Source organism: Gossypium hirsutum, chromosome A03 (genome assembly GCF_007990345.1).
Source record: "Gossypium hirsutum isolate 1008001.06 chromosome A03, Gossypium_hirsutum_v2.1, whole genome shotgun sequence".
NCBI classification, from domain to species: Eukaryota; Viridiplantae; Streptophyta; class Magnoliopsida; order Malvales; family Malvaceae; genus Gossypium; species Gossypium hirsutum.
The window spans coordinates 3,685,223-3,808,477 of NC_053426.1; the positions used below are offsets into that span (position 1 = coordinate 3,685,223).

Consider the following 123,255-nt stretch of genomic DNA (forward strand, 5'->3'; position numbering starts at 1 on the left):
GCTTATTGGCCGAACTTTTAAAAAAATATTTAAGAATTGAAATGAAAATTTTTAAATTGTCCAATGATTATTTTGTAATTTTAAAAATTAAGTGACCAAAATATAAATTTACTAATAGTTTAATAACCTTGAGTGTAATTTTTTCCTTTTTTCAATGTTCGTTTTATAATTCATGTTACCCCTCCTAATAATATGTTTTCGATTAAAAATGCAATACACCTTACTAAAATTATATATTAAATTTCATAAGTGGATAAATAAAATAGAATATGTATTATATATTTAAAATATTGAAATATATATGTTTGTTTTTGAATAATGTACTTAAATACGCTCACACTCATATATTCTTAATTGTCACAAAAATAATAATAATAATTGTACTAAAAAATCAATTAAAAAAAATTTGTACTCGTATCAAAATAAGTTCTAATAAATTTGAAATTTAAAAAGTAATTTCAAAAATAAAGTATACATACTTATTAGGTCTTATTATTTATACCAAAACAATCATCATATCTGCTCTTTTTTATATAATATTTAGAACTACCCATAACCCTTCCTCAGCCCTTAAATAGGAGGATACTGCACTTCAGTGCACTCAAACCCACATCTTCATTAATTGATAACAATACTGATTCCAATCGAGTTAAGACTCAATCCACTACTACATGATTAATTAATTATTCATTAGATTAATTAATTATTCATTAGATTTTCTACTACTAATAAATATAAAATATGATGAACATCTTTACACGACTCTAGAATATTAGGATTAAATTCGAAGCAATCGTTTGTCTCCTCATAATAATATGAGTTCATAAAATCATAATGCCTTTGCAAAGCAATTGTATCCGAAAATAGCTAAAAAATTAGTAAACACGACTTTTTTTTTGGAAAAAAAATAAATTAAACAAGCTGGTTAAATTTTAGCTCGATTGATATTAATATTGTTGTCAGTGTAGAAATATATGGGTTTGAGTGCACTGAAGTGCATTATCCTTCTATTTAAAAGTTGAGAAAAAGCTATAAATAATTCTAGATATTATATAAAAAAGAAGAGATAAAAATTTATAATGAAATTAATATTAAAAAATTAAACACAATTGAATTATATATATTTTTAATGCATTTAACTCAATATTATTGGTACTAAAATAGATGGTCAAAATTTTTCATAACTCCTTTTTTGTCTTGTAAATTTAAAATTTAATCCATATACTTTTATTTTTAAGAATTTAATCTTCCACATTTTAGATTTCAAAATTCAGGTTAACATCATCTTTTTATTTCAAAATACCATCAATAATTTTGACAATGTTAACAATTGGGCCTAAATTTTGAAATATAAAAAATAGAAAGACTAAATTCTAAATTTATGTAGAGTATAAGGACTTAGGACATATTTTGACCAAAATAGATATATAATTAATCCTAAAAAATTATTTTAAAAGCAAAATTAATATTAGTTGGGAAAGGCCGGCCGCAAATCAATGGCCAACTAACTGACATTTGGTCCACCATTACGACAGAAAATAAACTTAAAACATTAGTTCGATGTCATGTCAACTTCCTCCCATTTTCATTAGGTACAAATTTCTCTAATTATATCAAATTGGGTCCACAAAATTACCCCTTTTTGGGGTTAATTCAAAAAGTATAAAAATAGTAAGGTTTAATATATAATTTAGTATTTGAGTTTAACATTTTTTTAATGTGGTGTCTTTTAAGATTGACTTAATGAAAGTTAATTGTTAATATTATTATATTTATTTTTTATGATTTTACTAATAAAATAAACTTACTATTAATAGTGAATTTATTTAATTTTACATTTGATTTGTCAAATACAATTCGATAGATATGAGTTAATTCGGGTTTTAGGGTTGCTACTATTACTAACTAATTATGAATTTTAATCAAATCAACTCTAATACCCGAATTAAACACTGAAAATTTTAACATTGTTATCTTCAAGTACCAAAATGTAAAACTTTTGTTAAATACAGGTGTAGCGACGTAAAAATTTTAGCTTGGCTTGGTCGCTAATTGTGGCGATCTATTGAAAACTCAAAAACTAAATTTTTATTTTAAAATAAACAATGAGTCGCCACCGATCGTTTTTTATAGGTGTGATCGGACACCTATTAGATCTATTTTTTTTAAACAAATGAAGCCTGAGTTTGGGTCTACGTCGAAATCCAGAGAAAAAGTAGGGCTCGGGAGTCGGTTACGTGCGAGGAAGGTATTAGCACCCTCGCAACGCCCAAAATTGGTATCTCATAAACATGTATTGTCTGGATTTTCAAAAAAACGAGTTCAATGTAATATTTAGTCATGATTCAATCGAAAAGACAAGAAACTTTAGTTTTTTCGGTTTTTTGAGAAGGATATACCTTTTAAACACGAGCCTAAAAATTCCATCCAACATAGCGATGAAACTTACGGCCTAATGTTAAATTGATACATTGCCTCACTTATTAAAAAACAAGAATAAGATTTTCGAAATAATGCTAAGCAAATTGATGTGAAATAAAAATAAATAAAGGAACCAGAAATACATTGAAGCAAATAACGAGTATGACAGTAATATAAGAAAACAATAACAATACATGCAAGATTAAATGTAATAATAGTATCAAATACGAGAAAACGATGAATATAAATATGTAAAATGACATTAAGAGCATGTACATAATATATACTTATACATACATAAATATAATTAGTAATAATGTTAGAAATATGTAACACCCCTCGCCCGCATCCGACGCCTAGACGGGGTTCGAGGTGCTACCTGACTTTTACTAACACTTCCATACTAAACAGGGTCATGAAATCTCAAATAATTAAAAACTTTTCTTTTCACATGCAATCTGTCCTTTATGCGAGCTTACGAGGCCCAATATATGCATTCGGGGTGGTTCGGGACCCAACCGAGAACTCATGAAAAACTTAGGAAATCTCTTGTATCAAGGCTCCACACGCCCGGGTGCTAAGGACACGCCCGTGTCCCGAACTCATGTCCAAAACCTGGACAAATACAAGGCTATTTTCCAAGCCATTTTGTCACTCTCACAACATATGCACGCATACTTATACAATAGCATACAACATGGCAAAATTAGGCACTTAAACCTTCCTAACATGACATGACCATGGTAATTTCACATGCAACCATTACAATAAGTTTTTCTTTCATCTTTACCATATTAATGCTATAGCTATCAACATGTCATCAAACCTCATGTCCATCACAAAGCATGCATAATCATATCCACAAACCATTCATGAAGCATTATTAACTATTTACCAATCACTTAATCCTGCATTAGTTATTAGCTCATCAATGAATCTCAATTCAATCTCTAGGCATACATGTTGTACGCCACATCATAAGAGATAATAACATACATGCATAAGAATAATCATATGGGCCCATAACGATATTAGCCGACATAGGCCAATTTACATGACTAATACTACCTTAATAACAAGCCAATGCCTTTGGCTAAATCATAATGTTACATACTCACATTAAAACCCTATACATGTTATAGACTAGAATCACTTGAGTTTACTTACGCCGATAGCGTTAACTCGACAGTGTGATAATATCTCTGACGGCCTCCAACCCGAGCTAATCTGGAAACTCTAGAAAACATGGGAAAGAAGAGGGGGGTAAGCTTTCGCTTAGTAAGTTCATATGAAAACAATAAGCAACTCATTAACTTGTTTTTATCAATGTTTACAACATATTCTCAAGTTCACTACAAGCCGTCTTTCTGAGCAACGGTCACTAAATTATTTATATCTGGAGCTACGAAACTCTGAATTAAGTTCTGTTAATTTTTCCTGAAACTAGACTTATTTTCCTTTCTTCCATAAAATTTCTAGAATTTTTGGTTAAGCCAAATAGTACAGTTTATTCCTCAAAGTTACCCCTGATTCACTGTCTGACAGTTCCGACCTCAATTATCTCATTGTACAAGACTCGAATAATGTTCTCGTCTATTTCTCTTGAAACTAGACTCATATTTCTACTTAATAATTTTTTTCTAGAATTTTTGGTTGGGCCAATTAGTACAGTTTATTAATTAAAGTCTCCCCTATTTCAGGGTATGACCACTCTGACCCCTGTGCACTACAAACCGAATTTCTCCCTGTACAAAATTCCAACGACCATACCATTTATTTCTCCTAAAAATAGACTCAATAAGGAATCCATGCATGTAAGGTATGACTCTTAATAATTTTTGTACAATTTTTGGTGAATTTCTAAAGTCAGAAAAGGGGATCTCGAATTTATTCAGACCCTGTTTCACAAGAATTCAAATATCACACAATATGGAATTCTTTTTCTTCCCCTGTTTCTTTCATGTGAAAATAGACTCATTAAGCTTTAATCCCATATTTTATTCTGCCTCTAACTCATTTTCCACTATTTTTAGTGTATTTTAAAAGTTACACTACTGCAGTAACTCAAATCTGTCAAGGCTAAATTACTCATTCATGATCATTGTTCACAAAATTAATACAACATTGTTTGTATAATCATCACCGAGACATTCATATCACATTTTCATTTACCATCTTATCATATTGTTGTTATGTCGAGTTTTCAACCCGAGGGTTAAGTACATACCTATTCAAAGTATCAATTTCACAACATTTACCAATACGTCCCTTTCATCTCGAGTATTCCTCCATTTGAGTAGAATTTTACCCGTTGAACACATCGGAATATAATTCGGATACATGGAAAGTTTGCACATAAGTGCCACATATGAAGCCAAGCTACCATGTAACCCGCCCATAAGTGAACTCGGACTCAACTCAACGAGCTCGGGCGTTCGCATCCATAAGTGAACTCTGACTCAACTCAACGAGCTCGGATGCCTAGTTACATCTCACGAACTCGGACTCAACTCAACGAGTTCGAACATTCGCATCCATAAGTGAACTCGGACTCAACTCAACGAGTTCGGATGCTCAACCATCCTAGTGACATTTCACTTGTATCCTAATCTATTCCTAAGGTTCAAACGGGATTTTCCTCGAACACATATCCTTGCCATCTTCCGTAAAATACCGAAACCAATACTCGGTAGCACTTTATATTTAACAGATAATACACATAACTTGCATTTTATTCGAAAATAACCACAAAGCATATATTTCATGATAAAAATCAACATATCATATATTTAACATCAATAACTTAAAAATAACAATTATGCTACATTATTTACACATGAACTTACCTCGATACCACAAAGGTGAAAAAAAAAAGACGTAATTATCCCTTAATCGATTTCTTTCCGTTCTAGGTCCAAATCTCGATTTTCATCATCTAAAATATCACATTCAACTTATTAAAACAATGTACTGATCAAATTAGTCCATTGACACACTTGGACAATTTTTTACAATTTTTCCCTTATATTTTGCCAAAATTACCAAATTAACCCTAGGCTCGTAAAATAATTTTTATCACATTTCTTTACTCCTTGAGTCTAAATGAACCGTTTTCATAACTATAGCAACTCATAATTTCAACTAGTTCACACATTTACAACTCATTTTACAACTTAGCAATCTAGCCCTTTTTAAGGTGTTTTCATGTAATTTCTTTCACAAAAGTTGTTTATTAGACAACTAGGACTCATAATCTTCCATAAAAACACAGCAAACAACACATTTACTCTCATGGCAAAACCCTAGACTCTTCATCATTTTGCAAAATAGTCCCCTCTTATGAAAGCTCATGCTTTAGGGGTTCCAAATATGTAAAAATCATCAAGCAAAGACATTAAAATCACTTACAAGCAAGGGAAATATGTTGCTGAAATTTTCCAGCTTCAAAGCCCTTTCTTTGCTGCATATTTTGGTGAAGGAGAAGAGAAAAATGATAGCTTTTTCTTTTTGATTTGTTAATAATAAAACTAGTCAAAATTGGTGACCAAATTTCACCTAATTTTGACTTTTCAACAATTTTGTCTCCCATGGCCGGCCATCACACTTTCAATGGCCTAATTTCACTTTAAATACCCCCAATTTAAGATACAAGTCAATTTAACACCTTTAGGTATTAAAACACAACTTTTACCTTTTACGCGATTTAGTCCTTTTTCAAAATTGGACTAGAAATTGCTAAAATTAACTTTCCAAAATTTACATGCACTTATAAAATTATATTATAACACATAAAATAATACTAAAATAATTTTCTCTAGCCTCGAAATAGTAGTCCCGAAACCACTGTTTCGACTAGGCCCAAAATCGGGCTGTTACAAGAAATATACTATATATATACTATTTAAAATATACATGAAGTGATAAAAACATATATAAGTAACTAGTAATGTTAAAGTATATACATAATATATACATATATATGTATAAAATGAATATTGAAAATGTATGTACATAGCATATATGAAAAATACAATATAATATTTGTATGAAATGTAGAAATACAATATTAAAAAGTAAGCACACGTAATACATAAAAAATACATATATAATATGTCACTAAAATATTTACATAACATATATATATTGGAAATAATGACGTTGAAGAAAACTATTACAATATTGCATGAATATATACTTATATATATTAAAGATATATAATAAGACATATACTAAGGTTAATGATAATAACAAGGATGATATAAAAATATATACACATATAATTACAATGTTAAAAAAAACATATTAATATTAATAATAATACTAATATTACATAAAAATATACTTATATATATATTGAAGATATATGCATATATGATATAATACATGAATAATACGATATATATACATAATATATATAATAAAAGAATAATATACATAATATATAAAATATATACGTATATAACAAAACATATATAAATATTAGTAATAATAATGATAATAATAATATTGAAATATAAAAGCAAGTATAGCATTAAAAATATTAAAATAAAATAAATAAAATAATAAAAAAAACTAAATACAAATAGATATATGTATATGCATATAACAAGAGTACATACTAATATACATAATAATAATAATAGTAATAGTAATATCAATAATATAAAAAATAACAAGGATATTTAATAAAAAATGAAAATAAACGAAAAAATGATTAAAATTAAACTAAAAACAAAGTTGTGGGGCAGATTTGAAAAGAAAATAAGAAGAGAGGACCAGATTGCAATATGCGCGCAACATGGGAGGATCAAAACAGCAATATCCCCAGTCATTAAAACGCACTGCTTGGTACGGTGCTAAATTGAAAACCTCAGAGAATTAGGTGGCCAAATTGCAAAATTGTAGGAACTTAATTGCGAACTCTCAGAAAATCGGAAGGGCCAAATGCGAAAATTGCCCTTCCGCTAAAAAAAAGCGGATCCTGACCTGGAGCGGGTCGGGTCGACCCGACCCGGCGCCCCGGCCACCGTACACGGTGGCCGGAAATCGCCTCAGGTAGTTTTTTTTTCTTTTTTTTTTGTTTTTTATATATATTTCTTATATTTTTAATATATGTGTATGTATGAGAATAAACTCAAAACTAAGAAGGAAGAAAAGAAGTAAAAATCATCTTGAACTTCTCGTTTGTTTGACTTTTGGTGTTTTAGTTTGCTTTGTTCTTCTATTTTTCGATGTTGCAAGGATCTATATTTTTTGTTTCAAATGTCTATGCTTTATTTCCATAGAAAGAAAAAATTTCCAAAAAAAAAAAGTCCTCTTTTAGTTTCGGTTTTGGCTTTTTAAAGCCAAGTTGCAAATTTTTTCCTTCTCTAACTTGCTTGTTGCCTCTGTCTTTGCAGCGTATGGCCGGTGGAGCAGGTGACCGATGGTTGGTGTCAAGGGCAAGTGGGGAGTAGGTTTGGCGCCAAAAGGGAATAGGGGTTAGGGTTGTTTTGTGTTGGGAATAGGCTAGGGTTTAGTTAGGTAGTGATGTAATTGGGCTTTGGGGTTATGAAATGGGCTGAGGTTTAAGTGGGTTAATGGTATTAGGTAGGGGTTTAATGGGTTTAGATTATTGGGTCCGGGTATTGTAATGTAAATGGGTTAAGGGGTAAGGGTTGGTTTAAGTGGGTCTGGGTAGTTAGTTGGGTTTGGGTAGTAAATGGGTTTTGGATTATAATGTAAATGGGCTGAGGTTTAAATGGGTTAATGGTTTTGTAAGGCTAGTGGGTAAGGTTGGGTATTGGGTCTGACATGGGATTCGGGTGTGGCTTTTGGTTTATTGGGTAGATTTAGTTGTTCTGTTTTTTGGGGTTTGGGTTGTAAAAGGGGTAAACGGGTAATTGTTGAATGGCCCAAAATTGGCCTATAACAACAGGCACCAGGTTAAAATAAAAAAACATACAAATACCTTATTAAAAAATGACGATAAACTCAAGTACTAAATTATGTATTAAGCAAAATTGAATAGTCAACATTCTTATTTTCTAGACAAAATAGTTTATTTTCTTTTCTTTTCTTTTTTTCTCAAAGGAAGACATTGTCACTTTATAATATCTTTTCAACACAAAAGGGTTTGCTTAACCTTTATGTTTGTACTTATATATAACCAACTTAAATAAACAAATGAAGGCCAATTTAACTATTATTAATGGGTAAATTACACTAATAGTTCTTAAGTTTTATTTAAAATTACATTTTAATTACTTTCAACTTTCAAAAGTTATATAATTGTTACTAATGTTATCGAGTTTTTACATTTTTGTCATTCATTTGTTAACTTCTATTAAGGGAATGATGTGATATGTTAATTCAAATAGTTAATAATTAATTTGTCCCTTAAACCATAACTAAAATATCATTTTGATACTTTTAACCAATGTTTTTAGAACTGGGTCAGTGGTTGAACTAGTCAAGCCACCAGTTTGTTGGTCTAATCGGTCCAGACGAATCGATTAAAGAAATCATTAAAATTTTAAAAATATTCAGCGAGATTTTTCCCCTGATTCAATTGATTCATACCAGTTCGTAGCTCAACTGGTCTAAAGCCTTTCTCCAAACTGGTTTCTCAATTGATTCCTAATCCAATCGGTTCAATCGGCATGTCTGATCCTATTGAAATAAACTTACTTTTAACTTTTTTTCTTAACAATAATTCTAAAAAATTTAAAATTATTCAAAAATAAAAATTATAAAAATAATTAAATTTTTAAAAAAATCATTTTTAATTAATTTTTTATATTTTATTTTATTAAAATTTTTAAATTTGTCTAGAATTATTGTTGAGACGAGTGTTGAAAGTGTTAAATTTATGCTTTAGTTATAGTTTGAAGGTTAAATTAATTATTAACCCTTTGAATTAATAATGAAAGTTAATGAACGAGTGATCAAAATGTAATAATTTTATAATATTAATAACTATTACATAATTTTGGAAAATTAAATTATTGAAACGTAATTTTAAACAAATTTTAAGAAAATTAAAAGGTGATCACTAGCATTTTAATAAATAGGAAAAAAATAGTTTGAATATAAATATATGCTTCCTAGTTTGGACCTAGTGGTTTTTCGAAACCTTTCATCAAAGGTAATGATGGAGGGAGGATGTTGGAAAAGAAAAGGTAGACAAACGGTAGTAAAGTCTGATGGTCATCATCATAATTTTTTTTTAAAGGTAAATTTATGGTTTTCATTCTTGTATTATATTACTAACATAAAAGGTAATTAATAAATTTAAAGACTATTGCTTGTGTAAAGATTAAAATTTCAAATTTCAAAATGTATTTGAACTAAAAATGATTAAATTAGATAATATGGATTAAATCTATAACTTTGCTGATAATATAGGACTAATAACAAAATTTAAGATATATTATAAACAATTAAAAAAAATCTCGTCATATTTTCGAACCCTGTAGGTGGAAACCCTTCCCTTGCGCTGAAGTAGAGTTGGGGGGTGCTTATGAGGGATTATCATAGGCATTTTCGAACCCTGTGGGTGAAAACCCTTCCCTTGCGTTGAAACAGAGTTGTGGGGTGCTATTCGCTTGCGTTGAAACAAAGTTGTAGGGTGCTTACGAGGGATTATCATTGACATGGGAGAGAGGTATTCAAAAAGTGCACTTAGAAGTTGACAGTCTAAATGTAATAAATTTAATGTCGGAAGAGTCTGTGGATCAATGAGCCATCAAACGTGTATCCTTATGTTGCTGGCGACACTTTGGGAAGTTAAAGTCTCACACATATTCGAATATTTTGGGAGGGAAACCAAGTTGTTGATGCATTGGGTCGATTGATAGATTTGGATATATGGAGTATTCAAATCAAAGCAATAATATTAGGGTGGGCGCTAGGGGCTTTAAAATGAAAATAATGATAAAATTGAAGTTTGTACGCCCTTTAAAATTTTATAAAGATATTAGTTAGTATAATGGTAAAATTACATTTTAACTCTTATCAAAATATGTAACTTATGTGACAGCCCTAATTTGGCTCTAGTCGGAAAGCAATTTCGGGACCACGAAACCGAGTCACAAAAAAATAATTAAATGTTATATTCTGTGATTATTACATGTGAAAGTGCATGTGTGAAAATTTCATGCTTTGGTTTTGCCATTTGTGAGTGAAATTATGAAATAGGACCTATGTGAAAATTTTTAAAAATGCTATAGGCTAATTTGTAGTGGCCAAATAACTTATAGTATGAAATAGGTGGGTTTGCATGTCAAATTTCCCACCTTAAGGTATAGTGGCCGGCCATGATGGGTATGATAAGCATTATGGGCATTTTTTTTATTTGAAAAGTTATGGCATGAGTATGGCACAAATATTATATGTCCTTTTGTGTCATGAAATGTTGGGGGAAAAAAATAACAAAAGGGTAGAAGGGACAAAGTTTTTCCATCTTTTTTGTTCTTCATAGCCGAAATTGAGAGAGCAAATAGGGAAGAAAACCCTTGAGTATTTAGTCACTAGGGGGAGAGTGTTTTCACGGTAAGAAAAATAGTAAAGGAAAATAAATAAATAAATTGTTGAGTTCTGCCCATTTCTGGGCTGTTCGAATGGAGAGGGAAGAAGAGGGCTGCTGCATGTTTAATTTTTTAGCTCATTTAGGAGCTGGTTCCTTAAGAAACTCGCTGAAGGTGGCAGCAAGAAGGGGAAAGAAACTGCTCAAGAGTAGGTTCGGCTGCTGTTCAGTAAGTCCTTGCAATGAAACTTTGAAAAATTTCCATGTTTATACTGTGTTTAATACATGTAGGTAAAACGCAGATTCAAGGACTGTTAAGCAAAGTTAATAGTTAAAATACATGTTAGTTGTTACCAAAATACTGGTGTTAGAAGTGAAGAAGAGTTGATAAATAAATGTATAAGTTGGTGTTGAAACCTGCTGCTGAATGTTGATAGTTTCAGCATGTAATTGTTGTAGTTTATCGTGCAATAAATCTTGGTGTAATTGATCTGTTGCTGCTCTAATTAAGGTAAAATGTTGGTTAATAAATGTCCTGTTTTGTGGTAATAAGCAAAATATAAAGATGGTTGAAATTAACATGCATTACTGTTCGGTTTATGTTTGAAGAGTTATTAACTTTTGGAGCTTAAAACAGTTTAATTTGGGATTTACATTTTCAAATTTCAGTTTTAGTAATGTCCCATTATTATTGGTTGAAGCTAAGGAAATAAGCATTTGTTGAAAGGATGTAGGGAACTGAATTGTCTGAAAATTATTTGCTGTCAGCTAGTGAAATTTTAATGTTCGAATGTATGCTGATTTTTTAAGTGTCCGAATGCATGCCAGAATTCAACATGTTCAAATGCACGCTGGAGTGTTTTGTTTAGGTAGGTTAAATGTGTTTGATATTCAAACCGTCTATACACTAGAGTCGTTGTACCGTTTCAAATTGGACAAGAACTCATGTACTTAAAATTGAGCTATCATGTTGCATGATCTTGTATGGTAAATTAAATGAAAATCGGCGACATTGATATCAAATTTTAATACAAAATATATGTGAGTACTGGATATATGAAATTATGTAAATATTTAAATTATGATGCATGATTTATGAGTATAGAAATGAAATGTCTTTAGTGAGAACTCGATGATGTGTATTTGTGAGCATGCATGTGCATTAGATGCTAAGTGGGAAAATCGGTTAACATGTTGTGTGTATTATGGCCGAATGTAAATTTGGATAATATTGAGTAATGTTTGCGCTTTAAAATGATGAAATGAAGTTTATGCTTAAGTGAAATTATAGGTATGTGATGATTGATTCGTGATATGCATGTTTAAATAACATGCATGCAAGGTATGTGTGAAAGAGTGAATTGGTAATAAATCTGCTTGGGACAGTGGCAGTAACGTGATTTTGGAAAATCACCATAAATTGTGGGAGATGAGTTAGAAATTGAATAAATTATGTAATTAAATCTTAATGAGTCTAGTTTCTTATAAAAGAAACCGTGTAAGCAAAAGAATTGCCGATAATGAGATATTTGAAGTGATGTGGGACAAGATCAAAATGACTTCTAGATCCTCTGTTCTGTTTTTATAAAATCATTATAAATTGTACAAAAATGGTAATAAGATGAAATTTATATTCTTAGACTCCTTAATGAGTCTAGTTTCAAATGAAATAAACGAGAACATATTTTGAATTCTATACAATGAGAAATTTGATTCGTAGTGAAGAGTGGTCAGATTAGCCAAACAGTGAAACATGGGAAACTTTAAGAAAAATCTGGTATTGATTGGCCAAACCAAAAATTCTTAAAATTTTATAGATAGAATATATATGAGTCTATTTTCAGGGAAAATTAACAGCAATTGATTTGGAGTTTCGTAGCTCCAGTTATAAATGATTTAGTGACTGTTGCTCAGGAAGATAGCTTACAGTGAAATTTTGATTATGTGGTAAACATTGACAAAAATTTGTTAATGAGTTGCTTATTGATCTCTTATAAGCTTACTATGATCTGTAGGTGTGGAAGTCGAATATATATATATTATATTTTGAAAGTGATGCTTGAATAGTCGAATAATGACTAGTTTAAAATTGTTGAATTTAAGCTCAAGAGCATAGAGGGGCAAATTCGGATTAGAGAAAAGAGAAAGTAATCGAATAGCCGTTGTAATCGTTCGACAACATTCGAGGTAAGTTCTTAAGTGTTTAAGCTTGATTCCTTTTTATATGCCTAAGAGTTAAATTAATATGGCAAAGAGAATGTAAATTTTATTTAGTTAATGTGTCGAATATGTAATGATTTAAGGCTATAAGCCGATTATGGCTATTATGCTTAAGTTGAATTGGATTTGGAAATTTGATGCACTAAATGAGTGTTACAATGAATAAACTATGCCGTATATGTGCTGGTAGAGATATCACGATTTGTGATGATTAAATATCTAAAGGAAACCATGATGTGTATAAAATTATTATTATTAGTCATTTGTGGTAGCCGAATGTGGCTTGGTACTAAAGTGATTAAATGTGAACTTCGATGAGGTAACTGTTAGTGATTGATGATATAAGTTATACATGATTGAAGTATAAGTTATGAAAGTGGGAAAGAACAGGTGAATTGTTTATCAAAATGATATCGGGCTTCGGGCCTAGCAGGCTATGATGCCGGTGAAATACTATTCGGGCCTTTGAGCCTAGCAGGCTATGATGCCGGTGAGATATCATTCGGGCCTTTGAGCCTAGCAGGCTATGATGCCGGTGAGATATTATTCGGGCCTTTGAGCCTAGCAGGCTATAATGCCGGTGAGATACTATTCGGGCTTTCGAGCCTAGCAGGTTATAATGCCGGTGAAATGATATCGGGCCTCGAGCCTAGCAGGCGAAATGCCGGTGATTAGAGAAAAGTCTAAGACTAAGGTACCTTATGTTAGATTGACAAATGAATATACTCAATACGTTAAGTGGGCCAGGTATGCATTATGTATTCATATGTGAGTTTGATTTGAAGTGAATCATAAGTCTGCAATGTAATACATAGGTGAACAGATGTTATAACTATATCTATGATCATGATACATCTGGTCAAGTTGTGAAAGTATGTGAAGGTATTTGATTTATTTATGTTATACGAATTCAGATTAAGTGTTATAAGAATGCTGAATGTGCATTATGTGCATGTGTATATTCGGCCAGATGGCAATATACCTAGAATATGGCCGCTTGAGAAATTGAATAATCGAAATATAATTGCGTTTATTTGTTTGCATTGCTTAAAACTTACTAAGCTTATGAATGCTTACTCCGTTGTTACATTCCTCTATTTTATAGATTGTTGGCTCCAGTTACTTGCTCAGGTTGGAGTTCGCCGGAGATATTATCACACTGTCGAGCTCACGCTAATGGTGTAAGTAAATCCTAGTATTTCGAGTCTATGGCATGTATAGGGGTTCTAATGTTGAGTATGTGATATTATAATTTAGCAAAAGGTGGCAGCTTGTATTGATGAAGTGTTTTGGCCGTGTAAATTGGCCTATGTTGGCTAGTGATGTTTTGGGCCTCGTAAGCCCATATATGGGACAGATTGCATGTGAAAAGAAAAGTTTTAAATTGATTGAAATTTTTCGGCAAAGTTTTAAATTGATTGAAATTTTTTGGCACGGTTTTTGTGTGATTGACTGAGTTTAAGTCGGGCAACACCTCGAACCCTGTTCCGACGAAGGATATGGGCAATGGGTGTTACAACTTAATGCAAAAAAATATTTTTCCAACTTCGTCCTTAAATAATATCATGCTTCCTTCAAAAAAGAATTGTGGTTGAATCCTCGTACTCTTTTTATTACAATAGCCACAACACCCATTATAGATTCTGATCATATCTGCTCTATTTTTACATAATGTCTAGAACTACCTATAGCTCCTCTTCAACCCATAGATATGAGAATAATGCGCTTCAGCGCACTCAAAGTCACATCCTTTTGTATTGACAACAATACCTATACGAATTGAGCTAAGACTCAATGACAACTCAAATATATAACGCATATTTAATATAGAAATAACAGCTTAAAAAACATTCCCTAAAATGCTACAACATAAACATGCAAGACTACGGAAATAAGAAGAAAATTCAAGTATCATTCATTTTATGCTCAAAGTTTAGATACGAGAAACTTCAAAGTTGAGAGATTGAGATCTAAAATCAACACGAAGAAATATATAAATTCAGATCAAAATCAACAACAGGCAACTTATGGCGACACAATGAGCACATATTACTATTCTCTAACCATTGTATAATACAACCGGCATGGTAAACATGTGCACAATGTAAACGTCTACCATCCGTTTCATTCAAAAACTCTTCCAAGCAAACCGAACATCGTAATGACCCTATTTTGCTTAACTATTCACCATCGTCGGCCTTTACGTTTTCCAATACTTCGATCATTGTTTTACTTGTTGGCCTCACATTCGTGTCGGTACTATCGTCACTAATGTTCCTGTCAAAATCACTACTGAAATCAATAATGGACTCATATTTTGAATCGTCATAGTCTTCATCAGTTTGGTCGAAGAATGTTGACATTGACACAGTTGTCATTGCTTGTCTTGATGTAGTAAATTGTAGATAAATGACCATTTCTCCTTCGTGATTGATACTGATTGTTGCCGTCACTGAAATGTCGTTTGTTGGAGTAATAGGTGTTTAGTCGGACATAGTTTTGATTGAGAAAATATTTTCGAAATTAAAGAGAATTTTTATGCTTTCCAAAGTTGGTATGAATTTATATTTTTAATTTTTTTTTATGAACTACGGCGACTGTTGCTAAAAGAGGTGAAAAGGAAAACAAAAGTGACTAAAACGTAACATTTCAAATATAAGTGACTAAAATGTAATTTGAGGCAAACAAAAGTGATTATTTTAATAGTTTACCTTACAAATTTTGTCTAAACTGAACCCAAGTTAGGTCGGGCCTGATGGGCCACCCGGCCCGTGGATAGGTGTACTTGCAACTGGGTAATTCCAGTTAAATTTTCTTTCTGATCCAATTCCCCCCATAATGTAGCCGCAAAGAAAAGGAGAGGAAAAAAAAAAAAAGCAAACGCCAAAAATTCTCTGGAAAAGCATTGAGTAAATTAACGGGGGAAAAAAACAATGGAAGAATCATCGTCAACAGGAGATCAGAGAGATAAATCAACTGAAGAGGAAGTTATTATCAGGGCAGTGGACACGGGTCAACCGTCCACGTGTCCCGAGAATGAACTGGATGACCGTGAACTCGACGGTAGCGAATCGAAGCCGCCATTGAACAAAAGCGACATCTTGAAAGCAGTGGAGGTAGTTGAAAGAGACTCTCAGGCTATCGCCGATAGCTTCTCTTCCCTCTTCGCTTCGCTTCGTTTGGCTCTCTCTGAGGTCTGTATGGTTCTTGAGAAAACTGTTGTCAATTTACCATAATTGATTAGCTTTTTCATAAGTATTACGCTTTTATTGTTGTTTAAATTCTGGACATTTTAGGCAATTATGATTTTGATCAGTTACGGAATATGGTGGTATTTTTATTTTATTTTCCTTATATTTAGGGTTTTTTAATTTCGAAATTATGCATTACTAGTTTACTACGAAGCGTCGAATGTGATGGTATAAACATCCTTTATTAGATTATTGGTGATGAATTGGAGCATTGTTGAAGTTACTTTCCTTAATCTCACTGAGTTGAATTCAGTTAATTCGTTTCGTGTGGTGAAAAATCGTTTTCTAATAAGCGCATGATGTGTAAATTACTTCAATTGTAGGTCACTAGCGGCTCAGTTGATCATATGCGTTGCTTTGGAGATGCAACTGGGCGTCTTCAAGAATCTGGTAATGAAATATTAAACATGGTACTTCATTGGGGCGAATTTGTTTGTTAAATCCATTATGGGTATTTTTTTCTGTTATCTTTTTGGCATGACCATATGGTTCATTAAGACTAATCCTCGTGACTGCCCCTCACAATAATGTTATCTCTAGGATGTTATCTCTAGGGAGAGAATGGTTCAAAGCTGCGTTAGCTTCCTGTGAGTGCAATGTGCCTTACCACTGCACCCCGTACTTGTTGGTACTTTTTGTGTTTTCTTTATCATTAGCTTCGAAGTTTTAGCAACTGGTCAACCCTAGAGCTTGTTGTTTTCTTATCCTTAGTCATGTTCACTAGTCTTCACTGGATGGATGTACTTTTGAATTTCGACAATTGTGTTGAAATAATGATTGCGTGGACTGAGGACCAATGTGTGTATGTGTAATTAATATTATCACTGTCTTTTTTGGTAATAATATATCACCATTTTTGCTGTTATTTAGAACGTATTGGTCATCTGGCGTGTGATGGGCTATTGTTGTTGTTTATTTTCCCTCCATAGATATTTCATTGTGTCAAATAGATTGATTCTGATGTAAAATGTGAACTTGTTCTTTGGGTTTGCAGCACTTGATGCGGCTACAAAGGGGAACCGGTATATAAATTCATGTCTCAGGTAGTATTCCTTTTCCAGAGACTCATTTTTTGGGGGATATAATGTAACAAACTGAAATATAACCTGTAAATGTATTTAATGTTTTTCTTGTCCTATTTATGGTGATACTGACAAATAGTTTCTTAGATGTGTTTGCGTTGAGCTTGAGAAACTAATGGGAACTAGAAGCAAAATATTTTCGATTTGTTTCTGGTTCATTATTATTACTATATGCATTCTGTTTGATGCCTGTTGAAGCCATCATCAAGCATCTATTCCAGTTATTGTTTTACACATTTAAGCTAAATAATTTATTATAAAACAATCTATGCCAGTATTTTTGCTGAGACTGCTGTAGCTGGTAGTAGGAAAGGGGACATTGTTACTATTTCAGCTAGAAATTGATGATCAATGTGTGTTATTTACAAAAGAATTATCAAGTTTTATAGTACCAGATGAAGAAGAGTTAAATCTTTTTTCGGAACATTTGTTTCTTAGATTCTATGGTAGGATATGTGTTGGGTTTATTAAAAGTTCATGCTTTTTCACATGGATCTTGCGTTTCTTAATGCAGTTTTTTGCTAACCTTCTGCAGGTTAAATGAGGAAATGAAGGGCATGGAAAGTCTAGCTACACAGCTGTATCCTTATCAGTTGTCTTGCCCTGCTTTACCTTTGCATTTTTAGATTGTAGAGTTTTCCTAGTTTTTCTACTTTTTTTGGTATCTTCCATGTTCATTTTATAGCCCATGTTTGGAGTTCATGGCTGTTCCTATTAACAATGTTATCTTTAAGGTTTGCACATGTGTTCTTCTTAAGAGTGCGATGTGCATTACCACTACCCCTAACACTTGTTGGTGACTTCCTTTAAGCTGGTTATAGCAGACCTATGAACTATGCTACTACTTAGAGTTTTCATTATAAATTACCCATGTCCACATAATGGTATCCAAATTTACCCTTGAGCATGGGTAACATAGCCTACGAAGATATTACATCACTTTCTCCCATTAGTACGGAACAGCAAATGGGAAACTTCACGTTTTGTTTGTTTTTTGGTTAGAACAAAGTTCATTATTGGAATGCAGTAAAGGTAAAACAATATGGAACTCAGGTTAGCATGCAGTTTTATTTTGATTTAACCTCATTTATACATGGCATTCATTTCATTGGTTCCTTAATGCTTGTAAAGAAAAGTTCTGAGGAGGAATGTAGATGCCCTAGACACAGCCGTCAACAAGCTCGTACGACTTCCATGAATTATTAGGACAATGAGTACAGCTCAAATTAAGAAGAAAATCGATGTTTTTTTAGTCTTATGCACATTTATGTCAATGCAAAAATTCTGGTACTTGTACATCATATTTTTGCCTCTGCTATTATAAAAGCACAATTGAATCTTCCACTGGTGGAGTTCTTAGAAAGTTGCAAATAACAAGTCTTTCTTAATTATGTCAAAATCATTTGATTATCAAAGATCTTAGTATGCAAAGCACATTTCAATTTAGTTATAGCCCTACTTAACTGAAATCCTTACGAGCCCTTACTTCAAAAGACATGCCCATCATATTCAGCTAAAACTATAAAAGCATTCATCAACAAAAATAATTACAACTGCCAAAAGAAATATAATGTTTAACATTACTAAAAAGTTCCAATAGAAATTTGGTATTTCATTGAGAGAGAGCGAATGTATCTTAAGAAATGCTAGCCTCGGATAAAGACACAAATATATCACCTTTGCTCTACGGCATGGCATCACTCCCATTCGATTGTCGATGGGGGCTTTGATGTAATGTCCAGAGTAACACGATTCACGCCTCGAACATTGTTACAAATCTTTTGAGAAACTTCTTTAAGGAAACTGTTTTCAAAACAGTACCTGGAAATCCAAAATTTCATTAGGAAAAGGAAATGGAATTTCACGGTTTTGGACTTAAGAGAGATGAAAAAGATTAGTTCCTTGGTTCTCAACACATAGGGTATAAGACAAAGGCAAATACGACTTCCTAGACATTAAAAAACTTGTAATATGCAATACATGATTTGCCAACAATATCATTTGAATGATTTCCAAAATAAATTGCATTTTTGTGCTTCTAGTTCAGAAATCCATATCTTTTAGGCCTACCTATTTAAGCAAAATAATTAACGCTTTGTTGATACACAGTTGAGAAAGACGTGGAGATGGGTGGTTCACCTTGATTAGGACAAGGTGGAGAGCTGTTTAGTAAGGTGGCCGGAGTAGGAGATAGCGCGTAGGAGTCATCTGGAACTGTGTTGCATATTTCCCCTTCTACTACCTCACCCCAAGCTCCAAACTTCTCCGCCCTATCCTACTCCGACCACCTTACTAGATGGCTCTCTGCCTTGTCCTAAACAGGGTGAACCACCTATCTCCGCCTCCTACTTGATCATGTATCAACACAATTCTTGCATAGCCATATGATGTGCATAAAATTATTTTTAACTCGGCCCAAAGTTGGAAATACTTTTGAGCTTACGGCTTTATGCGTGTTTACTATACTATTGACTCATGCTGAGCACATAATATGCGCAACCATAAACAGCAAAGCAGTGCAGAACAATGAAAACTTACCAATCTGCTGTCATTCCATCTTGACTTGTAACAGCTCGGAGAGTAACAACATATGAATGTGTCCTTTGATCACCTTGAACTCCAACAGATTTTACAGGCAAAAATACAGCAAAAGCTTGCCAAATTGAATCATAAATACCAGCATCTTTGATGGATTGAATGAAAATTTCATCAACCTGGGCAAAAACAAAGTTCATGAGGAAAAGAAAACAAGCTAAAAGGTAACATGGTTGCACTTCCTTATGTAAGAACTTCATACCTGGCGCACAATGTCCAAGGCATTGCCTTCAGTTACATCACCCAAGACTCGAACTGCAAGGCCAGGCCCAGGAAATGGATGACGCTTCAAAAATGGTTCAGGAACCTTCAATATCCTCCCGAGTTGGCGAACCTTAAAAAAATTAGGCAAAAGAAAAGAGGGAAAAGTAAATTAAAAGATGGAAAAGCCTTCTATAGAAGTAAATGTCATAGGGAACAAACTCAAAACCTCATCCTTGAAGAGAAGTTTAAGTGGCTCAATGAGCTTTAACTTCATGTCTTTGGGAAGTCCTCCAACATTATGATGACTTTTGATTGTGTGTGAATGGGTTCTTCCACTTCCTGGTGGAGGACATGATTCAATCACGTCTGGATACAAGGTTCCTTGAACCAGAAAAGCCGGCTTCTTTCCTAATTTTTGCTCCAATTCATGAGCAAAAGCATCAAAGATGCAGATAAATTCTTTGCCTATTATCTTTCTTTTCATCTCAGGGTCTACAACTCCTTTAAGTTTACTAAGAAACTGCTCACTTGCGTCAACGCAAGTAACCGGTAAATGCAGATCCCTTTCAAAGGTTTCCATCACACGTTCTCTCTCTTTATACCTGCAGGGAAATCAAGCGACAAATTATAGAAGTACGGGGCTTATTAACAAATGCACATTTGGCAAAAAATTATACCTTAACAAACCATTGTCAACAAAAACACAGTGAAGTCGGTCCCCAATTGCTTTGTGAACAAGGGTTGCAGCAACTGTGGAATCAACACCACCGGACAGAGCGCAAATAACATGATCATCAGGAGCCACCGTGTTGTTGATCACTTCAATTTCTTCATCCATAACATCTTCCATTTTCCAACCAGCATTCACACCGCAAACATCAAACAAGAAATATCTCAGCGTTTCCATCCCTTCTGGCGAATGTGTAACCTTAACAAACAAAAATGAGATCATCAATTTACCGCCTTAAAAACCACAACAACAGCCTCCTCACAACCAATCAAAGAACTTTGTTTCAGGATAAGTCTTCAAAGTGCCGTTTCCTGGCCAGCCAACCAGACCCCAACAACCAAAGGTATTGTCCCCAGAGAGAGCTGTCTCCCATGCTCTGCCGAGAGCCAACATGCCGTGAGCGGCTACCCTAAAGGTCTGGTTCACAGAGCCAGGAGTGCCTTCACTCTAGGTGGACATTCGGCCATCCACTAAGGCGACATGAACGTCTTGCCCTTTGTGGGTTCCAACCCCGAGCCTATGGCATATAGGTCAGGGAAGATGGTACCACTCGACAAACTTAAAACCAAACTCACAAAAAAAAAAATTGACCCTGAGCTGTTTGTTACTGAGAATAAACAAATGCTAATGTTCTTTAAAAATATATAGTAAAAAGTATACTTTTTACTATTTTTCTGGAAGAACAGTGCAATATTTTACTTTTATATTATAAAAACAATCACATTCAAAATGCTGTTAAACTTTAAGACGTTTGTCCAGTACTTCATAAAAAAATCGGAAAAATACCAATAACAACGAAGCTTAATAAACAAAAAATAAAACCCAAAATCTCAAATTACCTCAGGATGATACTGCAACCCATAAAACTTTCGGTCTCTGTCCTCAACAGCGGCGACGGCGCCCTGTTGACTCCTAGCCACCACCTCAAACCCATCGGGCAACCTAGCAGCCTCATCACCGTGACTCATCCAAACAACCAGCTTATCCCCAACCTTCTTCCCACCAAAAATACCACAATTTTTCTCAACCGCAATATCCATCCTGCCATACTCCTGCTTCTCCCCAACCCTAACTTCCCCACCAAGTCTCTGAACAAGTAACTGAAGTCCATAGCAGATACCCAGGACAAAAACCCCATTGGACTGAGCCCAATCAACGAACCCATCAGCAAACGAAGGTGAATCATTGGAATGGACAGAGTGAGGTCCACCGGAAAGGATAACAACTTTGGGATTGAGCGAAGTGATGGAAGAAAGAGGGCAAGTACCGGAGATACAAAGCGAGAAGACCGACAGAGCACGAATACGGCGAGTGATGAGATGGGTGTATTGAGAGCCGAAGTCGAGGATAAGGACTAAGTCGGATTTCACGGCTTGTGGGTCCATTATGGCTTTTAGGGAATGGGTGGTGGCGATTGAGGCGGCTGTAGGGTTTAAGGAGGAAGGCGGAGGGGAATTAGGGTTTATAGAATGGCGGGAAATGGGGGCTATAAATTTAGATGCACTGTAACTGCTTTATTTTATTTGTTTTGGACTAAATTGAATTAAAAAATTATTAAATTTGGGAATTTGAAAGCTTTTTGGACCTTTCCCGGAAACTGGGGACACCCCACTAATTAAAAAGATTTATATTAATAATACATGGGGGAAAAAAAGCACTATTTAGCTTATGTGAATCTTGATTTTCGGCAAATTGGTACATTTAAAATAGATTTGTTTTTAAAGGTTAAATTACATTTAAGGACATTAAATTATTAATAAATTCATATTTTGGTGATTCAACTTCAAAAAATTACAAAATAATTATTAAATTATTTAAAAATTTTTATTTAATTCACCGGACTACTAAAATCTATGTTGTATAGCTTTCTTTATTTGCAGTCTATCCACCCATCAAAACCTCTCATTTTCTCTTCTACATAGGGGTGATGCAAAAGGGGCCAAGCCAAATGAAAATTACATTTTAACCCCTTTAAAAAATCATTAAATTATAAATTTATATATGGTAAAATTGCGCTTTGGCCAAAATGAAATAAAATGTTTAGTCATTTTCAAAAATGATATCATCATAAACTAATACATGATAAATCTCAAAAATTTATAATTCATTTTTGGCCCTTCTTAAAAAAAATTATAGATTAGCCTTTGCTTTTACAATTTAAATTTTTTTATAAGAAATAGTTTTGAACGTCACAAATCTATAATTCAAAATTCAAACAAATTTATTCTTCAATCTATGACATTAACCGTTAGATTGACTTGGATCTAAGATATGTTCTTCTATTTGTTGATGGGAGTTGATCCATGGACCATCATATCGAGCGTTGAATCGTCACTTGAAGTTTGTTAGTCGGACTTTTTTTGGAAATAAAAAACAACTCGGTGATTTAAATAAAAGCTTTCAAATAGTTCAATACTTAAATGAATACTTTATAATAGTTTAACGACCATTTTATAACTTTTTAAATATAAGTGGAGGATAACGTTTTAGAAGAAAAAAAAAGATAAGGAAAAAGAAATTTTAGAACACGAGCTCATGATTGTGTCAAAAAATCTTATCTAAGGCACGACTGATTTAAAAAACGAGTTTTATTTTTCGTTTAAGCTCATTTTTTAGGTTTATATTTTTGTCTAAATCTTCTTACATTTTAAACAAGCCTTCATATCTAAGTGAATAACCCGAACTATACAATCATTCAATCAATTTCATCTCTACAATGGTTGTAATTTATCGAAAGTTCTCTAGGCATACAAATTCTATTATGAAGTGTTATAGTTAAATTGTTATTTACTTTCTAATGTTTTCAGAGATATTTACGATCTTCGGCATATTGTTGAGATATTCATGCTTGATTTTCAACTACTATATATATTTACTATGCATTTAGATCCACTTAGTTAATTTAAAATTCTAACAAATTTCATTCGAATATTTTTAATTTAAAGATGTGTTTTGAATAAAATGGATTGAAAACGTGTCCAGTTAAACACATTTTCGATCAACTGTTTTTGATAAATTTTTATCGTTACAATTTTTTTTTCAGGTAATCAAATTTCATCTTTGCCATCATGATTTTGTCATCTATATATTTACTAGTGGATTGTTTTTATTTCAATATCTAATTTGTTGAAGAAAAAATATTATCCCTGTTTTAATTTTTAAATAATATATGTAAAAATCAATTTAAAATTTATACTTAATATAAATAATTATCATTAGTTTAAAATTTTTAATTAAAAATAACTAATAATTATTTAATACAATTTAATTTAAAATTAAAATTTGTATCAATTAAATAGATTATTGTTGTTATGAATATCTTATTTTAAGTGGATATCCATCATGATCAAGATAAAGTTTTAATGTAGTTTAAATTCTAATAGTTCTTATGCCTATAAATACAGACTCTGATAAAGCATTATAATCACCCATTTTGATTAATAAAGTAATTTAGAGGTTTTATCAGATATTCAAATTACGTAATTGTTTTTCATTTAAAATTATCTAAAATAATATAAAATATTATATTAATAAGATTAAATAAGGAGAAATTTTTATTTATTTATTTTGAAAAGATTTTATTTTTTACACAATGTCTAGAGTTACTTATAGTCCCTTCCCAACTCATAAATAGGAGTATAATGTATTTCAGCACACTCAAATCTACGTCTTCTCGTATTGACAATAATACTCATACTAATTAAATTAAATCATAATAGGTTTGCTTTTGTCTCTTCATTAGCTTTAATTTGCTTTTTAGTTGTCATACTAATTATTGCAGGTTAACTTTCAAGACTTTTCTTCTAATAATATTATTGAAAAGTAACTAATCATTATTTAAAGTAAACTGACTTTTTTTTACTAAAATGGCTCTAAAGTTTTAATAAATTATGAAAATGACTTATTTTCTTGATTATGTATCTAAATAACTTGAAATAAATAGTAAAAATTAGTGGACCCAAAGAGATTGAGGCCATAAACAAGTCACGTCAGCCAAATATTGATATTTTTTAATACTTGGGGGGCCAAAAAATAAATAATGGTGGCGGAACCATTCTAAATGGTGTCACCAGCGTAATCTATTACCCATTTTTAATTTAAATTTTAAAAAAAATATTTAAAAAAAATTGGTGATCAATTAAACTAGTGACGTCATGTAGGATGACTCCACCAAATAAAATAATATATTTTTTAAATTAAAAAAACTAAAATAAAATGTAAGCCTAACATAAAGTGTTAGCCCCATTTAAAATGGCTCCACCACCATTATTTATTTTTTGGTCCCTCAATTATAGAGAAATACTAGTATTTCCTTAATATTTATATATGTAGCGTCATTCTCTATGGCTCCATAAAAAAACTTAATTTTTTAATCCCCATGATTGATATTGCATGTTAGTGGCGCTAATCTCTTTGGCTCTACCAACTTTTATTATTCATTTCAAGTCATTTACGTATATAATCAAGAAAGTGAGTGATTTTCATAAATTATTAAATAAAATTAAATAAGGAGAAAATTTTATTTATTTATTTTGAAAAAAAAGATATTTTTTACACAATGTCTAGAGTTATCCATAATTCCTTCTCAACTCATAAATAGGAGGATAATGCGTTTTAGCGCACTCAAACTTACGTCCTCTTCTATTGACAACTATACTCATACAAATTTAATTAAATCACAATAGGTTTGCTTTTGTCTCTTCATTAGCTTTAATTTGCTTTTTAGTTGTCATACTAATTATTGTAGGTTAATTTCCCATGACTTTTCTTCTAATAATATTATTGAAAAGTAAATAATTATTATGTAGAGTAAACAGGCTTTTTTTTATTAAAATGAATCTAAAGTTTTAATAAATTACGAAAATGACAATTACAAAAATAACCTACTTTCTTGATTAGTACTTAAATAACTTAAAATAAATAGTAAAAGTTGGTAGAGCCAAAGAGATTAGCGCCACCAACACGCCATATTAATCATGGGGATTAAAAAATCAAGTTTTTTTTTATGGAGCCATAGAAAATGACGCTGTATATATAAATATTAAGGAAATACTTGTATTTCTCTATAATTGAGGGACCAAAAAATAAATAATGGAGGTGGAGCGATTCTAAATGACGCTACCACTTTATGTTAGGCTTAATTTTTTTTAGTTTTTTTAATTTAAAAAACATATTAATTTATTTGGTGGAGTCCTCCTAAATGACGTCACTAGTTTAATTGATCACCAATTTTTTTAAAATATTTTTGTTTTTAAATTTAAAATTTAAAAATGGTAATAGATTACACTGGTGGCACCATTTAGAATGGTTCCACCACCATTATTTATTTTTTGGCCCCCAGTATTAAAAAATATCAGTATTTAGCTGACATGATATGTTAGTGGCGTTAATCTCATTGGTTCCGCCAACTTTTATTATTCATTTCAAGTTATTTACGTATATAATCAAGAAAGTGAGTGATTTTCATAATTTATTAAAATTTTAGGGTTATTTTAATAAAAAATCTAAGTAAACTCTACCATTCGTCATTAAATCATGCTAAATTATCGTTTGAATTATTTAATTAAAAAAGTTACAATTTAATCATTAAATTATTAAAAAGTTTTTAATTTAATCCTTAAGCTATTAAAGTCAATGTTATATGACTTTCTTTATTTACACCGAGTATACTGATCAAAAGTGCTTTTTCCCTCCTATTTTATAGTTTTAATTTTTTTTAATGAAATAGCTTTAGAGGTCACAAATCTACAAATCAAAATTTAAACAATTTTTTTCTTTTCGATTTCGAATACTGACGGTTAAATCAAGTTAGATTTAAAATATATTTTTTTACTCATTAATAGATACTGATCTACCATATTGTACTTAAAACCTGCAAAATTTTAAAAATAAAACATTTAGTAGACTAATAACTTAAAAAAAAACTTTTCAATAATTTAAATAATAACTGTGAAATAGTTGAACGGGGAAAGGAGAATTTACACAGTTGTAGTTTACTTATAACTCTCTCTCTATATAAAAATCCCACTGTTCGCTGAGTGTCGATACCTGTGAATTGAAGACCTTTGTCCACCCCTTGTCCCCTCCACATTTTCACTAAAGAAACATAAGCCTTCAACAACCACGACCCTGATCTGTCTTCATTAAAACCTCACTGCAACTCCAAGTACTGAAGCTCTTGCAATGGCTTTCAGTTTCACCCTTCTCTCACCCCCCACCCTTCTTTCTCCTCACTACAACCAATTCTCTCTAAAAACGCGCCACCCCCACCACCACCGCCGCCATCTTCTTGGTGAACCTTTTCGCCGGCTTCCGGCGATCGGCGTGGAAAAATTCCAGCAAATCCACTGCCAAGCCGCCCGTGATAGCAAAGTCCAAGAAGAAGATTTTAGAAAAAACGAGTCAGATTTAGAAGAGAGTAATGGTAAGATTAATGAAGATAGATTTGTGGAACCCAAGTTTAAAATGAGTTTAGCTGAGCTTTTAGATGATAGTAAAGTAGTGCCGCTTTCGGTTTATGGTGATTTAGGGGTTCAAATAACAGGGATACAGCATGATTCTACGGTGATTAGTGCTGGGGATTTGTTTGTTTGTTGTGTTGGGTCGAGAACTGATGGGCATTTGTATATAAATGAAGTTGATAAGAGAGGTGCTGTTGCTGTTATAGCAAGTAAAGAGATTAACATTGGAGATACCTTGAGATGCAAGGCATTGGTCATTGTTGAAGATACTGATTTGGTTTTGCCTTTGCTAGCTGCTTCTTTTTACAGGTACCCATCGAAGAATATGGCTGTTATTGGGATCACTGGGACCAATGGTAAAACAACGACGTCTTATTTGATAAAAGGCATGTATGAAGCTATGGGTCTTCGAATTGGGTTGCTAGGCACGGTTGCTTATTATGTATATGGGGACAATAAGTTGGAATCATCATATACGACCCCAGATGCTGTTTTAGTTCAGAATTTGATGGCTAAGATGTTGCATAATGGGTCAAAAGCAGTTGTTATGGAGGTTTCTTCTCAAGGGCTAGCTGTAGGGAGGTGTAATATGGTTGATTTCAATGTAGCTGTGTTTACTAATTTGACTAGGGATCATTTAGATTTTCATGTGACTGAGGAAGAGTATAGGAAAGCTAAAGCAAAATTGTTCCAAATGATGGTGGATCCTGAGAGGCATAGGAAAGTTGTTAACATTGATGATCCAAATGCACATTTTTTTATTGCCCAAGGCAACCCTGACGTTCCTTTGGTGACCTTTGCAATGGATAACAAGAATGCTGATGTTCATCCCTTGGAATTCGAGTTGTCCTTGTTTGAGACTCAGGTCTTGGTTAATACACCACGTGGGGTATTGAAGATTTCATCAGGTTTGCTTGGAAGGCATAATATATATAATATTCTTGCAGCTGTGGCTGTTGGGATTGCAGTAGGGGCAGATTCGTTGGAGGACATTGGTAGAGGGATCGAAAAGGTTGATGCTGTTCCTGGCAGGTGTGAAGTAATAGATGAAGGGCAGGCATTTGGGGTAATTGTGGACTATGCTCACACTCCTGATGCTGTTTATAGACTGCTTGATTTTGTAAGGGAGCTTGCACCAAAGAGGATTATTACTGGTAGGCTTCTCACTTTTGTGTTTTCCTTTTAACTTCTGCTTCAAACGAAAATCACTGATTGACCCAAATACGAAATTGACCCGAACAGATAAAAGTGATTATCTTTTTGTTTTGGTTTTTCCTTTAATTTCTAACTAATTATGTTATTTGGGAGAAAGTTCTTGGTTGTGGAGGGGATAGGGACCAGTGGAAAAGACCAACAATGGCCAAAATATCAACAGATAAAAGTGAAGTGACGATTCTTACATCCGATAATCCGAGGAGTGAAGATCCATGTAAGTATAAGAAAACAGTAAAATCATCATGAGTTATTGAGAAACATTGAGGCTAATTACTTGCTTGTTTCCTTCTTTAATCAGTGGACATCTTGGATGACATGTTAGCCGGTGTAGGACGGACCATGCAGGATTATTTGAAATATGAAGAAAATGATTACTATCCACCTCTGCCAAATGGTCATCAGCTTTTTGTGCATAGTACAAGGCGAGTGGCTATACGTAGTGCTGTCGCAATGGGCAAAGAAGGCGATATGATTGTAAGTTTTCTGAAGCTTGGATGTTCTTTTCTGACCTTGTATAACTGCAGTCCTCATTACAAAAGAGTTGCACATTACCTCTCTCTCTATATAACACTAGTAACACGCTAGAAGGAATTTTAAAAAAAATTGAAGTATAATGAAAATTTTGAAAAGGAAATTAAGAAATTAAAAGGTAAATAGATATGTTCCAAAATAATAATAATAAATAAACTATTACATTTAATATAACAATACTAATAGAATTATGATTTGATATATTGGTGGAGTATTTTGAGTACAAATGATGGTTTCTTAACCTCACTTGTGGAGGTAAAAAACTACACTACTAGTATATCAAATAATTATCCATATTCGTAACTTAAAAATTAATCTTGAAATATCTTCCACATATGTAAGCCTATTTTTCAAGTGTCAGTTGTAAGCTTTTCGGGTTGTATTTTGAGTGTCAAAACATTTTTAATCTTCACTTTGTTATTATAGTGGAATTTATTATTGCCTCTACTTGTAGATGTAGGTTTTAAGTTCGTTGAATCATGTGTTTCCTATTATTTATGGTCATATTTCCTTTTATTTATGTGAAATTTATTATTGCCTCTACTTGTAGATGTAGGTTACTTGCATGATATTTCTTATAGTGTCTTATTTTTTCTTGATAAATTTATTTGTGGTCATATTAACATGCTTTGGTCGATCCATTGGCATTGGAGCTTTGTTTTGATTGCTTTTACTGTATTTGCAAAGTGGTCGTGCTTATGATATTTCTTTTGTTACTTTCATTATCACTTAAGACGCGACTAATGCTGATTCAACAAGAATTGCTTAAGGCATTGTCTGTTAGAGATAATAAAAATATGAGATACTGAAAAAAGTATACTGTGGTATTTTGTTAAGTCTGGGTGATGTACAAAAGGTAGCCAAAGAAACCACCATGTCCAATTTGTGGTTCCTATTAAAGAGTAAGTACATTATGAAGTTATTGATGAACCGACTATACTTTAAGTAGCGACATTATACCCTGAAAATGGAGGAAGGTACGCCTATTTCACTGTACCTTGACACCTTTAATTCTATATCATGGATCTTAACAATATTGATATTAAAATTGATGATGAGGATAAAAAATTGATTGTTTTGTGTTTTTTTATCTTCAAAATATGAGAATTTTGTTGATATTATGTTGTACAGTCATTATGCTATTTCTCTTGAGGAGGTGATATTAGGTTCTAGTGAGTTAAGAAAGAAACTCACTAGTATTGCTGGTGAAAATCATCAAGGTGAAGGTTAGGTTGCTTGAGGGAGATTTAAGTCAATAGGTGGAAATTCAAGCAAAAGTTATTCTAGATCGCTGTTCAAGAAAAAATAGTGTTATTATTGTAAGATGTTTGGGCACATAAAGAAAGATTTCCAAATAATAAAGATAATTTTGGAACCATAGGAGCAGCAAAATAATCATGCAAATGTTTTTGATGTTGAATCTTCAAAGTGATGTTGAGATCATTTTGGTAGTACTCTACTCTTAAGTTGGTAAGAGGTGGATTCTTGATTATTTCAATCTAGGTGCTTATTTCATAATTTAACATGATATTCCCTTAAAGAGTTAGTAAACTAGTGATGGATCAATTGGTCATATATGATAACATGTAATTAAGTTCCTCTTCGTCTATTAATTTTATTGTTATTAGTCTTGGAGTTAAATCACTAGAAGTACCATAATTGATTTCCCAATTCATAAATCATTCAATGTCATTTAGAGAATACATTTAACTTCTAATGCAAGTTATGATTCCACTATCTCTAAGTCAAGCTACATCATGTATCAGTCATTTACCCAATATACCGAATTGGAATTGACTAGTATGAAATGCTTTAGTCACCAATGCATCAAAGTATATAGTCAAACACATGTAGTTATTTACAGAGGATTAAAGTGAATACACAATGAACTTTACGAGTGAATTAATCTTTAAATGATTTTAAGATTAATATATGTTAGGTCTAGTTCAATGTGTTGTCAATGCAAACTAATATATCTTTATCTTTACTTGAGAATTAATGTTTCTCCGATAAACAAAACGAGCTATCTCTACTTTAGACAACATTGTACTTAAATCAATCACTTGCTCACTATGATCCCATTGACTAAGGGCTATATCTTTAGATTACCAATTACATACAAAACAATCTTCCTGATGCAACTTGCAGTTAGCTTAATTTAGCTCATAATTATGTGCTATGTGTATTTGCTAATTTGATCCACTATCGGTTGCAGGTGGTTGCTGGTAAAGGCCATGAAACATATCTAATTCAAGGTGACAAAAAAGAGTTTTTTGATGATCGTGAGGAGTGCCGAGATGCGTTGAAATATGTTAATGTACTTAGCCAAGCTGGATAAACACTTGTGAATTCACATGGCGGTAGGTTCATCTTCGTGTAGAGGGTTCTTAGGTGGAGAGAGAGGTAGCATTGCAAATAAATAAATGGGAGGCATCGGAAGAAAGCGAAGAGGAAGACTGAAGTAGATTTGGTAACACTAAACGTAGCGATAGTTGGTGGTTAGTATGGTGAAGAAAGGGAAATGTGGCTGATAATAAGGTTGAACAAAAAAATTAAGTCGAGAGAATTTTAAGGATAACTTTAAGACTTAGAATGCTAATGTGCCAAAACTCTTTTTACTAGTTGTGAAAAACTCGTATTTATAGTATTTCAAGAATAGGAGTTATAAAGCTAGCAATTAATGAGAATAATAATTAATATTTTTCAATCATGTAGACATTAATGATTTTCTTATTATAAAATGATTCTGTAAGTGATGGTGAATAATGAATAAGAATTCACTAGGTTTCTAAAAGTGAGAAACACTCAATGTTACAAGAAAACATTAAGAGGAAAGTTTTTTAATTACCTTCGTATCTGTTTTGCCAAGTTAAATTTTTCGGATATTTCAAGAGTGAAAATAACTCAAAAAACCCCCAATATATTTTAGGGTTACTTCCACTTGTTGTACTTTGGTGAAGTAATATCATATGAAATATCTTCCGCGGAACATCTCTTGGAGTGTAAGAAGGGGTTGTTTCTGAATAAATATTATTTTAACTTGTTCCAAACATGAGTTGTTTTGAACATAGTTGTTTTTAACAAGAGTTGTTTTATGGTGATGCTTTTCATAATAAAATTTATTTTGAATAATGACTCTTTCGGAAAAATAAAATTATTTTAAATACAAGTTGTTTCAAATAATGATGGTTCTAATTATAGCTATTACTAAAACATCATTATTTGAAACAAGAATTGTTCCAAACTTTAGCTGTTCTTAACAAGAATTGCTTTTTGATAACAGCTACATTGAATGTCAGTTGTTCTAACTAAAATCCAGTTTTAAACATAATTATTCTTGAGCAACGATTATTTGAATAACAACTATTCTAAACAAAAATTATTTTACTGAAAGATATATTAAGTAAAAAACGATCATTGTATTACCTTCTAGAATCTCAATATCAACATCTTACTTCACAGCCTTGGGTGTCTGTATTACCTCTTTACCTCCAAATGAATTCATCAATGTCTCCTTGAACGAGATGTACTCCCCCTCTGAGGAGTCAACGACCACATCTCCACTGCTATCATCTAAGATTCCTCCTCCCTAAATCTAACCTTTTTAAAACATAAATATTTCATGTATAAAAATTATCTACAAAAAATATATATATTAAGAAAAATTAGTTGATGTTTTTAAAAAATAAAATATATTAAACATAATGATAAATATAAAAAGAATACATATTTTTATTATATAATTGTATAATAATTAATTTATTTATATAAATGAAGGAGTTATTAATTAAAAATATTTTAACATAATGGTATATATAAAATATATGTTTTTATTATATAATTACATATTTATTATTTTATTATTTTATTTATATAAATAAAAGAGTTATTAATTAAAAAAAAATGAATTAAAAATAAAAAAAAACTTAGAAATAATATATTTATTAATTAAAAAATTAATTAAAAATAAAAAAAATTGAAACAACATCATATAAAAAATAAAAATGTGCTTAAAAGAGGAACTAAACTTGAGACTTAAGAATGAAATCATTGTTATTTGACAATCTAACTAGATAAGTTGATATGTTAAAAAAAACGCATTTTGTAGAAATCATTTTTTAGAAAGCGTTTTTCCCAAGATACGTTTTCGATTTCTCTCCGTAAAAAAAGGCCTATTTCTCTAAATTTGGAGAAAAATGCCTTATGCCTAATTAAACCAATATATAAATATATATTAAAAAATCTAAAAGTTTAATCATATTTAAATTCTTTAATATAATAAAAGTTCTTGTCCATCAACTTTATTCTTCAGCTCAAAACTTTCATGGCAGCCCAATTTCCTACTCTTTTTGATTTTCCAAGTTTGCTTTTGCACCCAAAAATTAGTAGTTTCTCATTTAAGAATTTATCAAAATTAAGCACAATAAATATGTCAATTTGTCACATTACCAACCATTTACAAGATCTTAATTCTTTTCTTAAAGATGTGTTAAATAGGGGCATTATATATTATCTTGGACAATTTGTTGCAAGGCTCTCAATAGAACTAGTGCCAACCAAATCATAGAATTTAAGGATGTTATTACCAATAATACAAGAAGATACTTGAGGGGTAAACATAAAAAGTACACTGGTTCATGCTTGGCTACTAATCCAATTGATAGGTGTTGGCCATACAAGAAGAATTGGGCCAAGAATTGCAAAAGAGTAGCGAAATGTGTGTTTGGTTTTTGGTCACAAAACTTTTGGTGGAAATAAAGACGAGTACTATTTGGTGACAGATAATACTGACGACGATGTCTTAAACCCTAAACAAGGAACTTTACGTCATGTTGTGATCTAGAAAAGGCCATTATGGATAATTTTTGCTCATAATATGAACATAAAAATTATCACAAAAGCTATTAGTTCAAAGCCACAAGACAATTAATGGTCATAGAGCTAATGTTCATATAGCACATGGATGTGGCATTACACTTCAATTTGTGCACAATGTCATAATTCACAACATTCATGTTCATCACATTGTTGAAAGCCAAAGTGGCTTAATTAGAAACTTTGAAGATCATTATGGTTATCGAATGGTTGGTGATGGAGAAGGGATTTCTATCTTTGGATCGTTAAATGTTTGGCTTGATGATATTTCAATGTTTGGGTGTCAAGTTGGACTTATTGATGCAATACAAGATTCCACTACCATCACCATATCAAACTGTCATTTCACCCATCACAATAAGGTAAGTTTTACCTTAAAATACTGAACAACCACATTTTGTCATCCAATTTCAACTAATCATTTTTGGAATTTTCTTTCAAGTGGTCTTATTGGGTGCAAGTGACATTTACATTAAAGATCAATACATGCAAGTCATAGTTGCCTTCAATCATTTTGGCAAGGAATTGGAACAAAGAATGCCTAGATGTCAATGGGGATTCTTTCCTATCGTCAACAATGACTTTACTTATTGAAAAATATATGTCATTGATGGTAGCACGTATCCCACCATTATTAGCCAAGGAAATAAGTTCATTGCTTCGAATCACCCTCTAGCCAAAGAGGTAAATAAAAAATATAATTAAAGAATTGATAGCTTTCTTTAATTTTGTAATTGCAATAAACATGATCCAACTAGAAATGTATCTTTTGGTTGCACCATTAATTTACTCTTTTTTGTTATAATTTTTGTAGATAACCAATAGGAGCTATGCACTAGAGTTAGAATTGAGGTATTGGGTATGAAGATTAGAAGGAGACTTATTCATGAATGAAGATTTCTTCAAAACTTTTGGACCACTTTCACCTCCTCATTTAAAATTTAAGAAGAAGGATATGATCAAGGGCAATCCTGCAACATTTATTAAAATGCTTACTCATTTTGCGAGGATCTTAACTGCAAAAAAGAAGTCAAACTCTTAGTTCCACTAAAGTCTAACAAAAAAATTCTTCTTTCTTGACATGTAAGAAAGAGAAAATCTCCTCTAAAAACTGTTAATCTAGCATGGGTTAGCATGATATATAAATATAACAAATGTATTATGTTTTACTAAATTTAATAAAATTATTGCATTAAATGTAAAAAAAATTAAAAACTTGATCTTTAAAGTTTTTTTCCAATACAAATTTAGGAAAAGGGAATGGGTGACATATGAAACCTAGTGTATGATGCCAACAAACAACAATTTATCACACCATTTGTGTTTTATCTGCAAAAAGAATAAAAATTAAAATAAATAACTTTCTTAATTTGTGTTTATATGATCTTATTTGTTAGGATTATTTATTTTTTATTGTCCTTGAGATTTTTCTAACCATCGATGCTTGGTCTAACAAAAATGCACTCTCAAACAAATTTCTTACTGAACAAAATATAAGTGCTAGCTCTTGTATCATCTAAATAAACAAGCTTAAAGTAGATTGATTAAATTGAATACAGATGGGGCACGTAATTCTTATTTGGGGCTAGCATCTTCGGCGGTTGTAGCTAGGAATGAATGTGGTAAATGGCTTTGAGGAATCGAAAGAAACATTGGGAGAAGTAATGTTGAGCAAGATGAGTTATGAGCTATTTATGATGGCCTCCAGTTTGCATGGAAGGCAAAATGGAAAAATGTCATTGTAGAAACGAATAGTTGTCTTGCTATTGAATCCATTCAGAATAGTTTTCAAGGTTAACTGAATAGGGATTTAGCTATAAGAATTATTGAACTGTCCGAAGTCAATAGAGGGTAGTGATCCAATATGTCTCAAGGGAGGTTAATACGATTGCACATTGCCGAATTGATGAAGCAATTTCCTATTGATTCACATGTTTTTCAGGATATACCTTTAGTGGTAGCGGATCAATTAGGAAGAGATAATTCTTCCTCTAGCTTAGGGTACTATGGTTGATGTACAATTGTTATTATCTTATAAAAAAACAGGGTAGATTTGTTTGCTAAAATATATATCAATTACAATCAAATTCCCACCAAAATAGTCTTCTAAAAAAGACTACAAATATTCTAATAAAGATAAGATTAGATAACGAGATCTACAAGATATTCTTTAATCAACTCAATCTAATTTCGATAAAAATGAAATTCAAATTATAAGATATACTAACCACGGGTAAACGTGCTGGCCATCCAAAGGAACTTTAGGAGGTAACCAAAGCAAAATTCTTCTTGTTAAGGGAAAAATCCTTACATACTTGGCAGTCAAGTGAAATCATCAGTATGAGTTATCCATTTATTTCACACAAAAAACTGTAAAATGGAATTAATGGGACTATACAGGGAAGCAAATCTTGTAATTCATAACATATCAAAAGACAACAAAAAAGCCAACTATTTTGCTTTGATTACCTTCTAATTATACCTTTCTATTTGTTTTAAATTCTAGGTTTCATCTGTTCTTTGTATTGAGTTCAGTTGTGGACCATTTTGTAAAAGTTCTATTACTTTTGGATCTTCTTGATAAGCATCAATGGGAGAATTGGGATTTCAACAGAGGTGGGAGTTACGGAGGAACGAAGGTGACAGCCTCGATTCTTCGTTCGACGATATGAAATCGATTGGGAATGCCAAGAAATGTAAAACCAGGGAAGGAGTTGATTTAAATAGGAATGAAACAAGTGTTCATGTTGCTGATCCATTGGATGAACTTAAAAACTTGATGGAATCTTTATTGAAGGATCTTAAAGTTACAAAACAAGATTTATTGAAATGGATGTTGGAGGAAATGAAGAAATTGATATCGGATTATACTCGTCCCGAACCGAAGAAACGAAAACAGGGTCACGGAGGAATGAAAAAGGCTAAGAAAGTGGACGATCAACACAAAAAACATCCGAATAACACAGAGAAAAGTATCCAAATCCAACACCGTATGAACTTATCGGGAGATCGAGTCGAGTCCGGACAAGTAAAGGAGTTGCAAGGTCATAAGAGTTTTATATTGGCAATAGAAGCTCAAAAAGGCACTACGAAAGGCAAAAAGGCGGTTGATCGCAACAATTGCCACCATCAAGTAGCCAAAGATCAAGGCAAAATGACCGGTACTAACGGAGACAAGTTCGGATCATCTGTTGCTCGGAATTTCCTACATAGTCTTTCAGGTCAACCAACTGAGCCCATTGTTGCAAATCAAGGGCTTGATGCTTCTTCATTCTATAACTACATGTCACCTAATCAAGGATCATTTCAAGCATTGATGGGGTCCAAAAATATGGGTTCCATTAATCAAACTAGTCCCTCAAGTTCAAGTATTGGAAGTGGATTTGGAGTCCCATTTCATCAAGCCATTGATGTTGTTGGTTCAAGCATGAATCCACAGTGTGTTACAAAGGATAATGGGAAAGCAGCGAGTTTGATGATGAATAATGGAGGAGGAAGCTATAATTTATCACAGCTTATTGCATCAAACAATCACCATTGCTTCATGTCATATCAGATGCAAAACATCAAAGATGGAAATCTTTTCAGACAATAGTTCAACAGCAACAACATTGATTTTCTGGTCTTTTTTTTTCTATAAAAAAAGTATTCCATTAATATAGTTCAATTTGGTTAGATTCTTGAAATGGTACTTTGTAATTGGATGTCAATGGCAAATCCTTAATTTTCAATAATAGTAAAAGATAATGAATAATTTTTGCACATATTCTCATATCTAAAATAGAGTAATTGGTAGGTTTCTCTATTATACGGATTGGATCAAATTAAATAAATGATCAATTTAGTCTTTATACTATTAAAAAGAATAAAATTATATTAAATTAAATTTTAACAGAGTTAATATTTACCGTTAATAATGAGTTATATTTTAAAAACTTCTTATGATCCTGCAAATAGAACATTTTGTTTGAAATTGAACTGTAAAAAAAAAAATTCATGTCATTTTTTTAAAACAATAAATGTTAATTATGTTCCAATTTAACATTATTTAATTTTTTTTTACTGGTAAAGGGATTAAATTGATCTATTTAAGATTAAAGAGATTAATATAATACAGTTCCTATAATAGAGGGATTTCCTAAATACATTCTCCAAACTTTATGTGCTCAAATCTCCGATGGGTACTATTCGTGAGAAGATTAAAAGGAAGAAAATATTCATTTATTAAATTTGTTTGTTCAAAATATATTGTTGATATTTTAAAATGGTAGTTTAATTATTAACATCGTTAATATTTTCTATCAGAATTGATCAATTTAATTTGTTTATATGAAGATGGTTTAATTAATATGAAAAATTGACAAATTTTGCTGAAAAATAATAACGATATTAATGATTGAAGTAAGATTTTTAAATAAAAAAAGATAAGAGGGTATAATTTTAACTTTTTTTAACTATCACGACTAAATTTTAAAAATTTTAAAGCATAAGGATTGACTGTAGAGGTACTCATGGGTTGAGTCGGGCCGGGTCTAAACATGATATTAATATATTTTATGCTTGTCTAAGTTCGGCCTAACCTTAAATCTGAGCTTAAAATTTTTCCCAAACTTGTCCATATTTACAAAAGACTAACCCAAGCCCATTTTAGGCCCGCCCCTATTATTTTTAAAAATTTTTAAAAAACATATTATATTATTTTAATATTTAATAATTGTATACATTTTTTATTTATTGAATTTTTTTATATAATCATCTTAACATTATTTAGAGTAATATTATATATTTAGTATATGTTTATTTTTTTAATGTGTTCTAAATTACATAATATATGAAAATAACATAATATAAAATATTATAAAATTAAAACGGGTCGGGTTGTGCCCAACCCATATTTTAAACAGGCAGAATTTTTTTGCCCAATTTCATTTTTTGGGCTTAATATTTTTGCCAAAATCCTCTCAAATTTTGACAGACCTTTGGGCCTAGGCGGATAACTTGATTCGTGAACAAGTTTAATTGACAGTATATTTTAACATTTTTTTGTCTAAATAACATTAAAACATAATTTTTTAAAAAGACATTTAAGAAAAAATTTTAGTGGAAATTGAAAAGATAGATGACTCCTTTACAAAATATAGGCAAATTTCCTTGTTTGATATGCAATTTGAGAAATGGGCAAAATGTGCAAGAAACACTCATGATGTAAGGTGAGACCACAAAATACTAAAAGACACCCAATTACTCACTACTTTATTTTTTGCAAAAATAGGTTGGACTAAGGGAGGTGATTACAATGGAAGACTTTAAATTTAAGGTAAATTATATTAATTATTTTATTATTTAATTATAAAAAATTATAAAATGGTCATTGAACTATTTAATTTTATCTTTTTGATCCCCTAATTATATTGAATTTTTGGGCGTTTTAATTTTTATATTAACTAGTCAGTGGTCAAAAAAGACAAAATTGAATAGTCGAGTGACTATTTTGTAATTTTTCATAGTTAAGTGATAAAAAATATTAATAATTCGTTGGCTACAAGTGTAATTTTTCCTTAAATATTAAAATTTTTCCATAACTCCTTCCTACCTTTAAATAGGGGTGAAAAGTATGCTCCCACTTATTTCCTATGAGTTAATATTCAATCAGCTTTAAATATTTGATTAAATTGATGTGAGGAATTAATTATAAATTAATTAAATTAACGTCACAAAGTAATTAAATATAAAATATGTTAATAAATAATTTAAAAAAGTATTTTAAAAAATAATAAATATTATTATAATGATATTTTTATTTTTTAAATATTTTTATACAAAATATTTAATTAAAATAACTAAAAATCACTAATTAAAATAAATTATATGTGCAAAGATGGAAGGCTAATAAAGTTTTGTTTATAATTTAATTATCATTTTTTTTATCTCATAAAAAGTTTTATTTTTATTTAAATGGGTTATTAGATTATGAGTGAAAAATAGAATTACGTAGTAAATATATTTTAAATTTTATAAAAAAATTGAGATCTTGACTTAAATTTAACCGGGTTCAAAATTTTAAATATCATTATGATTGAATTTTATTGATTTCATATAAAACTATAAAAATACAAAAAAAGGCCTTGTAATAAATAATTTATTTTACATGTAAAATAATATTTTTAATAAATTTTTAATTGAATTGGGGTAATGATAAGAATGTTAATGTAAGTTTAAGATAAAAATAAAAAAGAAAATATTAATATTAATTTGTCTGTAGGTTGCAAATTGTGCCAATTAGCTTAGTAAACGAAGAACGACGTCGGAGGTATGTTTTCACAAGCTTTCAGTTAGGTGGACCATTTAGCTTTGAGGCTTTGACAGTTGCCTTGCTTATGGCATTCGTTTCATTATTTTAATAATTTTATTGTTTTTTTTTCTTAATTTTTTATGGAACAAATCCCAACAATTCCCAAAGAAACCAAACATTTATGTGATGCACAGAAATAAAGGGCACTTTCAAAAGGGTCCTCTTGAAGTTGAATTATAACAAGTAGAATTAGTAGGAAGAAGAAGAAGAAGAAAAAGAAGAAGATTGAAATCCCCCATTAATGGATTTGCAAAGTCTTTGCAAAGTAATCTTAGTATCAGCTCTAATTTCACTTGTCTGTCACCCATGTTCCGTCACCGCCGGTGATATAGTACACGACGATGATTCAGCTCCCAAGAAGCCTGGTTGTGAGAACGACTTCGTTCTTGTAAGCATCCTTCTTTGTATTTTACCCAATCCTGTTTCTTGATTTTCTCAATTGGGTTTTGCTTAAATTCTTGTTTTTTTTTTCCTTTTTAATTGAGTTTGGTAGTAGTAAACACTTAAATCTTGTTTCTTTAGAACTAATTTAGTTTATTGAAGACTCAAATTTGTCTAGACTGGCTTCAGTTTGATAAATTTGTTGACTGGTATATTGTTTATCTAGATAGATAGTTACTGCTTATCTAAGTGGTTTAGTTTATAAAATTTTCAATTTTTAAGTAAGGAATTGTAATAAATGATAATAGCTATTTACTTGTATGATTCATGGTGATAACATATAGGATTACCTGCCCTTTCTGTCATTTTGTTTTAGGACTCTCCATTGCATCTTGTTGAGTTTAATTGTCAATTAATCATGACTTTTTTAGGTCAAAGTTCAAACTTGGGTTAATGGCATAGAGGATGCGGAGTTTGTTGGTGTTGGTGCTAGATTTGGTACTGCTATAGTGTCAAAGGAGAAAAATGCAAATCAAAGACGCCTCGTTCTTTCTGACCCTCGTGATTGTTGTAGCCACCCGAAGAATAAGGTTTGATTATTTGGCTATTGAAATACTCTTTTACATGTATGTATGATCATGCACAACAAGCAAGTGTGAATGCATAACTTTGATGTTATTAGCTTGATAATGATGTCATTATGGTGGACCGAGGTCACTGCAAATTCACTACCAAGGCAAATAATGCACAGGCAGCTAATGCTTCTGCTCTCCTCATTATAAATAACCAAAAAGGTAATAATGTTTCCTATAGTTACTTGATGCATGTGTTAAGCAGTCGAGGTTTTCAAATGCATTGTTGATAAATAACCTGAGTGTCTTTGTCATTACTCTGAAGTTTACCCTTTTGGGTTCCTGTGAAAAAGTATGAGATTGATGGTAACTTCTTAAATTATTTTTCTATAAATAGTTTGACCTAGAAAGACATTGGAGTACATGTGCATTGCTAAAGGTCAAGCTTGTTTCTTCTCGTGCAGAACTTTATAAGATGGTATGTGATCCCGATGAAACTGATCTAGATATACACATACCTACTGTCATGCTCCCACAAGATGCTGGTGTGAGCTTGGAGAAAATGCTGACAAGTAATTCATCGGGTAAGCTTCTACTCTAATATTTGTTTTATTAAATTTTGTCATCTGCATATATGATTGCCCTACTATGACCTATACATGATATCTTTCTAAATGCTTTGAACTTTTGCAGTGTCTGTACAGCTTTACTCTCCAAAACGACCTCTAGTTGACATAGCCGAAGTGTTTCTATGGTTGATGGCGGTTGGTACCATATTGTGTGCTTCATATTGGTCTGCATGGAGTGCTAGAGAAGCTGCTATTGAACATGACAAACTATTAAAGGTCACATGCAGTTAATTTATTATGTATTTCCCTCCAGCATATTTAGAGTTTTATCTGTTTATTTACAGCTATATTATGCTTTTTAATTTGTGGATTGTAGCTTGTCAATGCAGGATGCTTTAGATGAAATTCCAGATACCAGGCATGTCGGTTCCGGTGGCCTTTTGAATATCAACACCAGATCAGCTGTCTTATTTGTTGTTTTTGCATCTTGCTTCTTGATTATGCTTTACAAACTTATGGCGTATTGGTTTGTGGAGCTCTTGGTGGTTCTTTTCTGCATAGGTGGTGTGGAGGTACAACTTATTTTTATGTGTGATTCCAAGTAATTATTTATTTATACATGCATGTATGCATATGCCGCTTCTCTTAATTCATGTTATAGTTTTGCATACTAAACATGTTTCTATGAACATTACTGGTTCTTTTCCTCAATTGTTCCATATATTTCAATGAAGTAGTAGCATGTAACTCTGAATTTAATTTATGTGCAGGGCCTTCAAACTTGCTTGGTTGCTTTATTGTCAAGGTACTCATGAATTTCTTAGTATGAGTTCAGTATGTTATGAGAAGTTTGCATTTCAACACGTGCCAAGCCTGCATGTAAACTTTTGGGTATTCGTTGACTGATTCTTGTAAATTTATTGCTTAGTGAACAAGTTTTATTCTCTACATGATAACCATCAAAGAATTATGAGAAGTTAAACAAAAGGATCTAATTTAAAACCCCTTTTTTTTCATAATAGTTCCGGCTTTCAGCAATATATGAAAAAAAATGTTCTTACATTTGTTGCCATGGATGCCTAGGAATTTAATTTCCTTTTTGATCCTAGATAAATACCATTCTTTAATTTTATAACCTTCATCAATTAAGGGAATTAATTCATCTTTTCAATGTTGTGAATAAATTTTATTTCTTACAGGTGGTTCAAGCGCATTGCAGAATCATACGTTAAAATTCCTTTGTTTGGAGCTGTCTCATACCTTACATTGGCTGTTTCCCCTTTCTGCATTGCGTTTGCTGTTGTTTGGGCTGTTTACCGCAATGTTTCCTTTGCTTGGATAGGTCAAGATATACTCGTAAGGATGTACTATCTTGTTTACTGTCCTAATACATTTGGGATAATCTAAGTTGCTTTATTGTAAATTACTATGTCCCTTTTTTTTCGCCTAAACTTTTTCGACTTTCACTAGTTGCTACACTAAAGCAATATCTATGTGCTTCAATATTTGAATGTGCCCATCTTAATACAGTCTTTATACCTTATCTTTTTCGGCAACATTTTTCTTTTCCATAAATGGAAAAGAGTGAACTTTGAACAAGCTTCTGTTTCAACTAATGCATGGGTACCTTTTTTCCTTCTGGGTTTTTGATGGAAATCCTTTTTGTTTTCTGTCAAGCCATGTTTTTTGTTAACTGGTCATTGATGGAACTATCTCATTCATCATGTATTAGAATACCGCATTAAGAATTACATTGCGGAGTTCGACTTTATAAATTTTTTTCTTTTCAGGGAATTGCATTGATAATCACAGTTCTGCAAATTGTCCATGTACCTAATCTCAAGGTAGCGTTTCAAATCCTTTTACTCTTCTTGTTATATTTTAGATTCGTACGAACTGTCTCTTAGATTGCTTAACATTTTCTGTCTTGAATGTCCAAAGTAATAAAATATGGCATGGTTTTGACAAATACTACTATTTATCGGGAATACGTTGTTATTATGATATAATCTAGCTGGTTTGCGGATCAGGTGGGAACAGTTCTACTCAGTTGCGCTTTCTTATATGACATCTTCTGGGTTTTTGTTTCAAAGAAGTTGTTCCATGAAAGCGTGATGATCGTGGTAAGTAATCCACCTCATCCAACTTTAGTTCATGTGCTATATCAGAATCCGGGCGTTTTAGTCTTTAGACTATTAAGGATATATAAATATGGAATGGCTAGAAAGCAACACTGACTGCTTGTGTCTATTCCATAGGTTGCTCGTGGTGATAAAAGTGGGCAGGATGGAATTCCGATGTTACTGAAGATCCCACGAATGTTTGATCCATGGGGTGGTTATAGCATAATAGGATTTGGTGATATCCTTTTACCTGGATTGCTGGTAGCATTTTCACTCAGGTTCGAAATTTTGCTGTCTTCACTTACAAAATATGTTATTCCTTTCAACGCTCTGTTAATCAAACCTGTCCCTTAATGTTCATACCTTCCTTTTCGAAGAAATCATCCTTTCCTGCTTCTTCTAACAAAAGCAATTTGATGTATTATCTTGTGTATCGTTTGCCTGCCCAAGGATTATGTGATGACAGAAATGGCAACCTTTTTTATTGTCTGCTAAGTTTCAAATCATATAAGCATACATTTTTGGCCATTGAATTCTCAAATTCTGCTTAGAACTTACTTGAATCAGTTGGGGGTACAGGTATGATTGGCTGGCAAACAAGTCTCTTCGAGCTGGCTACTTCGTGTGGGCAATGATTGCTTATGGCTTAGGTATGAGATGATAAAAGAAAGAAATCATGCTAGTCTCAGAAAACAAAAGGACCGATAATTTTTCGTGTATAGACTGTGAAAACATAGTTCATTTCTCGATAAATGAATGAAAAAATTACTTCTGAAAATTCTCTTCATTTTGTTGCCATAGCTGTTTTTTAATTGGGGTTTGCAAATGACAGTTTTCTAATCCTTTCTCACCCGTGGCAGGTCTTCTTGTTACGTACGTTGCACTAAATTTGATGGATGGACATGGTCAACCAGCACTTCTTTACATTGTCCCTTTTACACTTGGTAACTTTTTGTTACAAAAATCAGTTTTCTTCTTCCTTGGTCCCGGAATCGTGTTATTACCGGCTGAGAAGTAAAGTTAATGCCTCGTTGTTCTTGCAGGAACCTTTTTGACCCTAGGGAGAAAGAGAGGTGATCTAAGAATTCTCTGGACAAGTGGGGAACCAGAAAGACCTTGTCCCCATATCCGACTCGAACACCAAACTATCGAAGAGTTGAACGATGAAAAGTAAGATCCTTGTAATTATATATTGTAGAACTAACTCTTAGCATAAATCTTAATGCCCTTTAATGCTAAACAAGGCATGTTATGAATTTAAAACGTCTCATTCGAAAAAAGAAAAAGGTGTGCTTTTGATAAGCTTCAAAGGATTGCTTCCAAAATAATTTACATCTTTCAGCCCACCACCTGCTTCATTTTGCTTTCAAGTATTTCCATAGTTGAATTTGAAGAAAATAAACTTTATTTCGTGGTTGCAAATATAAGCAATGAAAACGAAAGTTACATTGCATTCTTAAAGAGAGAACACATGTTCGAACTTTGAAGATGACATTATTAGAAGGACAATCATGAACAAATTTTGAACTTTGAATATAGTGTAAAGTGGATATGGAATATACCAAAAATCCTGGAAGGGGTGAGGACAGGGCATTACAGCTCAAGAAGTATATAAAAGAGCCTCCAAAAATGAATGATCATGGACCAACAAAGAATGCATCAATGATTAGGCATTCTGCTGAAATTAATTATTGAATGGAGGAGACATTTAAAAACATATCAAAGCCCAGAGATATTCAAATGAATATTAAATTAGACATGGTCATGCATGCTCGTGAAAGGGAAGGAATCCAATTCAGTTGATAATTTGATAATTGTAATAATCCCAAAACCAGAACACAATATATACATGCATACTTCAACCTAGCGAGTAACTCATTCTCAAGCCATGCAAAACAGTAATCAAAATTTGGCTACAGATAGGGGTGATTTGAATCATAAATTTTGAAAGGACCAAAGTGTAATTTTATAAAATTTTAAAGGATTAAATGATAGATTTATTATTTTTAGGGATCAAAGATCACTACTTACCCCTTTTAACTTCACCACTGACTACAGAAACTTGAAGTCACAAGACACACTCCCATTGCCTCAAAACTGAAGGGTTGGATAATTCTCAAGACATGCAAAACAATCATCAAAGTTTGGCTACAAAGATCCAAGGTCTCGAGTTTCTTGATTCTTCTTGAAGTTATTTTTGTTTGTAATATTGTATAGATGACTAAATTATTTATTTGCTTATAGGATTATTAAATTCAAGTGTGAATTGAATGTATATTATTTGATTGAATCTTTATGATAAGTGTCAATTAATGTAATATTTCGTATTTGAATTAAATAAAATAACATATGAATAATTGACATGTGTCTCACTAACATCCACATGCTACCAAAATGGACATCGGTCATATCAAATATCAAGTGTCAAAGAAAAAGAAAGCTGGTTTGGTTGGGTTTCTAAAACTACTAGAAAGCTCCTAGTTGAAATTTTGAAACACATTTGCTTTATTATATGAAAAATATGGTTTGAGTTGGCAAAGGGCTAAGCTTGGAGGGGAAGGTGGGGGCAAATGCGGCTGCATGTGATGTGAGGGTACCCTATGATGAAATATGAGTTGTCTTAGCATCATAAATTTGGTCTTTTTTCATATAAAGTAAACAAAGAAAAAAGAGTTAAAGCAAATTTAAAATGAGAAGACATGACATTGGCATATGTGATATGTGGTCCAAATTCCAGACCCTCTTTTCTTGTTTTGTTATAATGTATAGGACATAGAAAAATTATATTATAATATATAATATAAAGGTTAAAGCTCTTAATTGATATGAATATTATTATTAATCTAAGAGAATATAAATTTGAGTGCGCTGAAACGTATTATTCACTTATTTATAGGTTAGGAAGTAATGATAGGTAATTTTAATTATTACATTTAAAAGAATAGATATTATCAAAATTTATAACGAAATTATTAAAAAAATTAAAATATGGATAAGGAATAATAATATCCATGACATGTTTTTAGCTAAACAAATTTTAGCTGTGTTTTGGGGACATAGCTTGCAATCTGCGGCATTGAATGACCTATGACGAAATTAATTATTTAAGCTATTCATCATCATTCATGAACCTTCCCTTCCTTTCTAGTCTTGGAAAAAGCCAATATATAGATGGTGAGTTGATATGGTTGTTGATGGTTAATTAAAGAGGGAATTTATATTAGAATTATAGATACGATATTTTTGAGAGTAGGATAGTTATAAATTTTAAATATAGATTGTAAAATAAATATAAAAAAATTGATAATAAATAATTAATAGTAGAAATGTTAAGGTAGTTTTACATTATTATATTTTTTTGTCTGAATTTGTCTCTAAATTTATTAATTATTTCTATATTAGAACTTAAATTAAACACTTGTCCTTAATTTGATAATTATTTTTATATCGAAGTTTGAACTCAGATACATCAGGGATAATTATTAGATTCAAGATTAATTTAAATAAAAAATTAGACAATTTCAAGATTAATTACTAAATTTAAATATTAACTTTAATAGAAAATTATTCAAAAATTAATTTTACCCTTTTTAAAATAATTCAGAATCATGTTAAATGTATTGCCGTTGCGTACTCTAACGTGTCTGTCACTTTCACCGTTTCCCACAACGATAACCCAAACGGTACAATTTCTTCTATCTACCCTTCCGAATTTTCTTTTCCGTTTTTTGATTTTTCTTCCCGTTTTCTCTTCGCTGATCTCTCGTAAATGACAATTTTATCCCTGTTTTTTTATATTATTTCTCCACGATAAAATGCTGTGAAAGTGACGACAATTTCCTCCAACAAATCACGACCGTCCAAAAGGATTGGAAAAGAAAAAGAGTTGCAGTCAGTTAGATAAAATGACTGTTTATTTATTGCGGTGATGTAAGCAAATTAACCGCCCAATCAAATACTACCTTCACAATGATAACAGACAGATCAAACTAGTTTGCAGTATTACTCTTATATTTGCCTTTATTCTGGATTATGATTGTTAGGTGGATATGGGATAATGCTTAGAGTTCTACTATTTAACTGTGTTACGAGTTATTAATAATTTTTTAATATTATTAGATGGCTAGAATTACATATATTTTTAAAGAAGGTAATTAAGTCGTTAATGATATGATAGTAATCATATTATCAAAACCTTGAGACATGTGTATTTATTTATAATCCCTAAATAAAAATTTTTAAATACTATATTAGCGATTATTCTGGAAAGACATGAACTCGAATGGTACAAATTATAACATAAAAATCAATAATTAAAACATGCACAACATTCTTACAAATTATAAATACAAAAAATATTTTATCATGTTGAATATTTTCATACCATTAATACAATAATTAAAACAAGGAGACAAAAGAAACATTAAAAAAAGAAAAGAAAAAGAAATTAAAGACAACCCATTTTTGCTTTGAGCCGAGATAATAATGCACTGTTACCTTGTATCCTATACCATCTATAAAGGCACCATATTCTCTAGCTGTCGCTGGTATGCACTCATTTGGCTTGGGTTTTTTGTGAGGAAAAAGAAGCTTCAATCTTTGGTTGTTAAGTGGGTGAAACAAAAAAAAAAATGGAGGGCAAAGAGGAGGATGTTAAGCTAGGAGCCAACAAGTTCTCTGAGAGACAACCTATTGGGACATCAGCTCAAACAGACAAGGACTACAAGGAGCCACCACCGGCACCATTGTTTGAGCCTGGTGAGCTCAAGTCATGGTCTTTCTACAGAGCCGGAATCGCTGAGTTTGTTGCTACCTTCTTGTTCCTTTACATCACTGTCTTGACTGTCATGGGTGTCTCTCAATCTAAGACCAAATGTACTACTGTTGGTATTCAAGGCATTGCTTGGGCCTTTGGTGGCATGATCTTTGCTCTTGTTTATTGTACCGCTGGCATTTCAGGTCACTTTATTCCTTCAACTTTTTGAGGGGTTGTTTTCAAAATTCGAACCTTTTTTTCTTGAAAGATGCTTAATACCCAGATCTGTGTTTTTTTTTTTTGGGTAACTTTCAGGTGGCCATATTAACCCAGCTGTGACCTTTGGGTTGTTACTGGCAAGGAAGCTGTCCCTTACAAGGGCAGTGTTCTACATGATCATGCAATGCCTTGGTGCTATCTGTGGAGCTGGTGTAGTGAAAGGATTCGAAGGAGACAGTAGATATGAGATGTTGGGTGGTGGAGCCAATGTTGTGAACCATGGCTACACCAAAGGTGATGGTCTTGGTGCTGAAATCGTTGGCACTTTTATTCTTGTCTACACTGTTTTCTCTGCTACTGATGCCAAGAGAAATGCCAGAGACTCTCACGTTCCTGTATGTACTATGTTCTTGTCCTTATTCTCACTTGCCTCTTAACTTTCATTACATAAATTATCTTCTTGGTTTTAATGTTCACAAAGTATATAGCTTGGTTTAGCTCCAAATGAAGTTGTTGAGGGGCTTGAAGTCCTATTGTATGATCCCTAGATGATACACTCACTGCATGAGCTCTCTTAGCTCCTTTTCAGTTTGGATTAGACCTATATATATGTTAGTTTTACGTTTGGTAGATGCAAAATCTAGTATGCATAAATGGCCTTTTAATACACCAAAATCTAGTTTGCTAGATGCATAAATGGCCTTTTGTCATTTTTACTTAGTTGTTAAGGTGTGTCACACATCGCTGAGAGCCCCAAATGGTCTCGCCCGAACAGTCATGCATGACCCTCACTTGAGACTCCCTTGTCTAGCAACTTGCCTGAATAGTGAGCTCACTCATTAACTGTCATATTGGCTTCTAGCCATCTTGTCCCATTCGAGATGACTTGGGACACATCATAATGCCACTCTACTTAAACCTATCCATGACCCGCCAATACTAACTCATCATGTGGCACCTCGAGACGGGAACAATCAATGAATAAAAGGCCTAAGGATACCTTCAATCTCGCCAAAACCTCTACTCCCACCTTCTTTAACTACAGCCATCCTTCTTATTGGCACTCCTCCCTGTCTAAACAGGGCAAACCGACCATTTCTGCTGCCAACTCGTCCATGTATCAACAAGGTGGCTAGCCGCTAGGATTCATTAATTGGAAGTATTAGACTGGTCTAAACCATTCCTCTCTTTTCAAGTATGCAGATTCCACTCCAATTAGGGGAATACCAAATAGTAGTCTGACCTTTTGAAGTACTTGAATTATAGACTCTTTTAATGAACTTTATTTCAATTACATGGCAGATTTTGGCTCCCCTACCTATAGGGTTTGCAGTGTTCTTGGTTCATTTGGCCACCATTCCCATCACTGGAACTGGTATTAACCCAGCAAGGAGTCTTGGAGCTGCCATTATATATAACAAAGACCATGCATGGGATGATCATGTAAGTACATATATATACTTCTGCATTCGGCCATTCTTTCTCAATGTTGATGGCATTTAGAGATTGATTTGAAGTTTTATTTATGTTTTTGCAGTGGATCTTCTGGGTTGGACCCTTCATTGGAGCTGCTCTTGCTGCAATTTACCACCAGATAATCATCAGGGCCATTCCTTTCAAGACCAGAGCTTGAAAATGATATAATCATTATTTTGCATCTTTTCATAGTTTTCTTCTACATGTTGTCCTTTTGTGCATCTACTTCACTGATGTGTCTCTCAACTTTTTGTCTCACTTAATTTGGATTATGTTTTATGGTGTTAATTAATGTGTGTAAATTATCCTAGAGATATATGCTTGTATTTAGTTATCAATGAAGGATTCTTTTTTATCTCCATATGTTCCCCTCTATACTACTTCCATTGCAATTGTTGCAAGCTTTCATTATGGATTTGACTCGGATTTTGATTTATCTTTTTATTTTAGTATTCTTTATGTTCATGTTACAATCTTATCTTTAAAATTCGAACAGGTTACACAGTCAATAAAGCTGGGCTTTGATCAAATCACTAATTGGTGGGTCTAACTAACTAGAGTTGCCTATTGATCTGTATATATCTAGCTACTAGTTGCAGTATAATATTAAATATATTTATAACATTTAAAATTTTCTATAATAATTTGTACTTTAAAAAAATTAAAATTTTAATAAATTTTTAACTTGAATATCTAATTAAGTCCCATAAAATAATAAAAAATTAGAATATTATAAAATAATAATAAAAATCAATTAAATTCTTCACGTTGTCCTTTTTCACATCAATTATCATATAATTATTTTTTTAAATCAATTGCTACATCAACACTTAATGGCCCATTAAACGCTTCACTGGAAAAAAAAAATGAATTCAAGAGACTTAATTATGTACACATTATGACCAGGGAGTTAAATTAGATGTACTTTTCGATATATTCAAAAGGATTATTAGGCATTTTAGTCTAAATTTAAAAGGATTATTAGGCATTTTAGTCTAAATTTAACTATTAATGATGGGGAAAAATAGTCAAATAGATATTTATTTGTATAATTATAATTCTTAATAGAGATGATCATGGGTTGAGTTAGTGCAAAAAATTAAGCTCATTTTCTAATCCAGCTCAAAAAATAGGTCAAAAATTTTGTTCAAGCTCAACCCGCCAGTATTAATTCCTTTTTAGATTATTTTTTATATAAAAATAAATTTTAAAATATAATATATCAAATAAACTAAAAATATTAAAATAAATATTTTTCAGTAAATTCAAAATCAATATAAATACTTAAATATGTAACTTAACAAACAAAATTAATAATAAAATAAGAATTATACAATATTCAAATAATAATAACAACATAAAAACAGTAAACAAAAGCAAATAATAACCTAATTTTTTGTCAAATTTTAGGCTGAATATGGGCAAAAAAATTCTTGCTTAAAGATTGAGTCTAATTTTTTGTACCCAAATTTTGAGTTTATATATATATTTTTTAAATCTTCTCACGAATGAATCTTCGGGCCTAAGCAGAATATTTAATAATTATAATTTATAATACAGAAAAGTTGATAATTTTCTACTTCCAACACGTTTTTATATTTTTGTAAGTCAAAAATCTACAGCCACGTGTATTTCATGGTTTGTCCTTTTACGTATCTTTTTGGTCAATAATGTTTTGTCATGATTTCCACTTCCATTCTTTTCCCATAAGATATTGTTGCTTTGTAAGAACCATATTCATTGGTCAACCACTGTATTATCAAGGATTTGGTAAAGTTTAAGACTTTTGCCCAAAACAAACCCTGCTAAGTTTCTTATATTAAGTGAATCCAGAGTGTAGCTTTTTTAGATTAAACTGCAAAAGAAAACATGTGGTTTTTTGGAAGTAAAGGACCATCAGGATTCTCTTCTTCTTCTACAGCAGAGGAAGTTACTCAAGGGATTGATGGATCTGCCCTCACTGCCATTGTGACAGGTTCGGTTTTTTCTTTTCTGGGTTTTTGTCTTGTCTTTCATTAATCCTTGTAGTTGTCATTTTCTTAAGCTAAACTTTTGTTTGGTTGATCGGATAGTCTTGGGAAAATTTTCTTTTCGTAGAGTACGAGATTGATGCGTCTTCGCCAATCAAATAACCCCGAATATGACAGGATTTTCGGGTCACGTCACTATTAATGTGTTGTAGAGAGCTTGACTTGATGGATTAAATACGCATGCTTGTCACTTTCGATTACTTATATCAGTTCATTTCAGGAGCATCGAGCGGTATTGGTGTAGAGACAACCCGCGTCCTTGCATTGCGCGGTGTCCACGTAGTTATGGCCGTAAGGAATTTGGATGCTGGTCGGAATGTCAAGGAAGCAATATTAAAAGAAGTACCTGGTGCTAAGATTGATGTAATGGAATTAGATCTAAGCTCAATGGCATCAATAAGAAAATTTGCATCACAATATCAATCCTCTAATCTTCCCTTGAATCTACTAATGTAAGAACTTCGTATTCTTGCAAAGTTGAATTATTAAAGTTGCTGTTATACTAACATTTTCTTTCTTGGCTTGCAAGCAACAACGCCGGGGTTGTAACACCGTTCATGTTATCGCACGACGGCATCGAATTGCAATTCGCAACCAACTATTTAGGTTCATATATTTCATATAACGTTATGTCTACATGAATCTCAAATCTAATGAGATGTAGTAAAATTGACATATTTTGCAGGTCCTTTTCTTCTAACCGATCTTCTATCGGAGACTATGAAAAAAGCAGCACGCGAAAGCAACATAGAAGGGAGGATTGTCAATGTATCTTCGATAGGTCATCGGTTTACATATAGCGAGGGAATCCGCTTCGACAAAATCAACGACGAATCAGGGTAAATGAACCAGTTTTTGTTGGTCCAAGATCTTTATAAAATGCTCAACCATTTCTTTCTCGTCATTTGTTGCCAATTAACAGATACTCCTCTTGGTATGCTTATGGACAATCAAAGCTTGCTACCATATTACATGCCAAGGAGCTTTCTAGGCGTCTAAAGGTACGGAATACGGTTAAGACGCCATTAACATGCCAAGTGAGAGATCTGAGAAATCTTATTTTTTGTTGTACATAAACAGGAAGATGGGGTGGAGATTACAGCAAATTCACTTCATCCCGGAGGAATACTGACCAATATTATGCGCCACAATGGTTTCATGAATGGTAATCCTTTCGAGTAAATTCACTTATATCCAAACACCGAGTCCAAAAACACATTGCTTGAAAATACTGATCCAATACATTTCCTCAAAGCAGGCTTTCTCCATTTGATTGGGAAATATTTTTTCAAGAGTATTCCGCAGGTATTATTCTCTACAAATTGTTGTGAGATTCATTAGAAGATAGATACAAGCACAAGTCCATATATTGTTTTTGTTTTGGTATGGTTGTAGGGAGCTGCCACTACATGTTATGTTGCATTACACCCACAAGTTAAAGGTGTTAGTGGAGAATATTTCATGGACAGCAACATAAGTAACCCAAGCTCTATGGCTAACGATGTAGATTTGGCTAAAAAACTATGGGATTTTAGCTTCACCTTGATCAATCCCAAGTAGGTTGGTTCACAAGGCCTTTTCTGAGAGGATTTGCATTGTGTCACTTTGATATATGAAGTCAAAATTGTATGACTAAGCTTGAATATGTTCTATGTTATACAAAATATAATGTTATATTAATCTCTAAAAATGGAAATGCAATTATCTTTGGTATTTCTTACAGCAACTATTACTATTTCCCCTTGGTATTTTTCATGTGTGACCTAATAATGATTAATTTGGTTATTTTTACAATTTCATGGCTACGATTATTTTTACACTGATGCACTATAAATCTAAAGGGGTGTGGGTGTAAGATTAGACAAACGCTAAAGAAGATGCAATTGCCACGTTACAACATAAGCTGGTGGTCGCATTTAAGGTTGATGCGATTGCCACTTTACAACATAAAAGCTGGTGGTCGCTTTTTAAGTGATGGCTAGAATTTACGACGGAAAAATGCAAATACCAAAGAGCAGTATGGCGTTGAGAGGTGCTGCCATGGCTGGTGGTGCTTGCATTGGAAGACAAAGAACCACCCCATTTCTCCTTTCATCTTCTCCATTGTTTTTCAGGGTACGATCCCTTCATTCCCCTTCACATCCTCTCCTAAGATTCACATCTTTTCCTAACCCCAAAACTGGTATGCCTTCATTCCTTTTTGTTTTTGGGTTACATATACATTTTAATTTTCATTCAGGGAGTTTGATTTGTTACCAACTGTTGTACATTTTTTTCCAGGATTTAAGTATCAGATTCGGGCAATACAAGAGGTAACTGCAGATACTGTAAAATCCCAGAAAGGAAAAGAAGATGATGAAAAGAGTTCCCCACAAAATTGGAAGATTAAAATGCTTTATGATGGAGATTGTCCGCTTTGCATGCGTGAGGTACACCGTTTTTCATATATATGGCTTATGATAATATTTGGCGTTCATTATTGTTGAAGGCAGGTCAGAGTCTCACCCCTCAAACAGCGGAGTTATTGTGTGTGAAGTGTCTATGCTCGGTTTTACCAGGTTTTGTCTCCCGATTCCGAAGAGAGCTTAACCGGTATCAAGGACGTTAGGAGTGTCTCGCCACCAAAGAAATATTGAGCATTTGCCTTAGTGGGGTTGGAACCCATACACTTATATGGCATTAGTGGCTAAGAACACTACCACTTGATAGACCTCAAATCCCACCAAGGTCAAATGCTTAATATTTCCTTGGTAGTGAGGCGGTCCCTAAACTCTGTAAACCCGGTTGAGTTCTTCTTGGAATTGGGAGACAAAACCCAGGGATAAAACCGAATGTAAACACCCTAAGCATAATACCGCCACAATTTGAGGGTCTGAGACTCCAACCTACCCCTTAACAATTATCATAATCATTATCGCTCTGTTTAATTATTTATGTTGTCATTAGGTTGATATGCTAAGGGAGAGAAATAAGCAATATGGCACTATCAAGTTTGTTGAGATAAGTTCTGTTGATTATTCTCCTGAAGAAAATCAAGGATTGGACTACAAAACTGTATGTTCATCATCTACATCCTTTTTTTAATCTTTTAGAGAAGTCAGCTATTTTGTGTGGTCTATCTTTCATTTTTTTTTCAAGGTTATTGAACCCCTTGTAAACAGGCCAATTTGCCCGGGTCCACATCAAGACCATATAAAGAATAAAAAAACCCAATTATTAATAGTCCATTAAATGTCCATTTACAGACCTTGACCCAATTACCTAGACCCAAAACCCTAATTTAAAACCCATAGCCCAAACCTAATAAGGGCCCAAACGGCCCAAAAACTTAAACAGTTTCAGAAACCCTAGGTCACCCCCCTTTGTGCCGCAACAGTAACCTCCAGCCTCCAAGCCCCATACGGCCTCCTGGCGCCACAGTCACGCCCGCGCCTCCGTACGCCTCACGCCAAGTGCTAGCACATGCCCTGTACCCCGTACCTGCAAACAAACAAGACAAACAAAGCAGCAAAAAGCAAGAAAAAATATTGTATTTTTATATATTTATTTTTCTTTTAAATTTCGGCTATAAAGCCAAAAAAGAATGTATTGATCTTTTTTATGCGCAATATACGCACACTACACAAACTCAATACAAAGAAAAATCAAAACTTTGAAAGGTGATTTTCGGGTGCTTCATTTACCTTCTTTTTGAATCTATTCTTTTCTTCTTAGTTTTTGCATGTACTCTTGAGCATAAGAAAATAAAACAAAAAGAAGAGTTTACCTTGCGAGCCGGCCATCGTTTCCCTTTCACTTCGATGAAATTGAAGCCTGAATGGGATCTCAAGGTTAAAAACCACCCCTTCAGAGTCCGAAAACGCTGGTCGCCGTTCGTGGTGGCGCATCGGAGCTTAGGGGAGCATTTGGGGTTTGACTGAGCAACAAAAGGGGGGGCTAGGGCTAGTGTGGCTGAACAGCCAAATTGTAGCCCTTTTAAAGGATTGAATACGACGCAGTTTTGAGCCTGATTCAGTGGCTCCAAAAATGGCGTCGTTTCATGGCATGACCCGCGCGCGTGACCGGACCCGGGAAGGATCTGCGTGTTTCCCATCAATGGGAAATTTCTCCATTTAGTCCTTCCTCATTTCCACTGCTATTCAATCTCATTCGATTTTTTTTTAATTTGGACTCTTTTGTTTTACTTTGGTTCGATTTAGTCCCTTGACCTCTTGGAGGTAGGACGTGAGAACGACGTCGTTCTGGCAGAAGTGTGCCCATTTAGTCCTTTTTTTGAGGCACGCGTTTTAATCTGGTCCTTACGCGCTTATTCCTTTATGTTTTTTCAACCCGAATTTTATTTTTGTTTTGATTTGGTCCCTAGTTACTTAGATTTTGATCTTTTCATATTTGACTATTTATTTATCTATTTTAATATTCTATATAGTATTCATTTTAAATCATTGCTCTTTTTTATTTATTTATATTAAAGGTTTTATTATATATTATTTTATTTATCATATATCATCTAGTATATATATGTGTCTATTTAGGTTTTAATTATTTTCAAAATATAAATTAAAAAACTGTAGTATCTTTTACTTCTAAATTATTTTATTATTAATCTATGGTTTTCATATACCATTTATTTTAGATACATGCTATTTATTTTGTGCTATCACATATATGTGTATATGGTCCATTTTAAAACTCGTTATATCATTAAAATTGTTTTATCATTCATTTAAAAATTTTCATATATTTTTATATATACATATTTATATTTTATCCTCATATTCGATCTTTTTTTATATATAGTGTATATGTCATTTAAATTATTTTTCTTTTTTACATGTATATGGTTATCCTTAAGTAGATATTTCTTTTAAAAAATGTTTTGTACATTATTTGACTCAAATTTCCTCTTTTCTAATGACTATTTTTAATAATAAGTTATATATATATACTTAGTTTTTTTTGTATATATAAATTATTTCAAATTTTGTGTAACAACCCAAAATCCGTGGGCACTAGAAAAGTGTGTTATCGGGCCTCCGTCTTAGTGAAATAAGTTCGAAAATAATTATTAAAAATATTTATGAGTCTAGTAGTGTGTTTAATTAGGTTTTAATTAAGTAAATTTAGCTTAATTTAGAGTAATTAGTAAAAAGGATTAAATTGAATAAGAGTAAAAGTTTAATTATAGATTAAAGAAAAATTAGAAGGACTTAAGAGGAAATTAAACCATTTCCTATAGCTGAGGCGGTTTAACATGGAAAATATCAAAGATTTTATTGATTAAAAAAATATATATTTATTTAATAATTAAGTATATTATATTATATTATTGTATATAAAAGAAACAAATAAGTTAAAAGAAACAGAATGAAAGCAAACGAAACAGAGAAGAACAGGGGAGAAAGAAAGGAAAGAAGAAAGAAAAGGGGAAATAAGGTTTATGAAGCTTGGAGTTAATTGCCAACAAAGAACCTGAAGCATCAGCATCGAAAGGACAGGAGAAAGTCATCGAGTACTAAAACGGGAGAATTACGGTGTGTATTACTATAATTCGAATTTTAATTATTATTGATTGCTGAATTTTTTTTTATTGTTATGTATGGTAAGTAAGACTTGAGGTAAGTATGTGAAATTGATATGAATATTGAGTGAAAATGAAAGTGATGCAAATTGAATCAAATTGAATTGAATAAGTGAATTATGGAAGATGTAATTATTTGAAAAGCGTATTGATTGAAAAATGATTGGTGATTTGAATTGTGAATTGAAAGTGATATAGGATTGAGAAAGTGAATTGAATACCCTATTAACTAGTCGGGCTGAGTCGGATATAGTTGGCATGCCATAGGATTGGAAGTGTTTAGGGATACTTCGACCTCGAGTCGATGAGACACTGGGTGTCACTATATTTCTTCGGATAGATTCGATGAGGTACTGGGTACCAACTTTACTTCGGCTAGGCCGATGAGACACTGGGTGTCAACTATTACTTCGAACTATCCGATGAGGCACTGGGTGCCATATTGGTGTGTTTGGTTGGATCCGTGTATCCGCCAAAGTCCGAGTTACGTTAATAGGGTGAAAAATTGAAATGTGAATTTGAGGCATTGAAACGAGAAAAATAAATTGAATTACGAATTGAAATTGGAATTGTGATAATAAGAGAAAAGTATGAAATGTATATTTATAAGTGATATAAATTTAAGTTTGAGAAAATACATTGATTTATGAATTAGTACATATGACATTAATTGTTAGGTATTTTAATATTTATGTTTTTACTATTGTTGATATAATTTGAATTATGGTAATATCACTAAGTATATCCATACTCAGCGTACGGTTGTTTCCGTGCGCAGGTTAGTAGAAGTCAAGTGTCCCGGTTCAGCATCCAGAACATTCCCGACTCCAACACAAATTTGGTGATGTATATTTCTCTTTTGGGTAAAGTGGCATGTACATAGGTGTTATATAGTCACTTGAATATGCATATTACTTTGGGTAGTGAAGGTTGAATTATAAGATTTAGATGGTTAAATGAAATGGTAAGAAAAGTATATGATATTTTGATACATGAACATTAAGTTGTTAAATGAATGAAGTTTTTAATCAATTTTGAATGATGCTATGATAGTTATTAAGTTGAAATTATGTTAATGATATAAATATTAGTTATATGAATGTGAAAAATTGGTGCTGGTTGTTTTAGTTTGAATTTGCAGAAGGTTTTAGGTAAAAATAAGCAGACCGAAATTTTTATATAAAAAAAAATTCAGAATATTCGAACAAGTTTCGTTCTACTTTTAACACGTGCTTGAACTTTGAGAGTTCAAGATAGGGACTCAATTATTATATTATACCATAAAAGTTATATTAATTGTAAATTATTAGTAAGTTGTCTGATATGTCCGGTAATGTCTCATAACCTCGTTCCGGTAACGGTTTGGGGTTAGGAGGTGTTACATTTTGCATGTGTTATTCACTTATGATTTTTTATATATATAGTTTTTATATCGATTTGCCTCATAGTAGCTCTTAATTTCTACATTGTTTTGTATTTTGATTGTTTTTTTTATATATATTATTCCATAGATTGTTGTTACATATCATTTATTCGTTTTTTGTATTATTATGTCAATTATTCTCCATACATGCTTGAACATTGAGTTATAATTTTTAGATTAATTATAGTTAATTGTTTTGTTAGTTGATTAAATAAGTTATATTATCTTCATTCATCCATTATCATATTTTATGCATACATATATTATCCCATGCTTTTTTTTAGTTTACGACATGTTGTTTTATAAGGCCCAAACCCTTTAAAATTAATTATTCCATCTTATTTCAAGTAAATTAATGCGTTTTAAGCTAGTTTTATAACTATTCATTCAAAAATTCTTTAAAACGAAGGAAATGTTCGATGTTTGGCAATTCAGGGAATCGTGCCCTATCGTGCTGGGTTGCAATTTCCCGTTTGTTCAAAATAATCGAATATTCCTTTGGAATTTCACTCATGTCTTTAAAAATTCTTCAAAACGAAGGAAATGTTTGGTGTTTGGCAATTCGGGGAATCGTGCCCTACTGTGCTGGGTTGCAATTTCCCGTTTGCTCAAAATAATCGAATATTCCTTTAAAATTTCACTCATGTTTTCTAAATTCTAAAACAAAGCAATGTTCAATGTTTGGAAATTCGGGGAATCGTGCCCTACCATGCTGGGTTTCGATTTTTTGTTGGACTAAATAATTGAGCATCCTTTTGTAATTTTCAACGTATAAACTTTCAGAAGTCAAAATTTATCGTTGTTTTCAAGGGTATAAAGGATCGTGTCCTATCGTGCTGGATGTGATGCTGCATTCCTCTGAAATAAGAGAATTTTGACAACCAACTTGAGTCATTCAAATGCTTCAAAAGGAACCATATTTCAAAAACAGCTTTAAAACTTAGACATAAGGACAATACTTAATCAATTTGGTACCAATTTTGGGCGTAGTGAGGGTGCTAATCCTTCCTCATACGTAACCGACTCCCAAACCCGTTTTCTCAAATTTACGTAGGCCAAAATCGATTTAAATAAAACAAAGTGTTTTATTGGGTGACCCAATCACACCTAAATAAAAAGATTGGTGGCGACTCCACATTTTCATTTTCAAAGTCGATCCCCTATCTTTAAATTCTACAAAAAATGGTTTCGACAGCTTGGCGACCCCACTGGGGACCGAACAAGAGAGTCAAGCCATAAAATTGATTATTTACCGTCCTTTTGTCAAAAATTAAAAATTTGTTTTAAAAATCATGTTTCTTTCGATTGCATTTGATTGTATGATCGTTATGGTTCGGGTCTTGTAGAATAATATTGCATTGTATTGCATGATCGTTGTGGTCACACCTCTTAAGTGGGAGTAAGAAACTATGCTTTCGTGAGGTTTTCACCTCCGTATAGGCTAGTGGATTGCTTTCGGGGTACATCTGTACCTATGATTTCGTGAGATTTTCATCTCTGCATGGTCATAGGGAAATGTATCCCCCTAAATCGAACTCGATCCATATGAGCCTATAATGGGTGAGGATTGAGGAATCTGCTGGTTCAGGTACCTTCTCTTTAGAACTGAACCACATATAATGAACCTTAAGAGCTATCCTTGGGTAAAGCCGCATCAAGCCTTAGTATTTGCCCATATGTGTATTATAATTATCTTTGTCGCACTTGTATTTTATCACTTATATTTGATACTAACTTGTGTTTTGTTTTGATTGTGTTTTGCATGACATTACATACTAAAGGAGGTGTTGATTCGTATTTGATTACTAAGTTAGAAAGTTTGACATGGAGAATGAATTTCTTAATAAAGTTGAGGATAATGTGGCCGTTCGTGCATGGTCAGAGAAGTTACAATTGGAGAAAGGGGATAGCTTGGCAGAAGGATATATATCAGAGTTGCAAGAATTCACTCGCGTCAATGTAGCACAGAATGAGTTGCAAGAGTTGAGAGATATACGGGCTCGTTGGGACGAAGGAACCAAACAGTTGTTCTATCAAAACTATGGTGATATATCCTACTTGCTAGATATTAGGGTGGACAAGCATCTGTTCCAAGTCGTGGTTCAATTTTGGAATTCTACTTATAAGTGTTTCACTTTTGGGGAAGTAGATTTAGTACCTACCGTGGAGGAATATACTACCCTGCTCAGGTGTCCAAAAGTTCCAGTTAGAAGAGCTTATGCCAAGGTCTTTAATGCTCAAACTTTCATGAAGAAATTGATGAACATTTCAGGGATGAGCAAGCCTTGGTCACTGCTCGGATTCAACAAAAGGGAGACAGTAAATGTATCCCTTAGGAGAATTTGAGAGAGTTGGTTTTAACACATCCGGATGAAAGAAAGAGGGTCAATATCTTCGCCTTAAGCATATATGGATTGGTAATTGTTCCTAAGGCTTTAAGGCACGTGGATGAGGCAGTCACTGACTTATTCGATCGTCTTGAGAAGGGAATCACACTTGTACCGGCAATATTGGCTGAGACGTTCAGATCCTTGAGCTTGTGTTGAAAGACGGGCGATGGGCGGTTTATTGGATGTGCACAGCTGTTGATGGTATGGTTTCATGGGCATTTTTGGAAAGTAAAATAGGTTTCTTATCGGGTCTTTTCTGAAGATTATTCCCCTTTAAAAAATGAGGCAGCCATACAAAGAAGAGAGGATATCTCAGAGGAGTTTTTATTTAAGTTATTTTGGTTATAGTTTACCCTATTATTAATATTATTAGATTCAAACCATATGTTTTATTTATTTTATTTGATTTGTTTTAAACAGGCATGTGTATTTTAAATATATTAGATGCAAATTTGAAAATTAATTTTATAATTTTATAATTAAAAAAAGTATTTGTGAATTAATGGGAAATTTTACAATTATAATTATGAGTTTAATAATTGTATATTATGAAATATTGATTTATGGTAATGGAATTTTAGATTTTTGTCTTGTGGTTGACTTGTTCCATAATATACCGTATAAAACTAAAACTAAATTTGTTGATGTTATAAGGGTAAATTATTAAAATAGTTATTTTTGTTTTACTCATGTTATATTTTATTCATTTATGCTTGAAATGTTATATTTTAGTCATTTACATTAACATGTTGTAACATTTTAGTCATTAAATCGTTAATTATCGTTACTGGTATAATGGTAAGAAAAACGTATCATGTTAAATCATCATTTCAAATAAAATTTTAGGTTAAATTATAGAATTGGTCCCCATATTTTTTTGTTTTGAAAATTTTATTTTTTTTTATTTTATGTTCTTTTAACTTTCTCTTTTCTTTCTTTTTTTCTCGTTCTCTTATGCTTCTCCCTCTGTTTTCTTCTATTCTCCATCTCTTTTAACGTAAAAGCAAAAAAATTAAATTGCTCAAAATGAAAAAAAATCTAAGGACCAATTGTATAATTTAACTTAAATTTTTTATTTGAAATGATGATTTAACGAGTTATGTCAGCTTACTATAAATGACTAAAACAAAGCATTTCAAATATAAATAACTAAAATGTAAACCAAAGGAAACAAAAATGACTATTTTGACAGTTTAATCATTTTATAATTACTAAAAGAAAAAATGAACAAAATAATTGATAAATTTTGATTTTTTTATGTAGTCTACAATTATCATTAATTAATACAAGTGTTAATCAAAATTAAAATCTTTCCAATAATGTTTTTTTGATGTATCGAGTTAATTTTATTAGATTTTTTTTGATGAATTACAAAAAGAGAGTAAAATTTTAATAATAGTACGATTACCACAACTCGAATTTAGGCCACACTTAAAATAGGGAACACATTGACCATCAAGTTGACATACAAAATTCAAGTTGAAATTTATTAGTGGAGTCAACCAAGGACGAAGACTACAGAGTTAGGATTCTCTTCAAATGGTAAATTTTTAATTTAATTTTTTATAATTTATAAAATTTTAAATTTTAAATTAATAATAAAAATGATAAAAATTTGATTGAAGGAGCTATTCCCTAGTTTGTTAGATGCATGAATGGCCTTCTATCATTTTTACTTAGTTGTTGAGGTGTGTCACACATCGCTAAAAGCCCTGAATGGTCACGCCCGAACAGTCATGCATGACCCTCACTTGAGACTCTTTGTCTTGTAACTTGCCTGAATGGTGAGCCCACTCATTAATTGTCATATTGGCTTCTAGCCATCTTGTCCCATTCGAGATGACTTGGGATACATCATAATGCCACTTTAGTTAAATCTATCCATGACCTGCCAATACTAACTCATCATGTGGCACCTCAAGACGGGAACAATCAATGTGTAAAAGGCCTAAGGATACCTTCAATCTCGCCAAAACCACTACTCCCACCTTCTTTAACTACAGCCATCCTTCTTATTGGCACTCCTCCCTGTCTAAACAGGCAAACCGACCATTTGCGCTGCCAACTCGTCCATGTATCAACAAGGTGGCTAGCCGCTAGGATTCATTAATTGGAAGTATTAGACTGGTCTAAACCATTCCTCTCTTTTCAAGTATGCAAATTCCACTCCAATTAGGGGAATACCAAATAGTAGTCTGACCTTTTGAGGTACTTGAATTATAGACTCTTTTAATGAACTTTATTTCAATTACATTGCAGATTTTGGCTCCCCTACCTATAGGGTTTGCAGTGTTCTTGGTTCATTTGGCCACCATTCCCATCATTGGAACTGGTATTAACCCAGCAAGGAGTCTTGGAGCTGCCATTATATATAACAAAGACCATGCATGGGATGATCATGTAAGTACATATATATCCTTCTGCATTTGGCCATTCTTTCTCTATGTTGATGGCATTTAGAGATTGATTTGAAGTTTTATTTATGTTTTTGCAGTGAATCTTCTGGGTTGGACCCTTCATTGGAGCTGCTCTTGCTGCAATTTACCACCAGATAATAATCAGGGCCATTCCTTTCAAGACCAGAGCTTGAAAATGATATAATCATTATTTTGCATCTTTTCATAGTTTTCTTCTACATGTCCTTTTGTGCATCTACTTCACTGATGTATCTCTCAACTCTTTGTTTCACTTAATTTGGATTATGTTTTATGGTGTTAATTAATGTGTGTAAATTATCCTAGAGATATATGCTTGTATTTAGTTATCAATGAAGGATTCTTTTTTATCTCCACATGTTCCCCTCTATACTACTTCCATTGCCATTGTTGCAAGCTTTCATTATGGATTTGACTCGGATTTTGATTTATCTTTTTTTTTTTTAGTATTCTTTATGTTTATGTTACAATCTTATCTTTAAAATTCGAACATGTTACACCCAATAAAGTTGGGCTTTGATCAAATCACAAATTGATGGGTCTAACTAACTGGAGTTGCCTATTGATCTGTATATATATATCTAGCTACTAGTTGCAGTATAATATTAAATATATTTATAACATTTAAAATTTTCTATAATAATTTATACTTTTAAAAAATAAAATTTTAATAAATTTATAACTTATTATTTAATTAAGTCCCATAAAATAATAAAAATAATTAGAATATTATAAAATAATAAATTAAATAAATTAAATCCTTCACGTTGTCATTTTTCACATCAGTTATCATATAATTATTTTTCTAAATCAATTGCTACATCAACACTTAACGGTCCATTAAACGCTTTACCGAAAAAAAATAAATTCAAGAGACTTAATTATGTACACATCATGACCAGAGAGTTAAATTGGATGTACTTTTCCGATATATTCAAAAGGATTATTAGGCATTTTAGTCTAAATTTAACTATTAATGATGGGAAAAATAGTCAAATAGATATTTATTTGTATAATCATAATTCTTAATAGAGATAATCATGGGTTGGGTTAGTGCAAAAAATTAGGCTTGTTTTTTAATCCGGCTCAAAAAATAGGCTAAAAATTTTGTTCAAGCTTAACCCGCCAGCATTAATTCCTTTTTAGATTATTTTTTATATAAAAATAAATTTTAAAATATAATATATCAAATAGACTAAAAATATTAAAATAAATGTTTCTCAACAAATTAAAAATCCATATAAATACTTAAATATGTAACTTAACAAGTAAAATTAACAATAAAACAAAAATTATACAATATTTAAACAATAATAACAACATAACAGCAGTAAACAAAAGCAAATAACAACATAATTTTTTTGTCAAATTTAAGCCAGATATTGGCAAAAAAATCTTGCTTAAAGAATGAGTCTAATTTTTTGTACCCAATTTTCAAGTTTATATATATTTTTTAAATCTTCTCACGAATGAATCTTCAGGCGTAAGCAGAATATTTAATAATTATAATTTATAATCCATAAAAGTTGATAATTTTCTACTTCCAACACGTTTTTATATTTTTGTAAGTCAAAAATCTACAGCCACGTGTATTTCATGGTTTGTGCTTTTATGTTTCTTTTTGGTCAATAATGTTTTGTCATGATTTCCACTTCCATTCTTTTCCCATAAGATATTGTTGCTTTGTAAGAACTATATTCATTGGTCAACCACTGTATTATCAAGGATTTGGTGAAGTTTAAGACTTTTTCCCAAAACAATCCCTGCTAAGTGTCTTAAATTAAGTGAATCCAGAGTGTAGCTTTTTTAGATTAAACTGCAAAAGAAAACATGTGGTTTTTTGGAAGTAAAGGACCATCAGGATTCTCTTCTTCTTCTACAGCAGAGGAAGTTACTCAAGGGATTGATGGATCTGCCCTCACTGCCATTGTGACGGGTTCGGTTTTTTCTTTTCTGGGTTTTTGTCTTGTCTTTCATTAATCCTTGTAGTTGTCATTTTCTTAAGCTAAACTTTTGTTTGGTTGATCAGATAGTTTTGGGAAAATTTTCTTTTCGTAGAGTACCAGGTTGGTGGGTCTTCGACAATCAAATAACCCCGAATATGACAGGATTTTCGGGTCACGTCACTATTAATGTGGAGTAGAGAGCCTAACTTGATGGATTAAATACGCATGCTTGTCACTTTCGATTACTTATATCAGTTCATTTCAGGAGCATCGAGCGGTATTGGTGTAGAGACAACCCGCGTCCTTGCATTGCGCAGTGTCCACGTAGTTATGGCCGTAAGGAATGTTGTTAAGTTTAGTTCCCATGCAAAAGGTGGCCATGCACGACATGCAAAGATGGTCATACTCCAGGAATAGCAGCAAGGAGTGGTGCCATGGTGTGCAGCAACTGAAGTTTGAAGCTGCCAATCCACTTGCTGTTTTTTGGTTCCATTTTGATTGTTTTGTAATCTAGTTCATGTTGAACTAAGTAGGAAAATATTTTGATAGTGATTGACTGAAAAGTCAGCAATGCAAGCTGTACAAGCTAATCTTGTAAGTTTCAATGTAAATTAGTGGAGTTAGGTAGTTGATTAGGTGATTGCTTGTTTGTTTTACTTGTTGACTGATATCTGTAATGGCTTAATGCCTTGTTGATTTGTTAATGAAAGATATCAGCTCATTTTTCATTCATTCCTCTTCTCTCTTTTTCTGTTTTTCACTTGCTAGTTTCATCTTTCTGTTTTCTGCTTCCGAGCTTGCTTCTTCACCAAGGCTCAAGGCTTACTACTCAAGCAAGACTAGAAAACAGCTTGTTGCTGCCTTTTGCACCAACAATTGGTATCGAGAGCTCTTGTCTTAGTGGACCTGTTGCTTCAAAACAAGGAACTTGATGGCTTCTTCAGGATTTTCACCAGCAGCCCCACCAGTCTTCAATGGAGAAGGCTTTCACATATGGTTGGTCAAGATGAAGACTTACCTACAGGCCTTCGATCTGTGGGAAGTTGTCAACACAGATACTGAGCCAGCACCACTGAGGGCTAATCCCACAGTAGCTCAGATTAGGCAACATGCTGATGAGAGGACCAAAAGGCACAAAGCCATGTCCTGCATCCAGAACTGTGTGTCAGATGTCATCTTCACCAGAATCATGGCCTGTGAGACTCCAAAACAGGCCTGGGATAAGCTTAAGGAGGAGTTTCAAGGCACTGAGAGAACAAGGCAACAACAGCTGTTAAACTTGAGAAGGGATTTCGAGAATTTGAAGATGAAGGAAGAAGAAACAGTGAAGCAGTACTCAGATAGAATTATGGCAGTGGTTAACAGCATAAGGCTCCTAGGTGAGCACTTTGATGAGGCAAGAATTGTGGAGAAAGTCCTCTCCACTTTGCCTGAGAGATATGAGGCCAAGATATCCTCCCTAGAGGACTCAAGAGACCTTGCTAGCATCTCTTTGACTGAGTTAATCAACACCTTCTATGCTCAGGAACAAAGGAGAGCTAGCAGAGCTGAAGATCACCAAGAAGGTGCATTTCAAGCCAAGGCCAGAGAAACCTCGAGCACTAATGCTCAAAGAGGCAAAAAGCCTTGGAAAAATAGGCCTAAGCCTGATGCTTCAAGAAGCAATGACCAGCCCTGCAGACATTGCAAGAAACCTGGCCATCCAGAAGACAGATGCTGGTTTAGGCCAGATGCAGTATGCCAACACTGCAAGAAGAAGGGCCATGTTGAAAGGGTCTGCAAAAACAGAAGTAAGCCAAGGCAGAATCAATTTCAGCAGTCAAAGGTTGAAGCTCGAGTAGCTGAGGACAGTAGTGACCAAGAAGAACAGGTCTTTGCTGTTTCCTGTGTAGCTTCTGAGAAGAAATGCTCCAAAGGCTGGTTGCTAGACAGTGGTTGCACTAACCACATGTCACCAGATGCCTCCTTGTTTAAAACCTTGGACAGAAGTTATAAAACCAAGGTCAAGGTTGGAAATGGTCAGTTTATAAGGGCTGAAGGAAGAGGAGAAGTGCTGATATGTACTCCCACAGGCAACAAGATCATTCCAAATGTGCTGTTGGTACCACAGATTGACAGAAACCTTCTCAGCATAGCTCAACTGCTCGAGAAAGGTTATTCTGTTGTGTTCAAGGATAAACAATGCTACATTACTGATCCAAGTGGATCAAGCCTTATGACAGTCACAATGACTGATAAATGCTTTGAGGTTCACTGGGCAAATGACTCAAACTCAGCATACACAGCCTCTGTTAAAGACTCCAAGCTTTGGCATCAAAGGCTTGGACATGCCAACTTCAGATCAATGGCTCGATTGGCCAAAGAGGGCTTGGCAGAGAACTTCATCAGCTCAGTGGAGCATGATGATGTGTGTGAAGTTTGCCAAATGGGGAAACAGGCAAGACTGCCATTTCCTACAAATTCAGCTTGGAGAGCTACTGAAAGACTGCAGCTGGTGCACTCTGATGTATGTGGCCCGATGAGGACTGAATCACTCAGCAAAAACAGGTATTTCATCCTCTTTATTGATGATCTTACAAGGTTTTGCTGGATTTTCTTTTTAAAACACAAGTCTGAGGTAGCTCAAGTGTTTGTGAAGTTTAAAAATGCTGTAGAAACAGAAACAGGTTGCAAGCTGAAATCGATAAGGACTGACAATGGCACTGAGTACACTTCAGCTCAGTTTCAAGCCATTTGCAATGATGCTGGTATCAAACATCAGCTTACAAATGTCTACACACCTCAGCAGAATGGGGTAGCTGAAAGAAAAAACAGAAGTCTAATGGATATGGCCAGATGTCTCCTGTTTGAAAAGAAACTGCCCAAGACCATGTGGGCTGAGGCAGTAAACACTGCTGTTTACCTTCAGAACAGGCTTCCTACCAAAGCTCTTGCATCCGAGACACCTTTCGAGGCTTGGTTCAGGTTCAAGCCTTCCTTGGCACATCTGAAGGTGTTTGGTTGCCTGTGCTATGCACAAATACCAGCAGCAAAGAGAGACAAACTCTCTAAAAGGGCTCAACCAGGTGTTCTAGTAGGCTACAGCTCAGTCAAGAAGGGCTACAAGATTCTGGATTCCTTGACAAACAAAGTCCAGGTGAGCAGAGATGTCATCTTTGATGAAAAAGCCTGCTGGAATTGGGAGAAAAATGAGCCAGAAGCAGTTTCAGAAGACCTAGTGCCTAATCAAGCTGAACTTGAGCAGCTAGGATCTGAAATGGATGTTGATGTGCCTGTGAGAGGCACAAGGCCCTAGAAGATATTTATGAAAGGGCACAGGTTGCAATAGCAGAACCTAGCAGTTTTGAAGAGGCTGAGGCAGATGAAGGCTGGAAACTAGCTATGGTCAATGAAATCAACATGATTGAGAAGAACCATACATGGGAGCTAGTTGATAAACCTACTGAAAAGAAGACCATTGGAGTAAAATGGGTCTATCGAGTAAAACAGAATGCAGATGGCAGTCTGAACAAGCTAAAAGCCAGGCTTGTTGTCAAAGGATTTAACCAAAGGTATGGTCTAGACTACCTGGAGACATTTGCACCAGTAGCCAGGCTAGACACAGTTAGAATGATAGTTGCCTTGGCTGCTCAACATCAGTGGACCGTTCATCAGCTTGATGTTAAGTCTGTATTTCTCAATGGTTTCCTGGAAGAAGAGATCTATATCGAGCAGCCTCAAGGATTTGTGATCACTGGCAAAGAAAACATGGTGTACAGACTGAAAAAGGCTTTATATGGCCTAAAACAGGCCCCTCGAGCCTGGTATGCTCGAATTGACTCATACTTGGTCAGTTTGGGATTTGAAAGGAGTGCTAGTGAACCAACACTGTATGTGAAGAAGAACCAAGCTGAAACTCAGCTTATTCTGTCACTCTATGTTGACGATCTATTGGTAACTGGAGGAGATAGAAGAATGCTGGAAGATTTCAAAAGAAAAATGATAGAAATGTTTGAAATGTCTGATTTAGGCAGAATGAACTACTTCCTTGGAATGGAAGTGAAGCAAACAGAAAAGGAAATCTTTCTTTGTCAGAGTTCCTTTACTATGAAGATCTTGGACAAGTTCTCTATGAAGAACTGCAAGCCAACAAGCACACCAATGGCTGTTGGAGTGAAGCTTTCGAGGCAAGGGAGTGGTGAACCAATTTGCGAGACCATGTATAAGAGTTTCATTGGTAGTTTGTTGTATTTGACTGCAACAAGGCCCGATATCATGTTTGCTGTTAGTGTGCTATCGAGATACATGAATTGCTGCAATGATCAGCACTTTCGAGCAGCTAAAAGAGTGCTAAGATACATCAAAGGCACCATTGATCATGGTGTATTGTTCAAAAAGGCTGAAAACATGAAGTTGGTAGGCTATGTTGATAGTGACTGGGCTGGATCTAGTGATGACATGAAGAGCACATCCGGATATGCATTTAGTCTTGGCTCAGGCATGTTTTGCTGGAGTTCTAAGAAGCAAAGTCTGGTGGCACAATCAACAGCAGAAGCTGAATATGTTGCTGCTGCATCTGCTGTGAATCAAGCCATATGGCTTAGAAAAATCTTGGCTGATTTAAACCAAAACCAAAAGGAGGCAACAGAGATTTATTGTGACAACAAATCTGCTGTTGCAATTGCAAAAAATCTCATTTTTCATGGCAGAACCAAGCACTTCAATATTAAGTTGCATGTTATAAGGGAGATGGAACAAGCTCATGAAATCGAGCTGATTCATTGCAATTCAGAAGTGCAAATTGCTGATATCTTCACAAAGGCACTCAATGTGTCTAAATTTGTTAAATTCAAAAGGGAATTAGGTGTTACTAGCATGGAAACTAAGGAGGAGTGTTAAGTTTAGTTCCCATGCAAAAGGTGGCCATGCACGACATGCAAAGATGGTCATACTCCAGGAATAGCAGCAAGGAGTGGTGCCATGGTGTGCAGCAACTGAAGTTTGAAGCTGCCAATCCACTTGCTGTTTTTTGGTTCCATTTTGATTGTTTTGTAATCTAGTTCATGTTGAACTAAGTAGGAAAATATTTTGATAGTGATTGACTGAAAAGTCAGCAATGCAAGCTGTACAAGCTAATCTTGTAAGTTTCAATGCAAATTAGTGGAGTTAGGTAGTTGATTAGGTGATTGCTTGTTTGTTTTACTTGTTGACTGATATATGTAATGGCTTAATGCCTTGTTGATTTGTTAATGAAAGATATCAGCTCATTTTTCATTCATTCCTCTTCTCTCTTTTCTGTTTTTCACTTGCTAGTTTCATCTTTCTGTTTTCTGCTTCCGAGCTTGCTTCTTCACCAAGGCTCGAGGCTTACTACTCAAGCAAGACTAGAAAACAGCTTGTTACTGCCTTTTGCACCAACAAATGTGGATGCTGGTCGGAATGTCAAGGAAGCAATACTAAAAGAAATACCTGGTGCTAAGATTGATGTAATGGAATTAGATCTAAGCTCATTGGCATCAATAAGAAAATTTGCATCACAATATCAATCGTCTAATCTTCCCTTGAATCTACTAATGTAAGAACTTCATATTCTTGCAAAGTTGAATTATTAAAGTTGCTGTTATACTAACATTTTCTTTCTTGGCTTGTAAGCAACAACGCCGGGGTTGGAACACCGTTCATGTTATCGCACGATGGCATCGAATTGCAATTTGCAACCAACTATTTAGGTTCATATATTTCAAATAACGTTATGTCTACATGAATCTCAAATCTAATGAGATGTAGTAACATTGACATATTTTGCAGGTCCTTTTCTTCTAACCGATCTTCTATCGGAGACTATGAAAAAAAGAGCACGCGAAAGCAACATAGAAGGGAGGATTGTCAATGTATCTTCGATAGGTCATCGGTTTACGTATAGCGAGGGAATCCGCTTCGACAAAATCAACGATGAATCAGGGTAAATGAACCAGTTTTTGTTGGTCCAAGATCTTTATAAATTGCTCAACCATTTCTTTCTCATCATTTGTTGCCAATTAACAGATACTCCTCTTGGTATGCTTATGGACAATCAAAGCTTGCTACCATATTACATGCCAAGGAGCTTTCTAGGCGTCTAAAGGTACGGAATACGGTTAAGACGCCATTAACATGCCAAATGAGAGATCTGAGAAATCTTCTTTTTTGTTGTACATAAACAGGAAGATGGGGTGGAGATTACAGCAAATTCACTTCATCCCGGAGCAATTCTGACCAATATTATGCGCCACAATGGTTTCATGAATGGTAATCCTTTCGAGTGAATTCACTTATATCCAAACACTTACACTCGAGTCCAAAAACACATTGCTTGAAAATACTGATCCAATACATTTCCTCAAAGCAGGCTTTTTCCATTTGATTGGGAAATATTTTCTCAAGAGTATTCCACAGGTATATTATTCTTTACAAATTGTTGTGAGACTCATTAGAAGATAGATACAAGCACAAGTCCATATATTGTTTTTGTTTTGGTATGGTTGTAGGGAACTGCCACTACATGTTATGTTGCATTACACCCACAAGTTAAAGGTGTTAGTGGAGAATTTTTCATGGACAGCAACATAAGTACCCCAAGCTCTATGGCTAAAGACGTAGATTTGGCTAAAAAACTATGGGATTTTAGCTTCACCTTGATCAATCCCAAGTAGGTTGGTTCACAAGGCCTTTTATGAGAGGATTTGCATTTGCATTATTTCATTTTGATATATGAAATCAAAATTGTATGAACAAGCTTGAATATGTTCCATGTTATACAAAATATAATGTTATATTAATCTCTAAAAATGGAAATGCAATTATCTTTGGTATTTCTTATAGCTACCATTACTATTCCCACTTGGTATTTTTCATGTTTGATTATTAGAGGCGAGAAAATGGTTAATTTGGTTGATTCAATTGGTTTTTTTTTATCTTAATTAACTTAACCAACAATCATATACAATAATCAAATCGATTGACTTATATAATATAAACCACTTAAACAAACCAACTTAACATTAGTCGGTTCCGTGAATTAACATATTTATTTAAAATATATTATAATATATATTTAAAATAATGAAAATATAAACATATTTAATGGACTTAAGTAGATCAAATCAATTTTTTCATTTATAAAATTCAGTATATGGTAATTGATTGATATAACCCAAATGAGAAAATCTCTTATGAATTACAACAATTTTAATAGAATCAATCATTGCTAGCATTGAATAATTAACCAACAACTATGTTAACTCAATTTAAACTAACTGATCATAATAAATCTAAATAAAAACTTAGATATTTACATAAAGTAACATTTAGGACTTAAGAACTCAGAATTCGAAACCTTAATATTGCTATTGAGCAAAGGCAACATTAACACTTGACAGTTAAGCATGCCATTTTTACTTTTCTTTATCTATGATAATGTGTTATTAGATGACAAAAATAATGTTTTAAAAATTAGATCAGTGGTCGAATTGGTTAGATCATCATTTTCAATTAGATCACCAGTTCAACAATAAATAAATAAATAAAAATTATAAAAAAATAAGATCATTTAAAAAAATTATAAATTTTATCTTAAATCCTGATTGTTTATTAATTTTTGAGTGGTTCCTTTAGAAATCGATTCAATCTTTTTATTTGAATTAATATACTAATTTATTTTTGTTCAATTAATTTAACCTGTCGATCCGATCTATTTCCAATAACAATAGCAAATAATAATGTATTATTTTCTCTCTTCATTTGTGAAAGTAAAATATAAAAATAAGGGACTCGACCCAAGTGGTGAATGGTAGCTACAGATACCAAGTTGAGCTAAAAACGACGTTGTTTGCTTGAGATGGATTGCTGATGTGGTTGATTGGGCCAATTTTGATCAATATTATCTCAACTATTGGATTATATAATATATGGCTGATCATAATTTATAAAATATAATAAAAATGTTTTAATAATATACTCGATTTAATTTAATTCTAAATCAAGCATTAAATCTTTTGAGTAAACTACAAAAGTAGTCACTTTTGTTTGCTGCAGATTACATTTTAATCATTTATGTTTGAAATGTTACGTTTTATTCATTTACGTTATTGTTTTTTTACGAAGTGGTCACTCTATCATTAAACTCCATTACCTCTCTAATAACAATCCAACTGGGTTTTAAATGCCAACTTAGATATCATGTTGCTGAGATGAAAATAGGTTTTTAATTAAATAAATTTAATTTGGACTACCACGTAGGACATCTAAGTTGGTATTTAAAACCCATTTGGACTGCCATGTAGGACGGCCATTAGGGAGGTAACGAAGCTTAACAGTAGAGTGATCACTTCGTAATAAAACGATAATATAAGTGACTAAAACGTAACATTTCAAACATAAATGACTAAAATGTAATCTAAAGCAAATAAAAGTGACTATTTTTATAATTAACTTTAATTTTTTAAAAGAAATCAGAATCTTTCCGGACAAATCTTGCACAGCAAATGCGAACAAAATAGAAACAAATATTAAGAAAAAAAATTAGGAGTAGTTGACTTCCATTTTTAAATCAAACGGCTGAGTTCATTTAATCTTACAGTAAGGTTAATTGCACCGATGTTTTAAACTATGAATAGAAGTCTAAATTGATTTTGTTTTTATGGTCTTTCAAATGGTCATTTTTAACGTGAGTTGTCATGTACTTATTTTTTTTAGTGAATCACTACATCAACACTTAACGACTCGAAGGTTACCTATTTGTAAGGATTTGTTTGTTTTTAACAATACTTAGATAGCAGTTGTTAGTAAAATTCAATTTTCATATAAAATAGTAATTGGAAGGTTTTTACTCTGCTGTTTTGGCACGTTTATGTCTGCTATTTTTGGCACGTTTCTTAGGATTTTTTCCTAGGGTTTTTCAATGTCTTTTCTCTATTTTTTTCAATTCGGTCTACCTTTTTCTTGGGATTTGTCTTGGTCTCTTTGCTGTTTTGAAGGGGGTCATGGAAAAAAGGGTTGGAGGAGTTGTGTCTAGATGATGAGGAGGAGGATGCCTTCTCTCTTCCTGCTGGGGAAGAAGCACAGAATCCATCGATTGGCTTTTGTTTAGTTGGTTGTTTTCTCACTGCCAGTGTGGTCAACTTCCAAGCTATAAGAAATACTTTGGCTAACCTTTGGCATCCATTGGAGGGAGTCTAAATTTTAGATCTAGGGAATAAACGCTATCTGTTCAAATTTTTTAATGAAGCTGATATCTACCGAGTAATTACAGGTGCCCCTTGGACGTTCAACAATCATCTTCTGATCTTCCAAAGGCTTCAAGAGAATGAAGAACCAATGGCTTTATCTCTGGTGTTGTCAGATTGGTGGGTGCAAGTGCATGACTTGCCCCCGGGTTTTCACAAAGAATCTATGGCGATGCAATTTGGTAATTTCTTAGGTAAATTCCTGGAGTATGATACAAAGAATTTATCAAATGGTTACCAAAATTTTATGCGTATTCGGGTTCAAATTGATGTTAGAAGGCCCTTGAAAAGAAAGAAGAAAATCATGTTGACTGATTCGGCTTTTACTTACGCAAATTTTAAATATGAGAAATTAACATTGTAATAACCCAAATTTACCCGGGCCTTAAAACCAGAAAAAAATAATAATAAATAAATAAATGTTTATTTATTAAAGTCCAGTTACAATAAACAGCCCAAATACCTAAACCCGTTTACATTTAACCCCATTACACCCATACTTAAAACTAACATCAGGCCTAAAATACTCTTTTGACCCAATAAATAAACACAGACCAGCTAGCCCAATCGGCCCAACCTACTTCCAGCTTCTGAGAAACCCTAGCTAAGATTCGCGCCACAAAGCTTCCTCGTAATCGCAACTAACATCAGCCTCGGATCACGACGTAATCAACGCGTCTGTTCATCTCACGACGTCCCAGCTACCCTCCATCAACGCTGCAAGCCAAGGCGCAGTCAATGCCTGGTCCTTCGCCACCATTGTCAAGCTTTCATCACTGCCGGATTTCTCGTCATCACCTGCAAAAGAAGAAAGAACCAACAGCAACCAAAGAAATAGATTTGGAAAGAAATCAAATGATTTCTTTTCCTAAAATGTAGCAAAGGGTTATAAAAACCCCTCTTTTTCTAATCTGTAGGGACGGTTTTTTTTTAAAAAAAGCACACATATAATAAAATACAGCGATTTATCGAAGAACAGAGGTGATATATCTTTGCTTTTATTTTTTCTCTTCTCTTTTATACATGCAAAACATAGTAGACAAAAACAGATTTGAAAATCAAGAGAAAAGCAGTTCACTTTTTAAAATTTCATACGCGAATATTTAAAAAATAAAAATAAAAGATTTTACCTGTGATTCGCCTGGAAATGGGAGGAATTTTGAACCTCCGACAACCGTGTGCGGTGGCGCGTGAGGCCCGTGAGGCGCGTGCAGCGGTGGCCGACAATCGTCGCTGGAGTTCAGGCCGAGGAGGGGGAGAGCATTCTAGGCTCGTCTCTTTTGTTTTTTTTTTTTAAATAATTTAGAAATGAAATTTTTGGTGTATTTTTTTAGCTTATATAGCTTTATTAAAACGGCGTCGTTTTGCTTAATTCAATAAGCATTAAAACGGCGTCGTTTAAACAAAAGGACCCGCGTGTCGACCCGACTCGGTCAAAGGATCCGTGTGTTTTCTGTTATTGGGCTAATTGCCCAATTGGTCCTTCCGCATTTTTATCCTTTAAAATTAGGTTTATTTAATCTTTTAATTTTGCTCAAATATTTTGTTTTTATTTTAATTTGGTCCTTGGGCTCTTTTAAAAAATAATGCGCATAAATGATGTCGTTCTAAAAGGGGATATTTCCGTTTTAATCCCCCTCCTTGTGCGCACATTTTAATTTGAGCTTTTTTTTATTTTTTTTAAAATTCCGAATTTTCATCTGTATTTTTATTTCTATTCTAATTTAATCCTATCTAAATTTTATTTTTTATTCTAACTTTATTTCTTTTTAGATTATTATTATTTATTTCAATATTTTTTGTATATATATTTATCTTAAACCCTTTTTTTATATTAAATTATTTTAATAATATTGTTTCATTCATTATTTTTCGTATATATTATTTATTTTATTCTAAATCTTTTTATAAATATAAAAATTGTTTTACTTTTCTATATTATTACTTTTCATATATTATTTTATGTATTATAAGTATTATTTTAAAACTTGTATATTATTATCATATTTTATTTTTTATTTTTTATAAAAAATTATGTATTATTTTTCATTTATATATACATATTGTATGATATTTCAAAATATTTTTTTTATATAAAGTTTTGTTTCATTACTTTTATATATATTATTTTATTTATATTATTTGTAACATTATATATATAAATTTTATTATATGTTATATATTTTTATTATATTATTTATTTTATTATATTTTTATATGTAAAATATTTGTTACATTATTATTATACATATTTCATATTATATTTCATTATATTTATTTAAGTTTTTCATTACATATATATTATCTATATTATTATCATGCATTATTAAATATTGTATTTTAATTATATATGTATATTTTTCCAATAATTAGTCACCATATTTTATATTTTAATACGTATTAAATCTTTTATATATTGTTATATTTTATATCATTTATGTATTAAATGTTATTTTATAATTATTATTTGATGTTGTATTTTATGAACATAGATATTATATTTTTTTTGTTTATATATTAAATTGTATATCATGCATCATTTTTAAAATTAATTATTACTTTGTATGTTTGTATGTTTTGCTTATTCATCTTCAATATATGCTATGTATATCTTTGTACGTATGTTGTTAAGATTTGCTATATTTATTTTTTTAATATGTACGTATCTAATGTATGATCTTTATATTATTGCTATCATATTGTTTAAATGCATATTTTATTTACCTGTTGCGATAATATGTTATCATGCATGATTTATAATGTAATATGATTCCTCATACATCAATTTTAAAAACGAGATTCCAAGTTTTCAAAAAAATAAAAAGGCAATATTTGGTATTTGGAAGCTTCGAGAAAAGTAGTGCCTTAACTTACTAGGTTGCAGCTTTTCTCATTGATTTCGATAGTCTAGCACCCTTCTAAGTATTTTTGAAATTTTCAAAATACAAACAACTATTTTGGAATTTCAAAATATGGTGTCCTAACTTACTGGATATGATGTTTTGTAGTTTCGAAATAGAAATTTTCAAAAGACAAGCTTAGATTCAAAAGTTTTAAAATATTGTTTCCTAACTTACTGGATGTGATATTTTGACTCGTTTAAAATAAGCGAACCTAAATTTTTCAAATCAAAATTTCTGACATTAAAGACACTTGATAATCAATTAGGTACCAATTTTTGGGCGTTACGAGGGTGCTAACCATTCCTCGTATGTAACTGACTCCCGAATCCGTTTTCTTGACTTTCGTAGACCAAAATTAATGTTTTAAAGCAAAACATTTTATAAGGTGATCCAATCACACTTAAAAAGATTAGTGGCGACTCCCGTTTTCGTTTTTCTTAAAGTTGATTCCCATTTTTCAAAACTCGATTTAAAAATGGTCTCGAGAAACATTGTTCTGTTTTTTGTGTGGATGTCTTGGTCATGGTGACGGTTTTTGTTCAAAAAGATTACAATTAGGGATACATGAGGTGGAATTGGGTTAGGATTTGTCTCTGAGGGCGCAGAGAAGGAGGGCGGTTATGGGTAGTAGTATTTGGCTAAAGTAGGAGGGGGATAATTCTTTTGGAAAGAAACGAAATGAACAGCAATTGAGGCCAAATTTAAGGAATAATTATGGGAGTAGATCATGGACAGAATTTTAATTCAAATCTTGACATAAATTTGGAAGGTTCCAAATCCCCTAATTTATTGAATCAAAGACATGATTCTCGCCAATCCTTGGGCAAAGAGGAGCAAGTTGGAATAAGTCACCAACTTGAACCTCGCCAGGCTAAAAAAGGTTCAATTTTGGTGAGAAATGATGTGGTTCGGGTTAATGGCCGGATTTGATGAGGATGGACTGTGAATTGGAGGAAGAGGCAATTTCCATCGAAGAGGGTAAGAAACGACAAATGTTTGGGAGAGGGATTTCTAATGTTTCTAAAATCCAGGATTCGTTAGAGATTCGTTGTGGGCAATCAGCTCATTTTGAAATTGTATCGGTGGCTGCCAATGGGTATGCCGTCCAAAAGCCATGAAAATCTTATGCTGGAACGTTCGTGAATTGGGGAGTCCGCGAGTAGTTCGTCTCTTTCAGCATATGTTGAAATTCTATTGCCCCCAAATCGTCTTCTTGATGGAGACTAAATTGTCTGGTAATTGAATGGAAGTTGTTAGACGATGTTGTGGTTTTCTTAATGGTGTGGATGTACCTGCGGAAGGAACTCGAAGGGGATTAAGCATTGGATGGAATGGAGGACGCTTGGTCAATTTGAGAAGTTTCTCCAAAAACCATGTGGATGTGGAAATTCAAGAGGAGGAAGATGGGCAGCAATAGAGGTTTACGGAATTTTATGGAGCCCTAGATGTAAGAGATAAAGCAAGAGCTTGGGAGTTACTTTAAACACTGGGAGGAGTAATTCTTTGCCATGGCTTGTTGGAGGAGATTTCAATGATATTCTTTTCTCTAATGAGAAAAAATGGGGTTTTAAAGGAAGAGTCCCGTATGAAGGCTTTTAGAAGAACTCTAGAATCTTGTGAGTTAGTGGACATTGGCTATTCTGGACCATGGTTCACTTGGAAAAGGGGACGACTTTTGGAAAATAATATTCGAGAAGAATTGATAGGGGTGTTGCGAATAATGTATGGTTGCAGTTGTTTCCATCTTACTCTCTAAGACATCTCCCTCGTTCATTCTCAGATCATTGTCCTTTACTTATTGAGACGGTTGTTGGAGAAATGGAAAAGAGTTAATAGGTTTCGGTTTGAATCATGGTGGGTGCTTGAAGATTCTTATGAGGAGGAAATTAAGAATATTTGGGAGAATAGTTCAGGTTTTTATTTGAATCGCATTACATCACATGCCAAGGGACTGAGGCAGTGGGCTGCCCGAATTACAGTTAAAAAGGGGTATGAAGTCAAAAAATTAACAAGGAGATTGGAGGTCTTGAATGATATTGAGAGGACTGATGATTCGTTGGCCAAACTTCTTAACGTTAAGCTACATTTAAACATGGAGATGGACACGGAGGAGCGGTATTGGGTGCAGCGTACCAGAGCAAACTGGTTGTAAATGGGTGATAAGAATACTTTTTTCTTTCACAAATTTGCTTCTCAAAGAAGACGAATGAATCGTATTCGCGGCCTACAAAGGAACGATGGTTCATTAGCCACAGAAGGGGACGAGATTGGGACTGTTACCAGAAATTATTTTATTGATCTTTTTGAGTCTCGTGGAATGGGAAATATGGATCATGTCTTATCTGGGGTTCTTTGTTGTGTTACTAACAACATGAATCAACGATTGTTAGCTCCTTACACTGAGAAGGAGATTGTTGAAGCTTTAAAAGGTATGGTCCCACTAAGGCTTCAGGTCATGATGGTTTTTCGGTAATTTTCTATCAAAGGTTTTGATCTTTCGTTGGAAAAGATACCAGTAGGTTCTATTTAGAAGTTTTGAATGAGGGAAAGTCCTTGGAAGAAGTTAATAGAACTCAAGTGGTTTTAACCCTAAAAGTGTCGAATCCTTTCAATATGAAGAATTTTCGGCCAATCAGTCTGTGTACGGTAATTTATAAAATTGTTGCCAAAAAAGTTGCAAATCGTCTACAAAAAGTGTTGGATGAGTGTATTGATAATTCTCAATATTCTTTTGTTCTGGGTAGGCTTATAACAGATAATGTGTTATTGGCGTATGAGATTCTCCATTACTTAAAGAATAGAAAAATAGGGAAAAGGGGTTATATGGCTCTTAAATTGGACATGAGTAAGGCGTATGATCGTGTAGAATGGCCTTTTATCAAATGTATGATGACAAAATCGAGATTTGATGAGTCTTTTATTGAGTTCATAATTTATTGTATTAGCTCAGTTCAATATGCAGTGTTGATCAATGGGGAAGAAGGGCCAAAGTTTAAACCAACAAGAGGTCTCTATCAGGGTAATCCTTCAAGTCCTTATTTATTTTTGTTTTGTGGGGAAGGACTTTCTGCGTTGATGAGACTGGTGAGCCAAGAAAGGAGGATTACAAGGGCTAATATATGTAGATTGGCTCCTCCCATTACACATCTCATGTTTGCGGATGACTGTATACTTTTTGACGAGGTTTCTGAAAAAGGGATTCAGGTAATAAAAGACATTCTGAGTGAGTATGAAGCTTGCTCTGGCCAGTGTGTTAATTTCGACAAATCTACAATTTTTTTAGCTCGAATGTTAATGATCATGTTAAAAGTTTGGCCTTACAAACACTTAATGTTCGGTGTTCGACGGAGGTGGAGAGGTATTTGGGGCTTCCGAGTTTGGTTGGATGGAAAAAGAAAAAGGCTTTTCAAACATTGAAAGATAGATTAAGGGAAAAGATTGATAGCTGGAGCACGTTGCACCTCTTTCAAGGAGGAAAAGAGGTATTCATCAAGTCTATTTTACAGGCCATTCCTACTTATTTTATGTCATGTTTTCTTTTACCAAAAACTCTATGTATAGAATTGGAAAACATTTTAGGCGGATTTTGGTGGAGGAAAAGTCATGGGAAAAGGGGAATTCAGTGGTGCAATTGAAAGTCGCTATGTAGCTCTAAGGAGGAAGGTGGTTTGGGATTTTGCAATTTAAGTCCGTTCAATATAGTGCTATTGGCCAAAGAAGGTTGACGTTTAATACGTAATCCTAATACGTTACTAGCGTGTATGTTGAAAGCCAAATACTTCAAGGATTCTGATTTTTAAATGCGAGGATTGGAACTTCACCTTCTTTTACATGGCAGAGCCTTTGGGCTGCTAAGGAGCTTCTGATGAAGGGTATGCGATGGAGGATCGGCGATAGTCATCGTGTATCAATCTGGGGTGATGCATGGGTACCTAAAAGTTATAATTACAAAGTTTAAAATCCAAATGTTAATTTGAGTCTTTATGACGTTGCAGATTTAATTGATGAGAGTACGAGAAAACGGAAGTCAGAGCTGATTTACAATACTTTTTTAGAAAGGGATGCGAAACAAATCCTATGTATTCCTCTTTCAATGAACTAGCAAGCGGATTATATAATCTGGAGAGGGGAGCCGATAGGAGAATACTCGGTCCGAAGTGGTCATAGGTTACTTTTACAAGAGGGACAAACTCATACACAACAAAATTTCAACCATTACTACAAAATATTGTGGTGTCTTGATTTACCTTCCAAATTAAAAATTACAAACTGAAGGATTTTCAATAATTATTTGCCTACTTTCAGTAATTTACATTACAGACGTCTTATGGGATCTGCATTGTGTCGTAGATGTCAAAATGGTGTGGAGGTGAGGGAGCATGTCTTCAAGGATTGCCCTATAGCAAAGGAAACATGGTTAATGTTAGGCTTCTCCTGGAACAATCAAGAGGAAAATTCAGATTTCAATGCGTGGTTAATCAATTTTTTTGAAGTATATTCTTTGAATAAGTGTAAGGCGTTTGCTTATGCGTTGTGGGCATTTTGGACTTCTCGAAACTAAGTTTATTCATGATGGGGAAATTAAGACAGGATCTCAAGTGGCTGATTTTGTGAGAAACTATATCAAGGAACTTGAGGGGCTGCGTACCTGCTTACTGATTAATCGGTTTTCTTTGAGTAGATGGATGGCTCCGTTAGATCAGTGGCTCAAGATAAATTTTGACGCGGCTTTCAAAAAGGAACTGAAAGTATCATGTTTGGGTTTAGTTGTTAGAAATGCAAGGTCTGAAGTGATTAGCTCCAAAATGGTGTTTCATGAGAACATATCATCGGCTTTTGCTGCTAAAGCGATGGCGTGTATGTAGGCGATTCGTCTTGGGGCTCTCGAACAGTGATTAGGAAATTGCAAAAGGAGGTTGAAGACATATCAGAAATCAGTGCTTTTATACGAGATGCAAAAATTTTAAGTACTAGTTTTGAATCTTGTGATTTCAGATTTGTCTCCAAAGAGGCGAACAAAGTGGCTCATCTCATTGCAAAATAGGGTTTAAAGAGGGGGAAACTACTTATCTGTAGGTTTCGGCCATTGCCGGAGTGGAAGAAGTCTTGATGGAAAATCGACGATCGATGGAGCTTCTGAGGAGTTGAATCACCGAAAGTACTAAGGAAAGAGCGTTGTACAAGGTGAGAAGTTGTGGAGAATTGATGTGTTGCTGCTGTTTTTCTTTATAACTAACTTTCATTAATGTTTGTTTTATGAGTGGTTTTTTCCAGGTTGGGTTTTGTTATTTTTCAGGGTCGGGTAATGTGATTAACAGCTGGAGGTTTAGATGCTTCTAGAGTCCCCTGCCTTTACCTTGTTGGATCTTATTTTTTTTTCTCTTTTCTTGTTGGGTCTGGACCTTGTTGGCCCGTTTTGTTTTGGTTTTCTCTGGTTGTTGTTAGGCTTTCTCTTTTAATGGAATAAAAGATCCAACTTTTGATTAAAAAAAAACACTTAACGACCCATTAAAGATTTCAAAAAAAAAATCTGTTTAGAGGGACAAGTATGGCTTTAGCACATCTTTCTCATTAACTTTAAAAAATATGGCTTATATGGTAGAATAAAATATGGCTTTATGCTTTGAGGTAGCATGTTCTCTGTATAGTCTTAGGTAGCATTTGGTGTTGTTCGTTTATTTTGGACGAGGATTGTTAGTTTTGTTCGGTTTATTTGGTTTAGTTATGGAGAAAGTGCTGGCAAATTTATGTTTGAAGTATGAAGATAGCAATGGGGAATGGATGGTTAGGAAGTTGATCACGAACAAGGTGTGGAGGAAGAGGGGTTAGATTTGTGTCCAGTGGAAAAATTTTTAACGGCAACCAAATTAACTTCTAGTCGATGAAGACAATGTTGGCCAATGTATAGCATCAATTCAGGGGTTACAATTTTAGATTTTGGGGAGAAAAGATTTTTTTTCGGTTTTACTGTGAAGCCGATCTTTCCAATGTGGTGAAGGGGTCACCATGGACTTTCAATAACCATCTATTGGTTTTTGAAACCTTACAAGATGGTAAGGATCCATTGGAGGTTCCTCTACTAAAAGCTGCTTTCTGGGTATAAATCCATAATTTGTCTATGAGGATGTTTTCTGATGCTATAAGAAAGTAGTTTGGAGATTTTATTTAGGAATTCATGGAATATGAAACAAAAGCGGTGGCGGAAGGATTGAAATATTCATGCAGATTCAGGTTATGTTGGATATACAACAGCCATTGAAACGAAAGAAAAAACTCATCTTAGCAAAGAAGAAAGAAGTGTTTATTACTTTCAAGTATGAACAACTAACTATTTTTTGCTTTCTTTATGGGAGATTAGGCCATGGCGAGAGTTTTTGCCCTATTCGTATGGTAAAAGGCAGTCAGGAATTGCCAATGGGATGGGATCTCACGCTCAAAGTATTGTCTCAGAAACTGGTGGCTGATAATAAAATTTGGCTTCGGGAGCCGGTTAGTGCATGGGGAAGGAATCTAGGAGTATCAAGAGAAGATAGGGGAAAATCAAATCTGGGTAATAAATTTGCCAACATCATGCCTTATACGAGGAGAATTTGGGGCTCAACCTGGATGGCAAGTCAACGTTACCAAATATGTATATTGTCATTGTAGAAAATTTTGATGATGATATGCTAAATGAGGACATATCCATTTCAGTTATGGATGGTAAAAGAATGGCCCAGATTGAATAGTGATGAATGTGGCTCGGTGGAGCAAATGAGAATGATGGGCTCAGAATTACGAAAGCAAGAAAATTCGAACATTCAAACGACTGAACTTGTGGAGCAGGTTAACCGTACATTATGAAAATTTTAAGTTGGAATGTCCGTGGGTTGGGGAATCCACGGCCCGTTCAAAGAGTTCAGCATTTGCTGAAAGAAAATTGTCCCTAAGTTTTTTTTTTTATTGAAACAAAAATTAATGCCAGTAGAATGGAGAAGATCAGGAAAAGGTTTGGTTTTAGAAATGAAATAAATGTTTCTGCTGAAGGATCGAGTGGAGGACTTTGTTTAGGTTGGAAGGAAGGATTGTCTGTTGACCTTCGAAGTTTTAATGCAAACTGTATCGATGTATTGATCAATGATTCTGAAAGTGGTCTGAGTTGGCGATTTATAGGCTTTTACGGATTACCAGATAGAAGGCGAAGGGGTGAGTCATGGGATCTATTAAAGTCTCTTAGACAAAGTTGTGATAGGCCTTGGGTAGTAATGGAAAACTTCAATGAAATTTTGTCAAATAAGGAGAAATAAGGTGGTCAACTTCGGGAGGGGAAGATGATCTCTGGATTTTGTGAAGCATTGGAGGCCAATGGGCTGATTGATATAGGATTTATAAGGAGATGGTACACATAGGAAAGGGGGAATTTTGCCTCAAACAACATCCAGGAAAGATTGGACAGAGGCGTGGTGAATGAAAATTGGTACGATGTCTCTACCAATTATACTGTTAATTATTTGGATAATTTTATATCGAATCACTGTCCTTTGTTATTAAATACGACTGATAATGTGCATTCGAGAAATAGAAATAGTAGGGGTTATGACTTTAAGTTTGAGCAAGCATAGCTTTTACATCAAGATTATGACAAAACAGTCTCTAATTTGTGGCTCACTTCTAGTAACTTAATGGTCCCTGAGTGTTTGGATCATATGGGATTGGGTTTAAGAAGTTGGGCTATGAAGCAGAAATTGGAGACGGGACAATCAATCAAAAGTTTGAAAAGTCGACTTCAAGAATTATATACTGCAAACATTATTGATGATTCTTTGGAGGAAATTATTGACGATCCCTCGCACTTTTCAGGCAGGCCTTCTGGCTTAAACGGGTGGTCCGACCTATGATCAGGTCTAATTCTCACAAAATGTTTAATAATTTATAATTTGGCTTAATATAATATATATATTTGGTCAAATTCAGGCAAAGCCTGTGTCAAAAAAGTCTTGCCTAAGGCTTGGGCGATTTTTTTTTGTTCAAGCTCATTTTTCGAACTTATATCTTTGTCTAAATCCTCTCACTTTTCGAGCGGGCCTTCGAACCTGGGCGGATAACCCGGCCTATGATTAGGTTTAATTCTCACTAAATATTTAATAATTATAATTTGGCACCTAGAACTTTTTTTTTTGTCAAATAATAAAACAACATAACAGCAGTAAATAAAAACAGGCTTTGGCTAAAAAAGTCTTGCCTGAAGTTTCGGCTTGATTTTTTTGTCCAACCTCATTTTTGGAACTTAATTTTCACTCAAATCCTCTCACTTTTCGGGTGGATCACTTGACCTATGATTAGATCTAATTATCACTAAATATTTAATAATTTTAATTTTTATAAGTCAAATGACAAGCTGGTATTCATAACTCTACAGCCATATGTATTTCATGGTTTGTTCTTCTATGTTTCTTTTTGGTCAATGATGTCTTGCGATGATTTCCATTTCCATTCTTTTCCCATAAGATATTGTTGCTTTGTAAAAACCATATTCATTGGTCAACGACTGTAGTATTAAGGATTTGGTAAAGTTTTTATTTTTGGGATCAAAGTTTAAGACTTTTTGTAGCTTTTTTAGATTAAACTGCAAAAGAAAACATGTGGATTTTTGGAAGTAAAGGACCATCAGGATTCTCTTCTTCTTCTACAGCAGAGGAAGTTACTCAAGGGATTGATGGATCTGCCCTCACTGCCATTGTTACAGGTTCGGTTTTGTCTTTTCTGGGTTTTTGTCTTGTCTTTCATTAATCCTTGTAGTTGTCATTTTCTTAAGCTAAACTTTTGTTTGGTTGATCGGATAGTTTTGGGAAGATTTTCTTTTCATAGAGAGTACTAAGTTGGTGGGTCTTTGGTAATCAAATAACCTCGAATATGACAGAATTTTCGGGTCACCTCACTATTAATATGTTGTAGAGAGTTTAACCTGATGGATAAAATATGGAGGCTTGTCACTTTCAATGACTTATATCAGTTCATTTCAGGAGCATCCAGCGGTATTGGTGAAGAGACGACCCGTGTCCTTGCATTGCGCGGTGTCCACTTAGTTATGGCCGTAAGGAATGTGGATGCCGGTCGGAATGTCAAAGAAGCAATATTAAAAGAAATACCTGGTGCTAAGATTGATGTAATGGCATTAGATCTAAGCTCAATGGCATCAATAAGAAAATTTGCATCACAATATCAATCCTCTAATCTTCCCCTGAATCTACTAATGTAAGAACTTTATATTCTTGCAGAGTTCAATTATTAAAGTTGTTGCTATACTAACATTTTCTTTCTTGGCTTGCAAGCAACAACGCTGGGGTCGTAACACCGTTCATGTTATCACACGACGGCATCGAATTGCATTTTGCAACCAACTATTTAGGTTCATATAACGTTATGTCTACATGAATCTCAAATCTAATGAGATGTAGTAACACTGACATATTTTGCAGGTCCTTTTCTTCTAACCGATCTTCTATTGGAGACTATGAAAAAAACAGCACGCGAAAGCAACATAGAAGGGAGGATTGTCAATGTATCTTCGATAGGTCATCGGCTTACGTATAGCGAGGGAATCCGTTTCGATAAAATCAACGACGAATCAGGGTAAATGAACCAGTTTTTATTCGTACAAGATATTTATAAAATGCTCAACCATTTCTTTCTTACCATTTGTTGCCAATTAACAGATACTACTCTTGGTATGCTTATGGACAATCAAAGCTTGCTAACATATTACATGCTAAGGAGCTTTCTAGGCGTCTAAAGGTACGGAATACAGTTAAGACGGCATTAACACGCCAAGTGAGAGATCTGAGGAATCTTTTTTTCTGTTGTACATAAACAGGAAGATGGGGTGGAGATTACAGCAAATTCACTTCATCCCGGAGGAATACTGACCAATATTTTGCGCCACGATCATTGCATGAATGGTAATCCCTTCGAGTTCACTTGTATCCAAACACTTACGCTCGAGTCTAAAAACACATATACATTTCCTCAAAGCAGGCTTTTGTCATTTGATTGGAAAATATTTCCTCAAAAGTATTCCACAGGTATATTAGTCTTTACAAATTGTTGTGAGATTCTTTAGAAGATGGATACAAGCACAAGTCCATGTATTACTTTTGTTTTGGTATGGTTGTAGGGAGCTGCCACTACATGTTATGTTGCATTACACCCACATGTTAAAGGTGTTAGTGGAGAATTTTTCAAGGACAGCAACATATGTAACACAAGCTCTATGGCTAAAGATGTAGATTTGGCTAAAAAACTAAGGGATTTTAGCTTCACCTTGATCAATCCCAAGTAGGTTGGTTCACAAGGCCTTTTCTGAGACGATTTGCATTATGTCACTTTGATATATGAAATCAAAATTGTATGACTCAGCTTGAATATGTTCCATGTTGTACCAAAAATAATGTTATATTAATCCCTAAAAAAATAAATACATTTATCTTTGGTATTTCTTACAGCTATCATTACTATTCCCGGTTGGTATTTTTCATGTGTGACTGTTAAGAGTGAGCAAACGGTTAATTTGGTTGATTCGATTGGTTTTTCTATCTTAACTAACTTAATCAACAATCAAATACAATAATCAAATTGATTGACTTATATAGCATAAACCGATCTAAACAAGCCAACTTAACATTAGTTGGTTCCGTCGATTAACATATTTATTTAAAATATATTATAATATATATATAACTAATGAAAATATAAACATATTTAATCGATTTAATTAACTTAAGGAGATCATGTTAATTTTTCCATTTATGAAATGATAATTGATTGATATAATCCAAATGAAAAAATCTCTTATGAGCTCTCTCAAACATTAAATCATTTTATTTAAACTTTTTAGTTATTAATTGAAATGAAAATATTTCATTTTTGGTCCTTTTAAAAAAATTAATAATACTATTTAATCCTTATTAACTTTAACAAATTATATAAGTAAAATATTTCAACTTTGTTACTGTTAAAATCAGTCAAGATTATTTTTTTACATTCCCCAATATTAATTTGTAGAGTTGTCAAAATTGTAGATAATCAATTCATCAATCCTACCAATATAATTAAATAAATTATTAAAAATTTATAAAAATAAATAAATAAAAAACTAATTTAATCATTAATCAATTTGATGTCATCCTCTAAATCGATACTTCAAGTTTGTTCGATCCAGTCAAGTTTGATATAAAAATATTTTTTTCCTTAAATTATAAAAAAAAAATTAGGATTTCCTTTAAATTGACATTTATTTTCAGCACAAAACTTTTAACTTGTTCCTTTTTTATCTCAGATTCCAATATGGCTACCTTATTTAATTTTAGAGCCACGGTTATTTTTACACTAATAGCCGTCCCTCCCTCTTAGACAAAGGCTTAAGAAGATGAAATTGCCACGTTACAACATAAGCTGGTGGTCGCATTTAAGGTTGATGCGATTGCCACGTTACAACATAAAAGCTGGTGGTCGCTTTTTAAGTTTAATGATGAAGAAACGAAGTGATGGCTGGAATTTACAACGGAAAAAATGCAAATACCAAAGAGCAGTATGGCGTTGAGAGGTGCTGCAATGGCTGGTGGTGCTTGCATTGGAAGACAAAGAACCACCCCATTTCTCCTTTCATCTTCTCCATTATTTTTTAGGGTACGATCCCTTCATTCCCCTTCACATCCTCTCCTAAGATTCACATCTTTTCCTAACCCCAAAACTGGTATGCCTTCATTCCTTTTTGTTTTTGGGTTACATATGCATTTTAATTTTCAGTCAGGGAGTTTGATTTGTTACCAACTGTTGTACATTTTTTTCCAGGATTTAAGTATCAGATTCGGGCAATACAAGAGGTAACTGCAGATACTGTAAAATCCCAGAAAGGAAAAGAAGATGATGAACAAAATTCCCCACAAAATTGGAAGATTAAAATGCTGTATGATGGAGATTGTCCGCTTTGCATGCGTGAGGTACACCATTTTTCATATATATGGCTTATGATAATATTTGGTGTTCATTATTGTCGAGGGGAGGTCGGAGTCTGAATCGTCAAACAGCGGAGTTATTGTGTGTGAAGTGTCTATGCTCGGTTTTACCAGGTTTTGTCTCCCGAATCCGAAGAGAGCTTAACCGGATTCACGGAGGTTAGGAGTGTCTCGCCACCAAAGAAATATTGAGCATTTGCCTTAGTGGGGTTGGAACCCATACACTTATATGGCATTAGTGGCTAAGAACACTACCACTTGATAGACCTCAAATCCCACCAAGGTCAAATGCTTAATATTTCCTTGGTAGTGAGGCGCTCCCTAAACTCCGTAAACCTGGTTGGGTTCTTCCCGGAGTTGGGAGACAAAACCCGGGGATAAAACCGAATATAGACACCCTGAGCATAATACCTCCACTGTTTGAGGGTCCGAGACTCCAACCTCCCCCTTAACAATGATCATAATAATTATCGCTCTGTTTAATTATTTATGTTGTCATTAGGTTGATATGCTAAGGGAGAGAAATAAGCAATATGGCACTATCAAGTTTGTTGACATAAGTTCTGATGATTATTCTCCTGAAGAAAATCAAGGATTGGACTACAAAACCGTATGTTCATCATCTACATCATTTTTTTAATCTTTTAGAGAAGTTTGCTATTTTGTGTGGTTTATCTTTCATTTCTTTTCAAGGTTATTGAACCCCTTTTTGATAAATTTCAAGAAACATGATTAGTAATCAAATGTAGGATTTGAATTGGTTCTGTTTGCTTTTTATAGGTTATGGGAAGAATTCATGCCATTCTCTCTGATGGAACTGTTGTCACAGATGTTGAGGTATGAATTCCTTAATTTATACAATGCTCTCCTGGATTGGAAGTATTCTTAGCCTAATTTGCTATTAGACTTTGGAACATGTTATAGTATGTAATCACTACAAGTTATGATATGTACATGTATAAGTTTCTATAGGCTCGGACTGAGATATAAATGTTGGATAAGTGTATATGTATGACATGGGTGCATTCAGTATTTGGAAGGTTATATCCTCATATCCATCAAGGTCTACGGTGCTTTAAGAAAAATAAGGTAAAAGTACCATAAAGGCCCTTTTACTAAAAGCCAAATTGCATTTTGCTCCCTTTACTCAAAAAAAGGGCCAAATTAGTCCTTGTACGTTAGATCATAGAGCAAGTTAGTCCTTTTTATTAAAAATTACATCCATTTGTATGGTTAAAAATTGACATGCTTGACAAAATAACTAGACAATAACATGTGGTGTCACGTGTACGTCATGCTAACGCAAATGGACCAGTTTTTAACAGTAAAAATTGATGGAATTTTTAACGGACTTTGATCTAACATACAGTGGCTAATTTGCCCATTTTTCGAGTAGAAGGGGCAAAATGCAATCCGACCTCTAATACAGGGGCCTGCATGATACTTTTACTAGAAAAATAAAGTCAGCACAATATAGTCAATAGGCATAAACAGTGTGCTTATTTGTACAAAAGGGTTCTAATTGAAGTGCTATAAAATGTTATTATATTGAAGAACAAACCAACAAGAGTCTAGTTCTAAGAGACTTTCCCCTTATTCCTTTATTTTTGTTTTGTTCCTCTTTAGAAGCATGCTGGACTGTAAGAATAAATTCAAAACATTGTTTACATTATTGATATCTTGCAGGCGTTTAGAAAATTGTATGAGCAAGTTGGTCTTGGATGGGTTTATGCCATTACCAAATATGAACCAGTAAGCTTATATGCTTCCTTACATGAATTATATTAAGTTCTATTGATCTGCCCCTGCCCTTTCTAATCCATGCTATGATCTGTAGATTGCGACAATTGCCGATTCCATCTATGGTGTTTGGGCAAAATATCGTCTTCAAATTACTGGTAAAACATATGTTGTACTTGAAAGTTTCAAATGCTAGCTTGTAGATTTTACCGGGATCTCATGTTTTAAAGATTCCTGTTCTTCCTTTCAGGCCGGCCACCATTAGAAGAGGTCTTGGAGACAAGAAGAAAGAAAAAGGTACGCATACAGTAACTACAGAGCTTTCAAGGTTCTATATTGTTGAAACCAAAATAGATAAGCTGCGTAGCCCACATGCTTAAGATGCTGGCTTTTTTGCTCTATAGCGCAAATGTTATCATTTCTATATTAACTCTTTTCAGATTTTTAGATATTCCTACCTTTGGAAAGTTAAATGTCCTTAGTCTCAACTGTGTGGCTTGTTAAAGCTAGAGACCATAGTGTTAGTGTTACTTTTATCATCACCGTACTGTTAAAATCCTGTCTTTTTTCCTTCTAGCCAAACAAAGGTTAAGAATATGTCAAAAAGAATAAAAGAAAGATAAAAGAGAGAGATTCTTTTGGTAAAAAGGTCTCTTCAGTCCTTCTCAATTTAGAAATTTAGAAAAGTAGCCCCTCTAAACAAAACCAGAGTAATTTAATCCCTATCAATTCCTAAAGTGAACAACTAAGGATAATTAATCACCAAGTTAACATGATTTTAATTGATATAATAATAAATTTAGCACTCAAAGTTTACAAATTCTATCAATTTAGTCTTAATTTAACAAATTTATTCTGCAATATTTGTGCAAATGTTGAGGTTGAATTTGTTGGTTTTTTTAGAATTAAGGCCAAAATGACAAAATATATAAACACATTATTATACCAACCAAAATTATGTATAATTTATGGAAGACATTAACGCCATGATTATTTGTCTTTCGTTACTCACTTTTGAAATTGATAGGGATTAAATTGCTCTGGTTTTTTTAGAGGGACCAATTTGCTCAATTTCAAATTTGAGAAGGACTAGAGAAGTCTTTTTACCGGTTTCTTTTTAGTACTCTATTTTCTGATTTTATCATGTCTTTTGCTTCTCAGTATCATATAGATGTATACTCAATCTCTTTTGCTTTGTTTTTTATTTCTTCACAGGCTGACATATGCAATGACAACAATTGCAAGATATGAAGTTTCCTATTAATTGCAGATGACAGGATACTTTTGTGAAACCTTATCCTTATGATACGACCTTACACTCTTTTTTAACTTTCCAATATTATACAAGACATACAATTGACCTTTAGCAATTGGTCAAACTTCTGTATATTATTCATGTAATTAACATATTAGATTATAAAGATATATACTTTGAGAATTATGGACTTCCTGATTTGTCCTTGATTACCTGCAGGTTTGTTGTTTATTTGATGGATGAACTTTATTAGTGATGTGCACCGGAAATACCAGCCTGTGGTGGCCGGCACACTCCTAGGTCGGTTCATGGACAGACTCTTTTCTCTCTTCTCTTTAGTACTTACTGGTCAGGCTTTAGCAGCTTTGCAATAAACTCATCTATGTTCCTATCTGAGCTCCCACCTACACTAACAGCTCTTTTAGCAAGCTCTTTCCATTTCGATGCGTTACTCTTAATCTCTCCGCTTCTTTCTCCGATCATGACTTCCCTTAAACAATTCCCAAGTTCCTCCCTCGTGACGATCCCTTGGTCTTGTTTAGCTCTCACACCTACCTTCCATACATGCGCTAAGAACTTAGCATTAGTTGGCTGGTCACTCCATTGTGGCACACACACCATCGGAACGCCTAGGCTCAAGCCTTCTAGAGTTGAGTTCCATCCACAATGTGTTACGAAGCATCCTACTGCTTGGTGAGCCAGCACCTCTAGTTGGTTGCACCATTTAACAACTAGCCCCATTTCTCCAATCGAGTCAATGAGCTCGAGCAGCTGGTTGTCTTTGAGTTCCTTTGCAACCCATAGGAAGGGCATATTACTTGCTTTCAAGCCCCATGCTATTTCCTGAAATTGTTCATTGGAGATGCTTGCCATGCTTCCAAATGATACGTATACCACCGATTTTAATGGCATTGAGTCCAGCCATTTGAGACACTGATCATTATCATAGTTCCACAGGCTAGCCCCATAGCTTGTATCTCCTTCAATTCGAGAATCTAAGTAGAATGATGGCACCATGGGACCAATCATTACGACGGGCCATTTTGCCATCAGAGCCTCGACCAGCTTTTACAAAGACAAAAAAAAAAAAAAGGGACCACTGAACTGTTATCATTTAGCTACAAAAAGCTTTGAACAAAACTGAGAATCCAGTTAATTACCTCACTTTCGAGCTCTTCGAAAGAGTTACAGAAAACCCAATCATTTTCCTCACAAATGCCAAAAATATCCAAGATCAGTGCTAAATAAGCAGATTGACTGGTCGGCTGAGCAAGAAAACTTGGCAAATCAGATACGTCGAGGGAAGGCAACCCAGGCATTGGCGGGGCTGCTAAGGTTTCCTGTTTCACAAGCAAATTCAAGCCACCTTGATTGATATGCCAATACAAGGAGCACACCGAAGCCGAGTTCGTCAACATCATAGCTGCAGAAATACCGAAATCTTTAGCTACATCAAGAGCCCAAGGCAGCATCAAATCGTACGCAACGCAACAGACTGGTGTCCCCGAGTTGTTAAGCTTCATAATCAGCTCTGTCAATGTTTTAGACCCAGCAGCTTTGAAGGATTCCAAGTAAGCTTGTAGAGTTGGAGCTTGGTTGAACCCTCCTTCATCAAAACCATCGGAGATCGGCTCGATAGCTATCGTACTGCTTACATTGATGGACTTGACGGTGTAAAGGGTGGTCGCTACGGTGGTTTTCACTCCTTTGGAGGTTAAGCGTTTAGCAAACTGGATGAGAGGGTTGATGTGGCCTTGTGCAGGGTATGTGACCACTAACACATGGGCATGCCTTCTCTGGTTTTGCATTATTTTTACTTTTGACAAATTTTGCTTTGCTTTAACCAGAACAACTAGGGAAATTATTAGAAGGCCTTTTTAAAGAGGGTCGCTACTCTTAGGGTCAAAAAATGTACCTAATTTTACTGGTAGACTACAATTTTGAATTTGATAGAATTGATGTGACGGATCAAAGTGGGTACAAACTCGAATAAGAAATTACTATAATATTTTTCTATATTTAAAATAAATTATATAATTAAAATGATATTTTTATCTTTTTACATTTTTAATAAAATCACTAGATGTGATAATATTCAAACACTTGTCACTAGTATTTTGCAAAACTTTACTTTCATTGCTCCAATTAAATTTTTATTTTGATATTTATTTTTATACATTTATATCATTATTTAAATCTATTGGTATCACAAATTAACCAAACACTAACTCGGTCAAAAAAATTACTACAATGCCTTTTCATATTGCTTATATATTATTATTATGGGTAAATTACACCCAAGGTCACTAAACTATTTATAAGTTTACGTTTTGGTCATTCAATTTCAAAAAGTTAAAAAGTTATCATTGAATTATTCAAAAGTTTTCATTTAAGTTATTTTGGTTATATTTTACCCTATTCTTAATATTATTAGATTCAAACCATATATTTTATTTGATTTGATTTGATTTTTTTAAATAGGCACCCGTATTTTAAATATATTAGATGCAAATTTGAAAATTAATTTTATAATTTTATAATTAAAAAAATTATTTGTGAATTAATGGAAAATTTTACAATCATAATTATGAGTTTAATAATTGTATATTATGAAATATTGATTTATGGTAATGGAATTTTAGATTTTTGTCTTGTGTTTGATTTGTTCCATAATATACCATATAAAACTAAAAATAAATTTGTTGATGTTATAAAGAAAAATTATTAAAATAGTTATTTTTGTTTTATTCGGATTATATTTTATTTATGTTTGAAATATTACGTTTTAGTCACTTACATTAATATGTTGTAACATTTTAGTCACTGAACCATTAATTATCATTAATGGTATAACGGTAAGCTGACGTGTCATGTTAAATCATCATTTCAAATAAATTTTTTAGGTTAAATTATATAATTTGTCCCCATTTTTTTTGTTTTGAGCAATTTATTTTTTTCTTTTATGTTCTTTTAACTTTCTCTTTTTTTTCCCATTTTCTTATGCTTCTCTCTTTGTTTTCTTCTATTCTCCGTCTCTTTTAACGTAAAAGCAAAAAAATTAAATTGCTCAAAATGAAAAATGTAGGGACCAATTGTATAATTTAACCTAAAATTTTCGTTTGAAATGATTTAACGTATCATGTTAACTTACCATAAAGGACTAAAACGTAATATTTTAAATATAAATGACTAAAATGTAAACCGAGTGAAACAAAAATGACTATTTTAACAATTTAATCATGTTATAATTACTAAAAGAAAAAATGAACAAAATAGCTACAAATTTTGATTTTTTTTATGTAGTCTACAATTATCATTAATTAATACAAGTGTTAATCAAAATTAAAATCTTTCCTACAATGTTTTTTCAATGTATCGAATTAATTTTATTAAAAAAAAAATTTGATGGATTACAAAAGGAGGGTAAAGTTTTAATAATAATACGATTAGCACAACTCGAACTCAAACCATACCTAAAACAGGAAACACATTAACCATAAAGTTGACAGAATTTAAGTAAGAAATTTATTAGTAGAGTCAACCAACGACGAAGCTTAGTAGAGACTACGAAACCATGATTTTCCTAAAATGGTAATTTTAAAATTTAATTTTTTATAATTTATAAAATTTTAAATTTTAAATTAATAATAAAAATGATAAAAATTTGATTGAAGGAGCTATTGGCGATTTCAACTTCGACTCTATCCCGAAAGACAAATTTCGCTTGTAATAACCATATCGAATTGGTCAACGAATGGTAAAGTTTTCATTTTGGGGATCTAAATACTGCAAATTTTTACACTCTTGCCAATAGAAAACTGCTACTTTTTCTTATATTCAGTGAATTCATAGTGTAGCTTTTCTAATAAAACCGCAAAAGGAAACATGTGGATTTTTGGATGGAAGGGACCATCTGGGTTTTCTGCTTCTTCTACCGCAGAAGAAGTTAGTCAAGGGATTGATGGATCTGCTCTCGCTGCCATCGTTACAGGTTCTTTTTTTCTTTCCTAGGTTGCTTTGTACTCCATTTTTATATGGGCTTTTAGTATTGTCATTCATTATAGCTGTAATTAATTTTTCATTTCGTAGAAAGTACCAAGTTGTGTGGATCATTTATGTTTCTTCAGATTTTAGAAGTAAATAGAAAAATCAATTCATTATTTGGCTAGAAATATTAATAATAATAAAAAGGAAGTGAACTTTTTTGAGATTTTTCTTATGAATTTATTCACTTTTCATCAAGCTTGTCATAATTAGTGATCTTGGTGATGATCTTCTTCTTTTTTTTATTGCAGAGAGTTCATGTATGCTTTTTTCTTGATTCCAATTTCTGGGTTTTGAGTATATAGAAAATAGAGTTAAATTCACAGTAGTTTATCAGATCTGTGACATAATAGGAGAATCCTTGGTCTGTGTTATTCAAATCAAAGAAGACTGGGAAAGGAAGCAAAAGACATAATTACAAATTTAACCTTTATTTTTATATTTTTATTTTTTTTCAATTTGGCCTCTATTGGTTTTTCAGCTAAATTTCGCTCTCAAACTTTTTAAAAAGTGTCAAATTAGATGAAATACTGTTTAACCATTACAGCCTTTATATTTGGTGCTTTTATGTTTTTCTCTTGGTTACTTATCGGTCCATTTCAGGAGCATCAAGTGGTATTGGTGTAGAGACTACTCGCGTCCTCGCATTGCGCGGTGTCCACGTAGTTATGGCGGTAAGGAATGCAGATGCCGGTCGGAATGTCAAAGAATCAATACTAAAAGAAATCCCTAGTGCTAAGATTGATGTTATGGAATTGGATCTGAGCTCAATGGCATCAGTAAGGAAATTTGCATCACAATATCAATCCTCTAATCTTCCCTTGAACCTCCTAATGTAAGAACTTTAAACTACTGCAATTTCAATTATTATGATCTCTAATCTTAACCAATTTGTGCTTATGATTTCAGCTATTATTGAGTAAAAATATCATAGAGGCCCTTGTACCAGGAGACGGATTGCATTTTGCCTCCTTTACTTAAAAAATGGGCAAATTAATCCATATGCATTAGACCAAAAATTTCATCTATTTTTACTATTAAAAGCTGATCTCTATATGTCAGAATGAGGTACACGTCACATGTAACTCTCTAGATAGAATGTAACTCTCTAGTTATTCTATCAGCCACACTAGTTTTTAACAGAAAAATAGATGAAAATTTTATCAGAAAAGACCAATTTGCTCTTTGATCTAATGCATAATGACTAATTTGATCTTTTTTGAGTAAACAGGGTAAAATGCAATCTGACTCAGCGTCCATTGTACTTATGCTTGTCAGCTTGTGCATGAACTTCGTTAGATGAGAAGACTAACATTTTCTTGCTTTGCTTAAAAGCAACAATGCAGGGGTCATGGCAACTCCTTTCATGTTATCTCAAGATAAGATCGAGCTGCAGTTTGCGACCAACCATTTAGGTTCAATATATTTCATATAACTTTCATCTATAAATAATGTGTGGAGAATGAGTGCATTAATGTGATATACTTGGATTGGAAAATAGTTGCCATGTCTACGTGAAATCTTGAATCTAATGAAATATAGTAATTATTTTGCAGGTCATTTTCTTCTAACTGATCTTTTGTTGGAGACTATGAAAAGAACAGCACGTGAAAGCAACATAGAAGGGAGGATTGTCAATGTATCTTCGGAAGGTCACCGGATTGCGTACAGCGAGGGAATTCGTTTCGATAAAATCAACGATGAATCAGGGTAAAAAAACAAGTGATGACTGGCTTCACCACTTTGTTCCCTTTTTTGTGTATAAAAATCTTGGATCTCATTTTGTTTCTAGCCAATTTGCAGATACTACACTTGGTATGCTTACGGACAATCAAAGCTTGCTAACATATTACATGCCAAGGAGCTTGCTCAGCGTCTAAAGGTACGGTTCAAATTCTCTGAAATATACTATCTATAAGTAGAATTATCGTGGAGACTACTGTATGAAGAGTCGAATTGCGTTTTGTCCCATTTACTAAAAAATTGGCAAAGTAGTCCCTGTATGGTAGATTAAAGAACAAATTAGTCCTATAAAAAATTTCATCCATTTTTACTATTAAAAATTGGTCTCTGTACATCAATTTGAAGTACACGCATCAAAACTTTTAACAAAAATAACCGATTTCCTTTTTGATTCAACTACAATGATTAATGTGCCCCTTTTTTAGTAAATGGGGCAAAATACAATCCGACTCTTTGAACAGGGGACTCCATAGCACTCTTACCACAATATAGTTCATTTACACAAATTCTTGGACCTCAGATCACTTAAGTATCATACAGGTTATAACTTGTTGACATGGAACTTTATGTCAATGAACTTCATTAATTAATTGTTCTGATAAAATCGATATATTGAAAATTCTTTTGGTTGGAATTTTTTTTTTTTTTTTTTTTTGCAAGAGGAGTGATTCTTTATATGTGTGAGCTAAGGTTAGCATCTCTAAGCTTAAAGTGCTTTTTTTGCTTTGGCATAATCAGGAAGAAGAGGTGGAGATTACTGCAAATTCACTTCATCCTGGAGCAATTATTTCGACCAATCTTATGCGCCACCATGGTTTAATCAATAGTAATCCTTCAAACCATTTTAGTTTTTGTTTTGGTATATTGGAAAGTTCCAAACAAGTTACATCAACTTTTCCTTTAACTTCCAATACATTGGTTTGACGCAGCCGTTGGTCAAATGTTGGGAAAATACTTCCTCAAAAATATTCCACAGGTAGATAAGATTTTCATTATGATAAAAACTGTGTTTCAAATTAGTACTATCACTCTCATACAGCTCATGTTGGGTCCATATACATCGGCTTTCTTTTTGATATGGTTGTAGGGAGCTGCCACTACATGCTATGTTGCATTAAATCCACAAGTCAAAGGTGTTAGCGGAGAATATTTCTTAGACAGCAACATAGGTAACCCAAGCGCTAAGGCGAAGGATGCAGATTTGGCAAAAAAGCTATGGGACTTCAGCTGCACCTTGACCAATCCCAAGTAGTTAGTTAGTTCACAAAGCCTTATCTAGACGAGCTGCAGATGTTCGATGCTTAGTGCTGGTACTCTTTTAGCTGAAACTGTGATAAACCGTAATATTTTCATAAACATACAAAGGGTATATGGAATGATCCCAGTTTTATCGAGAAGATTTGAATGAAATGCAAAATACGTATAGACACTGAAAATGAAGAAATCATTGATGGTTTCAACTAGTAGTGCCCTTGACTGCAAGAATCTGAAAACTAGTTTACAAAGATTAGCCCCACTGCCGTCACCACTGGTACTGGTACGATGTCAGTGCCGCAAGCCATATTTAGTAGTCCATGTAGATCATGAATTATCACACAGTTCTTAATGTAGAAGTTATAAGATTTACAAAAGTACCATGTCAAGGAAAAAGAATGCATAACTAAGTCCTGACAGCGTAGGTAATAAGCTATCCAAAATCAACGATTGATTCTAATATGACTTGGTACTCACCTCTCTGGGAGTATTTGCAGTGTCTGTTCGTCGGAACACGATGAAGCCACGAGCAAGCAGTGTAGACACGCCAACATTATTGATACTTAAATGCCCAGTAATGAACGTTCAACAGAAACATTATATTATGAACAGAGCATATAAGACCCGATACAAAAGAGACATATGTAAGAGTTCTAGATTCAAGGTATATTACTTAAAAATTAGCTATTATGGCAAGAATGCTAAGCAGTTTCTTACTATTTTCCTCTCGCCATGTTTCTACTGTCGAGTCGAGATTCTTCATTAATCCCTCTTGAGTCGTGACCAGGATATTTCCAAATCCAAAGGAAATAAGTAAGCAAATAATGGGCATAAAAGTGAAAGGCTAAACAGCAAAGGCATGTAAGTTTTTCATTTATGATTCAATATAAATTGTAACAATAGTAGATGATGATATCAATTCAATCACCATGAACCAAATCCATATATTACAAAGATACAATACAGACCTTTCATTTACACAAAGTATTGAACTAGACACCAACTTAAGAAATAAACAGTACCCTGATTTATAGTTTGATCAAACATTCTCTCCTATGAAACATCTAACTGAAGGTCTCGAAGAATCAAAACCCTCTAGCCGAACCCTTCCAAATCTCAATAACTTGCTGATCTTTACGGGTCACAAACATCTTGTTCCCACCGAATGCCAAGTTCGTTATCCTCGAACCTCCCATATCCTTCACTCTCCCCATCATATTCTTTTTAAAATCTCTTTTAGTCGACTGATCCTCACTACCGTTACTAGTCTTGGCTGAACCCATTACAACCTCCGACCACAACTCGATATCCCCTCCTTTACTACAAAAAACTTGATTTCCGTGGCTCTCAATTTTGCACCCAAACCCTTCTTTTTTCCCATTAATAATCTTCCTCTTATCTCCAAGACAAATCCATGGATTACTATTACCATTCACACTGCCTAAACTCCTAAAATCTGTGTAAAAAACCTCGCCAGAATTCACTCCGACTTTAAAAACCGCATTAAGATTATCCGAAACACAAATATCCGAAAAGCAATCGGTTTTCTCCTTCAATTCGAAAACTACATTACCAGATCTTATATCCCAAAACCTAATATTACCCGATACACCCGATAACCCACTATGTGACCCGGATGCCATAACTAACCCGTACTTTGAAACCCATCTCAGCTTTGTAGCTGGGATGGCTGAATCGATATCAGCCCCAAAAATCTCATTATGACCTATTTCAGTAACAGGGTTCAATGTATTCAAATCATAAACCATAATTGAATTAGAGTTTCTCCTACTGGATTCGAAGCTAGTAAACAAGAACTCGCCTGATGAACCGATGGCTTGAACCGTGGAACCGGATCGGGTCGCGTTCTCCCAATTGAGAGTTTGTTTGACGGACCCGTTTTGGAGATCGAGGATCTGGAGCCCCGAGAAGTCCGTCGCACCGGCCGCGGCGGTATCAGGGGAAATCGCGAGTAATGAATCCACGGCTGGGAATTGCGTTAAGACCGTTGACTTTCTCGTCAACGACCAATCGAAAGACGTAATCTTGCTCCCGTGGGAAACATGGAGGGATCCAAAAGGCGTAGTGGCAACGGCAGAAGGGGAGTCGCGGCCATTCAAGGGTAGAATCGAAGATTTCTGAAGGGCAAAAGCATCTAATTGAGAAGGGTTGGTCAAAGAGTTCGTCAAAAGGGACTCAATGCCGTAGTATCTCGACTCTTCGATGAGATCCCTAAGGTCAAAGTCTTTGACTTTGGACGGAAGAGCACCTGTACGGAGGAGTGAAAGGAGGAGCGAGAAGTAAACAGGGTCCCGGTCAACAAAACGATCCGACGTCGTTTCAGCCAATTGAGAAAGGAGAGAATTCGGTCCCGCTTGTGTTAATGTCTGTTTGGTCGTCTGAAAATTTTCGCCGCCGACGTTGATCGTTACGACATTGGTGGTGGTTAACTCCGGTTCTGGTTTCAAACACTGCATTTCTATTATTCCAAAAAAAAAACCAATGAATTTTTTTTAGATTTCTAAATTCCAAATTGACCCAAAAGAGAAAAACAAGGGAAAAAGAAAAAGCTGGAGAGACAAGATCCCAGAAAATTTGTTTTGAGTTTTTGAATAAGTTGTCGAGAGAGAAGAACCCTAATTGTAAGGGAAATTTGGGGGTAAGAGAAGATAAAGAAGGGGATTTGATTATTTTGCGGTGTCGTAAGAAAAAAGAGAGGTCAAAAGAGACAACGAGACACGTGGCCTATTGCTAGAACCAAACTCTTCACTATTTATTCGGCGATTTCTGTAATAAAGAAGAGAGAGCATAAACTATACGTTCAAGAATGCTCTTTTTTCTCCTTTTCTTACAAAAGAGAGGAGGTTCTTCACTTTTTTGTCATCATTTTATTACAAGATTCGAGTTTTTTGTCACCATTTTATTACAAGATTTGTTTTTTTTAATCAATTATTATAAATATTGGGAGGATTTGTTTAGTAAAAAAAAATAAAATCGGTTTAGAAAAAGGGTCAAATCTTAAATAAGTTTATTCTGAGTTTAATACTAATTCGAATTAGAAAAAAAATTGTTATTTTTTCATTTTTTTGTTGTCATTTTATTATCATATTGTTATTATTTTATTGTTATTATTTAGATATTATATAACTATTATTTTATTATTAATTTTGCTATTATTTTAAAAGTATTTGCTTAATTTTGCTACTATTTTAGAAGTATTTGTTTATTAAGTTACACTTATCTTAATATTATTCAAGCATAAAGACTTTTTTAAAAATTTATTTTAATGTTTTTACTGTATTTAATGTGTCATATTTTTAAATTTTATTTTTTATATAAAAAATTAATACGGACGGACTGGGCCGAGTTTGGATTTTAATTTTTTTTATCCAAATTAAATTTAGGTAAAATTTTAAACTTATTTTTTAAACTAAGTCAAACCTAAACCTACGAACCTAAAATTTTATTACGGCTCAAATCCGAACCGACCCATTGTCACCGAACTAATACAAGATGTACTCAAATAATATATATGATGATAGCAAAACATTCCCAGGTTGATCTTAATTTACCACAAATCATGTTGGTAGCTTTATAACATTCTGACATCCATTTCGATTAATCAACAACGGATTTTAGCCACAAATGCATTCAGAGATTTCGCTTATACGTTGATTTCGTCAATAACTTCACCGCTACTATTTTTCAGAACAATTCCTATTTTTCAGAACAATTCCTAATATTTTTGGCACTAAGTAAAATAATAAATTAGGCCTTTTTAAAAATTATAAATTATAATATAATAAAAAGTTGAAAAATTTTTAGAGTGCTAGAAGATGAATCATTTATGATGAAAAATTGAATGTCTTAGGCATTCAATTAATTTATTTTAGTTTGAAAAAAAATTTCTTACATTAAAAGTTGAAAAAAATTGGAATATTTCAGCCTTGGGCCCTAGACGGCTGCACTCTCAAACAACCTCCAGGGTCGGGTCTGTTACTAACCCAAAGTTAATTATGCAAGTCTAGGTATAGTTTAGCATTACTTTTTAAAAGTACATTTGAGGAAAAAGTATATTTAAGCAAAAGTTCAAATTTTCTGCTTCTACTTTTGGCTAAAAATGTGCTTTTGCAAAACTTTTTTTTTTGTCTAAAAAGCACATTTGGAATACTCAAAAGCATGTCGTTTGACAATGTTTTTATCTCAAAAATGTTTCTTAAAAGCAATATTAAACTGGTCCTTAATAATATAAAGTACTCTATAAAGCAATCCATTGCATCTTTCCAAATGAAAAACCCTAGATTTCCAAGCAACGAGACTTATTAACCTTTATACATCCATCAACTTGTGAACGATCTAAAACCCACTAGACTTGGGTTGTAATGAAAGGAGGTTCTCTCAAGGGGGTGAAGCCAAAAAAAAATTTTGAGGGTCAGAATTGAATTGTATATTTTTATGATAGTATAAATATAAATTTACCATTTTAATAGCTTATATATTTATAATTTTTAAAGGATTAAATCAAAATTTTATCATTTGGGGGCCAAAGTATAATTTTACTATTACTAATTTAAAATTTTATAAACTACAAAGGAATCTAAATAGAAAAAATTTCTATTTTAGAGTGGTCAAGGCCTTGGCAGCCCCCTTGAATTCGCCATTGGACTCGCCAAACTATTTGAGTGAAAGAACAAAAAAGAATGTGTTCAATAAATTTACTATCCAGTCTATATCTTCAACAATGCATAAATGGAGCATGCACTCATCACACCAAATTCTCATTAGAAGTTAAGTAGTAGTGACACACACTCCAAATAAAAGATTTAATCATTTAAGGAGCTTTGAGGTTTTATTAGAGGAGTTCATGGGTCAGATTCGGTTGATATTAACAGATTTTATATTTGCCCAAACTTGTCCATATACTAACCCAAGCTTATTTTAGGCACATTTATACTATTTTTTTTAATTTAAAAAATATATTTGTCGAAACCATTTTTAATTTTGAAAAACGGAAGTCGACTTTAAAACGAAAATGGAGTCGCCACCAATCCTTTTTGTTTAGGTGTGATCGGGTCACCTTATGATCGATCATTTTAATAAAGCATTTCGGTTTATTAAAACAACGTTTGTAGTCTACGAAAAATTAGAAAACGGATTCGGGAGTCAGTTATGCACGAGAAAGAATTAGCTCCCTCGCAACGCCCAAAATTGGTACCGTATTGATCAATTAACATCCTAATGTTGAAAATTTGAAAAAGATTTTAAAATACAATTCCTTTAAAACGTTTGGATAATTTGAATTGGATATTGAGATTCTCTCGCTTAGAAGGAATAAAATATCATATCCAGCACGATAGGACACAACATTTCAAACCCTCGATACAAGATCATCTTATAATTTCCAAAACTCATGCATTTGAAATTTCAAAAGGATATTTGGCTATCTGGTCAAACGGTAAGTCGAAACCTAGCACGATTGGGTACGATTTCTCGAATTTCTAAATGCAAAATATTGCCTCAAATTTAAGAAAACATGAATGAAACTTCAAAAGGATATTTAGTTATTCGGTCAAACGGAAAATCGAAACTTAGCACGTTAGGGCACGATTTCTCGAATTTCCAAACACGAAATATTTTCTTATTTTGAGAGGTTTTTTAAATGAGGGTGATTATAAAAGCGGTGAAGTACATTTATTCGGTTTATACAAAAAAATGAAATGAACAATTTAAGATGACAAAGTAAGCAAGCTCGATCATAAATCAATACACAGAAATCCAAAAGCAAAGTAACTAATATGGAATATGTACATAGTTAATATATTACACCATTTATCAACGATATTACAAAGGTGTAGATATGTAAATTAAAATACACAAAAATAAACAATAAACAAACTAACAATACATAAAATAAACTATATGTATACAGACAAACAATACATCCAAAACTTTAAAATTAATTATAAAATAAATAAAAATAATTAATGCATAAAATACAAAATATTGATCTAACTAATTAATAATATACATATAATGAAAAACTTATTATAAATATATGTATAGAAATAATAATATAAAAACGTTTGGAATAAACAAAAATATATCATAAAATAACTTTAAAATGCATAAATTATATATATAGATTTAAAAGGAAATGTATAATCACAAATAGATTTAAAAGAAAATACATAAAATAATATAAAATCAATAATATATACAAAAAAAGATGTACAACAATTCAAAGCTGATGACATAGGAAACATTTACATATATATTGTTGACACCATTTTTTTGATGGAAAACGGGGTCGACTTGGGTTTTGAAAATGAAAAAGGGAGTCGCCACCAATCCTTTTTGAGGTGTGATTGGGTCACCTGGGAAAAGGGTTGTTTTTAATAAATAATTAGATTTTATTAAAACAACGGTTTTGATCTACGAAATTTAGAAAATGGGTCCGGGAGTCGGTTACGTACGAGGAAGGATTGGCACCCTCGTAACGCCCAGAAATTGGTACCTAGTTGATTATCTAATGTCTTGATGTCGAAAATTGGGAACTTGAAAGAACTAAAAATACGATCCTTGTATTAAAATGAAAATCTTTGGAAAAGGAATGTATTTCACGTTAATCGAGAAAGAGAATCATATCCAGTAAGTTAGCATACAATATCTCAAATTCTCGGCACGCGAATGAAAAAATGCTTATTTGAAAGATATTTTTAGCCATCTCGGATTTAAAAATGAGATCGCGACCAGTAAGTTTGGACGTGATTTTTTTATCCCGAGGCCATCTAAAATCTGAGTTTAGAAAGATCCGTACATTTAGATTTATCGAGAGTATCGAAACCCAGTAAGTTAGGGCACGATTTTCTCGAATCCAAATACGAAATGCCATTTAAAAAAATAAATTTTGTTATATCGAGTAAAAATAAAGCACAAAATTATAGCGAAAGCAAATTACATTATTTATGCATGGCAAAATCATAATGAACATGAAAATATAAAAACGATGCAAGCTATAGCAAACAATATGAACGATCAAACTTACAACACACAAAAATAACAAAATAAAAGCGAATAAAGTTAAATCATTCATTCAAAATAATAACAAAAATGAAATAAATAAATAGCAAATACAATTAAGTATAAGATGTATATAGACATGAACTAAGATATGTGTATACGTGAATTAACAAAATACATAAAGTATATTTCATATAAGATAAATAAATATGCGTATATGTAAAAATATGTGCATATAGGTGTATAAAACTATGGAATACGAAGATAAAGGAATACATATAAAAAGTAAGTGTATATATATTGTAAAATAAAAGAAAAAGTATATATGTACAAACAAAAGTTTAAAACTAATGAAAATATACATATGTATACAAATAAATACGTTAATTTATATACATACTAAAAATATATTGAAAATGTGTATGTATATGCGGATTTAAAAAATATAAAAGGGTGTATTTTAGACCATAAAGATTATATATAAATATATATGTATTTATGAAAATGAAAATACGTATATAGATATATATATAGGTACATAAGTTGTAAAATATATAAATATATGTATGCACCGAAAGTTTAAATAAAATCAATATAAATAAATAGGTAATAATAATAGTAATAATAATAATAGGACTAATTCAAAATGGGAACGAAACCTCAGGGCTGAAATCAAAAATAAAACAGAATAAAAGGATCAAAATGTAATACGCGCGGAAAAGGGGGGACCAAAACGGTAAATACCCCGAAGCCCCAAAACGCAGTACAGCAGAGGGTTAGAATTGAAACAGAAATAAAAGCTTGTGGTTAAATTAAAAAACAGAAAAGAACGAAACAAGGGTCAAATTGCAACGCGTTGCAAAGTCTGAGGGACTGCGCGTGCAATTACACCATTTAAAGGAAACACGCGGATCCTTCCCCCGGGTCGGGTCACCGCGCGGGTCAAGAGGGCCTCAAAACGGCGCCGTTTTATGACTTGTATAAATATAAAACAAATGCCCAAAAATATCATTTTTATCTGTTTTCTAAAAAAAACAGAGAGCCTTCTCTCTCAAGCCCCCCAAGGCCGGCCAAGATCCGGCCGCTTCCGATCATCGGGCCACCCTCCGTCGACCACCGTGCACGGTGGTCGGAGGCACAAAATCGGATCTTTTTGGTCCCCTTCGAAGCCGATTGCCTCTAGACCACAGATCCACGGTGAAATGTCGAGAAAGACGAGCCCAAGACCCGGAAACGATGAGAGACCGTTCGTCTCCTCCTCCACCGGCGACGACGAAGACGGGCTCCGACGCCGGCCTTCGAAAACAAATAGGTCCTTTTCTTTCCCCTTTTCTTTTGTTTTTTAAAGAGTAGTGTAACAAAAAATAAATAAAAAGGATAGGAAACGCCAGAACAGAAAAGAAAGGCAATCTACCTTCTCGGTTTTTTCTTCTTTTTATTAAGTTGTTTTTAATCCCCGAAAAAAAGACCCCCTTACATTTTTGTTTGTCTCCTTATATAGCCGATTTTAATACATCTTTATCTACTTCTATTATTTTGCACTGTTTTTGCCTTTGCTTTGCGTGCTGTCCTTGCAGGTAATTGATGGGAGTAGCTGGTGGCGTCGGTGGCAAAAACTAGAACGGCGGTAGACGTTAAGAGCCCCCAGGGACGTGCGGCGCCTTAGCTAGGGTTTCAGAAAAGCTGAAACCCTATGCTGACCTTTGTTGGGCCTTGCTGTAATGGGCTTGTTTGGATTTTGGGCTTGTAATGGGGCTGTTTGGGTAGATTTGATCCTTGGGTCTCTGCTTGTTGGGCCCGGGCATAAATTAGGCTGTACAGCTGCCCCTCTTTGTTTGTTATCGTGTAACGGTAACAGAACAAAGACTAAGAAAGACTAATTTTGCCCGGTCTCGCCGAGTCTTGACTTCTTAGCGCTTCTATTCAAGTGGCTTCACTCCAGTCCACTGTGCCTTATTGCTTCAATCCATTCTACCGTACTTCAGGAAGATCTGATTTGTAGCTTTAATTTTCTTCACAAGGGAACGAAATTTATGTTTTCAGTCTGCTCCACTGCAACATCAGGGGGATAGGACCTGACACGATCTCCTCTACTGTAACCTTAAAGAGATAAGATCCTTTATTTTAATCCACTCCACTATAATCTCAGGCAGATAGGATTACTATCTTCAATCTAATGTGATCTGCTCTACTGTAACTTCAGAGAGATAAGATCTTTTATTTTAATCCGCTCCACTGTAACTTCAGAGAGATAGGATTACTAGCTTCAATCTGCTCCGCTGTAATCTCAGGGAGATAAGATTTGAAATTCTTCGGTCTGCTCCACTGTAATCTCAGGGAGATAAGATCTGAAATCTTTCGGTCTGCTCCACTGTGATCTCAGGGAGATAAGACCTGATGCGATCTACTCTACTGTAACTTCAGGGAGATAAGATCCTTTATTTTAATCCACTCCGCTGTAACTTCAGGGAGATAGGATAGTGTCTTCAATCTGCTCCGCTGTAATCTGAGGGAGATAAGATTTGAAATTCTTTAGTCTGTTCCACTGTAATCTCAGGGAAATAAGACCTGGTGCGATCTGCTCTACTGTAACTTCAGAGAGATAAGATCCTTTAATCCGCTCCACTGTAATCTTAGGGAGATAGGATTGCTATATTCAATCTGCTCCGCTGTAATCTCAGGGAGATAAGATCTGCAATTCTTTGGTCTGTTCCACCGTAATCTCAGGGGAATAAGACCTTTTATGATGAACCTAATTATGCTTAATGATTAAGATGACATTATCAAAATGAAACAAATGCTCCTAACTAGATGTGTATGAATGACATGCAAAATGTCATGAAAACGATTCCTTAATGCTTAGGTTATCATCACACAAAAGCTTATTAAGGCTTTATCACTGACGCGCTACACCGCCTTCTTGCTCGGTTAGCATATCCAAAGAAACACTTAATCTGATTGCCCCCCACTGTGCACGTCAAAGTTCAATCCACTGGGACATAAAATTTGTACCATCAATCTCCCATTGTAACCCAAGGGTGGAAAGGTATGGCTTTTCTCAATCTTCTCCTATCGCAATTCAATGACATTGAATGTGAAACTCTTTGGTTCTTTACCTCATCCCCAAGGTGTCATACCAAATGCTCATGCACAAATGCAAAATTTTCTTCTCCTAGAAGACCTTTTCTCCTTGCCTGGTAAACATCGTTTTTTTGGTTCATTGAAGCTTTGCCACCAACACGACATCTTGTCATTTTGTTCAATCAATGTTTAGACAACAAAATCTGAAAAGATAGTCTTCAACTTAGACTCTTCCTTCTTAGATATTTCCAACCTTTAAAATTGGCGTGTTCTAAACAATAGTCCTGTTTCAGGTTCCTATATTATTTAGAACTTTTCAGAGTAATATGCAAAACTTCCTTTGTGAACGTTTTATTAGTCCATTAATCATTATTCCAATGCAACATGTTTGCAAAAAGGTCATAACAATGGATAAGAATAAAGTTGGTTCTGATCATAACTCAAATAAAACATCAAAGATGGCGAAAGAAAGGTAACAAATAAGTGGATTGAGAATGTGTATTTTCACAAAAAGAAAGGAAGAAAGAATGTATTTCCAAGAATACACATAAGAACTAGGTGCCCTAGTTATCGCAGATTGAGTTTCTCTGTACGAACTTTCCGAAGACCCTTCTGAGTTTGACAGGTGTTCAGGAGATCTGCAATACTCTGTCAATGCTTCAAGACGTTGCATATCCTTTTTTTGTTGGTTCAAGTAAAGGAAGATCATCATCCCCCCGATCAAAATTTGATCCGCTCCAGTCCTGATGTTCCAATCCTGCCCAATACTTGAGTCGCCCTTTTCGGGTTTTCGACTCAAGCCCTCTTTGGTCTCAAAGTGCCCTTTACGGGTTTTCACCTTAGCCTCTCCAAAGTCCCTTTTTTTTTTTTTTAGGAAGCAAAGCGCCCTTCACGGGTTTTCACTTTGGTTCCGCTTTCTTTCAAGTGAAGTATTTCTTGACGGAATCTGCGTTTACAGGATTTGGTAGACTTTTGCCATCCATCTCGCATAGGATCAAAGCTCCACCGGAAAAGGCCTTCTTTACAACATAAGGGCCTTCCCAATTTGGCATCCATTTTCCTCTAAAATCTTTTTGCATAGGAAGAATCTTTTTTAGTACCAAGTCCCCTTCGCGAAATTCTCGGGGGCGAACCTTTTTATTATAAGCTCGCATCATTCGTTTCTGGTACATTTGCCCATGGTGAATAGCCCTTAGCCTCTTTTCCTCTATCAGGTTCAACTGATCGTACCGAGATTGGATCCAATCGGCTTCATCCAACTGTAGCTCAGATAACACCCGTAGAGAAGGGATTTCAACTTCAATGGGTAATACTGCCTCCATTCCATAAACCAGAGAAAAAGGCGTTGCCCCAATAGAAGTTCTAACAGATGTTCGATAGGCAAGGAGAGCAAATGATAATTTCTCATGCCAATCCTTGTAGGTTTCAGTCATTTTCCCCACAATCCTTTTAATGTTTTTATTGGCCGCCTCCACTGCACCATTCATTTTTGGACGATACGGCGATGAGTTATGATGCTTAATTTTAAATTTGCTACAAACTTCAGCTATTGTGCTATTATTCAAGTTCATCGCATTGTCAGATATGATCCTCTCAGGCATTCCATATCGACAAATAATCTCCTTCTTCAAGAATTTGCTGACTACTGCTTTCGTGACATTTGCATATGAAGCAGCCTCCACCCACTTGGTAAAGTAATCAATTACTACGAAGATGAAGCGATGCCCATTAGAAGCCTTTGGTGATATTGGCCCAATAACATCCATACCCCACATGGAAAACGGCCAAGGAGAGGTCATGACGTGAAGAGGTGAAGGGGGCGCGTGTATTTTGTCTCCGTAAATTTGGCATTTGTGGCACTTCCTGGCATGATCAATACAATCTCCTTCCATGGTGGGCCAATAGTACCCAAATCTCATGATCTGTCTGGCCATCGTGAAACCACTGGCGTGCGTCCCACAAATACCCTCATGGACTTCTTCCAAAATTTTCTTGGCTTCCACAGCATCCACACATCTTAACAGTACTTGATCCTTCCTTCTTTTATATAACACTTCTCCATCTAAGACATATTTAATGGCTATCTTTCTCAGAGTTCTTTTGTCATTCTCTGTCGCTTGATCAGGGTATTCCCGATTCTTTACATATTGTAGGATACTCTGATACCAAGGACAATCATCTTTTCCCTCCTCCTCAATATTGCAGCAATTAGCCGGGGTCTCAGAGATACTCATCTGAACAGGCCTCATTGCCTCAAGTCTATTCACCTGAATCATCGAAGCTAGAGTAGCTAATGCATCAGCCATTTGGTTTTCCTCCCGTGGGAGGTAATAGAAGGTGATATCGTCAAACTCCTCAGCCAATTCAAGAACTAGTTTTCTATAACCGATTAGCTTAGGATCTCTAGTCTCCCACTCCTCTTTGAGTTGGTATATCACCAACGCTGAATCCCCGTATACTCTCAGTACTTTGATGTTCCGTTCAATGGCTGCACGAATGCCCATAATACATGCTTCATATTCTGCCATGTTATTTGTACAATCGAAGTCTAACTTGCTAGCAACAGGATAATGATCTCCACTTGGGGATACCAAAACTGCCCCAACTCCATTACCCGTAGCATTTGAAGCTCCATCAAAATTTAGCTTCCATACATGGTCCATTTGAGGATTTTCTTCAGTATTCGCCACATACATCAAGTCCTCGTTTGGAAAATCGAAGTTCAAAGATTCATAGTCCTCCAAGGCTCTACTAGCTAGGAAATCGGCTATTGCACTTCCCTTTATGGCCTTCTGACTGACATATACTATATCAAATTCTGAGAGCAAGATCTGCCATCTAGCCATTCTCCCGTTCAAAGCAGTCGATTCCATCATATACTTTAAAGGATCTAACTTTGAAATCAGCCAAGTCGTGTGATACAACATATACTGCCTCAGTCTTCGGGTCGCCCAGATTAGAGCACAACACAACTTCTCAATTGATGAGTACCTCATTTCGCAATCGGTAAATTTCTTACTGAGGTAGTATATTGCCCTTTCTTTCTTTCCCGTCTCATCATGTTGGCCCAATACGCATCCCATGGAATTCTCCAACACTGTTAGATACAATATCAATGGCCTATCTGGACTTGGAGGTGATAAGACTGGGGTATTAGCCAAGTACTGCTTTATCTTATCGAAAGCCTTCTGACACTCTTCATCCCATTCACCCGGATTATGTTTCTTTAAGAGTCGGAATACTGGATCACATTTCTCTGTCAGTTGTGAGATGAACCGAGCAATGTAATTCAGCCTCCCTAGGAAACCTCGAACCTCCTTCTGAGTGCGCGGGGGAGGTAAATCTCGTATTGCCTTTACTTTGTCTGGGTCAACCTCGATCCCCTTTTTGCTAACTATGAAGCCTAATAACTTCCCTGATCTAGATCCAAACGTGCATTTGGCCGGGTTAAGCTTGAGCTGGAATTTCTTTAATCTCAAAAATAACCTTTTCAAGACCTGAACATGTTCTTCTTCCGATCTAGACTTTGCGATCATATCGTCAACATAGACTTCGATCTCTTTGTGCATCATGTCGTGAAACAAAGTCACCATAGCTCTTTGATATGTTGCTCCCGCATTCTTCAATCCGAAGGGCATTACCTTGTAACAGAATGTTCCCCATAAGGTAATGAATGTGGTTTTCCTCATGTCTCCAGGATGCATCTTTATTTGATTGTATCTAGAGAAACCATCCATGAAAGAAAACAATGAATAGCCCGCCGTGTTATCTACCAAAGTATCAATGTGAGGCAGTGGAAAGTTGTCCTTTGGACTAGCCTTGTTCAAATCCCTATAATCCACACACATTCGTACCTTTCCATCTTTTTTGGGAACAGGGACGATGTTGGCTACCCAATCCGAATACTTGACCTCTTGTAAGAAACCAGCGTCGAATTGTCTTTTGACTTCTTCTCTTATTTTCAACACAATGTCAGGTCTCATTCTCCTGAGCTTCTGTTGAACGGGTTTACAATCCTCCTTTATGGGCAGACGATGCACCACAATGTTAGTACTTAGCCCAGGCATATCTTGGTACGACCACGCGAAAACATCCTTGAATTCTCGGAGCAAATTAATGAGGTTTGCCTTGTCTTTGCGGTGATTTCAGTTCCAATTTTCACCTCCTTTCCATCCTCTAGGCTCACTATTTCTAATGATTCTCTATGAGGTAGGATATGCTTATCCTCTTGTTCCACCATTCTTAACAAGTCCGGAGATGCATCATAATCTTCGTCATTTTCAAAGTCGCAGGATTCCTCTAAACACACTTCTTGCTCAAAAATAGGCTCCGCGTTTGAGGCAGCGTCACTCATGTCATTGATATCTGAAGACCTATGAGGGCATATCAAAGAATATACCAAGAATATAAATTTATGAATATGTTTGTGCAAAAGAATTACAAATGAAAGAATTATTCGTAAGACAATCAACCAAATGAAAAATATGAAAGGAAAAAAATGACTGATTGAGATGAACGTAGACACGTATTTCATTAAAATAATGATATTTAGGCCCAATGCCTATTTCACAAAAGATTTCATATCGTTTCTAGGCCAACAAACAACAGGAATGTTTTGAGCATTACTCTGAATAAGCCCTAAAGACTACAGGGATTTCTTCAGCAGTCCAATTGTTTAGCTCGCTTCCAGGCTCATAAGGGCAGATCTCCAACAAAGCCCTCATTTTCGTTGCTTCTATGGCGTTGGTATAAACATCTTCCAACATTCCTCCCATGCCGCTACCGGACACTCCACATTCAGAATGAATAAATCCTCCCGACACAAAAGATGTAGATATGTGGGGAAAGGTTAAAGGCTCACACTTAGCTTCATGTCCATTCAAACGCGCCCTTCTTCTCTCTTGTCTCTTCTCTACTTCTTTCTTTTCTGCTTCATGTCTGGCTTGTACCCTAAACCAAATCTATCAAACTTTTCCTTCGGCATTGGTGCCTCAATCATTCCCTGAAGATATTTTCCCAATCCTTTCCCGGGTAAGGCTCCTCTTCCTACCATCAATCGCAATCCCATCTCAGTGGTCCTGGATATTTTCGGTACTGGAATTCTATTTCCCTCCGCAATAAACATCGCGTTCACAAATTCTAACGACCGAAAAGAACATTCTAGTGCCTCATCGTTGATGTCCACATAAGGTGCATCGCTAGTCATCATTGCGATAATATCCTCCTCTGCATCTATTGTTACCAAACGATCCTCCGATACCAACTTCACCTTCTGATGTAATGATGAAGGTACTGCCCCTGCTGAGTGTATCCACGGTCTCCCCAATAGACAGTTGTAGGAGGGTTTAATATCCATTACCAAGAAATCCACCTCATAAGTGACTGGGCCAATCCTTAATGGCACCTCAATTCTCCCATGACCTCCTTTTTCGTTCCATCAAATGCCCTTACTATGCTCTGGCATGCTTTCATGTGCGAACTGTCTATTGGTAATCGACTAAGAGTGGACAAAGGCAATACATTTAGTGCAGATCCATTATCAACCAAGGCCCCCGGGAGTGTGTACCCTTTGCATCGGACAGTAACGTGCAGGGCTTTAGTAGAACCTCTTCCTCCGGATGGTATTTCATCATCATTGAAGAAGATAAAATTGTCAGCACCAATATTGTTGATCAACCGATCCAACTTGTTTACCGAAATATCGTCAGCCACATATGTTTCGTTTAGCACCTTTAAGAGTGCATTCCGATGTACTTCTGAGTTTAAGAGTAAAGCTAATACCGAAATGCGGGCTGGCTGTTTGTGCAGTTGCTCCACAACACTGTATTCGCTGTGTTTCAAAAACTTCAAAAACTCCTTTGCCTCCTCTTCTTTTATTGGTTCATTTACCAATAGCTCAACTTCTACTGCTTTCCCTTTCCTCTGCTCTTTCTTCCAATCCTCTTCCCTGGGCGACCCTACTTGAGCGTCATATCCTTCTCCATTGCGCGCGTAAGAACCTATTTCCTGATTTCTTTCTGCTTCTTTTCCCAAAATGGTCACATTACACCCGTAATTCCACGGCACCATTTTGTTATCTTTATAAGAGAAATTTGATGGTTTCTGGATTACAATTTTCGGTGTTACCTGAGCCCTAACCTCATTACCCTTAGGGCGTGAGATAATGACCACAGGATGATTTATTTTTGGAGCCTTTGTTCCCAACTCTGTCGCGCATATGCTCCTCATTTCTTTCACATCTTCATAAAACCTCATCTCCTTGTTATCCATCATGCTTTGAACCAAGGCCTTGAATCCTTCACATTCTTGGATTTCATGCCCTGTTTCATGGTGAAATTCACAATAATTTCCCATCTCATGCCCTTTCTCAGAATCTGAAATAACCAACCCTCTTTTCGCCATTTCTTTCCAGACCCGTTTCAATGGAGTTTTTACTTCAGCAATGTCAGTCTTGACTTCTTCTCCCGTACCTTCACTAACTATATTCACCCCCTTATCTGCGTGATTAGGTAACGGATTCTTTGCGTTAGGTGAGTCGTCAAGTTTGACAACACCTAAATTGATAAGTCCTTCTACTACCTTCTTGAAGGCCGTACAATTTTCTATCGAGTGCCCAGAAATTCCCGCATGATAATCACATTGCGCGTTCGTATCATACCATTTTGGATACGGGGGTTGTAGAGGACTCAAGTAACGAGGAGCAACAACATGTGCATCGAATAAAGTCTGATACAACTCCTTGTATGACATCGGGATTGGCGTGAATTGGGGCTTTTCAGTAGTTTGCCTAGCTCCCGACTCTTGTCTTGATGATCCCTGTTGATTAGCAACCACTTTCTTTGGCTGATTCACGGTAATTGACCTACCATAAGTATTCACATTATTCACTTCATTTTCTCTTTTCCTCGGGGGTGCCCTCCTATTATTTTCTCCTCCATCTATTTTTCCACTTTTAATGGCATGCTCAATCATTTCACCATTCATGATTATATCTGAGAAATTTCTTGAAGCGCTTCCCAACATGTGAGTGATGAACGGGGCTTTCAAAGTATTAATAAAAGCGCCGTCATCTCCTTTTCCAAAAGCGGTGGTTGCACCTGAACCGCCACCTCTCGCCACCTCTGCGCATATTGTCTGAAGCTTTCGTTCGATTTCTTCTCTAAATTTTGCAGAGTTATCCTGTCAGGCATCATTTCTGAGACATGATTGTATTGTCTCAAGAAAGCATGTGCTAAATCCCTCCAAGTAGCAATTTTAGCTCGGCTCAGCTGATTGTACCACTTTGACGCCGCTCCCGTAAGACTTTCCTGAAAGCAATGTATTAATAATTGATCATTATTAATATGCCCCGTCATTCTTCTACAAAACATAGTAATATGGGATCCTGGGCAACTAGTCCCGTTGTATTTCTCGAATTCCGGCATCTTAAATTTGTAAGGGAGCACCAAGTCCGAAACCAAGCTCAGATCCTTTGCATCTGTTCCATAGCTTTCGATGCTTTCTATTGCCCTAAACTTCTCTTCTATCCATTTCTATTTCTCCTCAAATTGTTTTGGAAATTCCTCCTTCGCCTTGTCCTTTTCAACCATCTCGTTAAGATCTGGGACCGCAATATTATTCGGGCTATCACCGGGATTAAAGCCCGCTCCGGGTTGAAAATTCATTGGGATTGAAGCATCGCCTTGGAACTGCTGGGGTCTAACCGACACAGAGGGTCTCGCGAATGCAGCTCAGTCTGTACTTGCGCATGCGGAGGCGTGAAACCTGGAGGATAAAGTGGTTCACCATTGTTTTCTTCTTCACTAACAATCACAGGACCTTTACCCTTATCTACTCCCTTCAATAATTGCGTCATCTTAGCCACCAGATCATTTTGGGACTCCTCCATCTTTTGCACCATGTCACGCTGAATCTTTTCTATTTGCTCTTTCATTTGCGCCTGCAACTGGTCTTGCATTTCTTTTTGAAGTCGCTCTAGCTTCTCTAACCTTTGGTCCATAATTTTTGCCTTAGCTCGGGTGCCGTAACTTTGTTGGTTTTCCAGGTTAACTGAAATGATTTTATTCGATTAGGTTTTTTTTTAATGGTCATTAATGCATATGATGTGATGCAATGCATGAAAAGAATGCAAAGAAAAAGAGGCACTGATTCTAATTCAACTTCATTAGAAAACTTTACTAGATAGAGAGCTTCTTTACATAAATAGACTACATATACGGCTTTGCCCTCACACTCAAAGCCTTAACCTTTCTAAGAAGCCAAGCTAATTCTCGGCCCCTGTCCGACTCTGACTCATACTTCAAACTTAATAGATCAGCCTGAACTGCTAGAGTCTGCAGATGATCAGCTACTTCGCGCACTTGAGCCACCGCCTCTCCCATAATATAATCTCTTTCTCTAATCTGCTCTTGAGACCGACGGAATTGTCTTTGCCACTGCTCATTATTTTCTTCCAGAAGCTCTATCCGGATTTCACTATTCTGCAATGCATTCTCTAGCCTCCTATTTGTCCTTTTAATTCTTCAATTTTGTCTAAGCTCGCCCTTAATTCAACCGTAGCATTACGATTACAGTACTGGTGAAGCGATCTTTCTAGTTCGGTTATCCGGACCTTCAACTCCGTCTTCTCATCTTGGCAAACTAGTAGACTCTTTCCCAAGGCGACTTCTCGAGCCCGAGTATCCTGAAATTTCTTTTCCCATTGATTAGCTCTCGTCTTTTCCTCCTGAATTTCTTGTCGCCATTGTTCTGACGTTTTACCCAAGCCAGCAGTTCTTACCGACCTGCGCAACTTCTTGTAATCTGTCTTCAGGCTGTCTAAATCTTCTTCTGCTTTGTTCTTTCCTTTTCTCAATTTATCGGCCTCTAATCTTTGAATGTCCACATCCAGTCCTAACTGCATTTTTTCTTCCTCTAGTTGTTCTATCTTCTTCCCCAATTCTAAACTCCTTTTTTCAAATTCTTGTTTGATGATTTCCATCTCAGAAGGCAAAACTTGTAAGCGTTCCTCTAAAGATCGAGCAGTTTCTGAATTTGACGCCGGGATGTTGTCGTTGATCCTTTGATCACGCCACTGACCATACTCGGGGTAATTGTCGGACCCACGGCTAAGATCTTCATTCGACGAGTCTGGTTCCAGTACTAGATATTTCTCGAACCTTCTTCTTGTAATTGTCCTCCCTATAGGAAAAATCACTATAAGCCAACCCCTGCGTTGCTGGTATGAATTGTCGTGATCTATACTGTCTTGATACGAGTAGAGGAGCATATCCGATAGCTCCCCATATCCCGAGCAGCGGAACCCAGTCAAAATCTCACATCGGTACAATATCTCATCGGGAATTAACCAAGGAGCCCTCCATTCAATATCTTCATCCTGGAGATTCTGGAGTATCTCTATCATTTTCCTTCTGAAATATCATCCCGTCTTGGCGTGGCCACCAATTCTCCTAGAGGGGAGTAGTTATCAGAGAATACCCGATAAGAGACCTTTTCGACTTTCCAGAAGTGGCTATGGAACCATCCAATAAGAGCTGCGCGCATCCAATAAACCTTCCCTCCCCTGCTTTCCGACACGCACTCAAGGATCTAAAAGTTTCAGCGAGTATTGCCGGAACCGGTGTAACCCCTTTACTAAGCCGATCGAACAAATCAGATACAGCCTCGTCTATGTGTCCTAAAGCTTTGGGGAAAACCACTAGTCCGTAGATTCCTAAAGCGAAGACATCGACCCTTTTCTTTAAGTCAGGATGTACAAGCACCAAGTCTCGCAAACTTTTCCAAGGAACACATTTACTGTCGCCCTTCTGTTGGATCCGGGCAGCGACCCACTGCTCGCTCATCCCAGTGATGTTCATTAATTTCTTTAACAATGGAGGGACACAAGCAGCTCTGGAATAAGCCTTGTCGACTTGAATCTTTGGGCACCGAAGCACGGTCGTATACTCCTCCACAGTAGGCGTCAAATCTACTTTCCCAAAAGTGAAACAACTGTAGGCAGGATTCCAAAACTGAGCAAGGCTCGGAATAAATACTTGTCCACTTTGACACTAAGCAGATAAGGTAGGTCACCGTAGTTACAATAGAACAGCTGCTTGCCTCGACATCCCATTGATCCAGACTTCTTTCATTTCTCGAAGGTCATTCTGGATTACACTGATACGGGTAAAATCCCACAATTCTGACACGTACCCTTCGGTAAGACTATCGCCTTTCTCCGTTGTGTCGTTTCAGCCCATATTCGCACAGCCGCATTATCCTCTACTTTATCAACAAACCCTTTTCCATGATAAGCTTTCTACCAAGAAACTGAACGTAAATCGACACCTCTTTTAGAATGAAGATGCCATGCAATCACAAAAAAGTAAATTAGCATTAAACACAGAATAAGATTTAAAATAAGCGACAATAAATACAAATTCATTTAGGTAAGCACTAAAATTTGGAGTAGCTCTACCTAGGTCGGTTCCTAAGGTTCACTACATGTGATATGGCTCTAGAGATAGGGTACCTGAACCAGCAGATTCCTCGATCTTTACCCATTATAGGCTCATACAGACCGAGTTCGGTTCAGGGGAATACATTTCCCTATGGCCATGCGGAGATGAAAATCTCACGAAGACATAGGTACGGATGTATCCCGAAAGCGATTCACTATCCCATGCGGAGGTGAAAACCTCACGAATGTGTAGTTTCTCACTCCCACTTAAAAGGGTGTGACCAACGGTCATGCCATGCAATGTGCAGAAAGATACAAAACTTAAACTAACACAGCAATTATAACCCAACGATGAAATTGTATAAAGCATGAAATGCGATGAAAGGATCGTATATTTAAACCAAGTTTTGATTTTCGACAAAAGACAAAAATAATCAACTCGTGGCTCGACTCATCATTCCCCAGTGGAGTCGCCAAGCTATTGACACCATTTTTTGATGGAAACGGGGTCGACTTGGGTTTTGAAAATGAAAAAGGGAGTCGCCACCAATCCTTTTTGAGGTGTGATTGGGTCACCTGGGAAAATGGTTGTTTTTAATAATAATTAGATTTTATTAAAACAACGGTTTTGATCTACGAAATTTAGAAAATGGGTCGGGAGTCGGTTACGTACGAGGAGGATTGGCACCCTCGTAACGCCCAGAAATTGGTACCTAGTTGATTATCTATGTCTTGATGTCGAAAATTGGGACTTGAAAGAACTAAAATACGATCCTTGTATTAAAATGAAAATTTTGGAAAAGGAATGTATTTCACGTTAATCGGAAAGAGAATCATATCCAGTAAGTTAGCATACAATATCTCAAATTCTCGGCACGCGAATGAAAATGCTTATTTGAAGATATTTTTAGCCATCTCGGATTTAAAAATGAGATCGCGACCAGTAGTTGGACGTGATTTTTTATCCCGAGCCATCTAAATTTGAGTTTAGAAAGATCCGTACATTTAGATTTATCGAGAGTATCGAACCCAGTAAGTTAGGGCACGATTTTCTCGAATCCAAACACGAAATGCCATTTAAAAAAATAAATTTTGTTATATCGAGTAAAAATAAAGCACAAATTATAGCGAAAGCAATTACATTATTTATGCATGGCAAAATCATAATGAACATGAAAATATAAAAACGATGCAAGCTATAGCAATCAATATGAACGATCAAACTTACAACACAAAAATAACAAATAAAAGCGAATAAAGTTAAATCATTCATTCAAAATAATAACAAAAATGAAATAATAAATAGCAAATACAATTAAGTATAAGATTATATAGACATGAACTAAGATATGTGTATACGTGAATTAACAAAATACATAAAGTATATTTCATATAAGATAAATAATATGCGTATATGAAAAATATGTGCATATAGGTGTATAAAACTATGGAATACGAAGATAAGGAATACATATAAAAGTAAGTGTATATATATTGTAAAATAAAAGAAAAGTATATATGTACAAACAAAGTTTAAATAATGAAAATATACATATGTATACAAATAAATACGTTAATTTATATACATACTAAAAATATATTGAAATGTTATGTATATGCGGATTTAAAAATATAAAAGGTGTATTTTAGACCATAAAATATATATAATATATATGTATTTATGAAATGAAAATACGTATATAGATATATATATAGGTACATAAGTTGTAAAATATAAATATATGTAGCACGAAAGTTAAAAAATCAATATAAATATAAATAGTAATAATAATAATAGATAATTCAAAAAAAAACCTCACTGAAAAAAATAACAGAATAAGGATCAAATGTAATACGCCGGAAAACCAGGTAAATACCCCGAAGCCCAAACGCAGTACAGCAGAGGTTAGATTGAACAGAATAAGTGTGGTAAATTAAAAAACAGAAAGAACGAAACAAGGGTCAATTGCAATGCGTTGCAAAGTCTGAGGGACTGCGCGTGCAATTACACCATTTAAGGAAACACGCGGATCCTTCCCCGGGTCGGGTCACCGCGCGGGTCAAGAGGGCCTCAAAATGGCGCCGTTTATGACTGTATAAATAAAACAAATGCCCAAAATATATTTTTATCTGTTTTCTAAAAAAAAACAGAGAGCTTCTCTCTCAAGCCCCCCAAGGCCCGGGCCCACATGCACACCCTC

General features: G+C 34.1%; 12 protein-coding genes and 2 long non-coding RNA genes across 20 annotated transcripts; 10 read left to right on the forward strand and 4 right to left on the reverse strand.

The window, feature by feature from the left end:
• The first annotated feature begins 15,967 nt into the window (after window positions 1-15,967).
• Window positions 15,968-18,824, forward strand: LOC107963781 (uncharacterized). 2 transcript variants are annotated; one of them, XM_016900251.2, is made up of 5 exons: window positions 15,968-16,341; window positions 16,722-16,788; window positions 17,393-17,441; window positions 18,016-18,060; window positions 18,612-18,824. In XM_016900251.2, exons 1-5 carry the CDS (start codon window positions 16,081-16,083, stop codon window positions 18,676-18,678), a joined length of 489 nt encoding a protein of 162 aa, XP_016755740.1. In that variant the 5' UTR covers window positions 15,968-16,080; the 3' UTR covers window positions 18,679-18,824. The 2 variants fall into 2 exon arrangements, with proteins under 2 accessions (XP_016755740.1, XP_040961916.1); XM_041105982.1 differs by lacking the exon at window positions 18,016-18,060 and having other exon boundaries at window positions 15,973-16,341.
• Window positions 18,825-18,966: 142 nt separating this feature from the next.
• LOC107963780 (GMP synthase [glutamine-hydrolyzing]) lies at window positions 18,967-22,566 on the reverse strand. The gene is made up of 6 exons (XM_016900250.2): window positions 21,849-22,566; window positions 20,957-21,207; window positions 20,506-20,881; window positions 20,278-20,409; window positions 20,019-20,194; window positions 18,967-19,301 (listed from the first exon to the last, which is right to left on the reverse strand). Exons 1-6 carry the CDS (start codon window positions 22,392-22,394, stop codon window positions 19,178-19,180), a joined length of 1,605 nt encoding a protein of 534 aa, XP_016755739.1. The 5' UTR covers window positions 22,395-22,566; the 3' UTR covers window positions 18,967-19,177.
• A 4,412-nt stretch (window positions 22,567-26,978) lies between these two features.
• Window positions 26,979-31,923, forward strand: LOC107963782 (UDP-N-acetylmuramoyl-L-alanyl-D-glutamate--2,6-diaminopimelate ligase MurE homolog, chloroplastic). Its single transcript, XM_016900253.2, has 4 exons — window positions 26,979-28,624; window positions 28,783-28,899; window positions 28,984-29,159; window positions 31,432-31,923. The coding sequence occupies exons 1-4, from the start codon at window positions 27,193-27,195 to the stop codon at window positions 31,552-31,554; spliced, it is 1,848 nt and encodes a 615-aa protein (XP_016755742.1). The 5' UTR covers window positions 26,979-27,192; the 3' UTR covers window positions 31,555-31,923.
• An 8,445-nt stretch (window positions 31,924-40,368) lies between these two features.
• On the forward strand, window positions 40,369-45,434 carry LOC107963783 (signal peptide peptidase-like 2). Its single transcript, XM_016900254.2, has 14 exons — window positions 40,369-40,831; window positions 41,256-41,414; window positions 41,507-41,618; window positions 41,861-41,980; window positions 42,090-42,241; window positions 42,355-42,537; window positions 42,736-42,770; window positions 43,165-43,321; window positions 43,756-43,809; window positions 43,996-44,088; window positions 44,224-44,366; window positions 44,668-44,738; window positions 44,949-45,032; window positions 45,132-45,434. Exons 1-14 carry the CDS (start codon window positions 40,685-40,687, stop codon window positions 45,260-45,262), a joined length of 1,641 nt encoding a protein of 546 aa, XP_016755743.1. The 5' UTR covers window positions 40,369-40,684; the 3' UTR covers window positions 45,263-45,434.
• A 3,231-nt stretch (window positions 45,435-48,665) lies between these two features.
• LOC107963784 (aquaporin PIP1-3-like) lies at window positions 48,666-50,896 on the forward strand. The gene is made up of 4 exons (NM_001327738.2): window positions 48,666-49,047; window positions 49,160-49,458; window positions 50,366-50,506; window positions 50,601-50,896. Exons 1-4 carry the CDS (start codon window positions 48,720-48,722, stop codon window positions 50,694-50,696), a joined length of 864 nt encoding a protein of 287 aa, NP_001314667.2. The 5' UTR covers window positions 48,666-48,719; the 3' UTR covers window positions 50,697-50,896.
• Window positions 50,897-52,275: 1,379 nt separating this feature from the next.
• On the forward strand, window positions 52,276-54,649 carry LOC107963786 (short-chain dehydrogenase TIC 32, chloroplastic). 2 transcript variants are annotated; one of them, XM_016900257.2, is made up of 9 exons: window positions 52,276-52,514; window positions 52,790-53,021; window positions 53,099-53,175; window positions 53,255-53,408; window positions 53,492-53,570; window positions 53,650-53,734; window positions 53,828-53,874; window positions 53,965-54,129; window positions 54,411-54,649. In XM_016900257.2, exons 1-8 carry the CDS (start codon window positions 52,409-52,411, stop codon window positions 54,127-54,129), a joined length of 945 nt encoding a protein of 314 aa, XP_016755746.1. In that variant the 5' UTR covers window positions 52,276-52,408; the 3' UTR covers window positions 54,411-54,649. The 2 variants fall into 2 exon arrangements, with proteins under 2 accessions (XP_016755746.1, XP_040961932.1); XM_041105998.1 differs by having other exon boundaries at window positions 53,965-54,125; window positions 54,411-54,507.
• Window positions 54,544-95,519, forward strand: LOC107963790 (uncharacterized protein At5g50100, chloroplastic). 4 transcript variants are annotated; one of them, XM_041106008.1, is made up of 8 exons: window positions 54,544-54,751; window positions 54,850-54,998; window positions 55,516-55,623; window positions 91,260-91,316; window positions 92,166-92,231; window positions 92,317-92,377; window positions 92,470-92,516; window positions 93,694-95,519. In XM_041106008.1, the coding sequence occupies exons 1-8, from the start codon at window positions 54,544-54,546 to the stop codon at window positions 93,715-93,717; spliced, it is 720 nt and encodes a 239-aa protein (XP_040961942.1). In that variant the 3' UTR covers window positions 93,718-95,519. The 4 variants fall into 4 exon arrangements, with proteins under 4 accessions (XP_040961942.1, XP_040961939.1, XP_040961949.1 ...); XM_041106005.1 differs by lacking the exon at window positions 93,694-95,519 and adding an exon at window positions 93,435-93,657; XM_041106015.1 differs by lacking the exons at window positions 54,544-54,751; window positions 54,850-54,998; window positions 55,516-55,623 and adding exons at window positions 89,919-90,217; window positions 90,316-90,464; window positions 90,982-91,089.
• On the forward strand, window positions 63,854-64,751 carry LOC107963791 (uncharacterized). Its single transcript, XR_001702036.2, has 3 exons — window positions 63,854-64,112; window positions 64,220-64,360; window positions 64,455-64,751. It is a non-coding gene; the product is annotated as an uncharacterized lncRNA (long non-coding RNA).
• Window positions 66,202-73,190, forward strand: LOC107963789 (short-chain dehydrogenase TIC 32, chloroplastic). Its single transcript, XM_016900260.2, has 9 exons — window positions 66,202-66,331; window positions 66,607-66,682; window positions 71,740-71,895; window positions 71,973-72,049; window positions 72,129-72,282; window positions 72,366-72,444; window positions 72,524-72,608; window positions 72,709-72,755; window positions 72,848-73,190. The coding sequence occupies exons 1-9, from the start codon at window positions 66,226-66,228 to the stop codon at window positions 73,010-73,012; spliced, it is 945 nt and encodes a 314-aa protein (XP_016755749.2). The 5' UTR covers window positions 66,202-66,225; the 3' UTR covers window positions 73,013-73,190.
• Window positions 75,986-76,894, reverse strand: LOC121223740 (uncharacterized). The gene is made up of 2 exons (XR_005921082.1): window positions 76,714-76,894; window positions 75,986-76,381 (listed from the first exon to the last, which is right to left on the reverse strand). It is a non-coding gene; the product is annotated as an uncharacterized lncRNA (long non-coding RNA).
• LOC107963787 (short-chain dehydrogenase TIC 32, chloroplastic) lies at window positions 86,807-88,957 on the forward strand. Its single transcript, XM_016900259.2, has 8 exons — window positions 86,807-87,211; window positions 87,489-87,720; window positions 87,798-87,874; window positions 87,945-88,098; window positions 88,182-88,260; window positions 88,340-88,424; window positions 88,501-88,547; window positions 88,640-88,957. The coding sequence occupies exons 1-8, from the start codon at window positions 87,106-87,108 to the stop codon at window positions 88,802-88,804; spliced, it is 945 nt and encodes a 314-aa protein (XP_016755748.2). The 5' UTR covers window positions 86,807-87,105; the 3' UTR covers window positions 88,805-88,957.
• LOC107963785 (UDP-glycosyltransferase 74F2) lies at window positions 93,394-95,282 on the reverse strand. Its single transcript, XM_016900256.2, has 2 exons — window positions 94,635-95,282; window positions 93,394-94,539 (listed from the first exon to the last, which is right to left on the reverse strand). Exons 1-2 carry the CDS (start codon window positions 95,280-95,282, stop codon window positions 93,817-93,819), a joined length of 1,371 nt encoding a protein of 456 aa, XP_016755745.1. The 3' UTR covers window positions 93,394-93,816.
• A 1,613-nt stretch (window positions 95,520-97,132) lies between the features above and the next one.
• Window positions 97,133-100,697, forward strand: LOC107963793 (short-chain dehydrogenase TIC 32, chloroplastic-like). 2 transcript variants are annotated; one of them, XM_016900266.2, is made up of 9 exons: window positions 97,133-97,231; window positions 97,332-97,465; window positions 98,122-98,353; window positions 98,854-98,933; window positions 99,075-99,228; window positions 99,322-99,400; window positions 100,000-100,087; window positions 100,191-100,237; window positions 100,349-100,697. In XM_016900266.2, the coding sequence occupies exons 2-9, from the start codon at window positions 97,360-97,362 to the stop codon at window positions 100,511-100,513; spliced, it is 951 nt and encodes a 316-aa protein (XP_016755755.1). In that variant the 5' UTR covers window positions 97,133-97,231; window positions 97,332-97,359; the 3' UTR covers window positions 100,514-100,697.
• Window positions 100,698-101,360: 663 nt separating this feature from the next.
• LOC107963792 (BTB/POZ domain-containing protein At5g41330) lies at window positions 101,361-103,402 on the reverse strand. Its single transcript, XM_016900264.2, has one exon. It carries the CDS (start codon window positions 102,990-102,992, stop codon window positions 101,601-101,603), a length of 1,392 nt encoding a protein of 463 aa, XP_016755753.1. The 5' UTR covers window positions 102,993-103,402; the 3' UTR covers window positions 101,361-101,600.
• Between the last annotated feature and the right edge of the window lie 19,853 nt (window positions 103,403-123,255).

Coding starts and splice junctions, on each gene's coding strand:
- LOC107963781 (XM_016900251.2), top strand. CDS start 16,081: ATGGAAGAATCATCGTCAACAGGAGATCAGAGAGATAAATCAACTGAA. Junction 17,442..18,015: donor TATATAAATTCATGTCTCAG/GTAGTATTCCTT, acceptor AACCTTCTGCAG/GTTAAATGAGGAAATGAAGG. Junction 18,061..18,611: donor GAAAGTCTAGCTACACAGCT/GTATCCTTATCA, acceptor ATGCTTGTAAAG/AAAAGTTCTGAGGAGGAATG.
- LOC107963780 (XM_016900250.2), bottom strand. CDS start 22,394: ATGGACCCACAAGCCGTGAAATCCGACTTAGTCCTTATCCTCGACTTC. Junction 21,208..21,848: donor GGTTGCAGTATCATCCTGAG/GTAATTTGAGAT, acceptor TTGTTTGTTAAG/GTTACACATTCGCCAGAAGG. Junction 19,302..20,018: donor GATGGAATGACAGCAGATTG/GTAAGTTTTCAT, acceptor TTGGATTTCCAG/GTACTGTTTTGAAAACAGTT.
- LOC107963782 (XM_016900253.2), top strand. CDS start 27,193: ATGGCTTTCAGTTTCACCCTTCTCTCACCCCCCACCCTTCTTTCTCCT. Junction 28,625..28,782: donor ACCAAAGAGGATTATTACTG/GTAGGCTTCTCA, acceptor TTTGGGAGAAAG/TTCTTGGTTGTGGAGGGGAT. Junction 29,160..31,431: donor GCAAAGAAGGCGATATGATT/GTAAGTTTTCTG, acceptor TATCGGTTGCAG/GTGGTTGCTGGTAAAGGCCA.
- LOC107963783 (XM_016900254.2), top strand. CDS start 40,685: ATGGATTTGCAAAGTCTTTGCAAAGTAATCTTAGTATCAGCTCTAATT. Junction 40,832..41,255: donor GTGAGAACGACTTCGTTCTT/GTAAGCATCCTT, acceptor TGACTTTTTTAG/GTCAAAGTTCAAACTTGGGT. Junction 44,739..44,948: donor AATGATTGCTTATGGCTTAG/GTATGAGATGAT, acceptor CACCCGTGGCAG/GTCTTCTTGTTACGTACGTT.
- LOC107963784 (NM_001327738.2), top strand. CDS start 48,720: ATGGAGGGCAAAGAGGAGGATGTTAAGCTAGGAGCCAACAAGTTCTCT. Junction 49,459..50,365: donor CCAGAGACTCTCACGTTCCT/GTATGTACTATG, acceptor ATTACATGGCAG/ATTTTGGCTCCCCTACCTAT. Junction 50,507..50,600: donor ACCATGCATGGGATGATCAT/GTAAGTACATAT, acceptor ATGTTTTTGCAG/TGGATCTTCTGGGTTGGACC.
- LOC107963786 (XM_041105998.1), top strand. CDS start 52,409: ATGTGGTTTTTTGGAAGTAAAGGACCATCAGGATTCTCTTCTTCTTCT. Junction 53,176..53,254: donor ATTCGCAACCAACTATTTAG/GTTCATATATTT, acceptor CATATTTTGCAG/GTCCTTTTCTTCTAACCGAT. Junction 53,409..53,491: donor AAAATCAACGACGAATCAGG/GTAAATGAACCA, acceptor GCCAATTAACAG/ATACTCCTCTTGGTATGCTT.
- LOC107963790 (XM_041106005.1), top strand. CDS start 54,544: ATGGCTAGAATTTACGACGGAAAAATGCAAATACCAAAGAGCAGTATG. Junction 54,752..54,849: donor TTTTCCTAACCCCAAAACTG/GTATGCCTTCAT, acceptor ATTTTTTTCCAG/GATTTAAGTATCAGATTCGG. Junction 54,999..55,515: donor GTCCGCTTTGCATGCGTGAG/GTACACCGTTTT, acceptor TGTTGTCATTAG/GTTGATATGCTAAGGGAGAG.
- LOC107963789 (XM_016900260.2), top strand. CDS start 66,226: ATGTGGTTTTTTGGAAGTAAAGGACCATCAGGATTCTCTTCTTCTTCT. Junction 66,683..71,739: donor CACGTAGTTATGGCCGTAAG/GAATGTTGTTAA, acceptor TTTTGCACCAAC/AAATGTGGATGCTGGTCGGA. Junction 72,756..72,847: donor TTCTCAAGAGTATTCCACAG/GTATATTATTCT, acceptor GTATGGTTGTAG/GGAACTGCCACTACATGTTA.
- LOC107963787 (XM_016900259.2), top strand. CDS start 87,106: ATGTGGATTTTTGGAAGTAAAGGACCATCAGGATTCTCTTCTTCTTCT. Junction 87,875..87,944: donor TTTTGCAACCAACTATTTAG/GTTCATATAACG, acceptor CATATTTTGCAG/GTCCTTTTCTTCTAACCGAT. Junction 88,425..88,500: donor CCACGATCATTGCATGAATG/GTAATCCCTTCG, acceptor TCCTCAAAGCAG/GCTTTTGTCATTTGATTGGA.
- LOC107963785 (XM_016900256.2), bottom strand. CDS start 95,282: ATGCAAAACCAGAGAAGGCATGCCCATGTGTTAGTGGTCACATACCCT. Junction 94,540..94,634: donor TCGAAGAGCTCGAAAGTGAG/GTAATTAACTGG, acceptor TCTTTGTAAAAG/CTGGTCGAGGCTCTGATGGC.
- LOC107963793 (XM_016900266.2), top strand. CDS start 97,360: ATGTGGATTTTTGGATGGAAGGGACCATCTGGGTTTTCTGCTTCTTCT. Junction 98,354..98,853: donor CTTCCCTTGAACCTCCTAAT/GTAAGAACTTTA, acceptor TTTGCTTAAAAG/CAACAATGCAGGGGTCATGG. Junction 99,229..99,321: donor AAAATCAACGATGAATCAGG/GTAAAAAAACAA, acceptor GCCAATTTGCAG/ATACTACACTTGGTATGCTT.
- LOC107963792 (XM_016900264.2), bottom strand. CDS start 102,992: ATGCAGTGTTTGAAACCAGAACCGGAGTTAACCACCACCAATGTCGTA.